General features: G+C 42.8%; 3 protein-coding genes across 12 annotated transcripts in view; all 3 read left to right on the plus strand.

Annotated features, from left to right (window-relative positions):
- Positions 1-5,004, plus strand: part of LOC133395517 (aggrecan core protein-like) — a 50,658-nt gene extending 45,654 nt beyond the window's left edge. For 7 of the 10 annotated variants that reach the window (XM_061664508.1, XM_061664534.1, XM_061664499.1 and 4 more), the window contains 3 exons: positions 4,209-4,353; positions 4,426-4,608; positions 4,689-5,004. In XM_061664508.1, coding sequence (XP_061520492.1) covers positions 4,209-4,353; positions 4,426-4,608; positions 4,689-4,768 — 408 coding nt within the window. In that variant the 3' untranslated portion in view covers positions 4,769-5,004. Of the gene's footprint in view, positions 1-846; positions 1,124-4,208; positions 4,354-4,425; positions 4,609-4,688 lie in introns of those variants that run through there. The other 3 variants (XM_061664551.1, XM_061664560.1, XM_061664568.1) reach the window with 2 other exon arrangements.
- An 18,064-nt stretch (positions 5,005-23,068) lies between these two features.
- Positions 23,069-84,984, plus strand: znf408 (zinc finger protein 408). The gene is made up of 9 exons (XM_061664617.1): positions 23,069-23,145; positions 24,292-24,562; positions 51,100-51,158; positions 56,977-57,191; positions 66,729-67,441; positions 71,708-71,917; positions 79,790-79,913; positions 82,020-82,253; positions 83,949-84,984. Exons 2-9 carry the CDS (start codon positions 24,293-24,295, stop codon positions 84,569-84,571), a joined length of 2,448 nt encoding a protein of 815 aa, XP_061520601.1. The 5' UTR covers positions 23,069-23,145; position 24,292; the 3' UTR covers positions 84,572-84,984.
- Positions 84,985-117,147: 32,163 nt separating this feature from the next.
- On the plus strand, positions 117,148-133,010 carry LOC133414932 (alpha-2Db adrenergic receptor-like). The gene is made up of 2 exons (XM_061700671.1): positions 117,148-117,459; positions 131,862-133,010. Exons 1-2 carry the CDS (start codon positions 117,148-117,150, stop codon positions 133,008-133,010), a joined length of 1,461 nt encoding a protein of 486 aa, XP_061556655.1.
- Positions 133,011-144,179: the final 11,169 nt, after the last annotated feature.

A 144,179-nucleotide genomic window follows, 5' to 3' on the forward strand; every position in this document is an offset into this window, starting at 1 on the left:
TATGTGCATTGTGCAAAACAACATCGGTTTGGCGAAGGACCCACGAAAATGGCACCTACGAAGAGACACACTTATGGATTGTGGATGCCTGGGCTAAGGTATCTGCTTTTACTGTTGTCCGAGCATTTGCGAAAGCCGGCATCATTGCTGAACAGCCCCCCGGCAACGAGACTGACTCCGACAATGACAAGAGGGAACCCGGGATGTTTGATGGAGAACTTGCCCAGCTGTTCATTTCAGATACAGAAGATGATGACTTTGATGGATTTGTGGATGAGGATTGATAAAAAAAAAAAATGTGAGTACATTGTTAAATACTTCAATAAAGTACAACCGAACTCATTGTTTACATTGTTAAGTACTTCAATAAAGTACAACCGAACACAGTTTTGGTCCCGCTGCCTTTTTAAAAACATACGATAGCATGCATACTAGCGTATGTTTTACCATGCCTGCGCCCAATAATATGGTGCGCCTTATGTATGTGTCAAATACAGAAATAGATCCCGTAACTGAGACTGCGCCTTTTAATATGGTGCACCTTATGGTCGTGAAACTACGGTACACTATAACACCAGACAGCCACACAGGAAATTAATTAGTACATCATCGCTAGTCCGCTACGTCACTTGAGAAAATGTACATTAATATGATATTTACAATATAACCTTAGTTAGTCCCACAATGGCGACATTTGCATAGTTTCAGCAACAATTGTGGATAGAGGAAAAACAAAAGTAGCATACAAATGTGTCCACCATTGCAAGGTTGATGCAATTAATCTATTAAAATAACAAATTGTCATGTGTGTGTGTGTGTGTGTGTGTGTGTGTGCGTGTGTTCCAGGTTTTGTCTTCCTCTCTCTCGTTTCTCACACACCTGCTCCTGTGAGCATCTTCACCACCTGTGCCTCGTTCATACCTAATTACCGATTGTATTTAACCTCGTGTCTCATTCCCACTCGTTGCCAGTTCGTTGTACCTTGTCGTCACGTTCCAGCATTCCTTGTCACAGACTCACAGTAAGACTTTGACCCTGTTCCGATTATCGACCTTGCCTCTTTGCCTCATGTTCTTGGATACTGTTTCCCTTCTTGGATTGCCTGCCCGTGTACCGACCTATGTCCGTCTATTAAACCTCTCTTTTTGGAAACTGTCCATTTGTTTTGGAGTCTTGCATTTTTGGGTCCTAGCCTCTGTTCCGTTCATGACACAAATATTCAAGCCATATTTTTTTAAACATTACAATTATAGACTAATGATGATGTTGTGCAATTGAACAGTATGCAGAATTATTTATATCCTATTACATAATATATTGCAATAACTGTCCCTAAGTAATGTTCTTTCAATAATTATAGAAATATGGAAATTTATGCAAATTGTTCTGGAAGTGAATTTCTTTAGGTTGGCAGCTCTTCAGTCATAGTCATAAATGCAATTTTACTAATAATTGCCATTGTAATTTCATTCTGTGTTTTTGCTTTCGGCCTAGGTTTCCTCCGTCCATCCATCCATTTTCCGTACCACTTATCCTCACTAGGGTCACGGGCATGCTGGAGCCTATCCCAGCGGACTCTGGCGAGACCCTGAACTGGTCACCAGCCAATCGCAGGGCACATATAAACAAACAACCATTCGCACTCACATTCAAACCTACCGGCAATTTAGTCTTCAATTAACCTACTATTCATGTTTTTGGAATGTGGGAGGAAACCAGAGAACACAGAGAAAACCCACGCAGGCACGGGGAGAACATACAAACGCCACACAGGCAAACCGGGTTCTCAGAACTGTGAGGCAGAAGCGCTAACCAGTCGACCACCTTGCCGCCCCTCGGGTTCCTCATTTTCATTTTTGTGCATCACTAATAACTACAGTGTACCAGAGGTATCTTTGACATTTCTTAGTGTCAAACCACTCCACAAAGACTTTACCAATTTAAAACCCAGTTCATGACAGCATTAATCAGCCATTCATGTGCCTAAAGTATTCCTACAGTCAATAATTGTACAATTATCCAATTTTAATGGAAGGTAAGATTTATATGAATTACGATAGTGAATTTGGGATTTCCGTAAACGGGATTCGGCATGAAACAACCAAAATGTTTACTTGGGGTTAACAGTGGTATCAATGATTGCTGTGTTCTTTTTTATGTTTATCGTGTGTCACTGTTCTGATTAAAGCTGCTATACAATTTTATGTCACAATTTCATTTGAATGTTAAGTACAAACTTGAAAAAGGGAAGGCCCACAATCAATTACCATTTGCTAAAATGTATAGCCCCATGGGAGCAGCAGCTTTTGACAGGCTCATGGAACCAAACATCAAATACCAGTCGTCAATGGCTTATTTTATCATGCACAACAATCCCTCCAAGTTTGAAAACAACAACAACAAAAAAAAAAGGTAGCAACAGACTAAACTAGCACTTTACATGCAGTGCTATCGATCATGTGGATTATAATAAAGATCAATATACTGTAGTTACATAGTTGGCAAACGTAAAATGTTCGCAGAATAATTTGGACTATAAAATACAAACCCCAATGTCAATGAAGTTGGGAATGATTTGCAAATCCTTTTCACCTTATATTTAATTGAATACACTACAAAGACAAGATATTTCATGTTCAACTTAATTGTTTTTGTCCCCCCCAAGTAGTCACTCATTTTGAATTTGATCCCTGCAACACATTCCAAAAAAGGGCATGTTTACCACAGTGTTACATCACCTTTCCTTTTAACAATACTTAGTAAGCGTTTGGGAACTGAGGACACTAATTGTTGAAGCTTTGTACGTGGAATTCTTTCCCATTCTTGCTTGCTGTAAAACGTCAGTTGCTCAACAGTCTGGGGTCTCTGTTGTCTTATTTTACACTTCATAATGTGCCACACATTTTCAACGGGAGACAGGTCTGGACTGCTCGCAGGCTTGCACTCTTACTACGAAGCCATGCTGTTGTAATACATGCAGAATGTGGCTTGGGATTGTCTTGCTGAAATAAGTAGGGATGTCCCTGGAAGACGTTGCTTGGGTGGCAGCATATGTTGCTCCAAAACCTGTATGTTTCACAGATGCTGGCTTTTGAACTTTGCGCTGATAGCAGTCTGGATGGTCCTTTTCCTCTTTGCCCCATAGGATACGTTGTATCCTATGGGGCCACCTCAGATGAGCTCCGGCCCAGAGAAGCCAGCGGCCTTTCTGGGTGTTGTTGATATATAGCTTTTGCTATGCATGGTAGAGTTTAAATTAGCATTTGTAGATGTAGCAACCAAATGTGTTTACTGTCAATGGTTTTCTGAAGTGTTCCTGAGCCCACGTAGCAATATCCTTTACACAATGTTGCCAGTTTTTATATACAGTGCTGCCTGAGTTATCAAAGGTCACTAGCACTCAATGTTGGTTTTCGGCCTTGCTGCACACATGCAGATATCGCTCTAGATTCTTTGAATCCTTTATGTATATATGGGGCTTTCGCTTTCCATGGTAGAGTTTTACTTTGCATTTGTAGCTGTAGCGACATACTATGTTAACTGACAATGGTTTTCTGAAGTGCTCCTGAGCCCACATATATATATATCCTTAATATAATATATCCTTAATATAATATCCTTTGCACAATTATGCCGGTTTTTAATGCAGTGCTGCCTGAGGGATCGAACGTCACGCAGTTGTTCCCACAGTGGTGAACCTCGCCCCATCCTTGCTTGTGAACAATTGACCCTTTTCTGGGATGCTCCTTTTATATCCAAACATGAGACTTACCTGTTTCCAATTAAGCTGTTCACCTGTGAAATATTCCAAATAGGTGTTTTTCGAGCATCCCTCAACTTAACCCGTCTTTTGTTTCCCCTGTCCTAGCTTTTTTTGGAATGTGCTGCTGGGATAAAATTAAAAATGAGAGAACATTTGCACACAAAAAAAACTAAAAAAAACGTGTTCATCAGTTTGAACATTAAATATCTTGTCTTTGTAGCGTATTCAATTGATATAGGGTAAAAAGGATTTGCAAATCATTGTATTCTGTTTTAGTTTACATTTTACACAACATTCCAACTTCATTGGAATTGGGGTTTGGACCTTGAATATCTGTCTTATCTGTTCCCTGTACTGCCTTGTACTGTACTTTGTCATACCAAATATGACCTATTTTACTTTATTTATACTATTATTGTATAACTACATATGTTTTGGCCTACAGCAATATGAAAACTGGAAGTCAAATCAGCCAGATAATTACGTTAACTCAGGAGAAGACTGCGTGGTGATGATCTGGCATGACAAGGGCCAGTGGAATGATGTGCCTTGCAACTACCATCTACCATTTACCTGCAAAAAAGGCCCAAGTATGTCAGCCTAGGCCTTACATCTTTGTCCATGTCCATTACCTCCTGGTATATCGTTATTATTTTTTTCAGTGGCTTGTGGTGCCCCTCCAGAGGTGGAGAATGCTCATATGTTTGGTAACAGGAGGGAGGAATACCCCATCAACTCAATCATCCGGTACCAGTGTAACCCAGGGTTTAAACAGCGCCACGCACCAGTGGTTCGCTGTAAAGCAGATGGGCAGTGGGAGAAACCCCAGATGGAGTGTACTGATGGTGAGTGAAATTTGATCAATCAATCGATGTGAAATCATTTTACCTGTTAGTGTTAATAAAAAGCTTATTCTTGTCTCCAGTGAAAGCAAGACAAAGAATACACAAGAGGGGCAACAACATTCCAGTTGAATCAACCACCACAGGGAACTTTCATTTGTAAAGAAAAGCAGACAAACATTTAAAAGAGTATTTACAGCACTCAAAAAACTTTTTTAATATATTTTGATTATGTATGTTATATTTTATTGACTTCTGTTTTCATTAATTGCAATATATTTCTGGTGAAATCCTCACTGAGATTTTTGTTAATGAGTAAGATTTAAAGATGTTTTTGTACCACAGATCCATCCTTTCGCAAATAGTCATCCCTTACCAAAGGCAGTTATGTAAGTCTTGATTGAGAGATTTGAATAAACTGTGATTAAAAGTGGTTACAGTTGTTAGGCACTGTAATTCAAAGTACAATCTCTGCAATTTCTGTTCTACAAAATTGGAAGAAAGTGCTTTCTGTTAATGCATTAGATAATTTGCTTTAAGCCTGTAATGCTTTCTTACTTTGCAGCATTAGGAACAACTTACTTAAATGTAAAATCTATACATTCCAAAAATTTTACAATTATTTTACAGCGCTTGTAAAGATATCACACACACACATACATGCATGCATACACGCACACACATACACACACACACATACACACACACACACACACTGTCTGCAACTGTATTGTCATTTTCATACTCTGACCAAACAATATTAATAACCGTATCAACAATGTTGTATTTTCTTTAAAGTGCAATAAGTGGAGGAAAATGACAAATCAACTTATAATGCAATCTTTTTACAAATTGTATATGCATTATATCGTGTATTTATGTTGTCCATAATCACAGTGACTTTATTTTGTTTGACATAAATAGCGCAATACTGGGAAATATTTAAAATAACTTAAACTAAAGAAAGAAACCCACCATCATTTATACACCATTCAAGGCCGTAATCACACATTTTATTTATGTCTTTCACAGTGACTGTCTGCTCAGACACGAGAGTTTTAAAAAGTTGTATGTGTCACGGAGCGTAGTAGGAGGGAGTACATTTAGAATGGTTTATTGTTGGTTGGCTCAGGGTAATACCAAAGCGAGGTGGAAGACCGTTGGGACGAGGAGCGAGCAGGAAGCGGGAACGTAAGCAGATGGGGTAGCTTTGTGGCATGGCTGGAGTGGTCAGCAAAACGGGGAAGGCACGGAAGGAACACTGGAGACGGGGAAGAACACAATCGGGTGAGTACAGATGCAGGTCGTAGGATAATTACTATCGTATCACAAAACCTGGGAGTACGAGAGACGACCGGTTGTCAGGTTGGTGGCAGGTTGTCGAGACAAGGAACGTGCGGTCGGCGGTGGCGTGAGCAGGTGGATGGCTTGGCGGCGTGGCGGAGGAGGTCAGCACAGCGGGGAACACGGAAGGAACATGTAGGAGAACGCTAATACCCTGGCGAGGATTTCCGGGATCTGGCAGGCTTTAATGCAGGTAGTAATGAAGGCTGATTGGTGACAAGTGCATGGTCGAGGAGGTGCTGAGTCCTGCAAAGAGAGATGGGAAGGGAGAGAGAGAGGGCGAGAGGGGTGCAGAGCGCCACCTGAGCTCCAACAAAGGTATTGCAGGCCACAGCTCATGACAGTACCCCCTCTCAAAGGACGCCTCCTGGCGTCCTGCCCGGCTTCCCCGGGTGAGCCGTGTAAAAGTCCGAAAGAAGGGAGTCGTCAAGGATAAGCTTTCGGGAAGTTCAGGAGCGCTCTTCCGGACCATACCCCTCCCAGTCAACCAGGTACTGGTAAACCCTCCCCCTGGGCCTCACATCTCAGATGCGCGAAACCGTGAAGGCTGGATGGTTGTCGATAATGCGGGATGCGGTGGGGGCACGGCTGGAGGGCTAAGAGCACAGGTGGAGACAGGCTTGAGTAGTGACACATGGAAAGTTGATTGAATCTTCAGAGATTGCGGAAGTTTAAGCTGTACTGACGTGGGATTGATGATTTTAGTGATGGAGAACGGACCAATAAAGCGCAAAGTGAGTTTGCAGGATTCAGTCTGGAGTGGGAGGTCACGGGAGGAAAGCCAAACGGTCTGACCCACCTTGTACTCAGGCGTAGGGGACCGATGAAGGTCCGCGAGCCGTTTATTCTTCTCCGCGGACCGGACCAAGGCTGCTTTGATGTCCTTCCACACGGACTGGACCCTTTTCAGGCAATCCCATCCCGCGGGAACTGCCACTGCATGCTCCTCTTCCTTAAATAACAGAGGTTGGAAACCGTAGCAGGCCATGAATGGAGATATACCGGTGGCGGAGCTGGTGAGGGAGTTGTGGGCGTACTCAATCCATGGGAGGAATGAGCTCCGGGAGGTGGAGTTGCGTGTGGCAACGCAGCGAAGAGCTGATTCCAGAGACTGATTCGCCCGCTCTGTCTGGCCGTTGGTCTGTGGGTGGTACCCGGAAGACAAGCTGGGTGCTGCGTCCACCGCTTTACAGAACTCCATACAAACAAGGGAAGAGAACTGAGGACCGCGGTCCGAGACTGTGTGGATGGGGATACATGGCGTTTGAAAACATGATAAACAAGGAGGTTAGCAGTTTCAAAGGCAGAGGGAAGCTTGGGAAGGTCAATGTAATGGACATACTTAGAAAATCGATCGATAATAGTGAAAATTATAGTGTTACCTTCAGAAGGGGGTAGGCCGGCAACGAAGTCCAAAGCGATGTGGCACCAAGGGTGGCTTGGGACGGGTAAGGGGCGCAGCAGACCAGCTGGGGGCAGGTGTGAAGCCTTCCCTCGGGCACAGACAGAGCAGGCTTGGACAAATTCCCGGGTGTCTTTGACCAGGCTGGGACACCAGAAATGTTGCTGGATGAAATGGATGGTGCAGGTGATGACAGGTGAGCTTGGAGTTGTGGCCCCACTGTGAAGGACCTCAGAGCGTGTGGAATCAGGTACGAATAGTCAGTTCGGATGTCCGGTCTTGTGATCAGGGTGAGTCTCTTGAACGTGTTTGACAATCTGTTCAATTTTCCAGGTAGCTGCCCCAACGGAGCAGGAAGAAGGGAGGAAAGGTTAATGTTATGCAGGGCTGGAGAGGGGTGAGTATATGCGAGACTGGGTGTCAGGTTTGCCATTGCGGGATCAAGGTCGGAAGAGAGGCTGAAATTAAATCGGCTCAAGAAAAGGGCCCAGCGAGCTTGTTGGGGGTGAAGGGGTTTGGCGGAACGGAGGTAAGCAACGTTCTTGTGAGTCCAGATGACAAACAGTACTTTAGTCCCCTCCAGCCAGTGCCTCCATTCCTCCAATGCCCAGATGATGGCTAGCAGCTCTCGGTTGCCAACGTCGTAGTTCCATTCCGCAGGGGATAAACGACGGGAAAAGAAGGCACAAGGATGAAGTTTTTGGGAAGAGGGGTCCCACTTCGAGAGAACAGCCCGTCCCAGTGTCTGTGGCATCCACCTCTACCACGAACTGGAGGGAGGCGTCTGGGTGATGTAGGATGGGAGCATTGGTGAAAAGGGTTTTCAGCTGGTCGAAGGCTTGGGATGCGGCTGGGGTGCATTGGAACGGAGAGCTGGTGGAGGTAAGACTGGTGAGAGGAATTCCGACTCTACTATAATTGCGGATGAAGCGGCGGTAGAAATTGGCGATTCCGAGGAAACATTGTAGTTCTTTGTGGGTGGTGGGAGTGTGCCAGTTAACGACTGCTTGGATTTTGGCAGGGTCTGGTTGCAATTGTCCTTTGGCAATGATCTAGCCTAGGAAGTGTATGGAGGAGAGGTGGAATTCACATTTTTCGGGTTTAACATACAGGCGGTTTTCAAGGATGCGCTGGAGGACTTGGCGTACATGACTGTGGTGTTCTTCCGGGGAGCGGGAGAAAATGAGCATGTAGTCCAAGTAAACAAAAACAAACTGGTTTAACATATCGCAGAGGACGTCATTGATGAAGGAATTGAAGACTGCGGGGTCGATGGTTAATCCAAATAGCATTACCAAGTATTCAAAGTGTCTGAGAGGGGTATTGAAAGCAATTTTCCATTCATCCCCCTCTCGGATACGGATGAGGTGCTAGGCATTTCGTAGGTCCAATTCGGTGAATATCTGTGCATCACAGAGGGGTTCAAAAGAGGGGTCGATGAGGGGTGGTGGTGATTTATTCTTCACAGTGATGTCATTGAGTCCACGGTAGTCTATGCAGGGGTGGAGAGTGGTCTCTTTATTCTCGACAAAGAAGAAGCCGGCCCCTACTGGAGACAAGGAAGGCCGAATTAGTCCAGAAGCCAGAGAGTCACGGATGTAGTCCTCCATTGCTTTTTTTCTCAGAGCGGGAAAGGTTGAAGAGGTGGCTGGAGGGATGAGCGGACCCCGGTAGAAGATTAATTGTGCAGTCGTAAGGGCGGTGGGGAGGGATGACAGAAATGGCCACGTCTTTGGTGAAAACAGGAGAGAAATCATAATATTCCTCAGGTACCCGGGAAAGGTCAACAGGTGTGGCAGATGGTGGTGGTTTACAGGAGGGTGGTACGGCAGAGAGCATGCAGTGTGAATGGCAGTGAGGGCTCCATCCAGTGCGTCCAGTCTATGGCGGGGTTATGTTTTTTGAACCAGGGAATTCCGAGGACTAGCGGGGTCTCAGGAGAAGGGATGACAAAAAGAGGGATGTCCTCACGATGATTTCCGGAAATAAGCAGGGTGAATGGTACTGTTTGGTGGGTAACAGGAGATATGACTCGCACATCCAAGGCTGTAACTTTCTTCGGAGACGGAAGTGGTTGGAGAGAGATTTGGAACTGAGGTGCCAGTCCTTGATGAATGAAAATGTCATCAGCACCAGAATCAATGAAGGCAACTATTGGTGTATTGTGAGCGAGACCAAGAATGCAAGCAGAAATGGTCATGTGGGAAGAAGAGCTTGAGGAAATAGTGGTTTGGCTCACCACGGCGCTCTTGGGTCGTGGTGAGCCTGGTCTTTTGGGTGTAAGGGGCATGTGGCAATGAAGTGACCGGATTTACCGCAATAAATACACAGTCGCTGGGTGACACGACGCTGATGTTCCTGGGGATCTAGTCATGTGTTACCTAGTTGTATGGGCTCATCTGGAGCAGTGGGGGGTGACGAAAGGGCAGTTGGAGGTGCAAAAGGCGGGGAGGTACTGATGGTGCAGTGGCCACGGTGGAAGTAATTTTGTGCGTGCTAAACCCCTCTCTCGCACTCTCTCCCGTAGCCAGTTATCAAGGTGGATGGAAAGTGAAATGAGATCTTCGAGAGAGGAGGGATCATCTCGAGCAGCGAGCTCGCCCTTCAGCTGCTCAGACAGACTATTCAAAAAGATTCCCCTAAGCGCGACGTCATCCCACCCGCATTCACCCACAAGTATTCTGAATTCAACCGAATAAGAAGCTACAGAACTGGCGCCCTGAATGAGCATAAGGAGGCGGCGAGTGGCTTCCCGGCCCTGAACGGGGTGATCAAAAACCTTCTTGAGTTCAGCGAAAAAAGAATCAAATGACTGGAGTACCGGGGAGCGGTTGTGCCATAACGCGGTTGCCCATTCAGCTGCTTTGCCGCAGAAAAGGTTTGTGACAAACGCGACCTTGGATTGTTCAGTGGGATAGCTTAACGGTTGTAGGTTTAAGACTAGGGAGAAATTTAGGAGGAATTGGCTGCAAGCACCTAAGTCCCCCGAGTAAGGCTTGGGCGGAGGGACGTGAGGTTCATTGTACGGGGCGCAGGGTGGCCGCAGTCTGTGGGATTGAAAGGATTACTTACGGGAGGATTTATTGTGTGAGCAAATGTAAGGACGCCATGATCTCTTGCAAAGGTTTATTGAAGTGGATATCCAAAATAGCTCCTCGACCGTGCGGGAACCTACGCGAGGATTCTGTTCGTGGACTTCAGCTCTGCATTCAACACCATCATCCACGAACTCCTCACCTCCAAGCTTCTCCAGGTCAGCATCTCGCCTGCCATCTGCCAGTGGATTTACAGCTTCCTGATGGGCAAGACACAGCAGGTGAGGCTGGGGAAGGCCACCTCATCTACACGCACCATCAGCACTGTGGCACCCAAGGTTGTGTCCTCTCTCCGCTGCTCTTCTCCCTCTACACGAACGACTGCACCTCAACGCACCAGGCTGTCAAACTTTGCAGATGACACCACTGTCATCAGCTTCATCAAAGATGGTGACGAGTCTGTGTATTGACAGGAAGTGGAGCGGCTGGAGCTGTGGTGCGGCTGACACAACCTGGAGCTGAACACGCTCAACACTGTAGAGATGATCATGGACTTCAGGAGGCATCCTTCGCCACAGCTGCCCCTCACACTGTCCAGCTGCCTTGTGTCAACTATTGAGACCTTCAAGTTCCTGGGAATTACAGTCTCTCAGGACCTGAAGTGGGCAATCAACATCAACTCCGTCCTCAAAAAGGCCCAGCAGAGGATGTACTTCCTGCGGCTTCTGAGAAAGCACGGCCTGCCACAGGAGCTGCTGAGGCAGTTCTACACAGCGGTCATCGAATCAGTCCTGTGTTCTTCCATCACAGTCTGGTTTGGTGCTGCTACAAAAAAAGGACAATCAAAACTGCTGAAAGGATTGTCGGTACCCCCCTACCCACCCTCGAGGAATTGCACGCTGCCAGACCTAAGACAAGAGAGTGCAAAATCCTCTCGGACCCTCCACATCCCAGTCACCAACTCTTCCAGCTTCTTCCCTCAGCTAGGCGCTACCAATCAATGCAAACTAGAATTAGCAGACATTCCAAAAGCTTCTTCCCTCTTGCAATCAATTTCTTAAACACCTAACCTACAATTCCATTGAAACATGCTGGCAATTTTTTTGTCTTGAGTTTGCTGTCACATTTCTGTCGGGCCAATTATATATTACTTGTGCACTCACTGTAGTAGTGCACGCTGCACTATTTGCATATCTGTTGTTGACCAATACTGGCCATTCATGCCAGAGTAGCATCTGCTCCATTTGCACACTGATTGAGAAGTATCTGCAACATTTGCACAATCAACATTGTCCCAGACTATCGTACTACTTGCTTGAAGTCTCGGCGCCCTTTGCACAATGGTCATTGCACCGGACTATTGCAATATTAGTCATTCGAACTGCTCTAAGTGCTAGAGGACATCCTTTTGCACAATTGTCAAAAAAAAAATGTACCGGCATTACCAGATAACTATCCATCCATCCATTTTCTGAGCCGCTTCTCCTCACTAGGGTCGCGGGGGTCCTGGAGCCTATCCCAGCTGTCATCGGGCAGGAGGCGGGGTACACCCTGAACTGGTTGCCAGCCAGTCGCAGGGCACATAGGAACAAACAACCATTCACACTCACAGTCATGCCTACGGGCAATTTAGAGTCTCTAATTCATGCATGTTTTTGGGATGTGGGAGGAAACCGGAGAGCCCAGAGAAATCCCACGCAGGCACAGCAGCAAATAAAAGAAAATCCTAAAATGAACAGGCAGCCAGTGGAGTGAAGCTAAAATAGGTAATATATGCTCATACTTTCTTGTGTCAGTTAAAAGACGAGCCGCAGCATTTTGAACCAGTGGCAGACGAGCAATGGAGGACCCACTCACCCCCATATATAGTACACTGCAGTAATCTATCTGAGTGGTCAAAAAGGCGTGGATTACTATTTCAAAGTGCCTTTTCGGAAGGATCGGTTTAATTTTTGCGAGCTGCTTTAACTGGAAAAAGCTAGATTTAACCATGGATTTAATTTGGATGTCGAACTTACCGTATTTCCATGACAATAAGGCGCATTTAAAAGTATTAAATTTTCTCCAAAATGGACGGGGCGCCTTATAATGCGGCGCGCCTTATTTATGCATGGAGTTCCAAAATCTATAAATGTTGTGTGATGAGCGCTCCGCTTGACTGACTGGGAGCATTTCCTGCCGACACGCTGCTTATATAGAGGAAAAGCGGACGTGGCTGAGGACAGCATGCGTACGTAAAGGGGGACGGGTGCGCGTGACAGAGGACGCTAAAGGCATTCCCCCAGTAGGTATATAGCGCCGGTATGTGCATCAGTTTGGCTAAGGACCCCCGAAAATGTAACCTACAAAGAGACACGCTTACAAAGCACAGTTTAAACTGCAAGCTATTAGTTACGCGGAGGAACATGGGAATCGAGCAGCCACGAGAGAATTCAAGATCAACGAATCCATGGTTTGCAAATCGCGCAATGGATTAATGAGCAAAGAACAGCCGGGAGAAGCGTCTCGACAGTCACCATTCGACTGAGTGCAATAACTTGGAGCTTTCCATCATTCCGGGAGGCTTGACGAAGGAACTCCAACCGCTGGACATCGGTGTAAACAAGGTGTTCAAAGTGAAGTTGCGAGCGGCGTGGGAGCGATGGATGACAGATGGCGAACACAGGTTTACTAAGACTAGGAGGCATCGCCGGGCGAGTTACGCCACAATTTGTGAATGGATTGTGGATGCTTGGGCTAACGTGTCTGCTTGCACTGTTGTTTGAGCTTTTGTAAACGCAAGCATCATTTCTGAGGAGCCGCACGGCAACGAGAATGACGAGAGGGAACCTGGCGTGTTTGTTGTGGAACTTGCCCAGCTGTTCATTTCGGATACAGAACATGAGGACTTTGATGGATTTGTGGATGAGGTTTGATCAAAAAATAACGTGAGTACATTGTTAAATACTTCAATAAAGTAAAACCGAACTCAGTTTTGCTCCCACTGCCTTTTTAAAACCATTCTTTTCGCGTGCATTCATGCTACCGTATGTTTTAAGCTAGCGTATGTTTTACCATGCCTGCGCCCAATAATATTGTGCGCCTTATGTATGTGTTAAATACAGAAATAGACCCCGTAACTGAGACTGCGCCTTTTAATACGGTGTGCCTTATGGTCGTGAAAATACGGTACAACCCCAATTCCAATGAAGTTGGGATGTTGTGTTAAACATAACTAAAAATGAGAATGTGGTTTGGCATTGTCTTGCTGAAATAAGCAGGGGCGTCCATGAAAATTGCTTGGATGGCAGCATATGTTTCTCCAAAACCTGTATGTACCTTTCCGCATTAATGGTGCCTTCACAGTTGTGTAAGTTACCCATGCCATTGGCACTAAGACAGCCCCATACCATCACAGATGCTGGCTTTGCATCCATAACAGTCTGGTTCTTTTCCTCTTTGGCCCGGAGAACACGACGTCCACAATTTTCAAAAACAATTTGAAATGTGGACTTGTCGGACCACAGAACACGTTTCCACTTTGCATCAGTCCATCTTAGATGAGCTCAGGACCAGAGAAGCCGGCGGCGTTTCTGGGTGTTGTTGATAAATGGCTTTTGATTTGCATAGTTTCAAGTTGCACTTACGGATGTCGCGCCGAACTGTATTTACTGACATTGGTTTTCTGAAGTGTTCCTGAGCCCATGTTGTGATATCGTTTACACATTGATGTCAGTTTTTGATGCAGTGCCGCCTGAGGGATCGAATGTCACTTTCGGCCTTGCCGCTTCCATGCAGTGATTTCTCCAGATTCTCTGAACCTTTTGATGATATTATGGATCGTAGATGATGAAATCCCTAAATTCCTTGCAATTGTACGTTGAGTGACATTGTCCTTAAACTGTTCGACTATTTTTGACTGAGCAATTCAGGGAAACTCCTTTTATACCCAATCATGGCACCCACCTGTTCCCAATTAGCCTGTTCCAAACAGGTGCTTGATGAGCATTCCTCAACTTTCTCAGTCTTTTTTGCCACCTGTCTCAGCTTTTTTGGAATGTGTTGCAGCCATAAAATTCAAATGATTATTTGCTAAAAACTATAACATTTATCAGTTTGAACATTAAATACCTTGTCTTTGTAGTGAATTCAATTAAATATAGGTTGAACATGATTTGCAAATTTTTTAAAACATTTTTTCAAAGACAATAGTCCATAGCAGTGTGACAGGTGTTGAGGAACCCAGAGTTTAGAGCTTCAGTATCATTATACACACTTACAGGTATGACACATTTTTGAATGAAGGCAGTCGAGAAGTCAGCAGCAGTGGAAGAGTTAATAACTCGACATCTGCGAGCAGTAGCGCGAGGTTTGACTGTTTGACAGCAAACAGCAGCTTCAAACAGTACAGGCATAAGATTAGAGAAAAAAAGCATCATAGCTGTCCAGATTAGAAACAGACTAACCACAGGATAAAAGTGTGTGACCACGTTCATGTGTAGGCCCAATTACAAACTGGATAACATTAAAAGAGTCGATGATGCTTAGAAAGTCACTCACTTATGGGTTCTTAGGACAACACACATTAAAATTACAATCACCAAGAACCCAGTCATATTTAGGCATAATATCCGCCAAGAACATAGAGAAGTCCGTTAAAAAAAATAATAATAATAAAAAAGTCTTCGTTATAGTTAGGAGGCCGATAAACCACCGCACACAACACCGTATATGAAGTGTTAAAGCTGCCGGGAGATGACAGTGATATCTTTTTGCATTTAAAATCACAAATCACTAAGGCGAGGACCAGCTCCAAAACCACCTCGATCAGGATGTGCCAACACGGCCCTCAGCCTCACAAGGCAGCCACCACGCTTTTTACGCCGAGGCAGCCACCACGCCTTTTAGGCCGAGGCGGTGGAGCAAGAGTGCGTTGGAGGTACGAAGCAATATCCAATAGGAAAGGAGGCTCCGTTCCTCGCCCCCAATAATAGTCCAATTTACGCACATTTATTAGGTGAGGTGAGGTGATCCTCAGATCTAGTAGTGTTTGGCAATCATATACCAGCAGAGAGTTGAAGGTTTGTACAAACATCCATCCATCCATTTTCTGAGCCGCTTCTCCTCACTAGGGTCGCGGGAGTGCTGGAGCCCATCCCAGCTGTCATCGGGCAGAAGGCGGGGTACACCCTGAACTGGTTGCCAGCCAATCGCAGGGCACATACAAACAAACAACCATTCGCACTCACAGTCATGCCTACGGGCAATTTAGAGTCTCCAATTAATGCATGTTTTTGGGATGTGGGAGGAAACTGGAGTGCCCAGAGAAAACCCACGCAGGCACGGGGAGAACATGCAAACTTCACAGAGGCGGGGCCGGGGATTGCACCCGGGTCCTCAGAACTGTGAGGCAGATGCTCTAACCAGTCGACCACCGTGCCGCCCTTGCTTATAGAATAGATTTTTGAGCAACAAAAAAAAACCCACTGTTCTCATTTTGTCTGGGTAAGAGAGAGTTGCACCTGTTTGGGTAAACACAATGTAATACTGACTCAGGGAAATAATAAAATTATGATTAATTTGTATTTACAAATTTGTATTTACAAATTAATCAGTGTTGCGTTGTGACTCAATACAGTCCTTTCAAGCATCCTTTCACCCCGCTCTCCATAAACACCAGTTCACTGTCTGCACTCACTGAGCCTCCAGAGTGCTCAGCATGTTTTCCACTTGTAGTTAAAAATTGTTAGTTAAAACAAACAAAAAAACAAAAACGTTTGTAACGGGTGTGAGTAAAATATTATTTCTTTCTTAAAGTATCCATCCATTCATTTTCTTCCGGTTATAAAGGTTCGGGTCATGAACGCAAAAGCTTAGGCAGGGAAGCCCAGACTTCCCAAGCCACTTTGTCCAGCTTTTCTGGGGGGATCCTTAGGTGTTCCCAGGTCAGCCGAGAGACGTAGTCTGGGTCATCCCTGGGGGCCACCTCCCAGTGGGACATGTCCGGAACACCTCACCAGGAAGGCGTCCGGGGGGGGCATTCTAACCAGATGTCCGAGCCACCTCATGTGGCTTCTCTCGATGTGGAGCAGCATCGGCTTGACTCTGAGCCCCTCACGGAATCTTCTCACCCTATGTCTAAGGGACAGTCCGGACACCCTGCGGAGGAAACTCATTTCGGCCACTTGTAGCCACGGTCTTGTTTTTTCAGTCACAACCCACTGCTCGTGACCATAGGTGAAGGGTAGGGACATAGATCGATCGGTAAATTGAGAGCTCAGCTCTTTCTTCACCATGACAGACCGTTAGAGTTGGCATCACTGCAGAAGCTGCACCGATCCACCTGCCGATCTCCCACTCCATTTTCCCGTCACTCGTGAACAAGACCCCAAGATACTTGAACTCCTCTACTTGGGGCAGGATCTATTACTCGACCCGGAGACGTCAAAAAAAGGTGGAGTTTTTCCGACTGAGGACCTTGGCCTCAGATTTGGAGATGCTGAGTTTCATCCCAAATGCTTCACATGAGTCTCGTGAGAGTTGTAGATCGTTGCTTGATGAAGCCAACAGAACCACATCATCTGTAAAAAGCAGAGACGCAATGTTAAGGTCACCAAACCAGAGGACCCAACGCCTCGGTTCCGCCGAGAAATTCTGTCCATAAAGGTAACAAACAGAATCGGTGACAAAGGCCAGCCTTGGTGGAGTCCAACCCTCACTGGAAACAAATGCGACTTACTGCCGGCAAAGTGGACCAAGCTCTGACACCGGTCATACAGGGACCGAACAGCCCATATTAAGGGGTCCGGTAACCCATCCTCCGAGAGCACCCACTACAGAACTACCTAGGGGACATGTTCGAACACCTTCTCCAAGTCCACAAAGCACATGTAGACTGATTGGGCAAACTCTCAGGCACCCCCAGGACCCTGCTGAGGCTGAAGAGCTGGTCCACTGTTCCATAGCCAGGACAAAAACCTCACTGCTCCTCCTGAATTTGAGATTCGACTTGCCGATAGTCCCTCCTCTCCAGAATCCCAGAATAAACTTTACCAGGAAGGCTGAGGAGTGTGAGCACCCTCGAGTTGGAACACACCCTCCAGTCCCCTCTCTTAATAAGGGGGACCACCCAATCCAGGGCCACTGTCCCGGATGTCGATGTGATGTTGCAGAGGTGTGTCAGTCACGACAGCCCCACAACATCCAGAGCCTTAAGGCATTCCATGCAGATCTCATCCACACCTGGGGCCCTGCCACCGAGGAGATTAAGATCGTTTTAATCTCCTCAGTGACCTCGACCACAGCGATAGGAGAGCCCACCTCAGAGCCCCCAGACTCTGCTTCCTCAAAGGAAGGCCACCGACTCACAATGTCCCAAGTTGAGGTCAACAGCACCCCGTGCCCCCTATACACATTATTGACGCTCCCCTTCCTGCAAACCCGGATGGTGGACCAGAATTTCCTCAAAGCCGTCCAGAAGTCCTTCTTCATGGTCTCCCACGCCCAAGGTTTTGCCTCAGTGACCACTGAAGCTACATTCCGCTTGGCCAGCCTGTACCCATCAGCTGCCTCCCGAGTCCCACATGCCAAAAAGGCCCGCTAGTGTCACGTTTTGTACCAAACGGTATTGGACGGGACCCAAAAGCAGACTGAGACAGAAGTATCAGTTGGAATGGGTTTATCAGGGTGAAGCGCGAGGTCAGGAATTCCAAGGCATGATGTAGGTCCGTAGGCGTAGAGAGCGTGCGGGAGACTGGAGCGTGAGCAGGTGAATGAACTTGGCAATGCGGCTGGACTGAGCGTCATGGCAGGAGACACAGGAGGGCACTGGAGGAAGAGGAACAACAGTTTCTCTCAATCACGCCCTTCCAGGTCTCACTGTCATTGCCCACGTAAACTTTGTAGTCCCCCAAAAGAACGAGGAGTGCAGCAGGGGTGCTGCCCAGCACCCCTTCCAAGGACACCAAAAACGGTGGGTACTTTGAGCTGATGTTTGGTGCATAGGCACAAACAACTGTCAGGAACCGTTCCCCCCACCCGAAGGCAGAGGGAGGCTGGTCTCTGATCGACTGGGGTAAACCCTAACCTACAGGCAAAGAGCTGTGAACAATAAATGTGCCCACACCTGCTCGGCGCGTCTCACAACTCCAGAGTGGAAAAAGAGGTCCCACCCCTCTCAAGAAGAGTGCCACTGCAGCCCAAACTTTGTTTGAGGTGAGCCCGACAATATCGAGTCAGAAAAATCGCACACCAGCTCAAGCTCTTTCCCTGCGCCAGACGCCAAGGTTCCCGCATCAAGCCCCACCTCCAGGCTAGGAAAAGCTCTCATTATGTTGCAATGCAGTTCTACAACAGTGTGAACTACAACCACAACAAAAACATTTTTTTCAATGAATACTTCTCTGACAGTGAGCCTTGTTATTGCTATTTTTAAAAGCAGACTATGGGATACAGTCAAGTATTGGACATTATTAGAATGTGCAAGTGACCCTTATTGGGCCTCATTCACTAATAAATGCCAGGAAATATTTTCACTCTGCTCCAGGATGAGGCCAGCCCTATTTTTTATTTTTATTTTTTGTAGAAAAAAAATTCTGAGGTGATACCACACCACACGCTTTGACAATGACAAAAAAATTAAACCTCATGAAAATTGGTGGAGAAATTTGCAAGTTATGACATAATTTCAATGTCCATGCTTTGCCTTTGAAGGGAACATCGACCTTCCCAACATGGCCGCCAAGTAGGCACGTCGGTTAGCCGGGCTGCTGCAGCGCGCTGGCGTATAGTCATCATATCTATGGTCAGAATCGCTCTACACATCCCAGCTGTGTTTACAATAATCTGCAGGTAATGCTTGATTTAATACTTGAGTTGGCCTGGGAGTAATGGACACAGATTTCATGTAAAACTAATAATAATAAATCAATTTGATGCGCTTTTGAACCATAATTCATTGAGTAGTTAAAAACCTCAAAAACCTGAAATGAAAAATATCAACAAAGACAGAAAGAACAGAGTAAGAGTAAAGTAATAATTAAGTCATAGACACGTCATTCACTCACTCTCTCATTTAGATTTCCTCCTTTTTACTGGTCCTATAAGATGTACAAGGAACATGGTACCAGCATGACACGACAGTGTATAAAGTACTCACATTGTGTTGCTTTTAAATGGCGGGGTCCAAGTTGAAGTGGTTAATGTAGATTAGTGCTTCTCAAATGTTTCACACAAAGTACCACCTCCAAAAATACTTGGATCTCCAAGGACCACCAGAATGAGGGTCATAGTCAGTGTTCATCAACAACGAGGCAGAGCTTTCTTTCGTAAAAAGTATTTATTTTATTTTTATTTTATTTAAGTATTTAATATTATTATACGCCACTGTAACATTATACACAGTTTGGACATTAATAGTCTTCTTAAATATAGTCTTCTTAAATATAATCATATGAATATAAGTAAGTAATATAGTCATATAAGTAATGAAATCAATTCAAATATTTTGAACACAAAAGTTAAATAACAATTGTACAAAGAATTCTAAAATTCTTAAATGCAACTGTACAAAACTTAAGTTACATATAACTGAATTATACTCAACAAATATACTGTGCTGGATAAAAATAAAATAAAAAAAAGTATAAGCCACTGTAACATTGTTTACATTTTTAATTCAGGGATTGTTACATACCCATAGAGGGAGCCGGCGTAACATTAGTGGTACCAGCACACTTTAACAATCATTGAACTGTAGACAATTTGCATGCATGCTGGCCTAAGATTGGGAGAAAACTAAATATGGATGTACACGTTATTGAAGTTTAACTGACATTACATCCTGTGCAGAACGATTGACTAACCCCGACACATACAGAATAAGGCTGCACAATTTATGAAATGTTCATCATCAAGAGATATTGACCTCATGCACACTAAACCTATCGCCAAGACAACCTGAACTAAGATAAATGAGAAAGTTAATTTAGACGTGGTCACCAATTTTATATAGCTATAGCTATACACGTTTATTTATCACAAGTCATATTGCAGTTTTTCTCATTTTGTGCAGGCCTAATGTACACTCTGGAATGAAATTACTGATTGTTGTGGTTGCTGATGATCCCACGGATATAGAATGGGGCCTGTACAGACAAATTAATAAGCTATTTATTCATTCATATTAATTTAGTAGCAGAGTCAGCTCAAAGACAGTAACAGGTTAATCTCAAGCAGAACATTGTCAGTAAGCAGGTTAACAAATATAGGATACATTTGGTCATTGAACGATGCTAATTTAGAACTCCGTGAAATGTAGGCCTAGGCAGCTAACACGACAAGTATATAGGAGGCACTTTGCGCCATTACCAATCAAACTAATGTTAGCCAAATAAGCATTTTCACTAGAGCATCACAAAGTTTCAAACATAACTTACCATTATATCACTAGGTCTTTTGTGTTTGTCAATATCCAGCTGTTGAGGGCCAGGCTCTGGCAACGGACTCCTGTGTGGCGGTAGCCAAAGTTGAACGACCGCCAAGAAACTCAGTTATTTGTGTGGGTGGGCGGCCACACACCTTTTTGTTTTGGAGATTGTTTTTTCTTGTCCATCTTAATTCTGGTCCGGCTGACTATCTATCGACAGCAGGGGTGTCAAACTCAAATTCATGGTGGGCCAAAATAAAAAATTGGGACAACGTCGCGGGCCAAACTCAATATTTAATGAAAAATCACTGCGATGTGCATGTTTCCCTTCTCTGCAGAAATGTAGCATTTCAGCATATCATATGACATCAAACTTACATTTTGCTTAAACACTGAATCTGGAACAAACAAACAGAAATATTATAAACAAGAAATCAAATTTGCAATAAAAGACATCAGTGGTATTTGTTTGTTGTTTTGTATGTAAATAGATAACATGAATTCTTCTGTTTCTCCGTCTTCTATTTATCTATCTCCAACTACCTTTCGTTTTTATGTATATCTTTTTTCAAAGGTCAACAACAAAACAACCCAAAAAAATAAGAATGTCCTTCAATAAAAATCCAAACTTCAAACTATTAACAGTCCCTGCCTAGGAGTTGATAAAGGGCATTAAAAAAAAAAAAATTCAATTATGTTATATTCTTTGTTACAGCAACGTTGCGCCGCACACAACAAACAGGTCTGTCTTTTACAACCCCAATTCCAATGAAGCTGGGACGTTGTGTTAAAGATAAATAAAAACAGAATACAATGATTTTCAAATCATGTTCAACCTATATTTAATTGAATCAGAATCAGAATCAGAATCATCTTTATTTGCCAAGTATGTCCAAAACACACAAGGAATTTGTCTCCAGTAGTTGGAGCCGCTCTAGTACAACAGACAGTCAATTTACAGAACACTTTGGGGACATAAAGACATTGACAAAAAACAATTGTGCAAAAAGATGCAGAGTCCTCTAGCACTTAGAGCAGTTCGAATGACTAATATTGCAATAGTCCGGTGCAATGACCATTGTGCAAAGGGCGCTGAGACTTCAAGGAGTGTATGCGGTTTAAAGTGACGAGTAGTGCGATCATCTGGGACAATGTTGGTTGTGCAAATGTTGCAGATACTCCTCAATCAGTGTGCAAATGGAGCAGATGCTACTCTGGCATGAGTGGCCAGTGTATGCAAATAGTGCAGCATGGCGAGACAACTACAGTGAGTGCACGAGTAATACATAATTGGCCCCACAGAAATGTGACAACGAACTCAAGTCAATAAATTGCCAGCTTGTTGTAATGGAATTATAGGTTAGGTGTTTAAGAAGTTAATCGCAAGAGGGAAGAAGCTGTTGGAATGTCTACTAGTTCTAGTTTGCGTTGATCGGTAGCGCCTCCCTGAGGGAAGGAGGTGGAAGAGCTGGTGACCGGGGTGCGGAGGGTCCGAGAGGATTTTGCACGCCCTTGTCTTAGTTCTGGCAGCGTGCAAGTCCTCTATGGTGGGTAGGGGGGTACCGACAATCCTTTCAGCAGTTTTGATTGTCCGTTGCAGTCGGAGTTTGTCCTTTTTTGTAGCAGCACCAAACCAGACTGTGATGGAAGAACACAGGACTGATTCGATGACCGCTGTGTAGAACTGTCTCAGCAGCTCCGGTGGCAGGCCGTGCTTTCTCAGAAGCCGAATACACAGAATACAATACAGAATACAGAATACACTACAAAGACAAGATATTTAATGTTCAAACTGATAAACTATTGTTTTTAGCAAATAATCATTAACTTAGAATTTTATGACTGCAACAGGTTTAAAAAAAAGCTGGGATATATATTATCCTCACTTTCCACTATATATATATATATATATATATATATATATATATATATATATATATATATATATATATATATATACATACACACACGCACACGCGCGCGCGCACACACACACACACACGTACATATACACACACTGATTCGCAAATCTGCTTTACAGTTCATCAGAAGTTACTCATAGTCATGCTGAGTCATGCTTTTGATCTTATTTTAAATCAGAAGTTACTCATGTGTTACTCCTTACTTGAATATTTGTTTTCCACTGAGGACTCTATATATATGTATATATATATACATACATACATACACATATATATAGTGTGCATGCTATATATAGTTCAGCGTGGACGGAACCTTATAAGACGTTTAGCTAGCGCATGTTTCCAGCCGGACCAATAACAATGAGGACTTCCTTTGGATAGTTTCTCGCTGCATTTCTCGTTATTCCAGTTTATATCGGGACATTTTAAATGGTAGATATAATCAATATTCTATGAAAAACGAGATTCACATTGCAAGTCGACAGTTAATTTCATTGTAAAACATCGACGCTAGTATTCTCACTGCCTCTGTAGCCAATGAATTAATGCTAGGGCACCCCTTGTATACACCCTTTTCCAAATTTGAAAATATCTTTTATTTTTTTTACTGACATCGTTGTGAAAGCACTTTGTTAAAGTTAGCTTACCATGCTAGTTGAGTCCTGCTGGTGGTTGTTGCCCAGAAATGCATAGCCCTTGTGTTTGAAGTGACTCGATACAGTAAATGAATAACAATCGACGCATTTAGTTAACAATGAAGTATGTATTTATTCATATTGTAATTAGTACAAGAGCCAAGAGGATACACGTACGTGTTTTTGTCATGTTGTGGTGTTATTAAAATAAACCGTATTTTCATGTTTTAAAAAGTTGGTATTTCAATAGCATTTCTGTGACACAAGCATAAATGTGACAAAAATGCTCTTAAAATGCAGGGCAAAAACAACGCTGCTATGTTTAAACACACGGAAACATCCGTTTCTTGCATTTTATTTGTGTAAAATAACTTGATCTGCTTAAATAAAAATTAAAAATATAAAAATAATAGCATGTAAATTGAACGAAGAAAATCTGAAAATACATTTGCAGTAATAATGGTTGTAAGGTTGAACATTTGGTTAAACCCTTGTTAAAGTTACACAATTATGACAATTACACAATTATGACAATATGTAACAACATCCAATAAAAGAGCTGAAACAACAATGCTCTATTTTTATTGTCACTGTCAAAGAGGATTAATTATATAATAATTTGACAATATGTTTACTATTTTGGTTGTAATTTGCAGTTGTGTAGAATCTGTAGAACATTTATTTTTGGCTATCACGTGACTACTTGAGGAAACCAAAATATTAGACATGCTCCCATTGTGATGCACTACAGTTCTATACCACTGCAGACGACAACCACAGAATATTTGCTACTGCAGTAAGCCATGATTATACATTACATTACAATACATATATTGATTATATTGAGTACCGGAAGAGTTAAGTTGGTTATTACTGCGTGAAATTCAATTAACATGAATTTAATTAAAAGTGTTTCTTTTGTTTCTCTTCCTGGTTCAATTAGGATGATGGCCTCGTGTCTTGCTCCCGCCGTTCCTACTGCTGTTGCGACATTCCTCTCCACATTGCTGCCCTGTGGCTTCGCTGTTGGGCCTTCAATGTCCTGTAAGGGACGACTTGGACTGTGGTGGGTTGGCCGAGCTCTGCAGGTTGGATACCTGCTGGGGAAAGAAGGGGACACAGAATGGGTGCAAAAGTTTGAGACTGGCCCACTGCCTCCCCAGGATCTGATCATGACTCCGGAATCCATAACAGACAGCACAAGAGAAGAAAAGGTACATCGTATACAGACTTGAAAACAAAACAAGAAATTTAAAGGAAGAATCCATGCATTTTTTTGTGATTTCTTTCATTACAGAGCCAAATAGGTCTTTTAAAATATATCTTTGTACTGTACTCATGGTATTGGACAATTTCGAGTTAAGCAACAATATCAACTATATTTATGTGTCAATTTTTATCACCACTACATTGTTTACTTAATTATAAATATGTGTATATATCAGGGCTGCCAAAATTAACGTATTAACGCATATGATGAATCACAAGAAATTATAACATTAATCATGTATTGACGCATCACACAATTTATTTTGACCCCATAGACACCTTTACCTTAGCTGCGGATGGATATCTGAAAGGCGGTGTAGGTTGCTATTAGGCCAATGATCAGGTCAATGCTGACGCCATTCCAAAGATGAGTGAGAAGACTCCAACTGGTGTGCTCGGCAGCAAATTTCGCTTCACCCCGATGGCACTTTTGATAAAACAAAGGTAATTTGTATATATTGCAGCACTGAATTTTCTTTTCATTGAAGCACATCAAGTTTGAAATACCATCTAAAGGCAAAACATATTTTTGAGGCAGCCGCTAGCAAGAACTCTACTACATCGGAAATGTGCAGGACGACAAACAACACTGGAGGACTGCACCCGTGGTAATGTTGTCAGCAAAAATAAATTAAATTACAGTTTTGCAAAATGGATAGCAACATCATGTAGGCCTATTAACATCATTGAAGACCAGCTGCTGCAAAATATCAGAATCAGAATCATCTTTATTTGCCAAGTATGTCCAAAAAACACACAAGGACTTTGTCTCCGGTAATTGGAGCCGCTTTAGTACGACAACAGACAGTCAATTGACAGAGAACACTTTTGAGACATAAAGACATTGAGAAAAACAGTCACTGAGCAATAAAGGGTTGCTAGTTATCTCGTAATGCCGGTACATTATTTTTTTTTTTTTGACAATTGTGCAAAAAGATAGAACTAACCTACAATTCTATTGCAACATGCTGGCAATTTTTTTGACTTGAGTTTGTTGTCACATTTCTGTGGGGCCAATTATATATTACTCATGCACTCACTGTAGTAGTCTCGCCACGCTGCACTATTTGCATATCTGTTGTTGACCAATACTGGCCACTCACACTGATTGAGGAGTATCTGCAACATTTGCACAACCAACATTGTCCCACCAAATTACATTACACCAAATATAAACAAACTCTACTGCACGAATAAGACCGCCAAGGTACAACTGCTGGCTGATGCTGAATTTATTTGGCTTACCAGGGACTACTGGACTTCAGTGAGTTGTCTTGGGGTAACTGCTCATCTAATCGATGACAAATGTTTATGGATGGGTTTAGTACATTACCCAATGGTGTTCATCAGCATTTTGCAATATCATTGCAGAATTGTTCAAAATGTCCACTTCCGATGCAAATTAATACATTGCACACATTCAAGTGAAAGATTTAAAATATGTTTTTATATGACATAAAATATTTATTTGTGTCAGAATTTTGGGGTCTTATTTAAAGTTACACTATATTCTGCAAGGTAGTAATTAATCGTGATTAATCTTGATGAATCAAAATTTAAGTGTGATTAATCTGATTTAATTTTTTTTTGTTGCTGGACAGCCCTAATACAAGGTCCAAAATTAACACTCACCAGGCGCCAAATGCGACTAAAGTATCAGTTTAGGCGATTGAATCTCAGCATGGCACTCGCCATGTGGTGAGTTAATGTTAATGCCCGTATTTGCCCTAGCGACGGAGGTCCGCGAGTACATAACGCCGGTTGTGTGGCGGCATCTCCATAGCAACCTGGAGCAATGCTTTTATAATTAGCTGATGTGTACAGTATGTCGGCACCCTCAAAAACAGACAACACTGTGTTCATTCATTTGAAGTGCCACCCGAGTGATCATGTGGAAAGCAAAAATAAAAAACAAATGTGAGTGCAGTCAGTACAGCCGGTCACTCTCTGTTGCTAGCAGAAGTAGCATTAGCAGCTTCGATTGTGCAAATGGTGCAGATGCTACTCAGTCTATAGTGCAAATGTTGCAGATGCTACTCAGGCACATGAGTGGCCAGTATTGGCCAACAACAGATATGCAAATAGTGCAGTGGCGAGACTACTAGAGTGAGTGCACGAGTAATGTATAAATGGGACGACAGAAATGTGACAACAAAACTCAAGACAAAAAATTGGCAGCATGTTGCAATGGAATTGTAAGTTAACTGTTTAAGAAGTTAATGACAAGAGGGAAAAAGCTGTTGGAATGTCTGCTTGTTTTAGTTTGCATTGTTTGGTAGCGCCTACCTGAGGGAAGGAGCTGGAAGAGGTGGTGACCAGGATGTGGAAGGTCCAAGAGGATTTTGCATGCTCTTGTCTTAGTTCCGGCAAAGTACAAGTCCTCAAGGGTGTGTAGGGTGGTACCGACAATCTTTTCAGCAGTTGTGATCGTCCATTGCAGTTGGAGTTTGTCCTTTGTTTTTAGCAGCACTAAACCAGACTGTGATGGAAGAACACAGGACTGATTCGATGACTGCTGTGTAGAACTGCATCAACAGCTCCTGTGGCAGGCCGTGCTTCCTCAGAAGCCGCAGGATGTACATCCTCTGCTGGGCCTTTTTGAGGACGGAGTTGATGTTGATCGCCCACTTCAGGTCCTGAGAGACTGTAATTCCCAGGAACTTGAAGGTCTCGACAGTTGACACAAGGCAGCTGGACAGCATGAGGGGCAGCTGTGGCGAAGGATGCCTCCTGAAGTCCACGATCATCGACAGTCTTAAGCATGTTCAGCTCCAGGTTGTGTCGGCCGCGCCACAGCTCCAGCCGCTCCACTTCCTGTCGATATGCAGATTCGTCGTCGTCTTTGAGGAGGCCGATGACTGTGGTGTCGTCTGCAAACTTCAGGAGTTTGACAGCTGGGTGCGTTGAGGTGCAGTCGTTCGTGTAGAGCAGGGCTGCCCAAACCTTTTGGCTCAGGGGCCACATTGCCGTAAAAAAATTGTCATGCGGGCCAGCATTAATTTTACATGCTACCGACGAGGGAAATGCTTTTTCATATTTTTATATTACTGTTTTACTATGCTGTCTGCTGCTAGGTAGATCTTATAACTGCCTGACCTGGATAAATGAAGGTTAAAATAAAAATTAATGAAATGCAAAATAAAGTATTTTTATGAAATTTGACTCAAACTCAAACTTTATTCATCAGAATCAACAAACAACATGTTTGCATTAATGTGAAAGGTGATACTGAGATCTCGACTGCAGGAAATGGGGCAGGTTTGGCTCAAAAGCGGTGGTTTTAATGCGCAAGATGTCACGCAGGTGGGAGTCACTTAGTCTTGTCCTCACTCGGTTCTTATTCATGTTCATGACTGAGAATGTCTTCACACAAGTATGTTGAGCCAAACAAGCTCAACATTTTCTTAGCAAATGTACGAATCTCTTGGAACCTGTCTTTATCCAGCTGATGGTAAAAGTTGACAGGAGTCAGAAGAGTCAGAATCATCTTTATTTGCCAAGTATGTCCAAAACACACAAGGAATTTGTCTCCGGTAGTTGGAGCCGCTCTAGTACAACAGACAGTCAATTTACAGAACACTTTGGAGACATAAAGACATTGACATAAACAATTGTGCAAAAAGATGCAGAGTCCTCTAGCACTTACAGCAGTTCGAATGACTAATGGGAGTTGTTGGTGCCGGCTGCGACAATCTGTGTCACACTGCAGCTCAATGAGCTCCAACTGCAGGTGGGCTGGAACGTCACTGAGATCCACTGAAACAGTTTGGCACATAGAACTTTTTGGTGAATAATAGAATGGAGTTTTATAGCTTTACCTCCTTCTTCGCTTTCTTTGTTACACACTCGGGTTGATAATCCACTGTGCTCGCCAACCATGGCAGGTGCACCATCCGAAATAATCCCCGTGATTTTATTCCACTTTAATTTTATGTCATGTACGGCGGAACAAACAGAAGCAAATAAATCTTTCCCTCTTGTTTGGTCCTGAAGGCTCTGGAGGTCAAGTAGCTCTTCACGCATGTTCATTTCACTGTCCACTCCTCTAAACAAAATCAGTAACAGAGCGCTGTCGGATGCATCCGTGCTTTCGTCACAGGCTCACGAAAAAAATTCTAACTCCACTCCTTTTGCGTCCAACTGTCTCTTAATATCAGAAGAAACTTCTTCGCCTCTTCGTGACACAGTGCTACGAGCCAGGAAAACATTGGCGAACTGTTGCTTTTTCTCAGGACAAATGTTCTCCACCATTTTCATCACACAGTCTTGAATAAATTCACCCTCAGTAAAAGGTTTGCAGTGCTTGGCAATCAACGTTGCCACCTCATAGCTTGCCTTTGTTGTATTTTCATTCGACTCACTGGCTCTTGTGAAAAAGTGTTGCTGTGCCGTTAAACCAGCTTCCAGTTGCTTCAATTTTTCACTGCGTTCGTTCCCAGTTAACTTGTCGTAATTAGCATGTTCCGTCTGGTCGTGCCTCTTTATATTGAACTCCTTGAACACAGCCACAGTCTCTTGGCAAATTAGGCAGACGCAGTTGCTTCGAAACTCAGTGAAAAAATATTCAGACTTCCATTTGTCCTGGAAACGTCGGCCCTCGCTATCAACTTTCCTTTTCTTACTTCCAGTTGCCATTTTAGAAATGGGCAAAAAACAGATCATGCGGCAAAACGGCCCTGCGAGAGTTCAGCCACAAGTTTACTGCCATCCTGTGGTGAAATATAAAATTGCGTGTGTATTTTGCACTGCCGGGGCACATATTATTGGTTTTATGACAGAGGCTTCGGGCCAGTGGAAATATGAACACGGTCCGGATTTGGCCCGGGGGCCGGACTTTGGGCATGTCTGGTGTAGAGAGAGAAGAGCAGCGGAGAGAAGGACACAACCTTGGGGCGCCCCTGCGCTGGTGGTGCGTGTAGATGATGTGGTGTCCCCCAGCCTCACCTGCTGTGTCCTGGCCATCAGAAAACTGTAAATCCACTGGCAGATGGCAGGCGAGACGCTGAGCTGGAGAAACTTGGCGAAGAGGAGTTCGGGGATGATGGTGTTGATCGCAGAGCTGAAGTCCACGAACAGGATCCTCACGTAGGTCCCTGCGCCGTTGAGGTGTTCTTGGATGAAGTGCAGTCCCATGTTGACTGCATCAACCGCAGACCTGTTTGCTCGGTAGGCAAACTGCAGGGGGTCCACCAGGGGACCTGTGACACTCTTGAGGTGGTCCAGCACGAGGCGTTCAAAGGACTTCATGACCACAGATGTCTAGGCGACAGACCTGTAAGTCATTCTGACCCGAGATTGCACGTTTCTTGCGGACTGGGATGATGGTGGAGCGTTTGAAACAGATCTGTGTGAAGACTGTAGCGAGCTGGTGCGTGCAGACTGTGAGGCAGGATGGGGACACAAGGTCTGGGCCCGCCGATTTGTTAATCTTTTGTTGTTTGAAGATACGTCTCACATCCTGTTTGTGGATGGTCAACGCAGAAGTCTGAGGTGTGATGGTGGTTGTTGGTGGGGCTGGGTGGGTGTGGGGTGTGAAAGTGTCCTTTTCAAATCTGCAGTAGAAAGTGGTCAAGTCGTCAGCTAGTCTTTTATTGTTCTCGGCTTGGGGGGATGGTCGCTTGTAATTGGTTAGCGATTGTAATGCATGCCAGACTGATTTAGAGTCGGGAAACTGTTTTTCTAACTTTACTGCGTAGTTTCTCTTTGCAAAGTTAATTTATTTAGTCAGCTGGTTTCTAGCCCGATTATAGAGGGCCCTATCCCCACTTCGATATGCATCCTCTTTAGCCTGGCGAAGTTGCCTAAGTTTGGCAGTGAGCCACGGCTTGTTGTTATTGAACGTGCGAAATGACTTTATTGGTACACACACCTCTTCACAGAAACTGATATAGGATGTGACAGTGTCCGTATAGTCATCCAGGCTGCCAGCTGAATTTTCAAAGACACTCCAGTCTGTGCAGTCTAAACAGCTTTGTTCTATCCTTGCTTCGTTGGTCCATTTTTTTCACTGTTTTCACCATAGGTTTTGCGCATTTAAGTTCTTTCCTGTATGTTGGTATTTAGTGAATTAAGCAGTGATCAGACAAGCCCAGAGCGGCACGAGGTATCGCACGGTATGCATTATTTAGCACAGTATAGCATCCATCCATCCATCCATTTTCTGAGCCGGTTCTCCTCACGAGGGTCACGGGCGTGCTGGAGCCTATCCCAGCTGTCATGGGTGTTTTTTTTTTCAATTTCGTTTACTTGTTCAGCTAGCGTTAGCAGTGCGACATTCGTGATAACTTGGCGCGGAATGTAAACACCGGCGAGAATGAAAGATGCAAACTCACGAGGCGAATAGAATGGCTTACAGTTAAAAAACAGCGACTCTAAACGTCGGTACACAATTTTTATTTATATAGAAGCGTATCCCACTGACTTTTGTTTTCCCTGATAACTCCATGACGCGGTCTGCCCGGTGAAGATGGAAGCATACTAACATACTTCTCTGCCACTCCAGACTTCCGCATGTAGTACCACAGTTATATTGTTATATTATTATTATTACTTTTTTTTATATCGACGAAAAATGGTTTACCGATGTCTCGGCGCACAAGACACTGGAGCCCGGACTTGGAGTCGCTGTTTTTGTCACATAACACCTGACACCTTCCTCCACCCGTTCCTACCTGCTTGGACCCGTTTCTTCACTTCCTGGCCACACTCAAACATGAACTCCCTAAATACAAGCAGCACATTGACTATCCTACCAGGGAAAACAACTTTCTAGACCACTGCTATATCACGCTAAATGACGCATACCGTGCTATCCCCCATGCAGCTCTGGGCTCATCTGATCACTGCTTAATTCACTTAATATCAACACACAGGCACAAACTTAAATGTGCGAAACCTATGATGAAAACAGTGAAGAAGTCGACCAATGAAGCAAAGTAAGAATTTAAGGCTGTTTAGACTGCACAGACTGGCATGTCTTTGAAACTTCAACTGGCAGCCTGGATGAATAAATGGACAGTGTCACATCCCATCAGTTTTTGTGAAGATGTGTGTCCACCAGCAAAGACATTTCGCACGTTCACTGCCAAATTTAGGCAACTTTGCCAGGCTAAAGAGGACGCTTATCGAAGTGGGGACAGAGCCCTGTACAATCGTGCTAGAAATCAACTGACAAAATAAATTAACTTCACACAGAGAAATTTCACAGAAAAGCTGGAAAAATTGTTTACAGCCAACAACTTTTAAGTCAGCCTGGCGAGGATTAAAATTGCTGACCAACTACAACACCAATTCCAATGAAGTTGGGACATTGTGTTAAACATAAATAAAAACAGAATACAATGATTTGCAAATCGCGTTCAACCTATATTTAATTGAATACACTACAAAGACAAGATATTTAATGTTCGATTTTGTTTTTAGCAAATAATCATTAACTTTGCATTTTATGGCTGCAACACGTTCCAAAAAAGCTGGGACAGGTGGCAAAAAAGACATCAAACACTTGATGGAACATCCCACAGGTGAACAGGCTAATTGGGAACAGGTGGGGTCCATGATTGCGTATAAAAGGAGCTTCCCTGAATTGCTCAGTCATTCACCAGCAAAGATGGGGCGAGGTTCACCTCTTTGTGAACAAGTGCGTGAGAAAATAGTCGAACAGTTTAAGGACAATGTTCCTCATCGTACCATTGCAAGGAATTTAAGGATTTCATCATCTACGGTCCATAATATCATCAAAAGGTTCAGATAATCTGGAGAAATCATTGCATGTAAGCGGCAATGCCGAAAACCAACATTGAATGCCCGTGACCTTCGATCCCTCAGGCGGCAACGCATCAAAAACGGACATCAATGTCTAAAGGATTTCACCACATGGGCTCAGGAACACTTCAGAAAACCAATATCAGTAAATACAGTTCGGCGCTAAATCCGTAAGTGCAATTTGAAACTCTACTATGCAAAGCAAAAGCCATTTATCAACAACACCCAGAAACGCCCCGGCTTCTCTGGGCCCGAGCTCATCTAAGATTGACTGATGCAAAGTGGAAAAGTGTTCTGTGCTCCGACAAGTCCACATTTCAAATTGTTTTTGGAAATTGTGGACGTCCTGTCCTCCGGGCCAAAGAGGAAAAGAACCATCCGGACTGTTATGGACGCAAAGTTCAAAAGCCAGCATCTGTGATGGTATGGGGCTGTGTTAGTGCCAATGGCATGGGTAACTTACACATCTGCGAAGGCACCCTTAATGCTGAAAGGTACATACAGGTTTTGGAGAAACATATGCTGCCATCCAATCAACGTCTTTTTCATGGACGCCCCTGCTTATTTCAGCAAGACAATCCCAAGCCACATTCTGCACGTGTTACAACAGCATGGCTTGAAAATCTGTGTCACATTATGAAGGGTAAAATACGACAAGGAAACCCCGGACTGTTGAACAGCTGAAGCTGTACCTCAAGCAAGAATGAGAAAGAATTCCACCTACAAAGCTTCAACAATTAGTGTCCTCAGTTCCCAAGCGTTTATTGCATGTTATTAAAAGAAAAGGTGATGTAACACAGTGGTAAACTTGACCCTGTCCCACCTTTTTTGGAACGTGTTGCAGCCATAAAATTCTAAATTAATAATAATTTGCAAAAAAAAATAAAGTTTAGCAGTTTGAACATTAAATATCTTGTATTTGTCGTGTATTCAATTAAATGTAGGTTGAACAAGATTTGCAAATCTATGGGGGTGGTTTTCAGCTGCAGGGACAGGACGACTGGTTGGAATCGAAGGAAAGATGAATGCGGCCAAGTACATGGATATCCTGAACGAAAACCTTCCAACAAGACAATGACCCGAAGCACACAGCTAAAATTACGAACGAGTGGCTTCAGAACAACTCGTGACTGTTCTTGAATGGCCCAGCCAGAGCCCTGACTTAAACCCAATTGAGCATCTCTTGAGAAACCTGAAAATGGCTGTCCGCCAACGTTCATCAGCCAACTTCACAGAACTAGAGAGGATCTGCAAGGAGGAATGGCAGAGGATCCCCAAATCCAGGTGTGAAAAAAATAAAGTTTAGCAGTTTGGACATTAAATATATTGTATTTGTCGTGTATTCAATTAAATGTAGGTTGAACAAGATTTGCAAATCATTGTATTCTGTTTTTTATTTATGTTTAACACAACATCCCAACTTAATTGGAATTGGGGTTGGACAAGCCACCATCCCCCCAAGCGGAGAACAAAAGAGGACTAGCTGACGATTTGAACACCTTCTACTGCAGATTTGAAAAGGACACTTTCACACCCTACACCCACCATCACACATCTGACTTCTGTGTTGAGCATTCATGAACAGGATGTGAGACGCATCGTCAAACTACAAAAGATCAACAAAGCGGCAGGCCCAGACCTTGTGTCCCCATCCTGCTTCAAATTCTTCGTGGACCAGCTCGCTCCAGTCTTCACCCAGATCTTCAATAGATCTCTGGGACTGTGTGAAGTACCATCCTGTTTCACATGTTCCACCATCATCCCAGTCCCCAAGAAACCTGCAATCTCGGGTCTGAATGACGACAGGCCTGTTGCCCTGACACCTGTGGTCAAGAATTCCTTTGAATGCCTCGTGCTGGACCACCTCAAGAGCGTCACAGAACCCCTGCTAGAACTCTGCAGTTTGCCTGCCGAGCAAACAGGTCTGTGGATGACGCAGTCAACATGGGACTGCACTTCATCCTAGAACACCTTGACAGTGCAGGGACCTATGTGAGGAACCTGTTCGTGGACTTCAGCTCAGCGTTCAACACCATCATCCCCAAACTCATCTCCTCCAAGCTTCCTCCAGCTCAGTGTCTCGCTTTCCATCTGCCAATGGATTTACAGCTATCTGACGGGCAGGACACAACAGGTGGACACCACCTAATCCATACGCACCATCAGCACCGGGCTGCCCCAAGTATGTGTCCTCTCTCCGCTGGTCTTCTCTCTCCACACGAATGACTACACCTCAGTGCACCCAGCTGTCAAACTACTGAAGTTTGCAAATGACACCACAGTCATCTGCCTCATCAAAGATGGTGATGAGTCTGCGTATCGACAGGAAGTGGAGCAGCGGGAGCTTTGGTGGGGTCGACACAACCTGGAGCTGAACACGCTAAAGACTGTAGAGGTGATTGTGGACTTCAAGAAGCATCCTTCGCCACAGGTGCCCCTCACGCTGTCCAACTGCCCTGTGTCAACCGTTGAAACCTTCAAGTTCTTGGGAATTCGTCTCTCAGGACCTGAAGCGGGAGACCAACATCAACTCCATCCTCAAAAAGGCCTAGCATAGGATTTATTTCCTGCAGCTTCTGAGGAAGCACGGCCTGCCACAGGAGGTGTTGAGGCAGTGCTACACAGCAGTCATCAAATCAGTTGTGTGTTCATCCATCGCAGTCTGGTTTGCTGCTGCCACAAAAAAAGACAAACTCCGACTGCAACGGACAATCAGGACTGCCGGAAAAATCGTCGGTACCCCCTACCCTCCCTTGAGGACTGCACACTGCCAGAACTAAGACAAGAGCATGCAAAATCCTCTTGGAGCGTCTGGATCCTGGTCACCACCTCTTCCAGCTCCTTCCCTCAGGTAGGCGCTATCGATCAATGCAAATTAAAACCAGCAGACATTCCAACAGACTCTTCCCTCTTACATTGCTAGAGGCTAAGTGACTCTCCGTACTCTGTTTTTCCGTTTTTATGTCGCAACAGTATTTATTGTCTAAATGGCTGTCTATCGTCGTACTTGAGTGGCTCCAACTACCGGAGACAAATTCCTTGTGTGTTTTTTTACATACTTGGCAAATAAAGAGGGTTATGATTCTGTTTCTGATTCTGATGTTTCAACCTCCAAGCTACGTGAAAGTCCTTTAAAAGTGTTCAGTGATGAAAAATGAAACAGAAGCACACGTGCTAGGGAGTATGATCCCACAGAGGCTGCAATGCTGTGGCACGAGGACTGTCAATAAAAGGGAGGCCAGACTTTATGGATGTTAATTAAAACTATATTTCTTCTTAGTTGTTCAATGTTGCTGTGACTTTTCTGTTTGTATCCAACGTAATACCGTATTATAGAAATACCATAATTTCTCGTGTATAATGCGCAATCCCCCCACCCCCACCAAAAAGAAAGACTTCAAAAGTCAATAATACGCATTATACATAGGTGTAGTAAAAGTTAGAACATTGCCATGAAATGAGGTACAGTGGGTACGGAAAGTATTCAGACCCCATTACATTTTTCACTCTTTGTTATAGTGCAGCCATTTGCTAAAAAATATTTAAGTTCATTTTTTTTCCTCATTAATGTACACACAGCACCCCATATTGACAGAAAAAAACAGGTTCCTAAGAGCACAGTGGCCTCCATAATCCTTAAATGGAAGACGTTTGGGACGATCAGAACCCTTCCTAGAGCTGGCCGTCCGGCCAAACTGAGCGCCTTGGTGAGAGAGGTAAAGAAGAACCCAAAGATGCAGTCGGGACCTGGGAGAAACTTCTAGAAAGTCAACCATCACTGGAGCCCTCCACCAGTCGGGGCTTTATGGCAGAGTGGCCCGACGGAAGCCTCTCCTCAGTGCAAGACACATGAAAGCCCTCATGGCGTTTGTTAAAAAACACCTGAAGGACTCCAAGATGGTGAGAAATAAGATTCTCTGATCTGATGAGACCAAGATAGAACTTTTTGGCCTTAATTCTAAGCGGTATGTGTGGAGAAAACCAGGCACTGCTCATCACCTGTCCAATACAGTCCCAACAGTGAACCATGGTGGTGGCAGCATCATCCTATGGGGGTGGTTTTCAGCTGCAGGGACAGGACGACTGGTTGGAAGCGAAGGAAAGATGAATGCGGCCAAGTACAGGGATATCCTGGACGAAAACCTTCCAACAAGACAATGACCCGAAGCACACAGCTAAAATAACGAACTAGTGGCTTCAGAACAACTCGTGACTGTTCTTGAATGGCCCAGCCAGAGCCCTGACTTAAACCCAATTGAGCATCTCTTGAGAAACCTGAAAATGGCTGTCCGCCAACGTTCACCAGCCAACTTGACAGAACTAGAGAGGATCTGCAAGGAGAAATGGCAGAGGATCCCCAAATCCAGGTGTAAAAAATCCCAAAATCATTCCCAAAAAGACTCATTGCTGGATTAGCTCAAAAGGGTGCTTCTATTTATTATTTTATTATTTCAGTTTGTTTCTGTCAATATGGGGTCCTGTGTGTACATTAATGAGGGGGAAAAAAGAATGTAAACGATTTTAGCAAATGGCTGCAATATAACGAGTGAAAAATTTAAGGTGGTCTGAATATTTTCCATACCCACTGTATACCTACAGCGGTTGAAATAAGTCTTTAACACGTCACCATTTTTCACACTAAATATACTTCCAAAGGTGCTATTGACCTGAAAATTTTACCAGATGTTGGGAACCATCCAAGTAATCCATGCATTCAAAGAAAGGTAAACAAGTAATCTCACAAATTATGTTGTGTAAAAATGCAAAATGACACAGGGAACAAGTATTGAACACATGAAGATACGGGGGTGCTAAAAGGCATGGAAAGCCAAGACACTTAAAATCTATCAATAATTTAAAGAGCAATCCAGACCCTTGTCAGTGCAAATGAATATCAACTGGTTCAGTCCTAATTGATGCCCTACAAAAAAGTCTCATTGCCAAGGTGTGAGTCAAGACACATCTCATGATGGGTAAGAGCAAAGAGCTTTCTCAAGACCATCGCAAACTAATTGTTGTGATACATAATGATGGCATTGGTTACAGGCGCATATCCACGGTTCTGAATGTTCCAGTGAGCACGGTTGGGGCCATCATACGTAAGTGGAAAGCTAATCATACCACCATAAATTTGCCTCGGTCAGGTGCTCCTCGCAAGATTTGCAACAGAAGAGCGCAAAGAATACTCAGAAAAGTTGTCCAAGAGCCAAGGACCACCTGTGGAGAGCTTCAAAAAGACCTGGAATTTGCAGGTACTGTCGTCACACAGTGATCCAAAAACATACTGCCAAGGAAACTCAATTGATTTCAAAGAAAAAAAAGAAAGCTGCTCGAATGGCCCAGCCAATCACCTGACTTGAATCCAATCGAAAATCTATGGAAAGAACTGAAACTCAAGGTCCATAAAAGAAGCCCACAGAACCTTCAAGATTTTAAGTTTGGTTTGCGTGGTGGAATGGGCCAAAATCACACTACAGCAATACATGCGACAACTTTCGCCATACAGGAGGCGTCTTGAAGCTGTCATTGCAAACTAAGGCTTTTGTACAAAGTTTTAAATAAGTTCCAGTTGGTGTGTTCAATATTTTTTCCCTGTATCATTTCACATTATGACACACAACTTAGTTTCTGAGTTTATTTGTTCCACTTTCTTTGGATGTGTGGATTACTTGAGTTGTTCCCATCACCTGGTGAAATTTTCAGGTCAATAGCACCTTTGGAAATATATTTGAGAAGAATGGTGACGTGTTAAATACTTATTTCAGTCGCTGTGTGTGTCTCTGTGTGTATGTGTGTGTAAAAACACACACGCACACACATAGTATTCAGACCCTTTGCTCAGTATTTAGTAGAAGCACCCTTTTGAGCTAATACAGCCATGAGTCTTTTTGGGAAGTTTTTCACACCTGGATTTGGGGATCCTCTGCCATTCCTCCTTGCAGACCCTCTCCAGTTCACTCCGGTTGGATCGTGAATGTTGGTGGACAGCCATTTTCAGATCTCTCCAGAGATGCTCAATTGGGTTTAAGTCAGGGCTCTGGTTGGGCCTTTCAAGAACAGTCACAGAGTTGTTTTGAAGCCACTCCTTCATTAGTTTCGCTGTGTGCTTAGGGTCATTGTCTTGTTGGAAGGTGAACCTTTGGCTTAGTCTGAGGTCCTGAGCACTCTGGAGAAGGTTTTTGTCCAGAATATCCCTGTATTTGGCTGCATTCATCTTTCTGTCTATTGCAACCAGTCGTCCTGTCCCTGCAGCTGAAAAACACCCCCACAGTATAATGTTGCCACCACCATGCTTCACTGAAGGGACTGTATTGGAGAGGTGATGAGCAGTGCCAGGTTTTTCTCCACACATACCGCTTAGAATTAAGGACAAAAAGTTCAATCTTGGTCTCATCAGAGCACAGAATCTTATTCCTCACTATCTTGGAGTCCTTCAAGTGTTTTTTTAGCAAACTCCATGCGGGCTTTCATGTGTCTTACACTGAGGAGAGGCATCCGTCAGGCCACTCTGCCATAAAGCCCCGAGTCATGGTTGTCTTTCTCAAACTTTCTCCCATCACCCGACAGCATCTCTGGAGCTCAGCCACAGTGATCTCTGAGGTCTTCTTTACCTCTCACACCAAGGCTCTTCTCCCCCGATTCCTCAGTTTGGCCGGACGGCCAGCTCTCGGAAGGGTTCTGGTCGTCCCAAACGTCTTCCAATTCAGGATTATGGAGGCCACTGTGCTCTTAGGAACCTTAAGTGCAGCAGAAATCTTTCGTAACCTTGGCCAGATCTGTGCCTTGCCACAATTCTGCCTCTGAGCTCTCCAGGCAGTTCCTTTGACCTCATGATTCCCATTTGCTCTGACATGCACTGTGAGCTGTAAGGTCTTATATAGATAGGTGTGTGGCTTTCCTAATCAAGTCCTATCAGTATAATCAAACACAGCTGGACTCCAATTAAGGTGTAGAACCATCTCAAGGATGATCAGAAGAATCAAAATCACCGAGTCAAATATGAGTGTCACAGCAAAGGGTCTGAATACTTATGGTTGTGTGATATTTCAGTTTTTCTTTTTTAATTAATCTGCAAAAATTTCAATTCTGTTTTTTTCTGTCAATATGGGGTGTTGTGTGTACATTAATGAGGAAAAGAAATGAACAATGATTTCAGCAAATGGCTGCAATACAACAAAGGGTGAAAAATGTCAGCGGGTCTGAATACTTTCCGTACTCTATCAACCTCTGACGATGGGGAGCTGTGCTGAGCTGCTCTGCTTATTGCTTATTGTTGAACGCAGATCCACAATGCTGCTCCTCTGCCATTCATTCTGACTCAGGAAGGGTGCGTTTAGAAATTCACCCTGACGACCTAACTCTATTCTCAAAATACACGATCCTGAGTGTAGCAGAGCAGCACTGGGAGGATATATCTGAACACACCCAGAGGTGCTGAAACAGAAGCTAACGCGCCGTTGCAACGTCGTTAGTTCCATACACCGTCCTGAAATTGAAAACCCCCCATTTTTCAAATCTGCCGTTTAGAACTACTTTGGTTATAGTGTTAAAGGTCCCATATTTTGGCTATTAAGGCCTCCATCGAGTGACTCTCTAACATGGCCTTAGTCTAAAACTGTCAATTTTATTTTTAAAAATACCTTAGTTTTGTCAGACGAGTCTCCAGAAAAGGCCCCTCGGATAGCTACTTCCGTTTGAACCAGGTTTGTGTCCGTTTTGTCCATATTTGGCAAAGATCCCCCGCATTTCCTCTGATTGGTTGTCTCCGTGTAGAAGACCCACTTGTGAGAGGGTACGTGTTTGTGATGTTGACAGAGCTGTCTCAGGAGTGGAGAGGTAGGCGGAGCTCTTCGCTAGTGACGAAGATAAGCTTGAGCAATTCGAATGACCTGATTTCAGGCCTCTTGGCAGAAAAAATTCTTTAACTCAGGAAAGTGTAGACAATTTTAATTCAGATTTCTCATTTACTGAGGCGCCATAGAGCCAATATTACATCCCAAATACTAGAAAAAGTTGGTTTGGCAAAATACAGGACCTTAAAGTACATCCCAGATGGCAAGCGTGTCATAGGCAAAAGTACAACGGTATGTTGCCAGTGTCACACAATGCTTAACGACATCGGTGAAAATAATACATGCAAATCAGTTCTCTTTTGGCGAAATTCACCGTTTTGAACACAAAATGGGCCATTGACGTGAATCGTATAGATCTGATGAGTTTTGCCTGGGGGTGTGTTGGATTTATCTTACCCAACATTATAAAAAAGAGACACAAAAGGAATGAAGACGCTGGTTTCTTTTTCTCATGAGGAGGGCGTATGGGAGATTTTCAGATTACAGCCTCTCAACACTAAAACAATCTCTCCCTTCGCTCTTGCATTTATTTGAAAATAGGGAGGTTTCTAAGTTTACAAGACATAACGTACTAAGCTACAAGACACAACACACTAAGGGTAGGGTTTCAAAGTGAAAATATGGGACCAACACCTGCCACGTCCTTCTCTCTGATGATTCCTGCCGAGTCATCTTCTTGAAGGCGAGACATCTTCCTTTATCAAAATCGTCCATAATACTAATGCAAGCTAAGCAAATAAATGATAACTTCTACAATATATTTAACATTTCCCTCCTGTTTATCATGTATTTGCACAAATTCTCATATCATTTTACAATCACTTCATTTCGATTTTTTAACTGTAGAATAATTTTTATGAAACAAATAAATTTACATAACTTGTCATACATGAATGTTGTAGTTTAAACATCGTAATCACATCTGCTCCATACGGTTCCATGTGGGTAATTGCTGTGGTGATTAATCTACTGATTAAAGCCCGAATGCATGGGATACAACGACATCCGCGCAATGTCAGAATGGCTGCAAAAACAGAAATTGATATCAATATTGGTGAAATTAGGGTTTTGTATTTACCAAAAACGTCCATCCAGCTGTCCCACAGGGAGTGTTGATTGAGGGTCCGTAGACCATCGATGGCTCTGGTCAAGCTGCCATCTGAAGCAGTATTGTTTGTTCTCCAAACATACCGCAAACACCTCCCTCTCTTGAGAGGAGCATGTCGACAGCGATGCGGTTTTGGAATGTCCTTGAACTGCTCGTGCACAGCTTCCAACCCACTCTGAGTCCAATGTCCTAATCTCTGTACATTGAAGTGGATATTGTTTATCCCATTAACATTTTTATTAATCGTACACCACCAGCATATGAAGTATTCAAATACTCCTGCAACTTGGTCAGCTAATTTTTATTGATTAGGAACCCCACGAGGAACACCTATGGCGTCGATGTATGTTTTATGTTGGATAATCTTGCCTCTGCCAGGATAAATCTCTTTTTTGTCTATGTTCTAGATTGGACAAAAACACTGGTGCCCTTTCCATTAAATCTTGAACAGGCATCGGGTATACTGACACATGCAATATCAAAGTGATAATGGCGCACAATCCAGATATATCTTTAGGTAATCTATCAATCATCTATCTATCATCTACGCACCACCACCAGATGTCGCTCCGTGATACTGGCATAAAATTTGGTCCGACTTTTAAGGTTACTTTGTCGTTCTGTGGTCCTAATTTATTGATTTTTTTTTTCCTTTACAAATACTGCTTATACAAGTAAAATTATTCGGTGCTACTAAAATAGAAAACATTGGTTTGTGTTTATCTGCTTTTGTTACGGGATATATAGGATCCCAAGATTTACACCTCTCAGTTGGTACAGTAGTGTTCATTAATGGAATAATATTCCATTAATGAACAGTTCTGATCATCAGCTGTACTCCTTTTGATACGAGTTAATGATTAAAATTTTTTTATTGGGTTTGTCATATTGGTCCAGTTGGTAGGTGATTTTCTATCTAAAAAATTGGTTTTATCATTGAGGTGGGACGTCCCATGTACCACAAAAACAAAACCAACACCATAGTAGCCAAAGTTGCTACGTAACAACTTATCGAATCTCGTAACCAACGTGGGTGGTTGGTTACGAGATTAACTAAGGTTGATTTCGACGCTCGAACTCAGCCTTTCTGATGAGTTCTCACTAAAAGGGTTGGTGTAATTTTTCTTCACTGACCAGCAAGCGTTTTCAGAATCGACACATCTGTTCCCGCTCCGTTATCAGACTTTTGCTCACCTTCCCTATTTGAGTACTCAGCTGAAATGACTCTTTTACAGTGTGTTAAATGAACCCACATATTTCTTTCTGCTATTTTTATTGTTCCATTCATTCTTTCCACTAGACCTACACTCTGAGGGTGGTAAGCAAAATGGTTTTTCAAATTTATGTGGAACATGGTTCCTATTTTATTGATTATTTGATTTACAAACTGAGTCCCATTATCGCTGTAAATGGTTTCAAGTATGCCATATCTTGGAATGATGTCTTTACATAGTGCTTTTGCCACCGTCAGAGCATCAGGTGATTTTGTTGGGACTAATTCGATCCATTTAGAAAATGCATCTATGATAACCAAACAGTACTTCTTTCCTTCACTTTGACTTAATTCTATGTAATCCATGTGAATGCGTTGGAAGGGGTATGTAGGCACAGGAAATTTACCTCTAGTAGGTCGCAATTGCCCTTGCGGATTATGTCGTGCACAGATCATGCATGCTCTACAATAATTCTTTGAATATAAATTGAAACCATAGGTTGTAAAGTGTCGGTGTATCTGTGCCACCATCCCTCCAGTTGAGACATGTGACACAGCATGGCTCAATATAGCAGCCCATTTGAATAGTTTTTTTTTTTTTTTTTCTCTGCTAATGTAAATTTCATTTTGTAGTTTTGCACTTTGTTTTTCCCAATAATTGCATTCTTGTTGTGGAATACTCATATTGGCTATCAGTATAGATTGTACCATCTTTATTTATCATTAGTTTGCATGCCTCGGTTAATGCTACTAATTCAGGAGTTTGTTCAGCCAATTCCTGACAATCATGCTGCGTGCCTTCATCAGGTAAGGGTGTTAGTGTGGCCGGATTTAAGGTTGTGCATCGCTCAACAATCAAATGTGGTTGTGACAGCAAGATGGCCATGCAAGATAAATGTCTTGCCGGTGATAAAAACGCTATATTCATTTGCAATAGGAGAGCAGACACTGGATGTGGGACTTTAAGAGTTAATGGATGAAATAACACAATCGTGGAACTGCTCTCTAGTGCCATCGAAGCTGCCACAACTGCTCCGACACAATGCAGTAATGCACACGTCACGCTGTCCAATTTAGTCGAAAAATAAGCCCATGGTCTTAGCTTAACACCGTATTGTTGTGGAAATACGGAGGTCATGTAATAGTTTTTACAATCTACCATTTTAATAGATGTGTTATCATTAAATTTGGAAGGCCTAGCGCAGCACTGGACACCAAATGTTGTTTAATGTCACAGAAGGTCTTTTCTGCCTCTGTACTCCATTAAACAGGTGATGTCATTTTAAGGTTGGCTTCATACATTAATTTTGACAATGGTGCAACAACTTCTGCATAGTTTGGAATCCATGCTCTACAATAATTTGTCAGACCTAAAAATGATTATTATATGTTTCTTCGTCTGTGGTTTAGGATTTTTTAAGACTATAGCTTTCCTGTCTTCTAATATATTCCTTCCTCCTACACTTAAATTATGGCCTAGATATTTGACTTGCCTTTTACATTTTTTTTTTGTTAACTTTATGTCCCTCTTCTGCTAGATGATGCAGTAAGGCCAATGAATCTTTGCATGTCTCTCCATCTGGAGATGCCAGAAGACGTGTATTGTCATAACTTGTGAATAAATGGTTGGACATTCACAGTAACCTTGCGGTAATCTAGTAAATCTATATTTTTTTTCCCTCAAATGCAAATGCAAAACCAAAATTGACTGTTCTTTTCTACTGGTACAGAAAAGAATGCATTACTTATGTCCACTACTGTAAACACAGTAGCGTCTGGTCTTGCTGCTCTCTGTATTACTGCAGTATTTACTGCCTGTAAGTCTCCAACCCACTATAGGTGGGGCTTTTTTTTACAGGGAAAATGGGTGTGTTACATGGTGATTCTGGACACTCCACTATTAACTCCTGCCTTAATTAGTGGTTCAATTACCGTTTGATTCCTTCACGTGCATCTGGTTTTAATGGATATTGGCGAATCCCTGGTCTATATTCTGTTTTGGGTCTAATTTGTACTGGTAAAGCCCCTTTAATAAGGCCTACGTCAAATTTTTTTGGAACTTTTTTAAAAAAATATTTCTTCATCAATTTCAGTGAGGATCATTTGGTCTAATCAAACAGGATGCATGTGTTTCCCTTCATCACCCTGTATTGTCCAAAACATCGCCTTCCTAATTAGGCCAGTTGATGCACTGTATTCTAGTTTGTTTTCTATTTGCAGCCAATCATCTGTCTCCTGTCCTTGTTTTACTAATGTTCCCATATGTTTCCACTGTCTCATAATCTTTGCACAGTGAAATATGTGGGACACTTGTATTTTTATACAGTTCCTTTAATTTGTCTGGTAAAATAATTCCTGCCGCGACCTTTGCTTCATTGTCTGAGTACAGATTATCTACAGTAATTTTATCAGGTGTCGCATGTCGTAACTTTTTTTCATATCCTGGTTACACAAGAGGATTTGTTGAGTTGGGGAGCAGGCTGGCTTAGTAGTTTGTAGTTTAGTAGTTTGGCTCGCCAGAGGACTCCGCCGTCCTATACGGAATTTAACTACGACGCCACTAAACTTTCCTCGTTTCTTTAACGGAATTTAAGTACGTACAGGACTCCGCCGTCCTCGCGGAATTTATCGGACTCCGGCGTCCCTCTACCACTTGCCAGTGACTAGTATTACACAAGGTTTATTCTGTCGCAGACTTCTTCGTCGCGCAATTCACTCACTCTTTAATCCTTTTTCCTAAAAACAATTTTTTATTTTTTTTTATTTTTTTATTTTTTTTTATTTAACTCACCAAAGTCGTCTTCAACCCTGTGGATTGTCGTCAACCTTCAGATCCCAGTTGAGGAGAACGAAGACCAGTCCCAGAAAGGGTCTCAATTGCCGTGGCCACGGTCTCTTAACTGGATGTCGTCTCCACAACTGGAATCCTCGGGTGTATTGACATCCGGCTCGAAGGACCAATTTAATGTTGGATTTATCTTACCCAACATTATAAAAAATAGACACAAAAGGAATGAAGACGCTGGTTTCTTTTTCTCATGAGGAGGGCGTATGGGAGATTGTTCAGATTACAGCCTCTCAACACGCTCTAAAACAATCTCTCCCGTCGCTCCTGCATTTATTTGAAAATAGGGAGGTTTCTAAGTTTACAAGACATAACATACTAAGCTACAAGACACAACACACTAAGGGTAGGGTTTCAAGGTGAAAATATGGGACCAACACCTGCCACGTCCTTCTCTCTGATGATTCCTGCTGAGTCATCTTCTTGAAGGCGAGACATCTTCCTTTATCAAAATCGTCCATAATACTAATGTAAGCTAAGAAAATAAAGGATAACTTCTACAATATATTTAACAGGGTGGGGGAGGTGTACTGTCGCTGTCGTCATAGGCTGTTTTGTACTCCTTGAATGCTGGCAGCTAGATCCATTCAACACATCCACCATCCACACACAGATATAATTTCTGAATATTACTCCGTTGCTGACTAATATGCGAGCACATCGACCTGAGATTGTGCCTGTGCGCTCGGGACCTGCTTTGGATAAGTCACAGGAGTTGACGAGACCAGAAAAAACGATTCCGTCGCTTCTGCTGTTAAGAAGTAACGTTACTTTTATCCCGTTACAATGATCTAAATGTCGGTCGCTACTTTTATTTACAGTATTTCCATCTGGTTGTGTTAAACAACTCAGGACAGAGCACATTTTGTTTGAAGCCACACATTTTTAAAATGAGCAGAATTTTTGGAACAGACATTAAATTAACTTAAAGTGAATAACACTATTTGGTGGCATAACCCTTAGTTGCAATAACTGCATCAAGCCTGCGACCCAATTGACTTCACCAGACTGTTGCATTCTTCATTGGAAATGCTTTTCCAGGCCTTTACTGCAGCCTCTTTCAGTTCTTGTTTCCGGTGGTTTCTCCCTTCAGTCTCCTCTTCAGGAGGTAAAATGCATGCTTGATTGGGTTAAGGTCCGGTGAGTGACTTGGCCAGTCTAAGACGTTCCACTTTTCCACCCTGATGAAGTGCTTTGTTGTTTTGACAGTGTGTTTTGGGTCATTGTCTTGTTGCATGATGAAGCTTCTCCCGATTAGTTTGGATGCATTTGTCTGTAAATTGCCAGACAAAATGGTTTTCTAGACTTCATAGTTCATTCTGCTGCTACCATCATGAGTTACATCATCAATAAAGACTGGTGAGCCGGTTCCAGAACCAGCCATGCAAGCCCAACCCATGACATTACTTCCACCATGCTTCACAGATGAGCTTGTGTGTTTTAGATCATAAGCAGATCCTTTCTTTCTCCATACTTTGACCTTTCCATCATTTTGGTAGAGGATTATGTTGGTCTCATCAGTACATAAAACTTTGTTCCAAAACCTTCGTGGCTCATCTCTGTATTTCTTTGCAAAATCCAATCTGGCCTTCCGATTCTTTTTCCTGATGAGTGGTTTGCATGTTGTGGTATGTATATTTGTATATTTCTTATTTAGTGTATATTTCTTCTTTTAAGTCTTCTGTGAACAGTGGCTTGTGATACCTTCACCTCCACCCAGTGGAGATTGCCAGTGATGTCACTGACTATTGTCTTTGGGTGTTTCTTCGCAGCTCTCACAATGTTTCTGCCATCAACTGCTGTTGATACCCTTGGCCAACCTGTTCGATGTCTGTTGCTTTGTGCATCAATAGTTTCTTTCTTTTTTCAGGACATTCCATATTGTTGTATTGGCTATGCCCAATGTTTGTACAATAATTCTGATCGATTTTCCCTCTTCTTTCAGCTTCAAAATGGTTTGCTTTTCTCCCGTAGACATCTCTCTAGTCTTCATGTTTGCTTAACAGCAAATGCAGTTTTCACAGGTAAATCCCAAAGCAAAAAACAACCACTATCTAATGTTTAAGCAATCAATCTAAAGGCAACACCTGAGCAACTAGAAACACCCATTAGTCACGTCCCAATACTTTTGATCACTTGAAAAGTAGGGGTGGGGGTTCAAACAAAAGGTGCTCTGTCCTGAGTTGTTTAATACATTTAGATGCAAATACCATGTCATAAAAGCTGGAATTTTGAACTTTTGTCTCATATTCATCTTTTTAGTTGAAACTCAAATGTCTTCATTATACAACAAAAACAAAGCAATTAACCTTGCTGTTTCAATACTTTTGGAGGGGACTGTGTCTGTGTGTGTATGTGCGTGTGTGTATATACACATATACAGTTGGGCAAAAAAGTATTTAGTGAACCACCAATTGTGCAAGTTCTCCCACTTAAAAAGATGTGAGAGGCCTGTATTTTTCTTCATAGGTATACCTCACCTATGCGAGACAAAGTGAGGGGAAAAAAATCCAGAAAATCACATAGTCTGATTTTTAAAAATAATTTATGAGCAACTTATGGTGGAAAATAAGTATTTGGTCACCTACAAACAAGCAAGATTTTTGGCTCTCACAGACCTGTAACTTCATCTTTAAGAGGCTCTTCTGTCCTCCACTCGTTACCTGTATTAATGGCACCTGTTTGAACTCATTATCAGTATAAAAGATACCTGTCCACAACCTCAAACAGCCACACTCCAAACTCCACTATGGCCAAGACCAAAGAGCTGTCAAAGGGCACCAGAAATAAAATGGTAGACCTGCACCAAGCTGGGAAGACTGAATCTGCAATAGGTAAGTACTTTGGTGTGAAGCAATCAACTGTGGGAGCAATTATTTGAAAATGGAAGACATACAAAACCACTGATAATCTCCCTCAATCTGGGGCTCTACGCAAGATCTCACCCCGTGGGGTCAAAATGATTACAAGAACGGTGAGCAAAAATCCCAGAAGCACATAGGGGCACCTAGTGAATGACCTGCAGAGAGCTGGGACCAAAGTAACAAAGGCTACCATCAGTAACACACTACGCTGCCAGAGACTCAAATCCTGCCGTGCCAGACGTGTGCCCCTGCTTTAGCCAGTACATGTTTAGGCCTGTCTGAAGTTTGCTCGAGAGCATTTGGATGATCCAGAAGAGGATTGGGAGAATGTCATATGGTCAGATGAAACAAAAATATAACTTTTTGGTAAAAACTCAACTTGTTGTGTTTGGAGGAGAAAGAATGCTGAGTTGCATCCAAAAAACACCATACCTACTGTGAAGCATGGGGGGTGGAAACATCATGCTTTGGGCTGTTTTTCTGTAAAGGGACCGAGACGACTGATCCGTGTAAAGGAAAGAATGAATGGGGCCATGTATTGTGAGATTTTGAGTGAAAACCTCCTTCCATCAGCAAGGGCATTGAAGATGAAACGTGGCTGACACACCGCCCGGGCAAACACACCGCCCGGACAACGAAGGTGTGGCTTTGTAAGAAGCATTTCAAGGTCCTGGAGTGGCCTAGCCAGTCTCCAGATCTCAAATAAATAATAAATTCTTTAAAAATCAGATGCGATTTTCTGGATTAGTTTTTCTCATTTTGTCTCTCATAGGTGAGGTATACCTATGATGAAAATCCCAGGCCTCTCTCATTTTAAGTGGGAGAACTTGCACAATTGGTGGCTGACTAAATACTTTTTTTGCCCCACTGTATGCATGTATGTATATATATGTATGTATCTATGTAATTTTTGCATAACATTTTGAAATCAAGATCCCAGTGTCTCTAGAAAGAGTGGCGGGACACCGAATACGTTGCTTGGAATCAATTGTGAAGTTTCCGCTGTCATTCACGATTTGGGCTGCCATACCATCTGCTGGTGTTGGTTCACTGTGTTTTCTGAACTCTCTTCTCAACACAGCCAATCTTTCAGGAAATTGTAGAGCACTTCATGCTTCCTTCTGCTGTCAGTCTTTCAGTAGATGCGGATTTCGTTTCATCGACTTGGCACCTGCCCACACTGACAAATGTACCAAAAGCTGGTTCAGTGACCATGGTGTTACTGTGTTTGATTGGCCAGCAAACTTCCCTGACCTGAACCCCATAAAAAATCTTTGGGCTGTTGTCAAGAAGATGAGAGACACCAGACTCAACAATGCAGATGACCTGAAGGCAGCTATCACAGCAACTTGGGCTTCCATTAAACCTGAGCAGTGCCACAGGCTGATTGCCTCCACGCCATTGCGCATTATTGCAGTCATTCATGCAAAAGGAAGCCCAACTAAGTATTGAGTACATAGAAATGAACATATTTTTCAGAAGCCCAATATTTCTGTTTGAAATTATTATTTTTTAAAATCTTTTTCTGAGACAATGAATTTGGGTTTTTTGTTATTTGTATGCCATAATAATCAACTTACAAGAATTAAAGGCTTGAAATATTTTACTTTGTGCATTGGAGCTGTTTAATATATGGGTTTCACTTTCAGAAATGAGTGACTTATTGAATTTTTTCATGATATTCTATTGATTTTTTTAGATGTACCTGTATAATTTGTTTTTTCAGGTTCTTTTTCCTGTATAATTTCTATATCGTCTTAGTTTCTCTAGACAATATCGAAGATGTACTATAGGGGTCACCAACCACTTTTCGAAACAGAGCTGCTGCTTTAGTATTGATTAACGCGAAGGGCTACCAATTTGATACATATTAATATACTAACTTTTTACTATGAAATGAAACAAAACAAACAAAATGTTTTTAGTTTCATCCTGTTTTCTGATTTAGATTTGAGATACTGAAGCATTAGCTGTTATATTAACATTACAAGACACATCACCTACAATTCAGGCTTCTAATTTGATTCACTGTAATTTATGGATCTTCGTGATTTTACATCCACCTGCAGCAACATTCTATTTAAAACCTTGTCTAAATCAAAATTTTTATTACGTGCCACGTTGTAGTTACGGTTTCTCTCAGAGGACCATTAAACCATATTAATGGTTCATCGTCTCCTCATATTATTATTGTTGAAGTTACTATAAAGAGGGGTTTGGCAAGCAAAAAGTGCTTGAAATTTTGGTTATGATTTTAGCAAGAATCATGGAAGTTGCACCTGATTTGCTTTCGCGGGCCACATAAAATGATGTGGCGGGCCGGATTTGGCCCGCAGGCCTTGAGATTGACACGTCGTCCAAACTAATAAGTATTTAGTCCATGCTAAATCATTTCCTAACTAAGACAAAGCCCTTTGGATTTTGGCCATATTGAGTCAAATTTGAACTGAAGCATCACATCTCTGAACATGCAGTGAGAGGATGTGTGCATTGTAAATCTTAACTCGCTTACTTGTCTGTTATTTTATAGATTTTGAATATTTGATGTGCAATTTTACAAATAATCATACCTCACTGAAAATGTGACATTCGCTCTAAATCCATTGTAATATCTGTGTCTTTTTCCAACAACTTACTTTAGGTAAATACAAAACAGCACATTCGGCACCGAAAACCGTACAATTCAATCAGTCAATCAGATCACCTATATACCACTGCTATGATGGTCAGATTGGCTGAAGTGATTTTAATTGATGAGAGTTGTAAAACTATCATTAACATTTAGGGAAAAATATTCACATTTTCTAATTACTTTTTTTTTTTTTTTTTTTTAAGGCACGTATGCAAATAGCAGAGAACAATGATGTTCCACGGCACAAAGCTGTCTGGATCAAGTGAGTTGGCTTCACACCAACTGTGGTTACAGTTACAGTACATTTCACATTTTATGGCAAATTTAAATTGTAACCCCTACAAAAACAGTCCCATTTAATAATGTCAAATTATTAACATTATTCCAGTCCACCAATGTTTGAATCATATACACTGTGTGCAGAATTATTAAGAAGGCATAATTTGTGAGGATTACTTTTATTAATAACCCAAGTGCCTTATGTTAATCCAACATGTTAGTAAACCCCAAACACGCATGTGTAAGAACGTCAAAGTGAGGTTGAGGCTTTCTTCGGAGAATATCAATATATGGACAATTATTAGGCTACTATCTGTGTGCAGAATTATTATATAATCAAATGAAAAACATTTTCCCATCTCTTGTTTTTATTTTCATTATGTGAGAATTATAAACAAACAACTGAAAACTTTCCAATATAAATTGATAGAAACTATATGTATATGTATATATATGTATATACATACATATATTGAAAATTTACGAAAAGGGAAATAGAACATCGTGTTTTGCTGGACTAAAGTTGATAACAGGAGCATTTAATGCGTTCAGTCCGAACGAGAGAGAGAGAGACAGTGAGAGAGAGAGAGAGAGAGAGAGAGAGGGAGAGAGGGAGAGAGAGGGAGAGAGAAATAAATCCCCCAAATTATTAGGTACGAATATCTAGCAACGCTTGTTGTGCTGTACTCATGACCGTAGGTCAGTTGGTCGGTGGGGATGGCCTTTCTCCGGAGATCACAGGAGGAAAACGAGGCAGGTTTAGTCGAAGAAGTAAAATGATGCACAAAATTAAAACAAAAAAAGAGGCAGAAGAAGAAAAATTGTTGCCACCTCGGGGTGCGCCAGTAACTTTCCTGCCGATTGAACCGGTGGCGGGCACGGCTCCTGCTAGTAGCTCCGCCAACCAATCGTGGCTCGGGAAAGTGATCGAAGCCGCGTGGCCGGCTTCGTCGATTGAAAGCCCCGCCGGCTTGCTTGCAGTGGCCGTTCGTGCACGTGGTAGCTGGAGGACAAAAAAAAAGAAAGGGCGTGGGGGATGGCCATAAAGCCCCAACTGGAGGAGGGCTGCAGTGATGAGAACCTTCTAGAACTTTCTCCCATCTCCCGACAGCATCTCTGGAGCTCAGCCACAGTGATCTTTGGGTTCTTCTTTACCTCTCACACCAAGGTCCTTCTACCCCGATTGCTCAGTTTGGCCGGAGGTCGTCCCAAACGTCTTCCAATTAAGGATTATGGAGGCCACTGTGGTCTTAGGAACCTTAAGTTCAGCAGAGTTTATTATGTAACCTTGGCCAGATCTGTGCCTTGCCACAATTCTGTCTCTGAGCTCTTCAGGCTGTTCCTTTGTCAACATGGGGTGCTGCATGTACTTAAGGGAAAAAGTTAACTTTTAGCAAATGGCTGCAATATAACAAAGTAAAAAATGTAAGGGGGTCTGAATACTTTCCGTACCCACTGTATATATGTACAGTGGGGCAAAAAAGTATTTAGTCAGCCACCAATTGTGCAAGTTCTCTCACTTAAAAAGATGAGAGAGGCCTGTAATTTTCATCATAGGTATACCTCACCTATGAGAGACAAAATGACAAAGGAAAATCCAGAAAATTACATTGTCTGATTTTTAAAGAATTTATGAGCTAATGTGTGTGTGTGTGTGTGTATATATATATATATATATATATATATATATATATATAGAGAGAGAGAGAGAGAGAGAGAGAGAGAGAGAGAGAGAGAGAGATCGATAGATAATATGTTGTGTGTGTGTGTGAATGACCAATATTGCCATCCTTCTTTTCAATAATGGTGATAAGCCTTCCATCCATGGATTCTGTCAGTTTCTTGATTCACAGTATCGTCGATCATGTTTTTGTACAGCAGAAACCACAGCCTCCCAGACATTGTTACGACGAGAGGTGTACTGTTTTCCTTCACTGTATATCTCCTGTTTAAGAACTGCCCACAAGTTCTCAATTGGCTTCAGGTCAGGTTAAGAAGGGGTCGATGTCATCAGTTTTTTTGTCTTTCAGGCCTTTACTGGACAGCTATGCAGAAGAGTATTTGGATGCATGTGATGGAGCATTGTCCTGCATAAAAATCTTTTTTTTTTTTGAAAGATGCAGATTTCTGTACCACTGCCTGAAGAAAGAGTCTTCTCAAAACTGACATTATGTTTGGGAGTTCATTTTGAGCCCATCTTCACCCCGAAAAGGTCCAAGCAGCTTATCGTTAATAATACCAGCTCATACCAGTATCACAATTACACTTTGCTGGTGTCTTAACTCGAAGTAGAGCTCTGTGCCCGTTCATGATCGAGCCAAGGGCCCTGCGATCTGGTCCATCAAGAGTGACTCTCATTTCATCAGTCCATAAAACCTTTGAGAAATGTGTCTTCAGATATTTCTTGGCTCAGTCTAGACGCTTCAGCGTGTCTTGTTCAGTGGTGGTCTTTTTTCAGGTTTTCTTACCTTAGCAATATCTCTGAACACTGAACATCCTGTACTTCGAGGTATTCCAGTTAGGTTGCGGTTCTGAAAAATGACAGAACTTGAAGATAATGGGCTCTTGCTTAATTCTTCTGAAATCATTGGTAGTTAATTTGTCTTTTTCTCTCAACACATTTCTTGCGAGCCTGTTGACTATTCGCAGCAAAACCTTTGATGGTTCTGTGATCGCACCCTAAAATCTTAGATATTTCAAGAATGACTGAGAGACTTTATATAATTTTTTTTACTTTTCAGAGTCAGTTAAATCTCTTTTTTGGCCCATTTTGCTTCAAGAAAAGAAGCTGTCTAATAATTACGATTTGATCATTTTACACTTGAGACTGTATCCTTGGATGCACATGTTTGGAAACAATGAGTCCCAGCCCTGGAAAGATTAGTCACTGCAATTTATGGAGTACAGATACAGTAATCCTCCACTGTGTCCCTCTAAACTGCAGGTTTTTATTTGTACAACTTGTACCATATTTTTTTGCTAGCCATTTCGCTTGCTCTCTCAATATATTATGTTTCAACCTGCCACGATAGCAAATTTTTTAGGACAATATATTTTCGCCAAAACTATCACGATAAACAATAGTGTTTTTTTATGCCACTGATATATTATAGAGCATAAAAATTCAGTTAAGATAATTAAGAACAATTAACTTTCAGTTCTAAAGAACATTAAACATGGGCTTTGTAATATAAAACAATAAATATCTTAGCTAAATAAAAAATATAAATCAATCCAAAACCACACTTAAACCAATATTAAACATTTGGCACATAATTATCGAGTCATTAATGTCACAATTAGTAATCGTATGGTATTGGACTGGACCCAAAAGCAGACGGAGGAAGTAGATGAGAATGGTTTATTTGGGAGTATCTCAGGGTTTGTATATCCAAGGTGTGATAGTGGTGATAAGGAAGCGGGAGCGTGGGCAGGTGGAAGAGTTGCGCGTTGCTGGAGCGGGCAGTGAAGCGGGAGACACGGGAGGAACACTGGAGGCAGATGAGAACACAAGAGGATCAGTACAAATGTGGGTGGCCAAGTAACTAATCAAAGACGAGGAGGAATCACGAGAGTCCGCCTGTGTACCATGGACGAGTGTGGATACTCTGGCGTTGGATCTGGCAGGCAGTGATGAGTGCTGCTTGAGAACAGGTGCACGGGTGAGGAGGTGACGATTGGTGAAAAGAGAGGCACAAAGTGCCACTCAAGCTCCAAAGAGGAACTGTAGGGCACAGATCATGACAGTACCCCTCCCTCAACGGACGCATCATTCCAGGCTGAACCGAGGTAGGAATGATGACTTTAGAGATCGGAAAAGGACTGATGAAGCATGGCGTGAGCTTATGTGATTCGGTCTGGAGAGGAAGGTCACGGGAGGAGAGCCAAACCATCTGACCCCCCTTGTATTCAGGTGTAGGGGAGAAATGAAGATCTGCCAGCCGCGTGTTTCTTTCAGCTGAACGTGCCAGGGTAGCCCTGATGCCCTTCCAAATAGATTGGACCCGTCGTACGTGCTCCCTCACTGAAGGTACCGCAACAGTGTGCTCCTGTTCCTTAAACAGAGGTGGTTGGAAACCATAACATGCCATAAAGGGAGGCGTACCTGTGTCGGAGCTGGTCAGGGAGTTGTGGGCATATTCAACCCACGGGAGAAAGGCGCTCCAGGAGGCGGGATTGCGTGCAGCCGCGCAGAGCAGACTGCCTCTGATTGGCGAGCACCAGGACAGGATTCGTACTTTTCACTGTGTGTGGAAGCTCTTCACTAGCACACACACACACATACATAGGGTAGGTCTAAAACCACGCGTCAACAGATGCAGATTAAATATGTGTCATGTGTCCCTGCTAATTTTTGTACATCTCAGATGCAGGACGCACATCAAACGAGATTCCTCATTATGCACGCCTTAATATAGGTTGTTGATCTCCTTAGGCCACACCCACACTCATTACACAAATAGCACCTGCTATGCTTAAATCCATTAAGCATTCAGTTTTATCCAGCTGGGAGCTCGGAAATGTGTTGATATGGTCAAAATACTTGTGTAATGCCTAATAATTCTGCACACGGTGTTGAAGATGTAGTGTACATCAAAGAGTGTTCAATAGGGATGGGCATTTGGCAAAATATCATTGATCAACTGTGGTAAAAATATGATTAATTAATTGATGATGATGATGATGATAATAATTATAATACTTTATTATTATTTTTTTTTTTTATCCATCCATGCCTCTGGTAATTGCAGCCAAATGGTGCGCTCCATTTTGCATTAATGGCTTCAGATTTGATTAATCACTCATTACACAAATAGCATCTGCTATGCTTAAATCCATTAAGCATTCAGTTTTATCCAGCTGGGAGCTGGTCAAAATACTTGCCTAATGCCTAATAATTCTGCACATGTTGGAGAAGGAGTCCTGTATTGTAAAAGCAAAAATGTAGTGTACATCAAAGAGTGTTCCATAGGGATGGGCATTTGGCAAAATATCATTGATCAGCTGTGGTAAAAATTATTGATCAATTAATTGATGATGATGCGACCCTAGTGAGGAGAAGCGGCTCAGAAAATGGATGGATTGATAATAATACATTATTATTACTATTTTTTTATCCATCCAAGCCTCTGGTAATTGCAGCCAAATGGTGTGCTCCATTTTGCATTAATGGCTTCAGATTCGATTAATCAATTGTGACAACAATTCCATACAACATAATTTATTATTAATTGATTAATTGATTTGTTATGCACAACTCTCGAGCACAGCCATGGCAGACACTCACTGAAACAGCATACGTGTTATTCACAGTAAGGGGTCTCTGTGTACAGAATGCCATAACCCAGCTTTCCTCTTCTAAACGCATATACCTGTATATACAGGGTTATTCCTTCTTGAGCATGTCATGGTTTTTCCTCATCAGTAATTTTATATCGCTGCAACTGTCTTCATCTGTTAGATACAGAGTGCCAGCACTTTTACCTGATTCATGCAGCGTACTGAATGATTAAAAAAAATCAGCTTGTTTTTCCATCTTAAAGTAAAAGTGGATTGGACTAAGTGGAGTCATGCTGTGTTAAGCCACAGGGCACAAATAAAGTGTTTATGGTTCTAATTGCGGTAGTGTTTGACAATGAGCAAGTACATATTATATCACAGAGCTATTTGAATGACTTTATAACTGTGCATCCCTTGATTTGAGCACAGGAAACTAGAAACAGTTTTTTCTTCGCACTCCATATGCACTATGAGCACCCATTTGTAGTCTTAAAATAAACTGTTGCTTTTGTCTTCCACAGCTTTGCCTGCCAGGTGCAAAGCAAAGCTCTGCACAATGTGGCAGTGCAATGTACGTGTGCAGAGATGTGTGTGGGCAAGTGTGTGAGTATATGTTTGCGTGTGTGTCATGAGATCCAGCCAGGAACGGAACTGTTGTTGGGTGGTGAAATTGAGAGAAGAAGTGATGCAAGAGACAGACTTGATGTACAGGACATCTCTGAAGGACAACAAAGAGGTAACAAGATACTATACAGTGCTGATTGTAGTTACAGGGAGACATTTGTCTGGAAATAACGCCCTAGAAACAAACGCCATCAAGTCACACACCATTACAGTGAACCCCCGCTATTCGTGGTGGATGGGGACAAAGCTCTGCTGCGAACAGTGAAAATTTGGAAGTTTTATAATTGCCCATAGATGCCACAAGGTTGCATTGTCTAAATCAGGGGTGCCCACACCTTTTCAGCATGCAAGCTACTTATAAAATGACCAAGTCAAAAATCATCTACCTCTTATATAAATCCAAAACGTATAATAATTACAGGACTGTCAAAGTCAAAGAGTTAACTCATGATTAATCACAAACAAATGATCGCAATAATCATGTATGAACTCAGATGAATCACTCAATTTGTTTTTGACATGCACACGCGGATGGATATGTGCGGTGCAGGTTGCTAAAAGGTCAGTGATCAGGTCAGTGCTTATATCAGTGCCAAGATGAGTGAGCAGACTCAGACCGGTGTGGTCGGCAACAAATTTTGTTTCAAAAGTTACCTCGATGAGACTTTCGGGGGAAAAAAGAAGGTAATTTGCATATAGTGTAGTGCGCAACTCTCTTTTCATTGAAGCATGAGTTTAAAATACCATCTCAAGGTAAAATGCGGTACTGTGTGTGGTATATTTGTTGCCTGTGATTAATCGCGATTAATCAAAATTCAAGTGTGATTAATCTGATTAAATAATTGATTGACAGCCCTAATTTATTGATATGTTGAGAATTCTTTATTTTTACAATATTCTTTTGTGTACCTTGCATATGTGCATGAACCTATATTGCATAATACAATTAGTGTATGTAACCCACTTAGCAGTATAAGTAAGATGACAGTATTAAGTCTATATATATATATATATATATATATATATATACATATAGTATACTTGATCCAATTCCAAAAGAGGTGCCTCTCGTGCCTACGTGGCGACCATGTTGAATGTGGGGCATTGACGCGACGGCCATGCGATGATGAGCTATTGTCTATTGTGAGTAGAGCTCTGGCAGAGACGGAGCGGCATGGCAGCGGCGTTGAATACAAAACAAGTCTTTGGAGTTTGGAACATGCTATTTTTGGTAGAGTAACAGTTTTGTTTCAACCCGTTCGCCTTTGGCAATGGATTTGGATCTAGGAAGCACACTAATTCCAAAAATCAAAATCTAAAAACCAATCATTTTGTACTGTACAGTACAAAAAGTAATAAAAAGTGCTTCAATGTAATGGACAATCGGCTATATCGGATGATATAGCCGATTGTAGTCTGTTCAGTAGCCTTAGTAGTCTGTTCAGTTCTCACTGTATAATATTTGTATATTATCATTATCTTTGATACTGATAACTTTTTATTTCCCCCCAAAGGCTTGTGTAAACACAGTCATGTAATCATCACTTAAGGCTGTCCACCGTTTGAATAAAGGGTTTTGAGCAGTCTGGCAATTTAAGGATTAATCCAGCACTAACCAAAACTTCCTCCCATTTGTCCAAGAGATTATGTTCGAAGCTGACAATGGAGTATCATATATCAAAGATGCTAATGACACGGTCAGTTGTACATAATTACTGATCCAGGATATGCAATAATTTGCCACACCCAAAAATTACTTTTGTTTTTTCGTATGGAGTTTCGTATCGCTATTAGCTGTATGTCTAGTCTCAGCTAAGGATTTCCGAAAGGCCACTGTGTCCATTCTTAACCATAAAATATCATGTATTGTCTACAAATCGTGTAATTTATAATCCTTTTGGGATTGTTTTTTACATTATATGCAAATTAGCCTATATCGCTTGATATAATGATGATGATATAAGCATGATAATGCTAATTTTAGTCCTGTGTTTGCAGCACATCGAATTGGCTCTAAGCGAATCTATGAATTATTTTTTTTGGTAATCAAATCTGCACCTTTAGGCACTGAGGGAATCCTGACTGGCTCTCCGTTTAAAGGGTTAAAGCTCCCCGTTGTCCCTGCTTATTACACAGTGGACCGTAACCGGTGACGGGAGCTTGCTTAAGACTGTGTCGAGAGAGATTCGCCAAGGTTCTCACAGCCACTTGTGAAGTGTCGGCACGGCTTACGTTCGGCCTCAGCTGAACAACGTAACCTTGGCAGATGTTGGGTGAAACTAACCACGCTTCTTTAAAGCTGCTCTCTCCCTGTTGATCTTGGGGTCTTGGAATTGACCTAGGAAATTTAGACCGTCTTGGTGTGACAGTCAGGACCTGTTATTATTAAAATTATAGCCGAAACAACCTGTCAAAAATAGAACTAAAATAATTAATTGCTGTTTGTGTTATTAAATCTGCTAACCTAGATAACACTACTCTTATTACTCTTAAAAGAAAAGAAAAGAGGGACATTTTTCAATGCTCAGAAAAAGGTACTATAATGAATAGAATTTTGCAATGGCAAAAGCATCAAATATTGAAAATAAAAATAAAATTCACAAAAAGGAACTGTGTGTCAAACATCTACTCATTCAGAAATGAGATGAAATGTTTCAAGCCTTTGAAAAGAAAACCAAAACAATCCAAAAACATCAATTCGAGGAAAGCATTTGTTTATAGTCAAAGTTTCAATTGATGGAAAATAAAAAAAGTCCAAAATGTGAAAGTCCAAGAGGTGTGGGTTAAGAAGAGAGAGGTCAATGGCTCCAGTCCCTCTGGTCGTTGCTAAACACCTCTATTTTGTTCTCGCCCATTCGCTATAAAGACTTTTCAAATGATCATTTCTTAAACTGCCTCTCTAATCATCCTGCGTCTTACACAAAGTTAGAAATGAGACTAAGCAGTTAACCTCAGTTGCTGTTCACCGGGAGAACAAGAGCACTAAAATTGCAAGTTTTTGGCTTTTATAAGACGTGGGCCTGACCAGGAGTGCATGCAAGTGCACTTGCATGGTTTTACTCGACCTATGAGAGCACTTCGGAGCCCTCCGGGGATGGCCCGCTCTCATCTCTCTTTAAGGTAATGTTATGAACTATTGGTTACTTTTGTTCTGTGCCCTTAAAGGATCATAAAAACAACGCTTAGAGACAGATTACATCATGATAATTTCCCAAGTCGTCTGAAACTTCTTGCCATTGACGTTTCTTCCAGTAAATGCTCTTCCTGTGTTGCCATGGAGACAAACCATAGTTAAGCCTGGCTCCCTCCGGTGGGCATTGTTTTATCCACTGGGTTTACTTTGTCAATGGATTGCTCACACCTGATCAATCATGCAACAGTGTATGTATCCACAAATCATTCCTTATCACATCACCAAACATCATTAAAATCACATGATGTAATATTCCATTGCAACTCCCACTTTACAGTGAAATATCTCACATATCCCATTGTGTGCACAGATGATTGTGGGTTTCTAACACTGAGTTACCAAAATATTTGTAATAAGCTGTTCCATGTTATATATGTCTACTAATATGCATTGAGCAAGCAAATGAGTGTAAGACTATTGTAGCATTTGTGTGACCTTTTTAACCTCTACTTTTGCTTCATCTTATGGCCAATTTGTAATTGTGCATGACTTGTTTACCTTCACTTCTGTGGATGTCGAGAGGAACACATAAGCCACCATCTGGTGGACATTTTCAGTAACACATTCGTAGCCAATTGCATTAATAATTTCGTGAACATGTGTAGTGTAAATTGGTTGAAATGTAAATGTAATTAATTTGGAAAAAGATGCCACCTGATGTGGCGGGAGCGCGTCCGCTACACATGCATCTGGTTAACAATTCAATTATATTTCATGCTACCAATTCCACATTTTATTCATTGCATTATGCACTTTTTAGGCCTATTTGGGTCACCAATCAAAAGCAATGATTGCTATATTGTGTCACCAATCGACACTTTGTACACCAGAGCACAAATATAAACACTTTGTGCTAAATGCCACAAAAAAAATCCACCTCGGAGATCAAGATCGAGATTAATTATAAACATTTCTATGGAGACAACATTTTCTTCCTTGCAGCTTTGTGAGAAAAGAATTGCTCATGTCAGCTGAAATCCTTTCAAAAATGATAGTCTGAGGTGACAATGACTAATTGGAAGCTGAATCATATCTGGCAAACACAAAGTTACCTTAATTAAACAAAAACACTGACCCAGAAAGCAAACCCGAGGCCGATTTACCATATCATTTATTTTACATAAATTATACTCTCCCATTTTGCCAATCCTTTATTATTTTTGGTTCAAGGATGGTTTCCTATGTGGATTTTGATGAGAATACAAATGACCTAATAAAATATCTGCAGCATGAGATTGTTCCTTTTACCAAAATAAAAAAACAAGCTTGTATTATTAACTCCTTGTTTTTATTCAACGCAGAGTTAAACAGATCAGCAATATTATATCATAAAACAATCAAATAATTGTGGGATTCAATTAAGCAGCTGCTAGAGGGATATTTGCTTTGGTTGCTTTGTTGAAATTGAAATGCCTGAGAAACTAAAACCGCATTGAAAGTAACATAAGCAGAAGGTCAAAATCAAGACGGTCTACATTAATTTGTCACTTTATTAGGCACCCTTAAATTATACATGCAGTTTGACAAGAATTGACACATTTTTTTGTACTTTTGTATTTTTTTACCCCAATGAATGATCAAGAATTACAGTCCTTAATGAATTCATCCTGTTTTGAGGGGGGAGTCCTGTCTCCGGCAAATGAGCCACTGTACATGGTTGTGACAAGACGAGCAGCAGCCCAGAGTGTGAGGGAAAAGCAAGCCCCATAAAGATAAATTCAAAGCACTGACTTGTTTTCGCTTGTAGAGGCAGCGCTTCACGAAACCACTGAATTCATCCATCCATTTTCTTCCGCTTATCCATGGTCGGGTCGCTGGGGCAGTAGCTTTAGCAGGAAAGCCCCAATTTCTCACTCCCCAGCCACTTCATCCACCTCATCAATCCCCTTCCGGGGGGATCCCGGAAGGCATTCCCAGGCCAGCCGGGAGACAGTCTCTCCAGCGTGTCCTGGGTCGTCCCTGGTGTCTCCTCCCGGTGGGACATGCCCAGAACACCTCACCAGGGAGGCGTCCAGGAGGCATCCTAATCAGATGCCCAAGCCACCTCATCTGGCTCCTCTCAATGCGGAGGAGCAACGGGTCTACTCTGAGCCTTTCCCGGTTGACCGAGCTTCTCACCCTATCTCCAAGGGAGAGCTCGGACACCCTGCAGAGGAAACTAATTTTGGCCATTTGTATTCAGGTCACCCACGGCTCGTGACCATCGATGAGGATGAGAACATAGATCAGCCGGTAAATTGATAGCTTCGCCTTTCGCCTTAGCTCCTTCTTCTCCACAATGGAGCGATACAAAGTCTGCATCACTGCAGACGCTGCACCGATCCTCTGTCAGGCCACTCTGCCATAAAGCTCTGACTGGTGGAGGGCTGCAGTGATGGTTGACTTTCTAGAACTTTCTCCCATCTCCCGACTGCATCTCTGGAGCTCAGCCACAGTGATCTTTGGGTTCTTCTTTACCTCTCTCATCAAGGCTCTGCTCCCCGGATTGCTCAGTTTGGCCGGACGGCCAGCTCTAGGAAAGGTTCTGGTCGTCCCAAACGTCTTCCCCTTAAGGATTATGGAGGCCACTGTGCTCTTAGGAACCTTAACTGCAGCAGAATTTTTTTTGTAACCTTTTCCAGATCTGTGCCTTAACACAATTCTGTCTCTGAGCTCTTGAGGCATTAACTTTGACCTCATGATCCTCATTTGCTCTGACATGCACTGCGAGCTGTAAGGTCTTATATACACAGGTGTGTGGCTTTCCTAATCAAATCCAATCAGTATAATCAAAGACAGCTGGACTCCAATGAAGGTGTAGAATCATCTCAAGGATGATCAGAAGAAATGGACAACACCTGTGTTAAATATATGCTGTGCTCTGACATGCACTATGACACTAGGGCTGTGTGATATTTCATTTTTTTAGTTTTTTTTATAAATCTGCAAAAAATTTCAACAATTCCGTTTTTTTCTGTACTGTGTGTACTGTGTGTACATTAATGATGTAAAAAATTAACTTATGTGATTTTAGCAAATGGCTACAATATAGTCCGTAGCCTAAGCGCTCTCCAGTACCCCCCTCCAAGGACTCCAAAGTGGGTGGGTACTCTGAAATGCACTTGCATGTGTCCGCAGGCACACACCCCTGAGACCTTTTCGCTGAGTTTGGGGCAACTCACTCATTGCGACAAATAACTCACGAGTAAGCAAATTGCTTGGGTATCCCCTCACTCACATTCTGGTCCTATAGATATTTATAATTTACATAGCCACTCCCACCACACTTCAGTTGTACAGCCGGCTTCACGACCCTTGTCCTAAATGCTTCCTCTCCTGTCCCTATCCTGTCTTATCTTGTTCTGTCCTTCCCTCACAGGCTGTAGCACTACTGCCTCATACAACACATATCTAATGTGTAATTGTTCCAGATATACAGAGATATACAGTGGGTACGGAAAGTTTTCAGACCCCCTTAAATTTTCACTCTTTTTTATATTGCAGCCATTTGTTAAAATCATTCAAGTTAATTTTTTTCCTCATTAATGTACAACCCCAATTCCAATGAAGTTGGGACGTTGTGTTAAACATAAATATAAACAGAATACGATGACACAATACAAATCACGTTCAACCTATATTTAATCGAATACACTACAAAGACAAGATATTAAATGTTCAAACTGATAAACTTTATTGTTTTTAGTAAATTATCATTAACTTTGAATTTTTGGGCTGTAACACGTTCCAAAAAAGCTGGGACAGGTGGCAAAAAAGACTGAGAAAGTTGAGGAATGCTCAGCAAACACCTCTTTGGAACATCACACAGGTGAACTCGCTAATTGGGAACAGGTGGGAGCCATGATTGGGTATAAAAGGAGCTTCCCTAAATTGCTCAGTCATTCACAAGCAAAGATGGGGCAAGGTTCACGTGTGTGAGAAAATAATTGGAACAGTTTAAGGACAATGTTCCTCAATGTACAATTGCAAGGTATTTAGTGATTTCAACCCTAAAAAAGCCAGCATCAAAAGCTGGCTTCTGTGATGGTATGGGGCTGTGTTAGTGCCAATGGCATGGGTAACTTACACATCTGTGAAGGCACATACAGGTTTTGGAGAAACATATGCTGCCATACAAGCAACGTCTTTTTCATGGACGCCCCTGCTTATTTCAGCAAGACAATACCAAACCACATTCTGCATGTGTTACAACGGCGTGGCTTCGTAGTAAAAGAGTGGGTGTACTAGACTGGCCTGCCTGCAGTCCAGACCTGTCTCCCATTGAAAATGTGTGGTGCATTATGAAGCGTAAAATACTACAATGGAGACCCCGGCCTGTTGAACAGCTGAAGCTGTACATCAAGCAAGAATTGGAAAGAATTCCACCTACAAAGCTTCAACAATTAGTGTCCTCAGTTCCCAAACGTTTATTGAATGTTGTTAAAAGAAAAGGTGATGTAACACAGTGGTAAACATGACCCTGTCCCAGCTTTTTTGGAACATGTTGCAGCCATAAAATTCTAAATTTATGATTATTTGCTAAAAACAATAAAGTTTATCAGTTTGAACATTAAATATCTTGTCTTTGTAGTGTATTCAATTAAATATAGGTTGAACGTGTTTTGCTAATCATTGTATTCTGTTTTTATTTGTTTAACACAACGTCCCAACTTAATTGGAATTGGGGTTGAATTGGGGCCAAACTGAGCAATTGGGGGAGAAGAGCCTTGGTGAGAGAGGTAAAGAAGAACCCAAAGATCACTGTGGCTGAGCTCCAGAGATGCAGTTGGTAGATGGGAGAAAGTCAACAATCACTGCAGCTCTCCACCAGTCGGGGCTTTATAGCAGAGTGGCCTCTCCTCGGTGCAAGACACATGAAAGCCCGCATGGAGTTTGCAAAAAAACACCTGAAGCACTCCAAGAAGCTGAGAAAAAAGATTCTCTGGTCTGATGAGACAAAGATAGACATTGTTAGCCTTAATTCTAAGTGGCATGCGTGGCGAAAACCAGGCACTGCTCATCACCTGTGCAATACAGTCCCAACAGTGAAGCATGGTGGTGGCAACATCATGCTGTGGAGGTGTTTTTCAGCTGCAGGTACAGGGATCCTTGTTGCAATCATTGAAAAGATGAATGCGGCCAAGTACAGGGATATCCTGGACGAAAACCTTCTCCACAGTGCTCAGAACCTCAGACTGAGCCAAAGGTTCACCTTCAAAAAGACAATGACCCTAAGCACAGAGCTAAAATACCGAAGGAGTGGCTTCAGAACAAATCCGTGACTGTTTTTGAATGCCCTGCCTTAAACCCAATTGAGCATCTCTGGAAAGACCGGAAAATGGCTGTCCACCAACGTTGACCATCCAACATGACAGAAGTGGAGAGGATCCCCAAATCCAGGTGTGCATCATTCCAAAAAAGACTCACGGCTGTATTAGCTCAAAAGGGTGCTTTTACTAAATACTGAGCAAAGGGTCTGAATACTATGTGATATTTCAGTTTTTCGTTTTGAATAAATCTGCAAAAATTTCAACAATTCTGTTTTTTCCTGTCAATATGGGGTACTGTGTGTACATTAATGTGGAAAAAATGAACTTAAATTATTTCAGCAAATGGCTGCAATATAAAAAAAGAGTGAAAATTTGAAGGGGATCTGAAAACTTTCCGTACCCACCGTATAGCTTGTCCTGTCCTTCCCTCACAGGGTGTAGCACTACAGCCCCATGCAACACTCATATTTAATGTTTCATTGTTATATACAATGTAATGACTTCTCATCCTGTTCATAATTAGTGCTTTGTCTTTTGTCTTCGTTTCTCTCTCCCCTCTTGAAGCTTTGTTCTGTTGGACTCTGATTCTCAGTAAACTTTATAATATATATATATATATATATATATATATATATATATATATATAATACTAAGAAACCACAGCATCAGCTTAAAAACTCCACTGTGAAATAGTAAAACTGTTCTGGCATAAAAGGGATACAGATCCTCCATTCTGCTTGACCTAACAGCCGAACAGGGCAGAAAAAAAGGGGTGGGGGGGGACCCATGTTACCATTTCTGGTTGTGCCCGCCCAGGCTTGGCTCCAAATGGGGGCTCCGCTGATCCGCGTCCGGGCAAGGGAAAACGTTTTTCAGTATTTTTAATCATCATATGGGTTTTTTGAGCTGTGCTTTGTCTGGTCCCTCACCTTAGTCCTCTTTGCCATGCATAAAGCACCAGACAACTTAGCTCCTAGCATAATTGGGACACACAAACCCCTCCACTACGAAAAGGTGACGGCTTAAGGAGGGACCACTGAATTACATTGAGCAATTAGTGTTGTGGATCTTTAGCGGACACATTGCCAAATTCAAATGCCCCATTGTTTTCAATTAATAATTAATTATGCTATAAACATCACATTTATGGCTGCATGTTTAGAATTTCCAGTCAACTAAGAATTTTAAACTTTTTTACATTTTTCAGAATACCCAGTGAAATTATTAAGGGGTCCAGAAAAGGATGTGACCAACCCACAGATTATTCAGGAAAGACAAGATGACCAGACAGATGAAGAGGAAGGACGGGACAAAGAACCTTATGAACTCTCAAAGATTCACTCAGCCACACTCAGTCTTAACAGAGGTAGCGCTGTAGTTAACACTGCAGCTAAAGTAGTCAGTACTGTTATGATATCAAATGACCACACTGACAGTACCGACAGTGTCATGGCTGCAGTGCACACTCGGTTAAAGTTGAACTCTACGGAGAGGCAGAGAACCTTAGGTGGCCCAGCTCCTTCTGTCCGCTGTAGCTCTCGCCTGGCTGCCAAACCACGACAGGTTCACTGTCTGAGCAGCCGAATAAAGGAACCCCCTGTCCACCCACTCCCAAACAGACATATAGATAGGCAGGAGAGTCTCACAGAGGTTGCCAAGTCGTCTGCAGAAACAGTGCTTTCTATGGGAACATCAGATTCTGACACTGTGGCTGTTAGAGCAGCAAATTTGACAGTTGACGCTCCCACTTGCTGCCCAAAAGTGAGAGAGAGGCGTTACCGGTGTTCCAGTTGTGGGAAGAAGTTCTACGAGATTTCCCACTTAAAGAAACACCAGTTGAGTCACACAGAAGCTAAATCCTTCACCTCTCAGGACTGTGGCAAAAACCATACCTCTGCAGATAACCTCAAGGCCCACCAGGTAGGAGTCAGCTCATTGCTTCTTTTTGTTTGACAAATTATTTCTAAAAAGCTATTTCTTTTTTTAAAATTGTACTTCTCCCGATAGAATTTAATTAAACTGGTGTATAATATTCACTGTATATGAGAATCCCTTGACATTTTTATTAGATAATCAGACTAATACTAACTTCAATCACCAGAGAAAACACTGAACAGGACTATGCGATATGGCTGAAAAGTGTATAACGAGGATTTCATATCAATCAGTATCGATAATTATTGATATCCATCCATCCATTTTCTGAGCCGCTTCTCCTCACTAGGGTCGCGGGCGTGCTGGAGCCTATCCCAGCTATCATCAGGCAAGAGGTGGGGTACACCCTAAACTGGTTGTAATTATTGATATATATGTATTTTTTTTAAAATTCAAAATAGGGCCCAGAGAAAAAAGGCAGAATTTTGAAAAACATATTTTAAAATGTAATATTTAACCCTTAAAAAGGGGTCAACACAACTACACAATCTCTGTTGTTGTTTTTTTTTTTAAATAATCCATTTTGTATCATGATACCATTCCATTTCTGGGGGACACTTGGTCACTACAGGACTCCACCACGTCTTGTGTCCCCCATGACTGTGCTGGTCTAGTAATACCAAATTATATTTATTTATTTATATATATATATTTTTTTAAATCAGGTAAACTGACCCAAAACCAGCCACCCAACAAACCCTGAGTATGTGTGTGTACCCAGATGTGGCTAGGGTTGCATGATATTGGGAAAAATGCAATTTTCTATTTTTAAACCTGCGATATACAGTGGGTACAGAAAGTATGCAGACCCCCTTAAATTAATGAGGAAAAAATTAACTTAAATGATTTTAGCAAATGGCTGCAATATAACAAATAGTAAAACATTTAAGGGAATCGGAATACTTTCCGTACCCACTGTATATTGCGATGTGAAATAATACAGGATCAGTGTTGGGAACGCGAACTTCAACCCCAATTCCAATTATGTTGGGACGTTGAGTTCAACAAATAAAAACAGAATACAATGATTTGCAAATCATGTTCAAACTATATTTAATTGAATACACAACAAAGACAAGCTATTTAATGTTCAAACTGATAAACGTTATTCTTTTTAGCAAATAATCATTAACTTAGAATTTTATGGCTGCAACACGTTCCAAAAAAGCTGGTACAGGATCATGTTTACCACTGTGTTACATCACCTTTTCTTTTAACAACATTCAATAAACGTTTGGAAACTGAGGACACTAATTGTTGAAGCTTTGTAGGTGGAATTCTTTCCCATTCTTGCTTGATGTACATCTTCAGCTGTTCAACAGTCCGGGGACTCCGTTGCCATATTTTACGCTTCATAATGCGCCACACATTTTCAATGGGAGACAGGTCTCGACTGCCGGCAGGCCAATCGAGTACTCTCACTCTTTTACTGCGAAGCCACACTGTTGTAACACGTGCAGAATGTGGTTTGGCATTGTCTTGCTGAAATAAGCAGGTGCGTCCATAAAAAAGACGTTGCTTGGATGGCAGCATATGTTTCTCCAAAACCTGTATGTACCTTTCAGCATTAGTGGTGCCTTCACAGATGTGTAAGTTACCCATGCCATTGGCAGTAACACAGCCCCATACCATCACAGATGCTGGCTTTTGAACTTTGCGTCCATTACAGTCCGGATGGTTCTTTTCCTCTTTGGCCCGGAGGACACGACATCCACAATTTCCCCACTGTATTTGTAGACTGTATTGACTGACATTGGTTTTCTGAAGTGTTCCTGACCCCATTTGGCGATATCCTTTACACATTGATGTCGGTTTTTGATGCAGTGCTGCCTGAGGGATCGAAGGTCACGGGCATTCAATATTGGTTTTCGGCCTTACCGCTCACATGCAGTGATTTCTCCAGATTCTCTGAACCTATTGATGATATTATGGACCTTAGATGATGAAATCACTAAATTCCTTGCAATTGTACGTTGAGGAACATTGTCCTTAAACTGTTCGACTATTTTCTCACACACTTGTTCAGAAAGAGGTGAACCTCGCCCCATCTTTTCAATTCAGGAAGCTCCTTTTATACCCAATTATGGCACCCACCTTTTCCCAATTAGCCTGTTCACCTATGGGATGTTCCAAACAGGTGTTTGATGTGCATTCCTCAACTTCCTCATTCTTTTTAGCCACCTGTCCCAGCTTTTTTGGAACGTGTTGCAGCCATAAAATTCTAAGTTAATAATTATTTGCTAAAAACAATTAGGTTTCTCAGTTTGAGCATTAAATGATCATGATCTTGTCTTTGTAGTGTATTCAATTAAATGTAGGTTGAACATGATTTGCAAATCATTGTATTCTGTTTTTATTTATGTTTAACACAACGTCTCAACTTCATTGGAATTGGGGTTGTAATTCAAAGTTCGTTCAATTCAAATTCGTCATTCCAAAAATGAGCTAGTTCAATTCATAGTTCATACTTCAAAATTTTGAACTAAGTTCACCAGTCCAAAAATGAACTAATTCATCATTCTTTTTTTTTTCTGTCCAATGTTGCTGACGAGCTGTTCCCCTTAAAATACTGACATTTCATTTCGCCATTGTTGCCACCCATTCAGTCCACACTAGTAGCCAGCTGCAGCTTTCACCCTACAATCTCAAAAACATGGGGGGAAACTTGTTGCTTGAATGGAGTTTTTTAAATGAGGAATTAAAGCAAAAACAAGACTTGTGTGCTTCATGTGCAAACAAAAACACGCAGCACAGTATGATAGGAACGATGGTGAAAGGACCTTAACCTTGGATTCCTTGCATCTCTGGGTGACTATATTGACAAAAAACTCATATTACAAAACAAAATAAATTCCATATTATCACAGTGTGATAGTACAGTGTTTTAACTAAAGCATTTAGATACAAATTATAATTTTCCTAGTAATCAATTTTTACAATTATGTACTCTATTACAAAAGAACACATTCACTCCCATTTACACAGTGTCCCTAAATACACTTTGTGCACTCACGCAGCTGCCGCATGCCTTTTACTAGGGGGTTTTATTGGTTCTATGGTGCCTCAGTAAACGTGAAATATAAATTAAAATTGTCCACGCATTCCTGAGCTCCAGACGTTTTTTTGCCGACAGGCCTGAAATCAGGTCATTCGAATTTCTTGAGCATCACTAGCCAAGATCTCCACCTACCTCTCCGTTTGGGTCTTCAACACGGAGGCAATCAATCAGAGGAAAGGGGGCCGTCTTAGCCAAATATGGACAAAGCGGATACAAAACTGGGTCAATAGAAGTAGCTTTCAGAGGGGCCTTTTCTGGACACGAGTATGACAAAACCAAGGTGTTTTTTGAAAGGAAATTGACACTTTTATATAACTCCATGTTAGAAAGTCACTCTATAGATGTCAAAATAGCCAAAATATGGGACCTTCAATGCAGTGCCACCTGAGGGATTGAAGGTCACGGGCATTCAATGTTAGTTTTCAGCCTTTCCGCTTACGTGCAGAGATTTATCCAGATTCTCTGATCTTTTTATGATATTATGGATAATAGATGATTAAATGTGAAATCTCTAGATTATTTGCATTTGTGCGTTAAGAGGCCCCATCCTTGCTTATGAACAACTGAGCCTTTCGGGGATGCTCCTTTTATATTCAATCATGACACTCAACTGTTTCCAATTCAATTGTTCTCCTGCAGAATATTCCAAGCGTGTTTTTGTGTATTTTCCAATTTAACCAGTTGAAAACCAATTGTCGACTGCAGCTCCATTGTCACGGCCATCTTGATATTGTCCAGATGTTCAAAATGGGTCATCTGAATGACTTCGTTGAGCATGGGAAAGCGGGGTGGGGGGGAATAAATCACCCAGAGCCAAGTGGGATCAGTTGGGAGGGGGTCAGCTCAGGGAATTATGAGCAGCTTTAAAAATGGGACACTGAATTATTTAAATGTAACTCCAACATGTCGGTCACACTTCTGTTATCACAGAAGTGTGATTCAGTTGATGATGAATCAAACCCATAATAATGGTTTTGCAGGTACTGGCCACAGATTTTCCTTTCCTCTGCCTTTATTGGTGATTCTTGCCAAGTTTTATATTTGGATAAACATAAAAATAGTTCTCTAACATGATCAATAAAAACAAGATTTTGCATTTGTTCTCATTGTGCACGTTTAGCTAATGAAGTGGGCGGTTTGTGTATGTAACTGCATATACTACTGAACTTAATAATGGTGTAATATCTCTACAGTTGAGACACCGTGGAGAGCGTCCATTTTCCTGTCCCCACTGTGAGAAGACCTATGGCTTGCCGCGGAACCTCAAAGAGCACTTGTTCTTACACACAGGAGAGAAGCCATATGTCTGTGAGCACTGTGGCAAGACCTTTGCACGTCGCTCCTCGCTGCGCGACCACCGTCTCCTTTACTGCAGTGGATTGATTTACACACAGCCTCCAAAGGTAGGACATTTATTTGGCACTGGCAGGTTCTTGGCGTCTCATATGAGATGTCATTTCAAAAGAGCAATTCATCCATATTATTCACTCATTACTAGTTATTCCTTGCACTCACTATCTTGGCGTGCAGTGCCATGAAAAGGTATTTGGCGTTTGCCGTTTTCCACTTTGTTTAAGATCATCCAACAAATGTAAACTTTATTGGCAAGTCTGTTGAAAATATACAAGGAATTTCTCTACAGTAGTTGGAACCACTCTACAGCGACAGCAAACAAGCCACTATGACAACATATACATTTTGGACATTAAAACACAAGAACAGTGAATAATTGAGCAATGTAGGAGTACCAGTAATTGTGCAAATGCTACAGGGCGTCATCAAGCAATTTGAAGTGATTAGTAGTACTATATACAACGACTATTGTGCACATGGTGCAGAGTCCTCAAGCATGGTCACTAGTAATCAACAATGGACAGAAAAGGGTTTTAGGGGACAGACAGAGGGACAGAATGGACAAGGGGAATAGGTGTGAGAACCACAGCAGAACAATAGTGAGACAGTGTAGATCACAGCAGAACAATAGTGAGACAGTGTGGATATTTGAACACAAGTAACATTACAACAGTCAAATGGTGTTGTTTGTGGATGGGGGGGACACCCGGTGAGGACATGCAATAACTGAACAAGAGTGTCATGAACGGAACAAAGGATAGGACCCAAAAATGCTCGACTCCAAAACAAATGGAGAGTTTAAAAAAAGAGAGGTTTAATATAAGGGCAGTGGTCGGTACACAGGCGAGAGCGATGAGAGTGTCCAAGTCGGTCAGCAGGTCTAGCGGTACTAAATGATCCTTGACGGCGGGGGATAGTCCTTGAAAAAAGGCATTGACTAGCCCCCTATTATTCCACTGACTCTCAGCTGCTAGAATGCGAAACTCAATCGCGTAATCTGACACCCTGCGCTTGCCTTGTTGTAAGGTGACAAGGGAGCGAGCTGCCTCACAATCTGGTGTGGAAAACTGAAAAATTTGCTCACGAATGACATGCGGCGGAATTGCGACTCCATTCATCAGTAGCCCACGCCTCCGCATGACCAGTCAGGTGGGAAATAACCCCCCCTTTCGGTGGGGAAGGCAGCTGCCTGCAGCTCAAAGTGGAGTTCGCACTGAGTGATGAATGGCTTAATGTTCCCAGAATCTCCAGAGAACCTTTCTGGTCGAGAGAGCTGTGGGAAGACAGCAGCGGAGGTGGCAGGTGGCTGCATGGTGACTGCTTCACATGGAAATGTTGGTACCATGGCGGTACCGGGTGTTGTGCCAACTGGTTCCTTCTTTAGAATCATTTCATAAGAACTTCAAACTGTGAGGCCACCTCATCATATTGTCTTGATGTTCTGATAGTCCCTCTAGATGAAGGTGGAGGGCAGCAAGCTGCTCATCCTGCTTCGAGAGTCGTTGACCCTCCGTTTGAAGGGCTTTGCGCACCGGGTCTGAGTCTGCTGGGTCCATGTTATGGCCAGTTCGTTCTGTCATGAACGGAACAGAGGATAGGACCCAAAAATGCACGACTCCAAAACAAATGGACAGTTTCTAAAAAGACAGGTTTAATAGACGCGACCCGAGTGAGGATAAGCGGCTCAGAAAATGGATGGATGGAATCTAATGTCTTTGTTTATATTCCTCTAAAAGGAACAAAAAATGGCATTTTGTGACGATTGTCATTTTGGCACTAGGCTTGTATTTTTGGAGTTTTGTGTGCTGCTGTAGAAGACTTGTCTTCTGGCGTCCCTGTGGAGGAAAGGCTGTCTGGTTATTTATAACGTTGACCAGACCTTGTGTGCTGTCGAACGAGGATATTTAAACTCTAAGATAACGGCTTCACGACGAAGAACAGCTGCATTACATTAGTGATTATAGGCTGCAGCTTATCAATATGGAAAGTGAACGTCACAGTACAGATCCTTTCCAAAAATATTTAATATCATGGAAAAGTTGATTTATTTCAATAATAGGTGATTCATAGGTGATAGATACAGGGCCCACAATTTAAACAATTTCAAGTATTTATTTGTTTATTTTTACATAATTTGGGCTTCCAGCTCATAAAACTCACGAAATCAGGAATTCAAAAAATGTGAATACTGTGAAGAAATCGGCATTTACTTCTCAGTTTATGTGTATAAAAAATGAAATTAGGGTCACATTAAATCAATCAAAATATGGTACTTTCAAACGATATGTTAATCTACTAAAATACTTGCTTGGGAATTCCTTTGCTTTAATCACTGCCTCGATGCGCCATGGCATTTAGGCAATCAGCCTGTGGCATTGCCTCGGAGTTATGGAAGTCGAGATTTCCTTGATGCTTGCTGTCAGTTCTTCTTTGTTTTTGAGTCTGGTGACCCTCTTTTTCTTCTTGATAATACCCCAAAGATTCTCAATGGGGTTTAGATCTGGCAAGTTGGCTGGCCAGTCAAGTACTGTGATAGCATGGTCATCAAACCAGGTGTTGGTGTTTGTGGCGGTATGGGCAGGGGCCAGGTGCTGCTAGAAGATGAAATCTGTATCTCCATACAGATCCTCAGCAGAAGGAATCTTGAACTCCTCTAAAACATTCTGCTAGACTGTTGCGGTAACTCTGGATTTAAAATAGCAGTTTACCAACACCTGCACTGGACATTGCACCCCAAAATCATGACTGGTTGTGGATATTTCACACTGGACCTCAAGCAGCTTGGGTTCTGTTTGTCACCCGTCTTCTTCCGAACCCTTGGACCTTGATTCCTGAATGACAGGCACAGTTGAATACTTTCATCGGAAAAGAGGACCTTGGACCACTGGCCAACAGTGCAGTCCTTCTCCTTGGCCGAGTTGAGACGCTTCCTACGTTGGCTCAGGCTCAGAAGCGGCATGACCTGAGGAATCCAACAGTTGTAGCCCATCTCCTGGATGCGTCTGAATGTGGTGGTTTTTGAAGCTGTGACTCCCGCCTCATTCCACTCACTCTGGATATCTGCTAGATTTTTTAATCTTCTCTGTTTGATAATCCGCTGAAGCCCACAGTCATCTCTTTTGCTGGTGCATCCTCTCTGGCCACATTTTGTCCTTCGACAAGACTTTCCATTGATATCCTTGGCAGGAAATGCTCCCAGTCAGTCAAGCGGAGCGCTCATCAAAGTCACACAGCAACATTTACAGATTTTGGAACTCGGTGCACACATAAGGTGCGCCGCATTATAAGGCACCCTGTCCATTTTGGAGACAATTTAAGACTTTTAAGTGCGCTTTATGGTCGTGAAAATACGGTACTAGACTGCTAAATCACATTCAGAAGCTACGTAGCTAATGTAGTATCGCTAGTAATGTTGCTTCTGAGTACTGCAACATTGGCTTTCCATATAGACAAATGGACAAAATTGTTGGTACCCATCTGTTAATGAAAGAAAAACCCACAGTGGTCACAGAAATACAGTGGTGTGAAAAAGTGTTTCTCCCCTTCCTCATCCATCCATCCATTTTCTGAGCCGCTTCTCCTCACTAGGGTCACGGGCGTGCTGGAGCCTATCCCAGCTGTCATCGGGCGGGAGGCGGGGTACACCCTGAACTGGTTGCCAGCCAATCGCAGGGCACATACAAACAAACAACCATTCGCACTCACAGTCATGCCTACGCGCAATTTAGAGTCTCCAATTAATGCATGTTTTTGGGATGTGGGAGGAAACCGGAGTGCCCGGAGAAAACCCACGCAGGCACGGGGAGAACATGCAAACTCCACACAGGCGGGGCCAGGGATTGAACCCGGGTCCTCAGAACTGTGAGACTGATGCTCTAACCAGTCGGCCACCGTGCCGCCCCTTCCTCATTTATTTATTTTTTATTTTTTTTGCATGTTTGTCAAACTTAAATGTTTCCCACCATCAAACACATTAAAATTTTAGTCAAAGACAACACAAGTAAACACAAAATGCAGTTTTTAAATGTTTTTTATTAGTAAGGGAGAAAAAAAAAAATCCAAACCTACATGGCCATATGTGGAAAACGTGATTGCCCCCTAAACCTTATAACTGGTTGGGCCACCCCTTAGCAGCAACAACTGAATCAGGCGTTTGCGATAACTTGCAATGAGTCTCTTAAAGTGCTGTTTTGGGATCATCAAGATGTCTTCTGGCAAAATTGAAACAAGCCTTAATGTTTTTATTTATTTTTTGCTCAGCAATGGTTTTTTTCTTGGAACTCTGCCATGCAGGCCATTTTTGCCTTGTCGCTTTCTTATGGTGGAGTCATGAACATGGACCTTAAGTGAGGCAAGTGAGGCCTGCAGTTCTTTGGATCTTTTTGTGGGGTCTTTTGTGACCTCTTGGATGAGTTGTCGCTGCGCACTTAGAGTGATTTTGTTTGGCCGCCCACTCCTGGGAAGGTTCACCACTGTTCAATGTTTTCGCCATTTTGGGATAATGGTTCTCACTGTGGTTCGCTGGAGTACCAAAGCTTTTGAAATGGCTTTAGAACCTTTTCCACACTGATAGATCTCAATTACTTTCTTTTTCATTTGTTCTTGAATTTATTTAGATCTCGGCATAATGTCTAGGGTTTGAAGTTCTTTTGGGCTACTTCACTTCACAGGTCCTATTTAAGTGATTTCTTGGTTGAGAACAGGGGTGGCAGTATCAGGCTTGGGTGCGGCTAGAAAAAAATTACCTAAGGTATGATAAACCACAGTTGATATGCTTTAATACGGGGGCAATCGCTTTTTCACACAGGGCCATGATATTTTTTTTTTTTTTCTCCCTTAATAATAAAAAGTCTTTGACTAATATTTAAATTTGTTTGATGATGGAAAACATTTCAGTGTGACCAAATCAGGAAGGGGGCAAACACTTTTTTAAACCACTGTAACTTAATTTTGACAAAGTAATAATAAAAAAAAAATAATGATGAGAATTAATCAATGAAACGCAGACATTGGTTTTGAATTGTAGTTCAACAGAATTGTTTTAAAAAAACAAACCCATGAAACAGGCCTGGACAAAAATGATGATGGTACCCCTAGAAAAGAAAAATAATTTGAATAATTTGAATTGGGGACCAGCACGGTGGCCGACTGGTTAGAGCGTCAGCCTCACAGTTCTGAGGACCCGGGGTCATTCCCCGGCCCCAACTGTGTGGAGTTTGCATGTTCTCCCCGTGCCTGCGTGGGTTTTCTCCGGGCACTCCGGTTTCCTCCCACATCCCAAAAAACATGCATTAATTGGAGACTCTAAATTGCCCGTAGGCATGACTGTGAGTGCGAATGGTTGTCTGTTTGTATGTGCCCTGCGATTGGCTGGCAACCAGTTCAGGGTGTACCCCGCCTCCTGCCCGATGACAGCTGGGATAGGCTCCAGCACGCCCGCGACCCTAGTGAGGATAAGCGGCTCAGAAAATGGATGGATGGATGGATGAATTGGGGACATGTCCAAACAAGGTCTGTCCACTAATTAGCATCAAATGTGTCTTTATTCTTGTAATCAGTCAGTCAGCCAGCCTATTTATTGGGTGACAAGTAATCACTGTGCTGTTTGGTGACCTGGTGTGTACCACACTAAACATGGACCAGAGGAAGCAAAGGAGAGAGTTGTCTCAGGAGATAAAGAGAATTATAGACAAGCACGTTAAAGGTAAAGGGTATAAGACCATCTCCAAGCAGCTTTATGTGACTACAGTTGCACATATTATTCAGAAATTTAAGATCCGCAGCACTGTAGCCAGCCACCCTGGACATGGCCACAGGAGGAGAATTGATAACAAATTTAATAGACAGATAATATGAATGGTAACAAAAGAGTCCAGAACAATCTCCAAAGAAATTAACGCTGATCTCCAAGGTCAAAGTACATCAGTGTCAGATCGCACCAAAAAGTGGACTTCATGTGAGATGACCGAGGAGGACACCACTGTTGAAAATAAATCAGAAAAAAGTGAGACTGGAATTTGCCAAACGGCATGTTTGCAAGCCACAAAGCTTCTGGGAGAATGTCCTCTGGACAGATGAGACAAAACTGAAACTTTTTGACATCAGCTCTATGTTCACAGACGCAAAAATTAAGCATACCAAGAAAGGAACACTGTCACTACTGTGAAACATGGAGCGCTCGGATATGTTCTGGGGCTCCTTTGGCACATTTGGCATGGGCAGTTTAGAGTTTTCAATGAACATAACATGTTTGTTTTTGGGATGCGAGAGGAAACCGGAGTACCCGGAGAAAACCCATGGAAGCACGGGGAGAACATGCAAACTTCATACAGGCGTGGCCAGATTTGAACCCGTATCCTCCTAACTGTGAGGCAGTGGTTCACCGTGCTGCCCGAGTTGCGAATGTTTGTCACAAAATCAAAATGTTTGTTATAAAATTTACAGAATGTTCCTGAGCGTTAAATATAGGGGTTGACATCTGAGGTTGTGACCTCAAGCTGAAGCGAACTTGGGGTTCTACAGCAGGACAATGATCCAAAACACAACTTTTTCGCACAGGGCCAGATAGCTCTAAATAGTTTTATTTCCCCTTAAGAAATAAATTAATGCCCCCCTAAACCTAATAACTGGTTGGGCTGTCGTCAGCAGCAACGACTGAAATCAAGCGTTTTATACAACTGGCAATGAGTCTTTCACATCTCTGTGAAGATATTTTGGCCCACTCTTCTTGCAGAATTGTTTGAATTCACAAAAATGTCGTGTTTTTTAGCATGAAGGGGCTTTTTAATGTCATGCCATTGCATTTCAATCGGATTCAAGTCTGGACTTTGACGAAGCCACTCCAAAACTTTCATTTATCTGCAATTCTGTGCTACATTTACATCAGATGAGACACCCACGTTCCAAAAAGCTCAACTTTGATCTCGTCAGTCCATATAATATTGTCCCAAAAGTCTTGGGAATCATTAAGATGTATTTTTGCAAAAGTAAGACAAGCCTTTATGTTCTTTTTGGTCAGCAGTGGTTTTCACCTTGGAACTCTGCCATGGATGTCATTTTTGCCCAGTCTCTTCCTTATTGCTGTCTCATAAACACTGACCTTAACTGAGGCGAGAGGGGTCCGCAGTTAGTTAGAATTTGCCCTGAGTTGCTTTGTGGCCTCCTGGATGAGTCATTGCTGTTCTCTTGGGTAATCTTTGTAGGCCGGCCACTCCTGGGAAGGTTCACCACTGTTCCATGTTTTCTCTCCGTGAGGAAAATGTCTCTCCCCATGGTTCGTTGGAATCCTAAAGCTTTAGAAATTGCTTTTATAACCCTTTCCAAACTGATACGTCAATTACTTTATTTCTCGACTGTTCTGGAATTTCTTCGGCTCATGTCATTTGTTGCAGCTTTTTTATATATTTTTGTCCGCCTTGATTTTGTCAGGACAGATTCTGTTTAAGTGATTTCTTGATTGAACAGGTCTGGAGGTAATCAGGCTTGGGTGTGATCAGTGAAACTAACCCCAAATTATGATTAGCCAAAATTAATTCATGGATTAACAAGGGGGGTAATTACTGTTTCACACAGGGCCAGGTAACTTTGATTAGTTTTTGTTCCCTTAATAAATTAAATCATTTAAAAACAGCATTTAATGTTCACTTGGGTTATATTTGTCCGATATTTACATTTGTTTGATGATATAAACATTAGTGGGGACACTATGACAAAAAATATAAGAATTTGAGAAGAGGACCAATACGTTTTCACGTCACTGTATCGTTAAAAAAATGTTTAATGCTCTGTTCTTCTCAGTCAAATGTTTAAATCTTTCATGTACCGTCTCATAAATGACTGTCTTTGAGTCTCCGTGAAGTGCATTTTCAACACCAAGAATATATAGAGGTAAAAAGAAATTAGCATTGAGATTTCTTTTTCAGTTGCAGTGTACCCTCTGCCCCAAGCTCTTGGCAAACTCTGGTTCTCTGAGTAATCATATGAAGCTCCACACAGGAGAGAAACCTCACATCTGTCAGCACTGTGGAAAAAGTTTCAGTCAAAAAGGTAACATTAGAAGCCAGTGTTTGATCATGGAGCTTCAACACGTGGATCAACAGAATGTTGCGGATGTAATTAAAGTAATGAAAAAGTGATATAATAAGAAACGTTGTTGCATTGTTGATTCCAAGGAGAAGTGCTGTTTTAATGCCTAGATCAGATTTGAAGATTTTAGCCCTGATTTTGGCCTGATTACCTATTGCGGGCGATTTTCCAGATCGTGCCTGACATATTTTGTTTGGAATGACAAAACTTCTTGTACTGTGACATAATCCACGGCCAACGATTTGGTCCAAAGATAGCTATGCGTCGCCAAAATGAAAAGTCTAGCTTTTTTGATTTTTTTTTTTCATTAAAAAAAAAAAAAAAAAAACATTTTGCAGGGGGATATCTTCCGTGTAGTGTGACATATCAACGACAATTCTCCGACAGTGCACCTTTACGTCGACCAATAGGATTGTATATTGTGACTAGCACATCGCCTCCTGTGCTTGCCGTTGTCAACATACTTGGTCGCCGTTGTCAACATTTATTCAAACGCACAAACCAATGTTTACCGAAGCTTTACAGCATGGGTCGACAGAATTTCGGCACGTTTACGTACAACGATAGTGCTAGCACTAGCTTGCTAGGCTACATAACGTTTTGTCGCCTGCTGGCGAGCCGTATTTTATTAAAAGTATGTGAACATACATCTAGCAATTCTTGCATGGATAGCCCAAAACGTCTTCTCCCGAGCACACGGTGACACCGCGCATTTTCTACTTTTTTTTTTCTTTTTTCTCCAACTATGCGCACCAAGCCAGTGTTTGACAGGTTGTTGTCACCATGGTAATGGTTGTATCCAGTTGAGGTGAAAGGTGACACATTTTCTGGTCATACCTCCCTAACAGTCTTTGATCTGACAAGATAAAGCCCAGTGATTGTAAAGATAGGATACGGTAGTATTGGAATTCTGGTCGTGTAGTGTTGTCACTATCAGACCGAGATACGGCAAGATTTTATGGCAGTATTCTGCAATCGTGAAAGACCAAATTTATCTTGTAGACTGATCCAGGCATTATATATATATATATATATATATTAGAATGCACAGCTTTATGTCGAGCTCAAATTACACGACTTGTCGTTCAGGACGTTCGCTATGTCAGATTACAAGACATGGTGTCAAAAATACGTTCTGTGTCTTGGACCGGGCCAGTATCAACTGTACAAGTATGACAGGGTCTAGACCCTCCCCGATCATCGTGTGCATTCACCAAGAGCATGGTCCGACGCCACAGGTCTTCACAGAGACGGACCAGAAGAAGACTCCGGGCTGCAGGGAAATAGTTTGTGGGCATGCAGGACCGCGGAACACAAGTGCGTGAACCAAGGAGTTAACCGGAGCTTGGCTCCACGGAAACGAGCCCATAGCTTGCGCTGGCTGCATCTGCGCTACTGGCATCAACAGTCGGCAGAAAAAAAGAGAGAGAGCGAGAGCGCAGAAGAGAGAGAGAGCGAGAGCGCAGGTCTCAGGCGTTTGGGTGCTCCGTCACACTTTTGGTCAATGTTTGAGAATAATTGTAGGACCACGTTGGACATGTCACTATTCAGAAAAAAAACCAACATAAATTCTGACACACCAGACTTTCTGTGTCATGGTCGTGAGGTGTCCAAGATGCCAGATTGGCAGTCGTTGATTATGACACACAACATGGGGTAACGACGCCTGATCGGGGACTCATAACTCAAATCATCGGCTACGACAATGAATGTTTGTCTACGACGTATCTGTCGGGTCAAAATCGGGATACATTTGTGTAATCTGAGCACAACATTAGTATTTGTTAAACTTTGGTCTCAATTTTCTAAAGGTAGTGTTTCACTGTTATGTGTTCATATCAAATTATGATCTAATAATTTCAGACCAAAACTGGACAGCTAGCCACATGCATCAAATTGTCAATATATTGTTTCTCTGTTGTAAAAACAATATATGGTAGAGCTGGTTGTACTGTTGTGCAAATATTACTGTATGACTATTAGTGAAATGGGAAAAAAAATACATTTGTGTCTACACAACTTCATAAATGTAGTCTCTGACCTTTTGTTTGCCTATGTCTGTCTCAGGGAACCTTAATAGCCATTTGCGAATTCACAATGGAGAGAGACCATTTCCCTGCCCTGAATGTGACCAGAGGTTCGCTCAGAAAGCTGAGCTTTGCCGTCACAGGCTTTCCCACACCGGGGCCAGTTTCCTCTGTAGTTACTGTGGAAAATCCTTAAGGGATCCGCATACCCTCAAGTCCCACGAAAGATTGCACACTGGCGACCGGCCCCATCGTTGCACCATCTGTGGAAAAGGTGAGCACATAATGTAGAATTTCCAAAGTGGGGAAAGATAAATTAAACAAGTCAGAACGGAACAGCAAACTTGATCAATGTTAAGCCAATCAGGGGCAATCAAGGCCTGGCCTTCAACTAACCTTGTTTATCTCACTAAGTGGGCTGCAGATGTTCATTGCTGCACATCTGATTGGAAAGATAACTACTGATTAGCATGCTGGCTGCATGAACATTTATGCTGTCTAAGCAAACAACAAATGCTTTTCACTAGAGGTTTGTGCTGCTATTTTAGGCTTCACACATTTACATAAAAATGCAAGGCCTCCTGAAAATATTATCAGGTGATCACATACTGTAGTTATCTATCCAAGAAAAAGTTGTCAATATTATATATCACTTAGATTTAACAAATTCCAGTGGACAGACAAATGTCCAAACAAACACTGATTGTTTCTCACTGCAAAAACTTGCATTAATTGGAGACTCTAAATTGCCCGTAGGTGTGAATGTGAGTGTGAATGGTTGTTTGTTTGTATGTGCCCTGCGATTGGCTGGCAACCAGTTCAGGGTGTACCCCGCCTCCTGCCTGATGACAGCTGGGATAGGCTCCAGCACGCCCGCGACCCCAGTGAGGAGAAGCGGCTCAGAAAATGGATGGATGGATGGATGGATGGATTTGGAGAGCCTTGGAGTAATACACTTGGCAAGCTCAGATTGGAGGAACGATCTTTGTGAACATGGTAAATTACCCTATTTGAAGCTCATAGGTTATTTATGTTATGGCTGTATGTAATGTATTGTAGTCATGTTATGTTTACATTATAGTGGAAGGAAAAAGTATGTGAACTGGATTTGTTTTTAAATTTCTGCATAAATTGGTCACAAAATGACTGATCTTCATCTAAATCACAAGAATAAAGAAACTAATACCCCACAAACAATTATTTTTTCATATTTTTATTGCGCATACCATGTAAAAATTCACAGGACAGTGAGGAAAACGTGAACCCTTGGATGTAATAACTGGTTGACCCTCCTTTTGGCAGCAATATCCTCAACCAAATGTTTTCTGTAGTTGCAGATAAAACGTACAGGATGGATGTCGGACTAGTGATGATTTATTTAGTGTTTTATTTATTAAAATAGTGTTTTCAGATTTTTTTCTATATTGCACTATATTTTTAACCACACACTGATTAAAAAAACAAACAGATATAACTTAATTTTGGAGCTGGAACAGATTAATTCCATTTCCATTCATTCCAATGGGAAACATTACCTCGGGTTAAGAATGTTTCAGGTTACAAACGGGGTCACGGAATCATTTAAATCCGTTACCCGAAGTTCCACTGTATTCCGAGGGTATGCTTTACAAATTGAGATTTGGATGTATGTTTAACAAGGTTACTTAAATGTTTTAGCTGCAATGTGCAAAAAAAAAAAAAAACACTGGTTTAGAGGTTTACATACATCTTACATTATTTTCAATAAAAATATGAAAACATACTTGCTTGTGTGGTATTTGTTTGAGCAGACTGTTTATTCTTATGATTTAGATTATTAGACCACATTTTATAACCAATTTATGCATACATTTAATAAATTTGTAAGTGTTCACGTACTTTTTACTCCTACTGTACCTCCTAAAAATAATTTAACTTAACTTTTATTGTGTGTGTGTGTGTGGGGGGGGGGGGGGGGGGTGGTTACTAGGTTACACGATGGCCACAAAGCTGAGGAGACACATCAAATCTTCACACGTGACAGAGAAGCCCTACAGGTGCCACTGCGGTGCTTCCTACACTCTGAGACAAAGTCTATTGAGGCATCAAGTGCAGCACCAATCACAGGAGGAAACAGAGGAGGAGCTCAAGGAAGCATTGAGGCAGAAGGCTAAACCAGCTATGCAAGAATATGCAGCAGTAAACTCTCATCACCCAAAGCCAGTCAAAGGTAGACCCAAGAAAGGAGCTGAGGATGGCAGAGTACAAAGAAGAAGACGAGGAAAGGGAGAAGAAAAGGGGTCAGGAAAACTTGTAAGGAGATCTGAGACTGCAATTGCGGCTGGAGGAGATAGAAAAGCTTCAAGTGACACCCAGCACGCTGTTGTATTTGTTCACACTGACAATACAGCTACACCAAGGTACGGCCCTCTGCTGCTCACCTCATTGAACTTGCATTCAGGAACAGGACAGGAGCTGTTCGAGGTGGTGATCTCAGAAGGTGCGGAGCAGTGCTTTGTTGTCCAGGGGCAGCAGACAGTAGGAGATCTGATGATCGTACAAGAGGAGGAGCTCTGTTCCGTGGCCCAGACAGTTGAGATAAACACTTTGTAGCTTTAAATAACTTACATTATGTGTTGAACAAACAACATTAGACAGAAATTGCCTTTTGATTTAATATATTAGTGCTACATTTGATGCCCACCGAAAGTGTAATATTCCCCCCCCCCCCTCAAACAATACAGTATTTCAACAACTGCAAAGTTTGGAATACATGACGAGCACTTTTCTTAAAAATATTAATATCTGTCGTATGCCTGTAATTTGTTGTATTTGCGCCACTGAAAAGCAGAGGAGGCAAAAGTACTCACACTGTACTGAAGTAGAAGTAGATATGTTTGTGTAAATTAAGACTGGTTAGAGTAGAAGTACAGCATTCTGATACCTAAGTACAATTGATAAAGTACAGAAACTAAAATGTACAAAAAATACAAACGTAAAAAATATGTTTTACTGTCAATTATATGCAATACTCCTTTTAATAACTTGGCACAATAAAAATAAAACTTATCTGTGCAGAAAATAGTTTCCTTTTTTATTAACTTCAATTGTGCTCATATTTTAAAATAAAAATGTCACGTTTTTTTGTTTTTTTTTTAAACCAGGATTTAACTAGCGATGGTTTGACTTATGCTATCAAAGCAGCGTGTTCCCATTGCTTTGCTACCACTATGAACTGACTAAAAAAAAAAAAAGCTAAATTAGCGAATGATGTTTTTATTCCGATGAGTGAGAATTTTATTAACACTGTTTTTTTCGGCCAGCACAACGCATTTGCCACAAATCGTCCTTGTAGCCAACTACATCAAACAGTTCTCTGAAGGGAGAACATGCAAACTCCACACACACTCATCACAGTACAGAATTTGCTCTTATCAAAGTGCGAACTGATATAAGGTTGAATACTGACTCAGGAATGTTGTCAATTCTGGTCTCAGTGCGGCTTTTGATACTACACTTTTTGATACTGCTAAACAGGTTGGAAACGTGGGTATGACTAAATGGAACAGTCCTTAAATGCTTTAGGGCCTTCCCCTGAGGAAAGGAGTTATTTTATAACCATTGGAAGTGTTTGATCTCATCGAATGGCGCTTCGGGCGGCCTCAGGACCTCTCTGGGTTCTGGGGGCCGATGGGGTCCCCTAGTTGGGTCCCCTGCAGGACAGGTTCGGTGACTCGGCCCCCAACCCCCCGTTGTCGGTGGGAGGGGCTCACCGTTCCTCGGTGTGCCGGTTTAGCAACTCCGTACACCTGTTGACGAACATGCATGTGATATGGTGTTGATTCTCTAATAGGTTCGATAGACACAATATAGGACTTTAATTACTTGTGCTGGGATCACTAACAACAACACGGGTTATACTAACATATCAACTCGCAGGTTCTTACAGGTGTTTAGACACTAAAAAAATAATCCCACCGCACCACTCGTCAGTAGCACTGCCTTGCTCATTTTCCCTCATTCTGTCCTGCCCTTTTCTGTCCTCTCATCTTGTTCTCTTGGTCAGTTATTGCATGTCCTCACCAGGTGCGATCTTCTACAAGGGGAGGAGATGGAAATTGTCAGATGCCCCCTAAAGCCGGTCGTCAATAGGTGGGGTTGGGGGAGGGGTTGGATGATCCTCTCTGGGTGGATGCCTGAGGCCACCGTCCGGACGCCCTTTTGAACGCCACGTGCAGTTGGGGTAGTAGTCTCGCCACGCTGCACTATTTGCATATCTGTTGTTGACAAATACTGGCCATTCATGCCAGAGTAGCATCTGCCGCACTGACTGAGGACTATCTGCAACATTTGCACAATCAACATTGTCCCAGATTATCGCGCGACTAGTCACTTTAAACTGCATACACCCCTTGAAGTCTCAGCGCCCTTTGCACAATGGTCATTGCACCGGACTATTGCAATATTAGTCATTCGAACTGCTCTAAGTGCGAGAGGACTCTGCATCTTTTTGTACAATTCTCAAAAAAATAAATAAAATAAAATAAAAAATTGTACCGACATTACCAGATAACTAGCAACCCTTTATTGCTCAGTGACTGTTTTTCTCAATGTCTTTATGTCTCAAAAGTGTTCTCTGTCAATTGGCTGTCTGTTGTCGTACTAGAGCGGCTCCAACTACCGGAGACAAATTCATTGTGTGTTTTTTTTTTTTTGGACATACTTGGCAAATAAAGATGATTCTGATTATTCTGATTCTATGTTGCCATATGAATGAAGATTACATTCATATGGCAACACATATAGATGCTGAAATCAGGGCCAGTACGGTGGCCGACTGGTTAGAGCATCAGCCTCACAGTTCTGAGGACCCGGGTTCAATCCCCGGCCCCGCCTGTGTGGAGTTTGTATGTTCTCCCCGTGCCTGCGTGGGTTTTCTCCGGGCACTGCGGTTTCCTCCCACATCCCAATAACATGTATTAAATGGAGACTAAATTGCCCGTAGGCATGACTGTGAGTGCGAATGGTTGTTTGTTTCTATGTGCCCTGCGATTGGCTGGCAACCAGTTCAGGGTGTACCTCCTGCCCGATGACAGCTGGCATAGGCTCCAGCACGCCCGCGACCCTAGTGAGGAGAAGACCATCCCAGGACTCCAACTAAAGCATCCATCCATCTATCCATCCATCTTATCCAAAGTCGGGTCGCAGGGGCAGTAGCTTTAGCAGGGACGCCCAGATTTCCCTTTCCCCAGCCACTTCATCCAGGTCTTATGGGGGGGATCTCGAAGCATCCCCAGGCCAGCCAGGAGTCGTAGTATCTCCAGCGTGTCCGGTGGGAGGAACACATCACCAGGGAGGCAGGCGTCCAGGAGGCATCCTAATCGGATGCCCGAGCCACCTCATCTGGCGCCTCTCTATGTGGAGGAGCAGCGTCTCAACTCTGAGCCCCTCCCAGATGACCGAGCTTCTCACCCTATCTCTCCCTGCAGAGGAAACGGTAAATTGAGAGCTTCGCCTTTCGGCTTAGCTCCTTCTTCACCACAACGGACCGATACAAAGTCTGCATCACTGCAGACGCACTGATCCGCCTGGCCAACGCCAGTTACATTCCTGCCTCAGTCCTCCACTTGGGGCAGGATCACATCCCCGACCTGGAGAGGGCACTCCACCATTTTCTGACTGAGGACCATGGTCTCGGATTTGGAGGTGCTGATTTTCATCACAGCCACTTCACTCTGCTGCGAACCACTTCAGTAAGAGCTGGAGATCACGGCGTGATGAAGCCAACAGAACCGCATCATCTGCAAAAAGCAGAGATGCAACACTGAGGCCACCAAACCCGACCCACTCTATGCCTCGGCTCCGCCTAGAAATTCTGTCCGTAAACGTTATGAACAGAATCGGTAAAAAAGGGCAGCCTTAGCGGAGTCCAACCCTCACCGGAAACGAGTCTGACTTACTGCCGGCAATGCGGACCAAACTCTGACACTGGTCATACAGGGATCGAACAGCGGGTTCGGTACCCCATATTCCCGAGGCACCCCCCACGCAGGACTCCCCAAGGGATATGGTCGAACGCCTTCTCCAAGTCCACAAAACACGTAGACTGTTGGGGCGAACTCCCATGAACCCTCAAGGACCCTGCCGTGGGTCCACTGTTCCACGGCCAGGACGAAAACCACACTGCTCCTCCTGAATCTGAGATTCGGCTTCCCGACGGACCCTCCTCTCCAGCACCCCTGAATTGACCATACCAGGGAGGCTGAGGAGTGTGACAAGATATAAACTTATAAACTTTATTGTGTTTAACAAATAATCATTAACTTTGCAACACGTTCCAAAAAAGGTCTGTATGTCCGTTTAAAGATCGGATCTGACGTTTCAGCATTAGCCTAGCAACAAGGATGTTTTGTATTACGGCCTCTAGTTGGTACATGCGTGTAATAACGTACATTTGGATTAAATCCGCTGCTGCAGAGAAACGCAAAGTGTTGATACCAGACAGACGTACTTGTTTTGCACGTCAGCAGCTAATCAGTGCCATTGATTTGTTGTCCTTGTCTGACTTTTCTCATGGAGATTTCACTGCTCTCGCTCAATAAAAGCATCTCGGCATTAAATAAAAAAAATTGCATCAATTCCAACTGGGGACTGATCTTTACTTATTTTTCTGGTATTTGAATCCCATCTGAAAATCGATCTTTTTCACCTACTCAATGCTTTATGGCTCGAGCTCAAAACAAACTTCCAATCGGTTTTGTGCTGGAGGGTCACATATTGGTATTCATCGCAAATAAGACAAAATGCCACTCACTCTTTCTCTGTTATTGCATGCATTGTTGCATTGTACACAGCGCATTTGCGACCTGGGCCTTCAGTGGGGTCTTTAGTTGTTGCGGCTTAAGTGAAACGAATAAACCCTTTTCCGGGTTGAAACAAGCTAGCCACACTGTCCTCACAATGTCAAATTTTTCTAGAAAAATCTGCTTTGAAAATTAATTTTGAATCATGTCCGTTAGTATGTCTTTAAAGCACCTGTGCACATCTCCATCCGTCGAGTGAGTGAGTTTGCGGCAGAGCGACACGCTGCGTTGTTCTCATCAGCCAATCAGAGGATGGGAAAATGCAGCCGTGACTCAACGCCATAACGAAGGCGGATAGTGAGGTGAAAATAGCGAATCTGAAAGGTGATTATAGGTCATAATAATTCAAGTAAATCCTTTTCAAGAACAATTCTAAAGAACATTGGCATTGTAATGTAGAACAATACATATCTTAGAGAAATAAATAAAATAAAAATGTCACAAAAAGTGGATACATTAATTACTGTATGTACTTCCTGCCATCTCATAGAAGAGCATTTATCTGTTCTGTCTGTCACTATGCTTCACTGGCTTAAATGGATGAACAAAGATACATTATTTCTTGTAAATAACTAATTTTTTGAGCAATTAAATAAAATGTTATAATTTCCCATGGCACACCCTGTCATGGTCTGTGTTTTGGTTTGGGTTGTTTAGTTTTGTTCCATGTTTTCCTGTGGTCCATGTTTGTCGTGTGCTCATTAGGTTGTTGTGTCCACCTGTTCTTGTCTACTTTGTGTCGACCAATCAGCTCTCTCCAGCCACTCGTGTCTTGTCCAGGTGTTCCTCGTTGTCTCGTCAATTTGTTTGTATTTAGTTCCCTGGTTTCTTTCAGTTCTTGTCGGTTTATTGTCGTTGTCACATGTCTTTGCCATGTCATAGTCGTCAGTTGTCTTTATCATTGTGGTATGTCATTGTCAGGTGTCATTTCCCATATCTGTTCCACGTCTTACTCACAGGTCATAGTTTGTTTCCAGTTTTAGATATTCAAGTGTTTCTTTGTTACTTTGGTTTGATTATCTGTTGTGGGACTTCGTTCAGTTTTGCTTTAGCCAATATCCTTGTTTTCCCCTTTTTGAAGATTAAATATTATTATTTTGAGACCCCCGCACTCCTGCCTTGCCTCCCTGCTTCCCTGCAATTGGGTCCACCATGTTCTTGCCTTGCGTTACTCGCCTTCGCCCTAACCACGTACGTGACACACTTGAAGTGCGCTCACGGCACACTAATGTGCACAATGGTTGAGAATCACTGGTATAGCGTTATTAACCCGCTTAAGAGGCCCAAAAATATTTTTCTTAAAAGCCTGCCAAATTTGAATGAATAAAAAATGTATGTACGTGGAAGCATTTGGGCTTTGTCACTGTTATTAAATCAGATGCCATGCATTTTAATTTCAATTTTATTTATGATTTACTTGGAGCCCTGGGATGGTCTAGTGTCCACCAGAGCTAGACTGGTTCTGGGATAACTAAGTCCAGTGTCCCCCAGAACTGGAGGGAAATATAAAATTGTTTTTAAAAAATCCTTTAGTTATCCCACTCGACCATCCCAGGACTCCACTTAAATACAAATCTGATGTTGCATTTAAAATAAAAGTTCTCTGATATCTGCATTTTTGACTGCCATTTACCCGGATTTCAAAAAAATATGTAAAGAAAAAAAAATTCTTTGGTTATCCCAGAACAACTCCAGTCTGAAATCTGCAGGATTAGTTAAACTAAGTGCAGGAGGCTCCAGTCACTTGACAACAAGTCTTTTGGCTGATATAATAAATAATAAATTTTCAAAAAAGAGGCTTGAAAGTGTATATTGCCACTACTAGTTAGAGTTTACTACTACATGTAGGGTGAAATTGGTTAGAGCATCTGCTCATACCCCCCACCACTGCTTTTACATGGCAACACATAGAAGCTGAACTCTGACTGGACAAAAAAATAAATAAATCTACATATACCGAACTGTACATGCCTGGAAGTTGGGCAGGCAAGACACTGTGAAATGAAGACAAAATACTGTTGGAAATAATATATATATTATTCTAAATAATATTATTATTAGGGTTGGGACTTAAATGCATTAATCACAATTAATTCATTACATATTAGTTAAAACATTTACGCATTTTGTATTCCAAACATCGTGGAACCTTTTGTCAGTGCATGATTTCCTGGTACACCGATTACACCAAAGTTCCAGGGTCCAGCTCCGACTCGTCACATTTTATGTGGCTTACGAAAGCAAATCATGTGCGTCAACTTCATGTTGCTACAATATACAAATTGCAAATCGTCTTCACTTTTAAACTGCCTTCTGACTTCACAAATAGATATCCATTCATTTGTTGTGTATATGTAATAATATGAGGGGACCCGGGGACTTTAACAAAGCTAAACTCAACCACGAACTCCCTAAATACAAGCAGCACATCGACTGTCCTACCAGGGAAAATAATACTTTAGACCACTGCTACACTACTGTAAAAAACGCATACCGTGCTATACCTCGTGCAGCCCTGGGCTCGTCTGATCACTGCTTAATTCGCTTAATTCACTTAATACCGACGTACAAGCAAGAACTTAAATGTGCGAAGCCTACAGTGAAAACAGTCAAAAAGTGGACCAATGAAGCAAAGATGGAACTTCAAAGCTGTTTAGACTGCACAGACTGGAGTGTCTTTGAAAATTCAGCTGGCAGCCTGGATGAATATACGGACACTGTCACATCCTATATCAGTTTCTGTGAAGAGGTTTGTGTACCAACAAAATCATTTCGGACATTCAACAACCACAAGCCGTGGTTCACTGCTAAACTTAAGCAGCTTCGCCAAGCTAAGGAAGATGCATATCAGAGCGGGGACAAGTCTGTTTATAATCGACCTAGAAACCAGTTGACGAAAGAAATTAACATTGCAAAGAGGATCTATGCAGCAAAGTTGGAAAAACAGTTTAGCGCGAACGACTCGAAATCAGTCTGGCGTGCATTCCAATCGCTGACTAATTACAAGCGACGATCCCCCCAAGCTGAGAACAATAGCACACTAGCCAACGACTTGAATACCTTCTATTGCAGATTTGAAAAGGACAGTTTCACTCCACACACCCACCCGGCCGCACCCGCGACCACAACCACACCTCTGACTTCTGCGTTAACCATCCATGAACAGGATGTGAGACGCATCTTCAAACAACAGAAGATTAACAAAGCAACAGGACCGGACCATGTGTCCCCATCCTGCCTCAAAGTCTGCGCGGACCAGCTCGCTCCAGTCTTCACTCAGATCTTTAACAGATCTTTGTAAATGTGCGAAGTTCCATCCTGCTTCAAACGCTCCACCATCATTCCAGTCCCCAAGAAACCTGCAATCTCTAGTCTGAATGACTACAGGCCTGTCGCTTTGACATCTGTGGTCATGAAGTCCTTTGAACGTCTCGTGCTGGACCACCTCAAGAGTGTCACAGGTCCCCTGCTGGACCCCCTGCAGTTTGCCTACCAAGCGAACAGGTCTGCGGATGATGCAGTCAACATGGGACTGCACTTCATCCTAGAACACCTCGACAGTGCAGGGACCTACGCGAGGATCCTGTTTGTGGACTTCAGCTCAGCGTTCAACACCATCATCCCTGAACTCCTTTCAACCAAGCTTCTCCAGCTCAGCGTCTCACCTGCCATCTGCCAGTGGTTTTACAGCTTTCTGACGGGCAGGACACAGCAGGTCAGGCTGGGGGAGGCCACCTCATCCACACGCAGCATCAGCACTGGGGCGCCCCAAGGTTGTGTCCTCTCTCCGCTGCTCTTCTCTCTCTACACAAACGACTGCACCTCAGCGAACCCGACTGTCAAGCTCCTGAAGTTTGCAGATGACACCACTGTCATCGGCCTCATCAAGGACGGTGACGAGTCTGCATATCGACAGGAAGCGGAGCGGCTGGAGCTGTGGTGCGGGCGACACAACCTGGAGCTGAACACGCTCAAGACGGTAGAGATGATCGTGGACTTCAGGAGGCATCCTTCGCCACAGCTGCCCCTCACATTGTCCAGCTGCCTTGTGTCAACCGTCGAGACCTTCAAGTTCCTGGGAATTACAATCTCTCAGGACCTGAAGTGGGCGAACAACATCAACTCCGTCCTCAAAAAGGCCCAGCAGAGGATGTACTCCCTGCGGCTTCTGAGAAAGCACGGCCTGCCACCGGAGCTGCTGAGACAGTTCTACACAGCGGTCATCGAATCGGTCCTGTGTTCTTCCATCACAGTCTGGTTTGGTGCTGCTACAAAAAAGGACAAACTCCGAATGCAACGGACAATCAAAACTGCTGAAAGGATTGTCGGTACCCCCCTACCCACCATTGAGGACTTGCACGCTGCCAGAACTAAGACAAGGGCGTGCAAAATCCTCTCGGACCGTCTGCACCCCGGTCACCAGCTCTTCCAGCTCCTTCCCTCAGGTAGGGGCTACCGATCAACGCAAACTAGAACTAGTAGACATTCCAACAGCTTCTTCCCTCTTGCGATCAACTTCTTAAACACCTAACCTATAATTCCATTACAACAAGCTGGCAATTTTTTGACTTGAGTTCGTTGTCACATTTCTGTGGGGCCAATTATGTATTACTCGTGCACTCACTGTAGTTGTCTCGCCATGCTGCACTATTTGCATATACTGGCCACTCATGCCAGAGTAGCATCTGCTCCATTTGCACACTGATTGAGGAGTATCTGTAACATTTGCACAACCGACATTGTCCCAGATGATCGCACTACTCGTCACTTTAAACCGCATACACTCCTTGAAGTCTCAGCGCCCTTTGCACAATGGTCATTGCACCGGACTATTGCAATATTAGTCATTCGAACTGCTCTAAGTGCTAGAGGACTCTGCATCTTTTTGCACAATTGTTTTTTGTCAATGTCTTTATGTCCCCAAAGTGTTCTGTAAATTGACTGTCTGTTGTACTAGAGCGGCTCCAACTACCGGAGACAAATTCCTTGTGTGTTTTGGACATACTTGGCAAATAAAGATGATTCTGATTCTGATTCTGATATGAGGTGATAACTCCGATGTGGCCCACGACAAAAATGAGTTTGACACCCCTGGACTACACTGATATAAATGTCAGAGCTCGGCTACCAAATTAGAGGAATTGGATGAAAAATAGTTGCTCAGACTGATGGGAGGCAAATTTCATTAAAAAAAAACAAAAAAAACCTGATGGAAGCCTTGATAAGCGTAAGGAGTTTTCATACAACCGAGCCACTTCAATCCTCCGACATGTGATTCAACTTTTCAACTGCCGTACAAAAAAACAACTGTCAACTTTTAACTTTAACTTAGCTTTTAACTTTAGGTGTGTTTAATTTTGGCCAGCGATGTTTTCTATTAGTTTTTCAGTTTTGTATTGAAATACAATTAAATGCATTTTTCCAGTGGTAGCAATATTCATGTACAAATATTGTTATACGATTAAAATGTGATTGGGATTAATTAATTGCAAAACCTTGAAGATTCATTTTTGCAATTGAGTCACACCTCGGGCGCACGGTGACAATTGAGTCACACCTCGGGCGGCACTGTGGAAGACTGGTTAGCAAGTCTGCCTCACAGTTCTTAGGACCGGGGTTCAAATCCCTGTGTGGAGTTTGCATGTGGTTTTCTCCGGGCAGTCCGGTTTCCTCCCACATCGCAAAAACATGCATGGTAGGTTAACTGAAGACTCTAAATTGCCCATAGGTGTGAATGTGAGTGTGAATGGTTGTTTTGTTGATATGTTCCCTGCGATTGGCTGGCGACCAGTTCAGGGTGCACCCCGTTTCTCGCCCAGAGTCAGCTGGGATAGACTCCAGCACGCCCGCGACTCTAGTGAGGATAAGCAGTATGGAAGATGAATGAATGAATGAGTCCCACCCCTAACAAACATATAATAATAAACATATTAATAATAATTCATAATGTAGTTAAGTTGTAATTAAAGGTGAGTGCTTTTGATAGTGTTTCGGCCAGCCGAGAAGGCTCTGAAGGCCCTCACTTCACACAACTCGTTCTAACCCACCCCTTGCTCCATGAGTTGAACACGACTACAGTAGTCAAGTGTTCCTCTTACCGAGTTACAAATTCTAGCTCAAAGCTCTAACACACAGTGAATAAAAAACACCATTGACAAGCTAAGGAAAATTAGCATCGTACTCGTGGCACTTATAGCTATCGAAATAATGAATATTGGTACACAAAAATTGTATAAACATATACAAACGGGCAATATAACAGTACCCTCAGGCATATATTTTTCAAACTCTCAAAAATGAGTTATAGTAACAATATTTGATTGTGACATACTTTTTTTGTAACTGCGCATCTCATTGCACGCACGACACTGCCTCTTAAGAAGTCAAGACGTGCACAGCGCAGTTACTTAATGTAACCCATTCTCTGAGTAATCTCACTTGATCAAACCTTTTCTAACATTTCATACTACAAAATAAGTAAATTATGTATGATTATTGCTGATATCGGATCGGACGGCCAAAACTCCAGGGTGCGATATCCGTATTGGATCGGAAGTCAAAAAGTTCAATCATGACATTCCCATTTACATGTATTGTTCTTTGCTGTGTTTGTGTTTTTGTTTGTTTACTGTGTTCAGCATTTTGGTCAACAGTGTTCTTAAAGCGCTCTATAAATAAAGATGGATTATATTGGAGTGGAGAAAAGAGAAATGCAAATCAAAATGCTGTCGGTGGTCAAACAGCGGATGTGGTAGTTGTCACATTTTAGTGTTGTCACACAAGAGAGGAGAGCCATTTCCATAATTCCACTCAAAAAGTTAAACTTTCATAGATTATAGATTCAGGGCCCACAATTTAAACAATTTCAAGTATTTATTTATTTATTTTTACATAATTTAATCTTCCAGCTCATAAAACCCACAAAATCAAGAATTCAAAAAAATTTGAATACGGTGAAGAAATCACCATTTACTTCTCGGTTTTTGTAGGAAAAAAAAGAAAGAAATTAGCGTCACGTTAAATCAATCAAAATACGGTACTTTCAAAACGATATGTTAATCTTCAGTACTTGGTTGGGAATCCCGTGGCATTGAGGCAATCACCCTGTGGCATTGCCTGGGAGTTATGGAATCCCAGATTTCCTTGATTCTTGCTTTAAATTCTTCTTTGTTTTTGGGTCTGGTGCACCTCATTTTCCACTCCATAGATTCTCAATGGGGTTTAGATCCGGCTGGCCAGTCAAACACTGTGATGGCATGGGCATCAAACCAGGTTTTGGTTCTTCTGGCAGTATGGGCAGGGGCCAGGTCCTGCTGGAAGATGAAATCTGCATCTCCATACAGATCCTCAGGTGAAGGAATCATGAAGTCCTCTAAAACATTCTGGTAGACTGTTGCGGTGCCCATGGATTTAAGAAAGCAGTTTACCAACACCTGCACTGGACATTGCACCCCAAATCATGACTGACTGTGGCTATTTCACACCGGACCTCAAGCAGCTTGGGTTCAGTTCTTCACCCGTCTTCCTCCAAACCCTTGGACCTTAATTCCCGAATGAATCGGAAAAGAGGACCTTGGACCACTCACTGGCCAACAGTCCAGTCCTTGTTCTTGGCCCAGTTGAGACGTTTCCTACATTGGCTAAGGCTCAGAAGTGGCTTGAACCGAGAAATCAGACAGTTGTAGCCCATCTTCCGGATGCGTCTGAATGTGGTGGTTTTTTGAAGCTGTGCGTGTACTACACACCAGTTTAACATTAGACCCCTTGGCGGCATAGTGGTGGTTCCTGTTCATGCTGATTTTCAGAGTGCTCGCTGGACCAATGCTCCAAAGCACTCCCAGGAAGACAAAACTGACAAACCCAATGACATCAGTAACTTGTTCACATTATTACAAGTATAAAAGTGAACAATCGGCAATGTTTGCAATGCCACATTAAAACACACCATACTATTTAGCTCGTGGAAGGGTGATACGCACACATAAATGCAACACAATTCTATTTCACTAAATTAAGGATACCTTACCTGCTCAACTTTTCCAAAGAAAAGACGACACACTCCAACAGGAGCAACACACTGTCTTCTTCATTGGCGTTTGTACATGTTCAAAGTGAAACACACAGTACAGTACAGTAGTACCCTAATCAAAGAGATCAAATGATGATGCCGTGATAGCTGTATGACACAAAATCAAGTCTTTAAACGGGAAGAAGAGTGTGTCTTTGATCTTATTGATGATGTCATTCACATTTACTGTTGACAATTGACAAAAGCAGCAGAAGAGGAAAAATAGCGCCAAGTTACAAAAACATCAGGCAATCAGAAGTAGTGTTGTGCGATTTGCAAACGCAAATATGGTTTCACGGACAAAGACAACAAAGAAAAGTATATTCATAATTTCCAAAATGAAACTGTTTTAATTTTTACCATAGCAAAACCATGGCGATACAATCACAGTAGTTGGTGTTTTGCCCCTGACGAGTTCCATCAATATGTGGAAAAACAGAAGGTGACTTTTTTTTAACTTATCACTTTCATTCAACCCCAGCTCTAGGTACAGTTTCGGGTAAGCTCCTTGAGTCTCTTGTTGGATTTCTCATGGATTCCCCATCTAGTGTTGTGTCTGGCACCTTCGTTTCTTCCACAAACAAATGACAGGGTTGACAACAGGGGTTTGCAGACACCTTTGTAGGAGCAGGTGCTCAAAGTTAAAAGTGGGGCACATGGAACAAGCGTTTGAAACGCCCATGTACTTTGTATAAAGCAGCGTTCGCAAAACGTCATTGTGACGTCATTTTTACACATGCGCGTTACATTGAGTGGAAAGAAAAATCCCCAAAACATGGGTGATAGGTTAATTGACAACTCTAAATTGCCCGTAGGTGTGAATGTGAATGGTTGTTTGTTTGTATGTGCCCTGCGATTGGCTGGCAACCAGTTCAGGGTGTACCCCGCCTCCTGCCCGATGACAGCTGGGATAGGCTCCAGCACGCCCGTGACCCTGGTGATAGTTAGTCTGGACCAATTTTTCCTGTTAACACTTTGGTGTTGTTGCATGTTTATATTAGTATTGGAGACTAAAAATTTAAACTTATCAAAATCTTAAGTGTGCTGTAGAACAGTCAATGATTTGCATGAACTTAAATGATTTTCGCAAATGGCTGCAATACAACAAAGAATGAAAAATTTAAGGAGGTCTGAATACTTTCCGTACCCACTGTATGTGGCCTGTGATTGGCTGGTAATCAGTTCAGGGTGTACCCCGCCTCTCGCCCGAAGATAGCTGGGATAGGCTCCATCATGCCCGCGACCATAGTGAGGATAAGCAGTACAGAAAATGGATGGATGGATGGATAACTTTATTGTCACTGTCACAGACACAATAATTATCAGTCAGGCATCTCATAATTTGCGGCGTTGAGGGAAAACAGAAGAGCGCAACTATTCCAAAGACAGAACATGCAGGTAAAGGTCAGAGGACAAAGATTTTAACAAATTTCTTGATAACGCTATAACCCCTTTACAAACCACACCTGCCATTTCGAAGAGATTATATGGCAGATATACAGCAGTTAAATTGATAAATATGATGCAGAATGCGCCTTCTGCTTTTTGCATCCCGCACCTTTTGTTCGTCGTCTCTTTCTGGCGCTGTGACATCACACAAGCCAAACAGCCTGTTCATTCGGCATTGTGTGCTATTGTTCCATGCTGTTGTTCCTGTCCTTGTATATTTGTTGTCATATGATTTAACGATGTCACGATGGTTTATTGTGTGGCATTTGGTTGTACAAATGGCTCAGGCAGCGGCAAGAGTTTTTTTGGGGGGGGCTTTCCAAGTGAAGAAGGAATACGTGACCAGTGGATAGTGAAAGTCACTCGACAGGGGAAGAAACGTGGTCAGTTATGGGGGCCTAGCAAGCATTCCAAACTCTATGCCGATCACTTCGAACCGCCGTCTTTTGAGAAAGCATTGGATACACAGGTGTAGTTAGGCAGAGGCTGAAACCAGCTGCGGTGCCAACTATTTTTCCTAGGCCATCGGGACCTCCACCGCCAGCAAAAAAACTAATTCTCGCAACCACCACGATGCAGCAGCGCAGCGGCACAGACAAGATGTCCGCATTTCCTTGTATATACCTACGACTCTATTATGGTTACTATGCAGTGGGGAGTAGGAAAAAAAGTTTGGAGTTTGCTAAAAAAAAACACCTGAAGCACTTCAAGATGGTGAGAAATAAGATTCTCTGGTCTGATGAGACCAAGGTAGATTTTGGGCCTTAATTCTAAGCGGTACGTGTGGAGAAAACCAGGCACTCCTCATCACCTGTCCAATACAGTCCTAACAGTGAAGCACGGTGGTGGCAGCACCATGCTGTGGGGGGGTTTTTCAGCTGCAGGGACAGGGAGACTGGTTGCAATCGAAAGAAAGATGAATGTGGCCAAGTACAGGGATATCCTGGACGAAAACCTTCTCCAGAGTGCTCAGGACCTCAGACTGGGCCGTATGGTCACCTTCCAACAAGACCATGATCCTAAGCACACAGCTAAAATAACAAAGGAGTGGCTTCAAAACAACTCTGTTCTTGAATGGCCCAGCCACAGCCCTGACTTAAACCCAACTGAGCATCTCTGGAGAGATCTGAAAATGGCTGTCCACCAATGTTCACCATCCAACCGGACAGAACTGGAGAGGATCTGCAAGGAGGAATGGGAGAGGATCTCCCAAATCCAGGTGTGAAAAATCATTCCCCAAAAGAGTCATGGCTGTATGAGCTCAAACGGGTGCTTCTACTAAATACTGAGCAAAGGGTCTGAATACTTATGGCTGTGTGATATTTCAGTTTTTCTTTTTCAATAAATGTTAGATATATTTTAGTAGTTATCATTTATTTGCTTAGCTTGCATTAGTATTTTGCATTAGTAGCTTGCATTAGTATTATGGACAATATTTAGAAAGAAAGATGTCTCGCCTTCAAGAAGATGACTCAGCAACATTTGATGGAAGGGCGCCTTGACCAAGGACGTGATCGGATGTGGTCGGGGACGGGACAGGTGTCGTCTGGTCCTATGTTTTGTGTTGTGTCTTAATGCTTAGAACATTATGTCTTGTAGAACCCTCCTATTTTCAAATAAATGTAGGAGCGACGGGGGAGATTGTTGAGAGCGTGTTGAGAGGCTGTAACCTGAACAATCTCCCATGCGCCCTCCTCATGAGTAAAATGACCAACGTCTTCATTCCTTTTGTGTTTATTCATTATAATGTTTGGTGAGATAAATCCAACAATAAAGCTGCAAACATTTCAACAATTCTGTTTTTTCTGTCAATGTGGGGTGCGGTGTGTACATTAATGAGTAAAAAAATTAAATGATTTTAGCAAATGGCTGCAATGTAACAAAAAGTGAAAAAGTTAAGGGGGTCTGAATACTTTCTCTACCCACTGTAGAATGATTGTTTAAACTCTAGTCATGGCAGATCAACTGCTTATTGTCCAATCTAACATTTTGTACTGGTTGGCTTCAAATCAAGACAAACCATTCTCAAAGTCTTGCGGCTGGACCTGTAAAGCTGACACGACACAGACGCCAAGGCATATATTTGGAATATTTCTGCAGAGTTCGTGAAATATCAAAACCGACATTTATCTTCAGTTAAAGAAAGTTCGAATGAGAGTCCACACATTGCAGTAACTCTTAAACGCCAGCAGGTGTCGTCTGCGTTCCAAGTAATCTTCCCAGTGGTTGAGATTGTTCAACCTTTTGGTCAGTTCTGCACATCATACGGGTCTTTGATGTCTGGAATCCAGATTCGAAAGGAAGCTGCCAATTAGTTAAAGGTCAAGCTGACATACGCCAGGCGTCCTTTGGTGGCCGTCTCGCATAGCGGTGTGGCTTGGAAGAATGCAGTTTATCAAGTTGTTGCTGGGTGGGGCAGTGCCAACCGTGCCATAGTCACTACAGTAGTAAACACGTACAACACTATAGATATTTAATAAGCAGTAATTAACAATACCATAATCTTCAGCAAATGAAATATAATATTTAATAATAAAATTATAATACGCATACAAATGCACACAATAACACGCAACCAGTATAAATATCACAATACTGTACCACGATAGAGATCATAACAAAACACTTAGCAAAATTGATCTCTGTACTTTGGGTTTGGTTTACTGACAGGGCAGAAAATGGCCCTAAGCCGCTCGGCGTCTATGTTCTGTTCCACATGTCCAAGTGTCACACGTCTTGCTGGATCAGTCTCAGTGGACTGACAGCAGCCTTTTGGGTATATCTGAGTCGGTGTAGATTCAGCAACAGGTAGGATGTGTTTCCTGTTTCTCCGTTATGTTTGTCTTTCTGATTGAATCGGGAAAGATCTGGGCTCTTTGCATGTTTCTTTCACAACTCTAATGTGGTCATATCTCGTGGGTGTGAGTGAAGTCCCACAGGTTTGCCAAGTCTTGAAAGCGTTGACTTGTAAACTGTCGTCCATTGTCCGTAAATGAGAGTCTGAGGTGCTCCGTTCACGGAGAAATTACGTTTCAGTTTATCAATGATTGTAGCAGATGTTAAATCGCATAGTGGGTCAATCTCAAACCAGCCCGAGAATGAATCAACAAGTACCAGTGCCAATCGAATAGGGAGCTCTGGAACAGGGTGTAGGTGAAGCGGCTTTTTCTGTTGGTGTGGTTTTGTACTGTTGCACACTGAACCCGCCTGCACTTCTTCATCAATGTCTTTTGTCATTGTCGACCAAAGAACAATGCCTCTCGCTCTCTGTTTTATGGCCTTTGCACCTGGATGTCCCCTGTGAAGAATGCTTGTGTACATTTCTTGTAAGGACAGAGGTATACATTTTTTTTTACCTTTCACAACAATGCCCACTTCAACAGTCAGTTCAGCCCTGAAAAGAAAAAAAAGCACGCACTGTATGTGAGAGACTGTGCAATTTGTCTGGCCAGCCACGCCTGATTGAGTTGGTGAGCATGTGGAGAGTTGGATCAGTGACAGTGTGTTCTCTTAGTTCTTGCAAACGGGCAGATGACACGTAGCAGACTGACATCACATCAAAATCATCCACTTCATCCGCGAGTTGAATTTTGATGTGGCAGGGAGCCTTTGACAATGTGTCTGTCACGAACGTGGTTAAGGCGAGGGCGAGTAACGCAAGGCAAGAACATGGTGGACCCAATTGCAGGGAAGCAGGGAGGCAAGGCAGGAGTGCGGGAGTCTCAAAATAAGATTTAATCTTCAAAAAGGGAAAACTGAACAAAGTCCCACAACAGATACCAATCAAATCAAAGTAACAAAGAAACACTCGAATATCTAAAACTGGAAACAAACAATGACCTGTGAGTAAGACGTGGAATAGAAAGGGAGAATGACACCTGACAATGACATACCACAATGAAAAAGACAACTGACGACTATGACATGGCAGGGACATGTGACAACGATTAATGAGCGGCTGTACCGACAAGAACTGAAAGAAACCAGGGAACTAAATACAAACAGATAGACGAGACAACGAGGAACGCCTGGACAAGACATGAGTGGCTGGAGAGAGCTGATTGGTCGACACAAAGCAGACGAGAACAGGTGGACACAACAACTTAATGAGCACACGACAAACATGGAACACAGGAAAACATGGAACAAAACTAAACACAACCCAAACCAAAACACAGACCATGACAGTGTCAGCCAAGTGCATTTGTTTTCCGCTCTTGCACTCGAGATCAATGTTGTATTTTTTAAGCCTTAGCATCATGTGTAGTAGTCTGGCTGGGGCTGGGTGGATGGGCTTTTTGATAATCGTCACAAGAGGTTGGTGGTTAGTCTCGATAGTAATTGGTCTCCCATAGATTTAATCGTGAAATTTCCAACACGCAAACAGCACTACTAATAGTTCTTTTTTGATTTCGGCATATCAAGTTCCTGTATCCGTGAGGGTCCGTGAGGCCTAGGCTACAGGCTTGCCTTCATGCAGGCACGCTGCACCAAGTCCAAATCACAAGTAAGTGTGACAGGTTTGTGAACATCATAGTAGGAAAGTAGTGAGTGGTCGGACATGTGCTCTTTTAGAATTTCGAAAGCACGCGACTGCAGTTCGTGCCATGTACACTGTGTCTTCCAGTGAGTTGTCGGGGTGGAGCAGAGATTTCACTGAAATTGGGGATCAATTTCTCAAGGTTGTTTACCGTACCAAGAAATCTGTACCTGGGACATCGGTTGTCACTGGCATGTCGCTGATTGCTTTTGTCATAGATGGGTCAGCTTTTAAACCCTGAACAGTAAAAACATGATCAAGATAACTGACCTGGTTCAGCCTGAACTTGCATTTATTTGATGGGGTAGAGTCTCAACTTGACCTCTCTGACTCTGTTGAGTACTTTTCTCCGGTTTGCATCTTGCACCTGCATGTCCTTGCCTCCAACGAGTATATCATCCACAATAATTGCACAGGGTTATCCAGTGAAGACCTGCTCCATTGAGCGCTGGAATATCTCACTGGCACAGTTGATTCCAAACAACATTCGCAGGAACCCATTGCGACAAAAACAGCTTCTGAAAGTAGTTATTATTGAGGATTTGTGATCCAGGATATATGGCAGAACGGGTTCTTAGCATCAAGGACAGAGAACACTGTAGCGTGAGACATTTGTGATGTAACCTCATCTACTATGTGCATTGGGGGATGTTGTCTTTTCAAAGATTTGTTTAAGTCCTTAGGATTGATACAAATCCTGATTTCCTTTTTGTCCTTTTTGTTGGTGGCGTCCATAGAGGATACCCATTCAGTGGGCTCAGAGACCGGTGTGATGACACCTAACTCCTGCATTTTGTCCAGTTCGGCTTTGACTTGGTCTCTCAGTGCGATAGGAATGCGGTGTGCAGAGCATACTACCGGTCTCACCTCTGGGTCAAGTGTCATTGAATAAGTGACTGGTAGCTTCCCTATCTCATTTGTAAAAAGGTCACTATATTCACCTTCGATTTGCTGAGTGAAATCTTGAGTCATGGAGACATTCACTTGATGGATGTCTTTGCTGATAGAGACGAATCCAATTTGTAGCGAAGCATTCAGTCCAAGCGGTGGCAGAACATTTTCATCCATACATCCATTTTCTGTACTGGTTATCCTCACTAGGGTGGCAGGCGTGCTGGAGCCTATCTGAGCTAACTGCGGGCAGGAGGCGGGGTACACCCTGAACTGGTTGCCTGCCAATCGCAGGGCACATATAAACAAACAACCATTCACACTCACATTTACACCTACGAGCAATTTAGAATAGTATAGCATAAGTCAACAAATCCTACAGTTTGACCATTGCAACAATGTTAGTCGGTTTACTGCATGGCTGTGATCTTTCATCTCTTAATTTTTTCGAAAGTCTTTGTAGAGAAGACATTGCATCTCGCACTTTAATTTCAAATGAAATTGCCGTTAATCTGTAAGGTCGTGAAAGCATCTTATTTTTCTGTGTTTGCGCAAAAGCTGAATCTCCTGTTGTCTCCATTGTTATTCCATTTACATTGGTTTCACTGTCGCCGTTCTTTGTTTGACCCAAATCCACCTGGTGGACTGACTTTCTCTGTCTTTGCCGATCACACTGAGGTTTGGATTTGCAGCACTTTCTAAAGTGTTTGATTTTCTTGCATGCATTGGATTCTTGGCCAAAAGCTGGACATTTGTTTCTTTTTGCCATTTGACTACCACTGCAATTGTTAGTGACAAACTTTGAAGTGTTTGGTTCGCTGTTTAACTTGGCCTATAGTCATAGTCTGTCCTTCTCACAATTTTGTTTCGTATAGCATCCACATTTGTAAGTTAACTAAGAGGAGACTTTAGCGTCTTTTGTGCTATTCTGTCACCTCATGGATTTGACAAATTGTAATAGCCTAAACTAGAGTCCACCCATTGTCACGTAACAAACCTTTTCTGAGTTAGTCGTTATTTATGCCAAATACCAGCCTGTCTCTGATATTCTTTACAAAGCTCTCCAAAGTTGCAGCTCTTAGCTTTGATTTCTTAAATCGCTTACATAGGATTCAATGGTCTCACCAGCCTTTTGGTTACGTGTGTTGAATTTGTGTCGTTCCATCGTTAAGTTTGTTTGAGGGTTGCACATTTCCCTAAACTTTCTCTTGAGACGTTCTGGGTCCTCCTTGGGCTCCGCAGGGATGAGGACACGTCGCCCGTGGATATCTTCACTCACCTTTCACGCTCGATGGCTTCGGGTCCGGCCAGGTTCAAAAGAATGAAAGAATGTTCAGAAAGAATTAGGCTCGTGTAAGCGCTGGCTTGTCCGAGTGTGCCGCAGCGATTAAAATCTCGTTCTCCTGCTCAAATATGTTGTTGCAATCGAACATAAGCGTGTCGGGTCATCTGAAGCCGTCCGCCAAAAAAAAAAAGTAACGTGGTAGCACAATGGTGCCGTTCGAAAATACTCACAACATACAGCCGCTCATTAAAAAAATGCAAGCCAGAGTCTTCTGACGCCATGTTATGTGTTGTGGTAATACAAGATGACAAGCTTGAATCGGAACTTGGCATTAGGTGGCAACCGACATTCAGCAGGTGCTTCCCTATCGGTAATTTACCTGCAACCAAGAACCTGCGGCCCAGACCTATGGACTCTGAGTAGGGCTACAGTTAGGCTATATTCAATATTACCGCAGTCACAGTCATTTTTCTACAAAAGGCATTGATAGACAAGCGGCAATCATGTATTTTCCACGGAAATCGGCCAATCGTGATCGGTGGTCGATCGGCAGGAGCACCACAATACTGTACAATGACATGAAGTGTTCATTATATGCCCAAAGCATATTGTAAACAACCAAACATAAAATATAAATAAACAAAAGCACAGTTACAGAGTGCGCCCTGTGAACACAATGCAAATGTGTCTGTACATATAGCATGCGTTCCTGCTTCCAGGTTTGTCTTGAGTGTCTTACCCACAGTTCCATAGTAAAATCTCAAACTGAAACAGGGTCATATGACCATCAAAATGTCTTCACATCAAGGTTTTTAAATATCACAACAAAACCATTTTCTATGGCACGTTTTCACACATAAAAGTTATTTATGACATAAACCCTTTTATGTCATAAAAAAAAAAGAAAGAACATGCAAACTCCGCACAGCCGAGGCCGGATTTGAACTCAGAACTGTGAGCCAGGTGTGCTAACCAGTCATCCACCGTGCCAACCAAAACATCCATCCATCCATGTTCTTCACTTCTTATCCAAAGTAGGGTCACGGGCGTGCTGGAGCCTATCCCAGCTAACTGCGGGCAGGAGGCGGGGTACACCCTGAACTGGTTGCTAGCCAATCGCAGGGCCCATTTAAACAAACAACCAGTCGCACTCACATTCATACCTATGGACAATTTAGAGTCTTCAATTAAGCCCCAACCGAAACGTGAAGCATAAATTGACATATATATTGAAATCTGTCTTGCTGACAGTTACACATTAAAAAATAGGTGTTTATATAAGTTATAAGTTAAATATACGTGACAGCAGATGTTTGTGACCTTTTTTGATAAAACAAAAATATAATCAGTCTGCATTCATGGAGGACTCCAGAAATCTGAAAATATTTACGGTCGGGAGGCTGAAAACTTAAACAAGGCCTCTTAATGAGTAATCAAAATATAGTATATCAAAATAGTTGTCGATTAATTTGATAATCAATTAGTTGTTGCTTAATCGATTAATCATTGCACCTTTAAATTTAACCATTGTTAAATTATAATTTAAAATCCAAATCCTCAGATTTTCAGTCAAATCTGACTACTTTCTGATTTCCTTAGTCCTCCATGAACGCAAACAAATTACGTTTGTGTTTTCAGCAAAACTGCATTCATTGATTTTAGCTTTGGGAAAAGTGATCAACATTTTGGCCTATTTTCTGACATGTTTTGAATCAAACACTAACCCAGTCATTCCCAAAGAGTGGCGGTCCAGAGCCCAATTTGAAATCCTAAAGCCTACGACAACCCTAAATTGAAACTCTGATCAACATACCGTATTTTCACGACCATAAGGCGCACTTAAAAGTCTTAAATGTTCTCCCAAATGGACGGGGCGCCTTATGTGTGCACAGAGTTCCAAAATCTGTAAATGTTGTTGTGTGACTTTAATGAGCGCTCCACTTGACTGAGAGCATTTCCTGCCAACACGTTGCTTGTATAGAGGAAGGCGGACGTGACTGAGGACAGCATGCGGACATAAAGGGGGAAGGGTGCGCATGACAGAGGACGCTAAAGACAAGCCCCCAGGAGGTATATAGTTCCTGTCTGTGCATCGGTTTGGCAAATGACCCCCGAAAACGGCACCTATGAAGAGACACGCTTGCGAAGCACAGTTTCAATTGCAAGCTATTAGTTACGCGGACGAACATGGGAATCAAGCAGCCGCGAGAGAATTCAAGATCAACGAATCCATGGTTGGCAAGTGGAGGAAGCAGGAAAACGAGCTTCGCCAAGTCAAGAAGACGAAGCTGAGTTTCCGCGGAAACAAGGGGAGGTGGCCCAAGTTGGAAGACCAACGAGCAATGGATTAATGAGCAAAGAACAGCCGGGAGAAGCGTCTCTACAGTCACCATTCGACTGAGGGCAATAACGCTTGCAGAAGAAATGAAAATCGAACATTTTCAAGGAGGTCCGTCTCGGTGCTTTCGTTTTATGAAACGGCGCCATCTATCCATCTGGGCAAGGACTACCGCGGCGCAGCAATTTATGGCGGATTACAAGGAAAAGATGGCCATCTTCCACTTCTACTGCAGTAAAAAGATAGCTGACAAACACATCCAGCCCAACCACATCACCGACATGGACGAGGTGCCGCTCTCTTTCGACATCCCGGTGAACTACACTGTAGAGAAGAAGGGGACCAGCACGGTAGCGATACGCACAACGGGGCATGAGAAGTTGGCTTTTACTGTTGTGCTTGGTTGCCATGGTAATAGCAGAACCTGCCACCTACGGTGATTTTTAAGAGGAAGATGATGCCTAAAGAAAAGTTTCCAGCCGAAGTCATCATTAAGGCCAATCAAAAGGGCTGGATGGACGAGGAGAAAATGAGAGAGTGGCTGAGTGAGGTGTACGTAAAGAGACTGGATGTTCTGTGACTCCATGCACGCCCATCGCACAGAAAAACATCTGAAAAACAAAGTGCAACCAAGCCTGGGAGGCAACACCGTGTGAGTTACGCCACCATATGTGAATGGATTGTGGATGCTTGGGCTAAGGTATCTGCTTGCATTGTTGTCCGAGCTTTCGCAAAAGCCGGCATCATTGCTGAACAGCCCCCCGCAACGAGACTGACTCCAACAATGACGAGAGGGAACCTGGCCTGTTTGTTGGAGAGCTTGCCCAGCTGTACATTTTGGATACGGAAGATGAGGACTTTGATGGATTTGTGGATGAGTATTGATCAAAAAAATAACGTGAGTCCATTGTTAAATACTCCAATAAAGTACAACCGAACTCAGTTTTGCTCCGGATGCCTTTTTAAAAAAACATTGTTTTAGCATGCATGCATGATACCGTATATTTTAAGCTAGCGTATGGTTTACCATGCCTGCGCCCAATAATACGGTGCGCCTTATTTATTTGTTAAATACAGAAATAGACCCCGTAACTGAGACTGCACCTTTTAATACGGTGCGCCCTATGGTCGTGAAAATACAGTACACTGTGAGAGTGTAGGATCAATAATATTCATAACAATGTTCCATAAATATGTACAAAGCAGTGAATAGCTTTATTTATTGCATTAAAATAGCAAGCTAATATACTGTATTTAGCAATATCAGTCTTATCATCAGGGCTCTTTATGACATATGCATCAAAACGCTAAATTTCGATTTGGAAGGGCTGGACCACCGAGTCATAAGCAGACACCTCCTTGCCGGTCGACTTTTCAAAATCACCGGCTCACTCCACGTTATCCCTTAACGTTAACACGGCATATTAATTTGTCATACATTAACATTTTACATTAACATGTAAAAGTGTTACTCAATTTACATAGCTTGTTTGTTCAACATTTGATCCACTGTTTGTCAGATTATTCATGTACGCACCATGACTTGTGATTCAAGAGTAGTTCAGAAATGTGTGCAACATAATTTTAAAAAGGAATTTATTTATTTTAATGGCCGTAAGATTGTGTTTGTGTGTATGACTAAAGGGTAGCGGGCGACATATTCAGTGGTGCCTTCTTTCCCTGCTCTATTACGGCGCCTCTGATTCTGGTGAAACTTGTGTAACATTTATGTTTGATAAACATGAAGCTCACTCATTGAACACATCACAGGGGCACCCGGAGAAACTCGCCACAGCCAATCCCCTCGCATGCAAACTTGCTATTCAAACGCTTATAACTCCTTAATAAATTATTAGTTATTATCTTATCATTAAATGCATTCAATTTTATTGATGAAAGGCCCCAGACAGGCGCAGACGTTTTAAAAAAAAAAAAAAAAAGGGGGGAACCTTGGGCATCAAGGGAAAAAGGGCAGGTGAGATGCACATTTTACAGTTACCTATTGCCATACAATAGGGCTAATGTTGCCATATGCACTGCCAAAACAGAAATAGAAACATCTGCAACTCACGTGGTGCTTAAATATCCACTTTTGGGCAGACACAAGAATACATCATCATAATCGTCATGTTTTTCAAAATAGTAAACACTTGCGCGGCTGTTTTTTGTTTTTCCAAAAAGAGTCATTTTGATTGACCTGTGACTGCCTAGTGCCGTCTGATTGGTGAATTGAAGTCAAATGACACGAGTGATCATGTTGGATTGGCGCAACGGCGCCCTACGCAAAAGTCGAATATAAAGTCTATAAATAGATCGGGCACGCAACAACGGATAAAGAAAAATAGCGAGCGACATCAGAAACAGAATCATCTTTACTTGCCAAGTGTGTCAAAAACACACAAGGAATTTGTCTCCGGTAGTTGGAGAGACATAAAAACACACTACGGATAGTCACGGTAGCCTGCAGCAATTTAATCCCAAGAGTTGGGTTTTCTCCGGGCACTCCGGTTTCCTCCCACATCCCAAAAACATGCATTAATTGGAGACTCTCAATTGCCCGTAGGTGTGTGCCTGTAGGGATAGGCTCCAGCACGCCCGCGACCCTCGTGAGGAGAAGCGGCTCAGAAAATGGATGGATGGACGGATATATATATATATATATATATATATATATATATATTTTTTTTTTTTAATAATGTTATTAGAACAGGACTCATGCCAGAGTAGCATCTGCTCCATTTGCACACTGACTGAGGAGTATCTGCGCCCTTCGCACAATGATCATTGCACCGGACTATTGCAATATTAGTCATTCGAACTGCTCCTAGAGGACTCTGCTTCTTTTTGCACAATTGCCAAACAAAAAACAAACAAAACAATGTACCGGCATTACCAGTTAACTAGCAACCCTTTATTGCTCAGTGACTGTTTTTCTGAATGTCTATATGTCTCAAAAGTGTTCTTTGTCAATTGACTGTCTGTTGTCGTATAAGAGCGGCTCCAACTACCGGAGACAAATTGCTTGTGTGTTTTTTTTTTTTTTTGGACATACTTGGCAAATAAAGATGATTCTGATTCTGATAGACATTTGGTATTTGTGTAGGCGCTAGATCATCTCAGAAAGCCTTTCATTATCCCCTCAACAAACCTTGATGCAATATGTGATGACAGGTGAATCAAACAAGGCTGCTGTCAATGCCTAGACAACCCATTTGGTGAAGATCATCTCTTCCTGATATGAGGCATTGTGTAATTACCTTCCCTCTTCAATAAAAAAATTGCAATTAGCTTTATTGGCCACACACATGCAGTTGAAACCAGAAGTTTACATACACTTTACGCTTTTTTTTTTTGTGTCACTCTGACATGAAATCAGACTAAACTTTTCCTAGTTTAGGTCAGTTAGGATTATCAAAATTGTTTGTATTTGCGAAATGCCAGAATAATGAGAGAACGATTACTTTCTTCAACGTCAGAAGTTGACATTCATTCATTCATTCCGTTCCGCTTCTCCTCACTAGGGTCGCGGGCGTGCTGGAGCCTATCCCAGCTACCTCCGGGCGAGAGGCGGGGTACACCCTGAACTGGCTGCCAGCCAATCGCAGAAGTTTACATACATTTCATTAGTATTTGATTCCTTGTATATGCTACCCTTGGGTCAAATTATTTCTTCAGAACTTTAATTTTGACTATCATAGCTATGCAGATGACACACAGTTAATTTCTCAAACACCCGTGACCGGGAAGGCTGGCAGTCGCTCGCTCGGCCAGAGCCAAGCAGCGCTGAGTGGGGAAAGAGAGAGGGCCCCCTTCCTTGGGACGGAATTTCACACTATGCCGACTCTTGTTGTTACGATGGTGAAATTGTCTCAGCGAATGTTAACTTCCAATCTCCTTTGTAGCAACAGATCACCGTTAAACGTGTCAGAATAAAAAGACGAGTTGCATCGCTAAACATAACGGGCACATTGAGGTGTAGGTTGGAAGAGCTATTCCTTTGTCTTTCCCCATAGCCAAAGTCAGCAGCAGTCCAAATGATTGACAGCTCAGTTTATTTTGTAAAACTTATCCAAAATGAATAAGTCCTCCAGTGAATACGATGTGTCACCGTCCATTCCTTCACTTTTAAACAGGCCACTTTTGGGAGGGCAACATTTCAGAATCAGAATCAGAATCATCTTTATTTGCCAAGTATGTCCAAAACACACAAGGAATTTGTCTCCGGTAGTTGGAGCCGCTCTAGTACAACAAACAGTCAATTTACAGAACACTTTGGGGACATAAAGACATTGACAAAAAACAATTGTGCAAAAAGATGCAGAGTCCTCTAGCACTTAGAGCAGTTCGAACGACTAATATTGCAATAGTCCGGTGCAATGACCATTGTGCAAAGGGCGCTGAGACTTCAAGGAGTGTATGCGGTTTAAAGTGACAAGTAGTGCGATCATCTGGGACAATGTCGGTTGTGCAAATGTTACAGATACTCCTCAATCAGTGTGCAAATGGAGCAGATGCTACTCTGGCATGAGTGGCCAGTATATGCAAATAGTGCAGCATGGCGAGACAACTACAGTGAGTGCACAAGTAATAAATAATTGGCCCCACAGAAATGTGACAACGAACTCAAGTCAAAAAATTGCCAGCTTGTTGTAATGGAATTATAGGTTAGGTGTTTAAGAAGTTGATTGCAAGAGGGAAGAAGCTGTTGGAATGTCTACTAGTTCTAGTTAGCGTTGATCGGTAGCGCCTACCTGAGGGAAGGAGCTGGAAGAGCTGGTGACCGGGGTGCAGACGGTCCGAGAGGATTTTGCACGCCCTTGTCTTAGTTCTGGCAGCGTGCAAGTCCTCAATGGTGGGTAGGGGGTTACCGACAATCCTTTCAGCAGTTTTGATTGTCCGTTGCAGTCGGAGTTTGTCCTTTTTTGTAGCAGCACCGAACCAGACTGTGATGGAAGAACACAGGACCGATTCGATGACCGCTGTGTAGAACTGTCTCAGCAGCTCCGGTGGCAGGCCGTGCTTTCTCAGAAGCCGCAGGAAGTACATCCTCTGCTGGGCCTTTTTGAGGACGGAGTTGATGTTGTTCGCCCACTTCAGGTCCTGAGAGATTGTAATTCCCAGGAACTTGAAGGTCTCGACGGTTGACACAAGGCAGCTGGACAACGTGAGGGGCAGCTGTGGCGAAGGATGCCTCCTGAAGTCCACGATCATCTCTACCGTCTTGAGCGTGTTCAGCTCCAGGTTGTGTCGCCCGCACCACAGCTCCAGCCGCTCCGCTTCCTGTCGATATGCAGACTCGTCACCGTCCTTGATGAGGCCGATGACAGTGGTGTCATCTGCAAACTTCAGGAGCTTGACAGTCGGGTTCGCTGAGGTGCAGTCGTTCGTGTAGAGAGAGAAGAGCAGCGGAGAGAGGACACAACCTTGGGGCGCCCCAGTGCTGATGCTGCGTGTGGATGAGGTGGCCTCCCCCAGCCTGACCTGCTGTGTCCTGCCCGTCAGAAAGCTGTAGATCCACTGGCAGATGGCAGGTGAGACGCTGAGCTGGAGAAGCTTGGTTGAAAGGAGTTCAGGGATGATGGTATTGAACGCTGAGCTGAAGTCCACGAACAGGATCCTCACGTAGGTCCCTGCACTGTCGAGGTGTTCTAGGATGAAGTGCAGTCCCATGTTGACTGCATCATCCGCAGACCTGTTCGCTTGGTAGGCAAACTGCAGGGGGTCCAGCAGGGGACCTGTGACACTCTTGAGGTGGTCCAGCACGAGACGTTCAAAGGACTTCATGACCACAGATGTCAAAGCGACAGGCCTGTAGTCATTCAGACTAGAGATTGCAGGTTTCTTGGGGACTGGAATGATGGTGGAGCGTTTGAAGCAGGATGGAACTTCGCACATTTCCAAAGATCTGTTAAAGATCTGAGTGAAGACTGGAGCGAGCTGGTCCGCGCAGACTTTGAGGCAGGATGGGGACACATGGTCCGGTCCTGTTGCTTTGTTAATCTTCTGTTGTTTGAAGATGCGTCTCACATCCTGTTCATGGATGGTTAACGCAGAAGTCAGAGGTGTGGTTGTGGTCGCGGGTGCGGCCGGGTTGGTGTGTGGAGTGAAACTGTCCTTTTCAAATCTGCAATAGAAGGTATTCAAGTCGTTGGCTAGTGTGCTATTGTTCTCAGCTTGGGGGGATCGTCGCTTGTAATTAGTCAGCGATTGGAATGCACGCCAGACTGATTTCGAGTCGTTCGCGCTAAACTGTTTTTCCAACTTTGCTGCATAGATCCTCTTTGCAATGTTAATTTCTTTAGTAAGCTGGTTTCTAGCTCGATTATACAGGGCCCTGTCCCCGCTCTGATATGCATCTTCCTTAGCTTGGCGAAGCTGCTTAAGTTTAGCAGTGAACCACGGCTTGTTGTTGTTGAATGTCCGAAATGATTTTGTTGGTACACAAACCTCTTCACAGAAACTGATATAGGATGTGACAGTGTCCGTATATTCATCCAGGCTGCCAGCTGAATTTTCAAAGACACTCCAGTCTGTGCAGTCTAAACAGCTTTGAAGTTCCATCTTTGCTTCATTGGTCCACTTTCCATGGCTATGTTGTCATCAAATCCCCAAAAGTGCCCAAATCCACAACTGGCCATTTTATCAGTAACTGTACAGGATTATAGTTTAAAAAAATTGTTTTTAAATCCTGAATACGTAACAACTGTACATGTATTTCATGACTCTTGTCCAAGCTTGTTTGTGCTCACATACCCCTACCCTGATAGTGTATGTGATTTGGTTTTCCTAACTTGGTGTCTTTCTGTTAACAGCAGTATATACAATCAATCCTACGATGATGCTATGATGGCTTCAAAACGTACAAGCACATATTCTGAAAAAAACAAAACAAAAAAAACTTAATGGCGCAGTTAATTTCCTCTACAGAGTCCGCAAGCCAGGTTATTGTTAAACCTCCATTGCTGTGTCACTTAATCCACCTTTTGTAATCAAATATAGTTTTTGTCATTGCACAGTACTATCTTTTTTTCTTTATTCTGTACATGCATATAATTCCCTTCAAATACTCGCAATCCTAAAACTGAATTGAGATGCAATATTCCGTATCCGCTTTCACATTTTACCCAATTATTAGTTTTAATAATTCATTTGATTTGCAAAGCAATATTCTGTCTTCTGTTCTTCATATGAATAACTTGGCAATAACAAATCAAGCATTGTTAAGAAAAATATTCTCACAAAAAACTTTTTTTCTGGAATATCTTCACAACGCCCATTGCATCATACTTTCTTACACTGAGGAAGTAACTCATGAATTTGGTAAGTTTGCATACTTCAACGTATCGTCCGCTTACTCAAATGATCAAAATCGTGACATGTTTGCATCTATGCTGCTAATTGCCTGTATGTGCCATGAACAAGAGCAAATCTTTGATATATCAAAGATCTGGATGGAAAATGGAAAGAATGCAGTGATGCAGTAATAACCTCAAGCGCAACATAAATGAGGCCACAGGGGTCTTACTGGTTAGTTATTTGCGGTAGGGGGATGATATGAGAGGTAACAGGCTGTTCCGGTGTATGGTGAGTCTGATGTTCTACTTGCTCTGTCAAACAGGTGCTGAAAGACGCAGTAGTGCTCAAACGCTTGCGCGGTTCTGATGAGAAATGATTTTCTCTGAACAATAAACGTTTTTTTCCCCCCTAAAGTCTAAGATTTCTGAACAGAGCATCTAACATTTGAAACCAGGCAAGACTGAAAAGTCTTGCACTCCTCTTAGAGATCAAATTGAAAAGTGCTTCTTGGAAATCGATTTAATCGTATCTCAGATGGTTTTTGAGTGGCACTGTGGATTAGTGTTTATTCGTTCCCCCACAGCAAGGTCTCACGTTCAATTTGTAATCTTTCTGTGGAGCTTGCCTGTTTTCCCTGCACTTGTGTGGGTTCTCTTCAGATTCTTCCCACAATCCCAAAATATAGTCTGAATGAAGAATTGAAGAAATTGTCTGTAGGCGTGAATGTTTGTCTGTCTCTGTCAGCCCTGTGATTGACCGAGGACCCGTACCTCTGACAGGCTCAAGCTTGGATGGGTTGGCATTGAAACCTGCTCCCTGACTGGATGCATATCACACTGTGATGTGTCACTTACCTCCTACTGTGGTGAGGGATGCATCCAGAAGCAAGAGAAGAGTAATTGTGTTGGATATATAGCCTTAGGTTGATCAGGCCACCCATCATTTTGAGTTTCACACAGCTAAATTAAGAGCACCGCCAAGTGATCAATGCAGGCTTTTCTGTCATATCAATCATCTCCTTTTGAATGACAATGAATTGATCCTGGATAATTCTAATCCTTGTATAAAAACCAGGACTACAAAAAAGACTACAATAATAAATAAGGCATTCTTTATTGAATTTCTTAAGCTCCATTTCCACCTGAGTATTCCTTAACATTCTCTCATGCCGTCTTAAACCGCAGTTGACTGCGTTTTTGGATCTGCTAATCAACATGTCACTCTCATCTCATCTTAATGGATGTCAGACAAAATACATTGCATATTATACCTACATAGTAGAAAAGATATGTGAGGTTTTTCATTTTTATATTTTAAGTGACAACAATTAGGTCATTTTAAATTCAATTTTATACTTTAAGTTGGGTGATATCTAATCTGTCGATTAAAGATAATTATCAGAACAATGCTGTTCTATTTCTTTTGTAAGCGTACATGTAAATCGCCAATTGAGTATAGGGCGCCATGGGAAATCTCGCCAAAGGCGCCACATTGTGTAGGGCCGCCTCTGCTTCCTGTTCCTCCACGTATTATCTCTCCGCAACCTTCCCCAGTGGTGTAGACTATTTCTCATCATACCTTTTTATCGCTTTATTTGTTCCCCCTCTGTTCCTTACTTGGCCCCCACATTTCCCAACAACTTGTCTTCCCCCTTCTCTGCGTGTCTCCTCTCCTATTTTATTTTCCTCTTTTGTCTACATTGCCGAATGCACTTCCTCTTTCCCCTTTTCATTTCTTCCCTCTCTCCTGTGCCATTCCATACTCTGCTGTCAGATTCCTTTCATCGCTCATTGCACCTCTTCTCCTCTCCTCTCCTCTCCTCTCCTCTCGGTCTTGCTCATTTTCTGGGTGTCGGAATACTCTCCTCAAACATCTCTCACTCTCCTCACTGCGCACCTCTTATTCTGTCGTTCATGTCACCCTCTCTCCTCCTGCTTTTTTCCAGCAGTGGCGCATCGGAGAACGGCGGCACTTTCACTCAGCGCTTCAACCACTTGCATCAAAGCGAGGACCTTTTTTCTTTACTTATTTACATATTACCTCCTCCTCTTCTTCCTCCAATTGTTTGCTTCTTTTTTCCATTTGAACTCTTTCGCTCTCTTCTGAAGAGATTTTGGAAGCCTTCTTCACTCCATATGATGCTGTTGGGACTGCAGCTGTTCTCCAACTTAAGAATGACATTGTTGGAAACAAGTAGAACAGCCTTCCTTGACATCTGGATTTTGTAATGTATTACTTTGAAATCTTAAATAATACAAATCCTTCAATAGTGACTAAAGGGCTGTGAGAATTTTAAACACGTGTGTAATCTTTGTCATTGACATATGAATTATTTGTTAAATTGATAACTGTTCCACCACCATGATAGAAGTCTTCTACTTTCTTCTACTACATTTTCTTACCGAGAGTCTCGTTTGAATGCAATACGGTAAAAAAATAGAGACTGTGATTTGAGAAGAATGGACTCAGATGTGCTCTTACCTGTAATGGCCACTGTCCCCGCAACCTCTTCTTTGGAGAATATTAGCAAGGCGTCCTGTTCCTCGTCAAGGTCTGCTCCTCTCCATCCGCACTCCCAGGCGGCATCCATGCTCATCATGCTGATTGTCACGGTCATCATCCTCATGACGGTTGTGGGGAATGTGCTGGTTGTGGTGGCTGTGTTTACCAGCCGTGCCTTGCGGGCACCTCAAAATCTTTTTCTGGTGTCTCTGGCTTCAGCGGACATACTGGTGGCGACGCTGGTCATCCCCTTCTCCTTGGCCAATGAGGTGAGGATAAAACATAAGATTCATCATTCCATCATTAAATCGCTGAGTGGGGTTTTCTGACTGTTGTAAATCATCATTTTCTCTGAAATTAGATGTGTTGGTGAGATGCATACTGGATGCAAAATAATCAACAAATATTTGGGGGAAAATGATCATTGCACTGAAAATACAACAAAAGTCAGTCTTTGTAACTAATGTGATTTACAGTATTAAACATGAAAACATAAACATACAACACAGCAAAAATCATATGGATTCAGCTGCTTGCAAACCTTGACCTGTGAAAGACTCAATTGTTTTTTGTTTTTTTTTCCCAATTCAGTGTTTTATTATTATCACTGCAATGTTACTTTCAAAACCAACCTAGTTATTCAGTTATTATTTATTATGGTGTCAAATAAGAACACGGTCTGAATAATCACATATCTTGATATAAGAATTTTGATTACCTTTAGTTACATTTTATTTTCATTCATCTATTCCATGTGCCCTCACTAGTCTAAACATGGTATTCTGATTAAAATTGTGTTTGTGGAATAAGAAATATTTACTATTTTCAGCCATCTCAGTGGCCCGCCATTTTGGGTTTGTATTGCCCCCTGCGCTCCACTGAAAATGATGTCAACGGTGCCCACGTGGTCACGTGGCTTGCATTGTGAACGTCACATTGGCCACATCAACAAATGAGGCACCATTGACATCAGGTGGACACCAGCAGGGGTGGACTGCGTGGGAAACGTTGCCCGGGAGTCATGGACAAACTGGCCCAGTTCACGCGCGCCGTGGGGAGCCGGCAGCACAAATTTCACATAACCCAATGATTGAAAATAAATAAATAAATGAATTTGATGCTCTTTTGGACCGTAATTCCTCCATTCATCCATCCATCCATTTTCTGAGCCGCTTCTCCTCACTAGCGTCGCGGGCGTGCTGGAGCCTATCCCAGTTATCATCGGGCAGGGGGCGCATGGGCACATATAAACAAACAACCATTCATACTCGCATTCACACCTACGGGCAATTTAGAGTCTTCAATCAACCGACCACGCATGATTTTGGGATGTGGTAGGAAACCGGAGTACCCGGAGATAACCCACGCAGGCACGGGGAGAACATGCAAACTCCACACAGGCGTGGCCGGGATTTGAACCCCGGTCCTCAGAAATGTGAGGCAGATGTGCTAACAAGTCATCACTGTGTCGCTGCAGTATGTGTTAACGTTCATCTTAGGACACCATTTATGAAAGCCCTAGCAAACATCTGCACGCTCAGTTGATTCTTATTCTCTTTCTCTCTGGTTACTGGTTGTCTTGCACTGACTGACAGACAAGCGCCCCCCCCCCCCCCCCCCGCCCCCCTCCCCCATTTTACTGGTCCTAGAAGAGATGCAAGTTACATGGAACCAGCATGACACTACAGTATATAAAGTAGGCACCATTGTGTTGCTTTTAAATGGAGGAGGACAAGTTACAGTGGTTGTAGATTTGTGCTTCTCAAATGTTTCATACAAAGTACCACTCCCGAAAATACTTGGAACGAGAATATCTAAACCAAATACATATCATTCTGGAAGTACTAATATCTAGCACCACCAGAATGACCAACATTAAAATACAGTAGTGTCAGAGTCAGTGTTCATCAACGTCAAGGCAGGGGTTTCTTTGTTAAAACGTATTTGCCAGTAATATAGTCAAATGTACATAAGTAATGAATTCAACGCAAACATTTTGAACAGTGACTTATGGTGTAGTGGTACACTTGCCTAACTTCGGTGCGAGCAACCTGGGCTCAGTTCCCACTCAGTTCAGGGTGTAGTCTGCCTTTTGCCCGAAGTCAGCTGGGGTAGGCTCCCGCGCCCCACGACCCTAAACAGGATAAGCGGTGTTGAGAATGGATGGATATTTTGAACACAAAAGTGAAATAAAAATTGCACCTAAATAAATATTTGGAAACAAAGAATTATACGATTATGAAATACATCTGTATTCAACTTAAAAATTATATACAACTGAACTGTACTCAACAAATATACTGTAGTGGATAAAAAAAATAAAAAATTCAGCCACTGTTACATTGTTTACATTTTGAACATTTAATTCAGGGATCGTCAAATACCAATAGAGGGAGCCGGCGGATACTTGCCACAGCTTCCAAACCCAGTTGCCACTTACAATCCAGTCTTATACATTCATACTTTTACACATTCACACCATATTAGTAAAGTTTTTACAAACACACGGAAACACAGAAACACGGAATTTAAGTACGTACAGGACTCCGCCGTCCTAGCTTACTTGCCAGTGACTAGTATTACACAAGGTTTATTCTGCCGCAGACTTCTTCGTCGCGCAATTCACTCACTCTTTAATCCTTTTTCCAAAAAAAATTGTTAAAATTTAACTCACCAAAGTCGTCTTCAATCCTGTGGATTGTCGTCAACCTTCAGATCCCAGTTGAGAAGAATGAAGACCAGTCCCGGAAAGGGTCTCAATTGCCGTGGCCACGGTCTCTTAACTGGATGTCGGCTCCACAACTGGAATCCTCGGGTGTATTGACATCCGGCTCGAAGGACCAATTTTAATGTTGGATTTATCTCACCCAACACCAATAAAAATGCACAAAAGGAATGAATACACTGGTTTCTCTTTCTCATGAGGAGGACGTATGGGAGATTGTTCAGTTTACAGCCTCTCAACACGCTCTAAACAATCTCTCCCGTCGCTCCTGCAATTATTGGAAAATAGGAGGGTTTTACAAGACATAACGTTCCAAGCAGCAAGACACAACACAAAACATTGGACCAACATCTGTCACGTCCCCGACCACATCCGATCACGTCCTTGGTCAAGGCGCCCTTCCATCGGATGATGCTGAGTCATCTTCTTGAAGGCGAGGCATCTTCCTTGCTAAAAATCGTCCATAATACTAATGCAAGCTAAGCAAATAAATGATAACTTCTAAAATATATTTAACAACAGGCAATAAACAGCCCCAACAGCCTGGGAAAATGGGTGGGACATAAACACGTGGCCATAATTTGATTAGCTCAGCACTGACAGAAGTAGGCGAAAACATGTACGTACCCAAAATGGCTGCCCACAGAGATGGTTGCAAACGAGTTGATGGTCATGAGCAAACGCGGACAAGCAAACAAGACAGGCCGTGACTGCCGCGGACGCCCAGTGAGATCTTTAAATTATCAAAAAATTATGGGGTGTAACACAACGCCAACAATGAGGCGGGTCGTCCAGTGAACGAAGGGTCAAACGGTTCAAATCCTGGCTCCAACTGTCCACTGTCGAAGTGTCCTTGGGCAACACACTGAACCCTAAATTGCTCCCAGTGGGCCTGGCAGCGCCTTGCAAAACTGCATTGGCTCCCCGTGTGTTTCAGGATCAATTTGAATGGTTTTATTAGTTTTTAATGTCTCAATGGTCTTGGGTCATCATATCAATCCAATATGCTTTGATCTAATCAGTCCTCGCAGGTCCTGAGGTCCTCTGGCAGTGGCCTTTTAATCATTCCAAAAACTAGAACACCTGTGAAACAGCCTACCAGAGGGCATCAGCGTCAGATACCCTCTAAATTGTTGCCCTGCTCAGACGAGACGGCAAAACAAGCATTCACCCCCTCAGTACATACACAATGAATGGAAAAGTCGCGGAGGTCAATCGCATTGCCAAGTGCAGTGTGAAAAGGTCTTAAGCCTGTGCAATCTGATTGGTTAAATTTTAAAAAGGCTTTTTCTAATACTATGTATGGATCATAAGCACTCTTGAGTCTGAAGGTCCTGGATACATTACATTGACATAGCAACATAGAAGCTGAAATCTGATTGGACAAAAAAAGGACAAATGTAAAATACACACTACTGGAAGCTGGGCAGCCAAGTGAATGGCTGTGAAATGAGGATACTAGACTGTTGAAAATAAATTTATAAAATTTCATTTAGGTTGTAAATGTAGGTCAGTGTTTCTCATTGTATTTTTACCAGCAGGGAATTCTTTGTAGGCCCTGACTGTACACCACTGCAACCATAATTTTACAGTAAACTCAAGTGTCAGCTCAACATGAATGAGTACACCTATTAAAGTAATCTTTTTATTCACTTTTAAATGTAAAATGTATTTGTTATACTTTTATAACACTTGAATGAATTTGTTAAAAAAAAATTAACTGCACATTGAAAAATCTCATTTTGAATCCATGACCCAGATTTGTTTTTTTTGTATAGCCCTTTTTTGTATAGCCCTTAATCACAAAAGTGTCTCAAAGGGCTTCACAAGCCTACAGTTAGCAGTAGCCTACAGCCTACAGTTACCAGCCGATGTTAAAAAACATCCTCTACTCTAAACCCACCAATTGGGCAAGAAAAACTCAAAACCCCATTTGGGGAAAAACGAAACCTTGAAAAGGGACCGCAGATTGGGGGATCCTCCTTCCAGGATGACCAGGCTGCAATGGATGTCGAATGGGCAACATCAAAAGGCGCCACAGGGTAGACGCCTTCGGTAGTTCTGCCTCAGGACCTGGCCCGGTCGGTCAGAGCAGAATCTTCCATGGCAATTACTCAGAGGGAAGTGGTCCACTTTAGATCTTGTCGCACTTAGTCGGTGCAAAACCCAAACAGCAGAAGACTCCTATTCGGTCAACGTCACCTCCCCCCTCTCTCCCAGCAGGAGACAAGGTGGGAGGAGATATGTCAAGTGGCAGTAAAACAGACCTACATGTACATTAACTAAATGCCAAAGAGTAGAAATCAGTCTTAAGTTGGGATTTAAACATTTCTACTGAGGTAGCAGCTCTAATATCTCCGGGTAGGGTATTCCAGAGTACTGGAGCCCGAATAGAAAATGCTCGAGAGCCTGCGCACCTCTTTCTGTCTCTCGGAATCACCAAAAGACCAGCATTTTGCGATCGTAGGTATGGGGACGGAACATACGGTACAACTAAGTCAGTGAGATAGGAGGGCCACATTACCATGCATTACACAGTGCGTCCTACCCGAGAGAAAAGCTCTAAACCAAGAAAGAGCTGGACCTGTAATACTGATACACATTTCGAGGCAATCTAGTAGTATACTGTGATCAACGGTAAAGGCAGCGCTGAGGTTGAGTAATAATAGTATTGATGAGGTGTCACAATCCATCCATCCATCCATTTTCTGAGCCGCTTATCCTCACACGGGTCGCGGGAGTCTATCCCAGCTATCAACGGGCAGGAGGCGGGGTACAGCTTGGTTGCCAGCCAATCGCAGGGCACATATAAACACACAACCATTCACACTCACAATCACACCTCGGGGCAATTTAGAGTCTTCAATTAACATACCATGCATGTTTTTGGGATGTGGGAGGAAATCGGAGTACCCGGAGAAACCCACGCAGGCACGCAGAGAACATGCAAACTCCACACAGGCGGGGCCGGGATTTGAACCCTTGTCCTCAGAACTATGAGGCGGCTATGCTAACCAGTCCCCCACCGTGCCACCTTAAGACAAATCATTTCGGAAAAATAAGAAGGATATATATATATAGTCAGAACCATTTGTTATTTCACTGAGGAACCCAATATTGTCCAACAACATCACTACCATGGTTCCCACACTCTCCCTTCCAAAATAAATGTCGTCTCGACATTTTGACTGTCTCAGAGAAAATTTGTCAACAACCGCTGAGGAATGGAAGTCGTTGGAGTCAGTCTGTGGCCCCACAGTCTTAAGCATGGCATCTATCTCCAATTTCACGCATGTCAGTCGAAGACGTCACTGGCCAGGTGATATCTGTGTTATACTCCGTTCTTTATACAGGCAATGTATCTCAGAGTGAAAGGCTCCCATAACCTCATTAACTAACACATAAAATACTGTATGCCTCACATACACATATTTCTTTATATGGGTCAAGTTCTTGATATCTGGTACAGTGTCTCTAATAATGTGCAACAAATAACTTCCACACTTCACTGTGACATTTAACTCATGCTATCTGCTTAATATTGAAATTGCTTAATATTACAACAAACTCAGTGTCACTTTGACTATCACTTTGAACTGCGAAAACTACTTGTATCTTTGTGTGACTGAGGGTTAACCTAGAGTAAGGTAAGTCGTAAGTGTTTTGGGTGGCCGTCTGTTTCGAAAAAGATGCTTTCTCAGATGTGACGGCTGTGGGTCAGTCTCTCTCGCCTGCTTCATCACCTCCCTCCCTGCGTCCATCTCCATAGATGACAACTGTCTCTCAGGCTCCACCACACCACCATCATCATGATCACCGACGCCTGATTGCTCATCTCTTTCATCGACCTGATCTTCCCTCATTCTTGGATGAAATTCTTCCGCTTCAACTTGCAGCTGATGTCTTGGCTGGCCCAATGTTTCAACTGGATGAGTGGTCATACCTCTCCAACCATCGACATTGTCTGAACTGCTTTCTGAATCGGTCTCTTCCTGTCTTAACTGTCTTTTCTGCCATCCTTTTGGCATTGAGATTTGTTTCTTTTCTTCCTTTGTATCCAACATTTCCTCTTCCACATGCAGAAAGTTGCAGGGCAGTAGAGGTTCGTGTCCTAGTGCCCTTCCAGAACCATTCTCTGGTGGAAACACATAGACTGGACGCTTCTGTTTGAGGCAACTTCACACCTGTGTCACAAAATGAGACAGCTCTCTGCATATGTGGCCAATAAAATTGTTCACGAATGAGGCTCAGTTTCCACTCACACCCCAAGATGTCCTATTTTTTCATACAGTTCCTGGTAGACCAGTTGATGAAATGATGCAGGAAGTACTAACTGAGATCGAGTTGTAGATTTCCTTTACAAGGTACCGCCCTGGTTGACGCATAGCTTATTCCTTTCCCTTAAGAAGACAGATACGTCGTTCTTCTCTCTCTCTCTTTTGAAGAGATTTATGTTAAAATGGGTGTCATTTGTTCTTTTTCAACTCTGGAACACTGCGGAAATGATAACGGGACACATCCATGGTTGTCAACTTCACGCCATGTTTCTGATAGCAGCGCAAGACCTCTCTTAGGTCATGGAGGTGATCTTGAAATGACGGGCTGTGGACAAGATTGTCATCTAGATATGGCTGGGACGTTTCATCTCTCAATCCTTCCAGGCACTCCTCCATACTACGCTGGAACTCTGCTGGAGCCAAGAACAGACCAAAGGGGATCCTTATCCACTCATATAAATTCCAAGGCATTATGAAAGCGATGAGTGGTCTACGACTTTCTTCCAGGAATGCCTGACGGTATATACCTTGCCCTGGTCCAACACGGAGAACCATGCAATTCCACTCAGACTGTTCAGCATATCTTGTACACGAGGGATGGGGTGGCAATCTGGAATAGACTTCTATTTAACTCAGGATACTCCATGCATAGATGTAGACTGTCATCCTTTTTTCGTATACATACAATGGGTGATGAGTATGGGGATCGAGATTTCTGGATCCATCCACGATTCAGTAGGTCCTCTAAATACTCCTTCATCTCCTTGTGAAGTGGAGATGAAGGGGGGGGGGGGGGGTCCCATAGATCCTCTTTGTTATTGTTCAACTGTTGGTCATTTTCTTCACCTCCACTTGCTCTGTTTTTTTCTGTTGGTGCGAACTGCTGCAGGTGTTGGTCCACCCTCTTTGTTTCCACTTGTTGACTTGTTTTTGCTTACTGGTCTGACATCCACAGGGTAAATGGACTTCCTATCACTGTGCGAGGAGTGAGAGTGATGTCATGGGTACTTTTGTTTGTGACTGGGATGGACACTTAGGACAAGTGCCCCTTTGGTAGGCGAATCACACTTTCTTGAACCTTGACCCCTCCTGGCAACTCTGAGATTCCAAAGAGCTCCAGTTTAAAGACAACTTCCTGGTCTGTAAGGTGGGCCCCTGTTCTCACACTCCACTTGATCTCTTTTGTCTGACCAGTTGGAATTAGTCTTTCGTCTCCCCACTTTGACCAACCCCTCCTTGTCATCTTGGTCACTGCTACGTACAATGTCAATCAGCCCAGTTGCTTTTTTACAGTTAACGGCAAATGCGTCTCTAACAACGGCAAGTGTCACATCTGGTTGCTGTTCGATTCCATAACAAACTCACTGTTTGATCCCATTATAGCCAATAATCGGTGGGTCTGCTACCTCTGGCTCATTCGATACCAGCACAGGCACAAGCATCCCTGGATTTGGGCTATTGTGCAATCCCATCTTGAATTTCAGCTCCACCCATCCAGCAAATGTTATTGGTGTCTGATTCGCTACTCTTCCCACAAGAGTCTCACCTTCACCCAAGATGTCTTCTCAGCTTCTTAGCCTGGTTTTCGGAAGGCACGTTTTTCTCCAGTTCTCATTCATAATGGTGACCTGTGAACCTGTATCCCACAGTGCTTTTGTTGGTACTCCCTCAAAACTACAGTCTCCAATGCATTTTTCCCCGATAACAGCTTTTAACTTAGCGTACCGACACAATGAAAGATGGCTTGTATACGTAGCTCCTATGGTCTGTTTAGCATTGGCATCTTTGGCTAACTCAGTTTCCAGCTGTCTAATTTTCTCACAAAGAAGCTCATGAGTCTTTGAATTTGGCACGCCCTTTGCTGGGGCTACTGGTTTTGGCGGAGAGACCATCTGAATGGTTACATTCATGCCATCAGATTTTTCCCCATACAGCTTCTGCCCCCTACAGCCTCTAGAGAAATTTCTTGACTGCCCACACTTAAAACAGTGTTCACATTGGTCATCAATGTCCTGCTCCTGACACACTCTGCACCCTCTCTTAGCCCTTCAAATTGTTTTCATCTGCCCTTGAGGATGAGCTAGATTTCTTCTGATTTCAGCCATTTTCACTTGCAGCAACCTGACAGTTTCATGAAGTCCTGACTCTTTGGAAGTATCCGAGGTTTGTGCATTACGACTCTTAGGCCTTGCAACTTCCGCTGACTGTTCTTGAACCCCGACTCTGGCTGCAGCTGGACTCTGGCTTGATCGACTGACTTGAACTTCTGCATGTACTTCATTGACTTTTGAGATGTTTTTCCTTTGCTTCGACTGCCTCTCTACTTCAACACTAGCAGCCTCGTTCATTTTCTCAATCAAAATCTCTTCTGTTACTCTCAGGCCATCGAGATAGGGTTTAAACTGAAACTTTACGTGATCACTTAACAGCCCAGTACTAACTGACCTCAAGAATTTCTTTTGAACCAGCTCTGTACTGTGCTGTTCATCTGATCCTCCATCTCTTGAAGCAATTAACAGCCTTTCCTTGAACTCAATGGCTCTAAAGAGAGAGTTTTGAGGGGACTCCCTGTTGTCTTGTGGAATCCTCAGCAGTCTGTGGTAAAGGTCAGTTGAACTGTCTTCCTTAAAATATCCCTTAAGTATGGTCCTCAGTTGCGGAAGGGTAAGGTCCCTCTTTATCTCCAGCAGGACTCAAAGCTGGACTTATTACCTTCACCACTGCTTCAATTATCTCAGTTTCACTGTGTCCCTTGCTGAAGCCTCGGTCAATCTGATGCATTAAGTTGGTGAATGAGAGTCTGTCTTTTTGTCCCTTTTCTCCAATCTGTCCACCAATGTTAAATTATCTCCTGATTGTGACTTTCGGAAACCTGTTCACAGCTGGAGGCATCAAGATTTGGTCGAACGGGGTTGAAATCACCTTTTCACTGAACCTCCTCACTTCCTCTTGAAGCACTTGGCTCTTTAATAGTAGCTGTGAGCATTTCTCTGACAAGCTAACTTCATCACCTGGTTCATGGCTGTGCTGTGCCGTCCTCATTGTATTTTCCTCTTCGTCACTATTTCCCACATTTTGTGTTTGCTCAGTGGGTTTTAATATTTTTCTTAGGTAACACGTTGCAACTTCATATTCTTCTTCATCAATAACACTGTCCATAGATTCCCTAATGTTTCTGATTAACGCTCGCTTTGTTGTGATATTTTCACTTTGGATTTTGGCCTCCATGCACACATGCTTTAGCTGGTCAAGTTGTAAAAGCCAGAATTTGTGAGACACTATCTCTGCCAGCTCCTCTAAATCCATTGTCTATGACATCACCACACCTCCGCTGCTACGTGCTCTTCTACTCCTCTCAACATGCACGGCGCGTGTGCGGGTGCCCCTGAGTTTGCGCTCCATCTTCACCAGGGTGGCATGTGTAAAAATCACCATGAGCTAAGCGTCAGTCATCCCAGCGGTGCCTCCAATATTTGTCGCACACATGGATATAAATAAATACAAGCATGCGGGGGGTTTTGAGAAGTGATCTCCTTTACTGCAACACGCACACATCAGCAACAATTACAGCCATTATAGCTGGATACTGTCTACTGCATTTTACAGGACCCTTTTTCCTGGTTTGAAGGACCCCATAGCTGTCTCAGGTGCCTTTATGAACTTCAACAACTCTTTTTATGATTAGCCACTAGTAAATTACTGTGGTCACTGTACATAAACATATTGTAACAAAATTAAACATACAAAAATTACATGGTAGGAAGCATTTATGTTATTTCACTTAGGAACCCAATATTGTCCAACAACATCACTACCATGGGTCCCACATATGTTTCTCTTTTTAAACTCTGATTGCCTCATCTTTGTATCATTGGAGCTGACATGTACATAGCTGAGTCCCTAGTGTTTTTAGCTCCATGCTGGTGTTTAGGCCTATTGCGAATCAGCTCCCCAAGGCTAGCGTCAATGTTGGTTAGTCTGGGCCCAGGAATAAACATTACATTGGCTGAGTTTTTAAACTTGATGTTACAAGTGATGGAGTCACCTATGACTAACGTGTGGGAGCCAGTAAACTGAGTAGGAATAGGACTACCTCAAGGAGTGAATCTTATGTGCGTCTGAACAGACTCTTCGCGGTTAGCTAGCTGCTTGGGGCTAATGCTCACAGGGCTAGTAGTAAGATTCAAAAGAGCCTTACAAAGTTAAAACAAAGGTAAGAGTAAAACTTAAAAATGTCAGGAGATGGGGAAAAGCGTTAAAACTTAGTCTCTCGGATGCACACAGCGTCGAGTGACCGGAGCAGCGTCTGATGTCACTTCCTCTTCTGATGTCACTTCAAGGCTCTCCCCTGAGCACAGAGCCAGAGAAGAGGGTGTCATGTGTGTGTGTTCCGGGTTTTGTCCTCCCCCCTGTTTCACACACACCTGCTCCTGTGAGCATCTTCACCACCTGTGCCTCGTTCACCCTAATTACCCCTTGTATTTAACCTCGTGTCTCATTCCCTCTCGTTGCCAGTTCGTTGTACCTTGTCGTCGCGTTCCAGCATTCCTTGTTTCCGCGTCACAGACTCACAGTAAGACTTGACCCTGTTCCGATTATCGACCGTGCCTCTTTGCCTCATGTTTTTGGATACTGTTGCCTTTCTTGGATTGCCTGCCTGTGTACCGACCTATGCCCGTCGATTACAGCTCTCTTTTTGGAAACTGTCCATTTGTTTTGGAGTCGTGCATTTTTGGGTCCTATCCTCTGTTCCGTTCATGACAGAACGAACTGGCCATAACATGGAGCCAGCAGACTCAGACCCGGTGCGCAAAGCCCTTCAAGCACAGGGTCAACACCTCTGTAAGCTGGATGAGCAGATTGCTGCCCTTCACCTTCATCTAGAGGGACTGTCAAGGCATCAGGACAATATGATGAAACAGGTGGCCTCGCAGTTTGAACGTCTTATGAAAATTATTCAAGAGAAGAAACCAGTTGGCACCGTCATTTCCCACCTGACTGGTCGTGCGGAGGCGTGGGCTACTGCTGAATGGAGCCGAAATTCCGCCGCGTGTCATTTATGGGCTTTTTTCGTAAAGACTATGGAGCAAATTTTTCAATTTTCCACTCCAGATCGTGAGGCAGCTCGCTCCCTTGTCACCTTACAACAAGGCAAGCGCAGGGTGTCAGATTACGCGATTGAGTTTCGCATTCTAGCAGCTGAGAGTCATTGGAATAATCGGGCGCTACTCGATGCCTTTTTTCAAGGACTATCCCCCGCCGTCAAGGATGATTTAGTCCCGCTAGACCTGCCGACCGACTTGGACACTCTCATCGCTCTCGCCGTAAAGATCGACAAGAGGCTTTTGGATCGCGAGCTAGATGGAGATCGGCGGAGGGCTGCGTCACCGCGCACTTGGAGGACGAGCCTCGGTGAGCAGCCAAACCAAGGCAGATCCCCTGGTTCCGGTCTCAACCCACTGGCTAGCGTCCCCACGGATGAACCCATGCAACCGTCTCTCCCCTGAGGAACGTCAACCTACTCAAGCCAGCCCGGGATCTTGTTTTTGTGTGTGAAATTCCTGGCCTGCCTAGAGCTATTATTCACAGCACCTTGCTTCAACACTCGTTGGATACATCGTCTTGTGGTTATTTGGCTGATCTTTGTCCCTTCTACAGCTACCACAGTTTTGGCTTCAATGATCCACAGTTGTCTTCGATCAGTATCTCAGAACTTTACAGCGTGTGAAAGAATCAGAATCATCTTTATTTGCCAAGTATGTCCAAAAAACACACAAGGAATTTGTCTCCGATGGTTGGAGCCGCTATAGTACGACAACAGACAGTCAATTTACAGAACACTTTGGAGACAGAAAGACATTGACAAAAAAAGAAAAAAACAGTCACTGAGCAGTAAAGGGTTGCTAGTTATCTGGTAATGCCGGTCCATTTTTTTTATTTTTTATTTTTTTGACAATTGTGCAAAAAGATGCAGAGTTCTTTAGCACTTAGAGCAGTTTGAATGACTAATATTGCAATAGTCCGGTGCAATGACCAATGTAGAACCGAGACCGCTGTGTAGAACTGCCTCAGCAGCTCCGGTGGCAGGCCGTGCTTTCTCAGAAGCCGCAGGAAGTACATCCTCTGCTGGGCCTTTTTGAGGACGGAGTTGATGTTGGTGATGTTGAAACTGTCCTTTTCAAGTCTGCAGTAGAAGGTATTCAAGTCATTGGCTAGTGTGCTTTTGTTCTCAGCTTGGGGGGGGATCGTCGCTTGTAATTAGTCAGCGATTGGAATGCATGCCAGACTGATTTAGAGTCATTTGCGCTAAACTGTTTTTCCAACGCATAGTTCCTCTTTGCAATGTTAATTTCTTTAGTCAGCTGGTTTCTAGCTCGATTATACAGGACCCTGTCCCCGCTCTGATATGCATCCTCCTTTGCTTGGCGAAGCTGCTTAAGTTTAGCAGTGAACCACGGCTTGTTGTTGTTGAATGTGCGAAATGATTTTGTTGGTACACACACATCTTCACAGAAACTGATATAGGATGTGACAGTGTTCGTATATTCATCCAGGCTGCCTGCTGGATTTTCAAAGACACTCCAGTCTGTGCAGTCTAAACAGCTTTGATGTTCCATCTTGGCTTCATTGGTCCACTTTTTCACTGTTTTCACTGTAGGCTTCGCGCATTTAAGTTCTTGCCTTTACGTCGGTATTAAGTGAATTAAGCCGTGATCAGACGAGCCCAGGGCTGCACGAGGTATAGCACGGTATGCGTTTTTTACCGTAGTGTAGCAGTGGTCTAAAGTATTATTTTCCCTGGTAGGACAGTCGATGTGCTGCTTGTATTTAGGGAGTTCGCGGTTGAGTTTAGCTTTGTTAAAGTACCTGAGAATAATGAGGGGTGAGTCCGGGAGTTTTTTTTTCAATTTCGTTGACTTGTTCGGCGAGCGTGTTAGCTTGAGGCGGAATGTAGACTCCAGCCAGTATGAACGATGCGAACTCATGTGGCGAGTAGAATGGTTTACAGTTCAAGAACAGCGACTCCAAATGCGCGCTGCAGTGTGTGCTTAGCTCCTTGACGTCCGTACACCATTTTTCATTGATATAGCGGCATATCCCGCCACCCTTTGTTTTAGGTGCCTCTTTTACACGCACACACACATATGCGCACATGCACGTACTATACGTTCTCTCTCTCTCTTAAGTAATTTGACTTTGTTTGATCTGCTGTGCTTTATCTAACAATAATATTTCCGAGGTCATATTTCTTTCTCCCCGATGCCAGATATTGGCCGCCGTTTGGTTTTGGTTACCACTTATCTCTTTGCTTAAACATGCTTAACAAATAGTGCCGATGAATTGCTATTCAAGCTGATCTCATGAATATGTTTCTATTGTCTCAATGTCACCTTAGTGACAATTTAAATTGCCTTGTCAAATGAAGACACTTAACTTCCAAAGTACTGTACATGCAGTACAGTTGTGCGTGATGTTTTTCAGTGGCTAAAACCCGGATCCGTAAAGAATTAAATGAGTTCGTTACACCGAAGATTATTGATGGGGGTCATTGTAAGTGTCGTGGTTCGCATATTTGACATTTTCTTTAATTTGGCATGGGATTGATTCTTACTCAGCTTCCTCGTGACTCTGGAGTGTCATCTTGTAATTGTTTTTTTCTTCTTTTCAGGTGATGGGCTACTGGTATTTTGGTTCCACCTGGTGCTCTTTCTATTTGGCTCTGGATGTTTTATTTTGCACTTCATCCATTGTCCATCTTTGCGCGATCAGCCTCGACCGCTACTGGTCTGTCACAAATGCCGTTAGATACAACCGCAAACGGACACCCAAACGGATTAAAGTGATGATCAGTGTTGTGTGGCTGATCTCTATTGTCATCTCTTCACCACCTCTTCTCATGATGCACACAGAGCAGAGTTGCGACTTAATGGATGAGAACAAAGACCCCCAGAAGCAGGAGTGTCTACTCAACAACCAGACGTGGTACATCCTCTCTTCCTGCCTTGTGTCCTTCTTTGCACCAGGGGTCATCATGATACTAGTCTACTGTAAGATATACCGTGTTGCCAAACAACGAGCCACCGTGTTTGTGGCTAAGAATGTGTTGGAGCCGCAGCCATCCCAATCTGAGACCTGTTTCGGTGGTGCCCATAGGACCACCCAAGGCGGTAAAGCTAAATGCAGAAAATCCCAGCACGAGCTGGATAACCCAACAACTGAGAAAAGACACAGCTCTTCCAACATAGAGAGCAACAGCAGCAGCCACAAGAGAGGAGAGTTGGACAGTATTAACTTAGAGGAGAGGACCCGGGAAGATGACATAAAAACATTGTCCTCGTTTTCTGCTTCACTCCGCTTCTCCAGGAGAGCTGGTGGGAAGGGGAAAACAGGGGCGAGAAAGGGCACTGAGGGACCAGCAAGCAGATTGAAGCCTTCTCCTCCATCTTGTGCTTCCATTTCGTGGGTATCAACCGATCACTGCTCCCATCATTTTCTCCTCCCTTCTCCTGTGACGCTCCGAAGCAGACAGATGTCTTTGTCCAAAAACAAAGTGGCACAAATGAGGGAGAAGCGATTCACGTTTGTTCTGGCAGTGGTGATGGGAGTGTTTGTCCTCTGCTGGTTTCCATTCTTCTTTACTTACAGTCTCCAAGCACTCTGTAGAGAGAAATGCATGATTCCTGATGCTCTCTTCAACCTCTTTTTCTGGATTGGCTACTGCAACAGTTGCCTGAACCCAATCATTTACACTATTTTTAACCGAGACTTCAGGAGGTCCTTTAAGAAGATTATATTCCAGACTCATACACGAACGTAAGATGTGAATGTATTTGCTCAAATACAAATGTGTATACAGTTGTAGCCTAGTTTACCACTGTTTTATAATGTTCTGCATTAAAGGGCTTGCCATGTACACTGAAGATTTCTTTATTATCTACCTACTCAATAGTTCATTCAATTATCATTTTTTGTAGGGACAACATGGCAGAGCAAGATGACTATAAGATATTTGAAGGTTGGGGTTGCAAATTCAGCTATCTTAATGTTTAACAGTTCACATATACAGGTCCAACTACCAGTCTGAATATTAACTGAGGAAAATAGCTGCAGGGCAGTCATTCCCCTTGGATCTGTGAGATGTCTGCATACTATAATCCTAATATTGACACTAAAAAGGGATTTAGGAGGAATATAACACATGGTGAAAGAAAATATTGGTGACTAGATATTGGTGTCTCAAAGTACAGCGAGAACCAAAGTCGAGCACAGTCTGTTCTGTTCGACCTCCAGTTTTTTCAGTTTTCAAAACATTATTTTTTCAGAGGAATCAAATATATGACTGAGAGTTTAGTCATATATTTGTACACATAAGTGGAGATGTACCTCAGTAATTGAGTACATGCTTTGCATGTGTGCTGAATCCCGCCTTGGCAACACCATTTTAGGATGGTAGCTCATCAGTAAGGATTTTAGCTCTGGTACTCCAGTGTCACAATTTGTGTCATTATAAATATCATAATTTGTTAGCACATCATGGAGGTTTCCCTGTAATTTAACAACACACCGACAGTACATTCTGAGCTTTAACACAAAGTAAATACATAACTTAAAGTAACAGATCCAAATGAAAAATAGCAGTTTTTTTCAAAACACAGCAAGATTCAATTGACACCTTATAGCTAAATGCATTAAACATTCATGTGCAGCCAGCAGATTCACTGAGCTCCAGACAGAGAGAACAGGAAGCGTATGAAACAGCTTCTCAACATATGTCATCATCCTCATACTCATGGGTATCATAATAATTCCCTGAAGCTCAGCGCAAATTCATGGGGCGTGCTCCTGTGTACCAAGAGAATCTTTTACCTAAAGTAAAAGCAAAATCTCATCGTGAAGCATCCTTTTATTATTGTCCTCCGCACTGAAGGAAAACCCTTCCTAAAGATCTGAGAGGAGCCACTTGCATCGACATTTTTAAAGGCAAACCTAAAACTTGTGTTTTTTAATTAATAAATATATGAATTATAATATTTCATCATTATAATACCCCTCCTTGAGCCGTCACCTTGTCGTGGTGGAGGGGTTTGTGTGTCCCAGTGATCCTAGGAGCTAAGTTGTCTGGGGCTTTATGCCCCTGGCAGGGTCACCCATGACAAACAGGTCCTAGGCGAGGGACCAGACAAAGCACGGCTCAAAGACCCCTAATGATGACGACAAACAATGGACATCGTTTTCCCTTGCCCGGACATGGGTCACCGGGGTCCCCCATTGGAGCCAGGCCTGGTGGTGGGGCTCGAAGGCGAGCGCCTGTTGGCCGGGCCTGAACCCATGGGGCCCGGCCGGGCACAGCCCGAAAGGGTAACGTGGGTCCCCCTTCCCATGGGCTCACCACCTGTGGGAGGGGCCATAGGGGTCGGGTGCAGTGCGAGCTGGGCGGTGGCCCAAGGCGGGGACCTTGGCAATCCGATCCCCGGCTACAGAAGCTGGCTCTAGGGACGTGGAATGTCACCTCTCTGGCAGGGAAGGAGCCCGAGCTGCTGTGTGAAGTCGAGAAGTTCCGACTAGATATAGTCAGACTCGCCTCCACACACAGCTGGGGCTCTGGTACCAGTCCTCTCGAGAGGGGTTGGACTCTCTTCCACTCTGCCCATGGTGAGAGGCGCAGAGCAGGTGTGGGTATACTTATTGATCTGTTATTGGACTTCTGTGCGCGTCACGGATTGTCCATAACGAACACCATGTTCAAGCATAAGGGTATCCACACATGCACTTGGCACCAGGACACCAGTTCGATGATCGACTTTGTGTGGTCGTGTCATCGGACTTGCGGCCGCATGTCTTGGACACTCGGGTGAAGAGAGGGGCGGAGTGTCAACTGATCACCACCTGGTGGTGAGTTGCTCCGATGGTGGGGGAAGATGCCGGTCAGACGTGGCAGGCCCAAACGTATTGTGAGGGTCTGCTGGGAACGTCTGGCAGAATCCCCGTCGAAGGAGTTTCAACTCCCACCTCCGACTCAGAACTTTGCTCATGTTCCGGGGGAGGCTGGGGACATCGAGTCGCGAGTGGACCGGTTCCGCGCCTCCATTGCTGAGACGCCGACCGGAGTTATGGAATGAATTTTAAAATTGTATTATAGTTTGTGTTATGACCTCGGCTCAAAGGCCACAACAAAAAGGGAGAAAACACCGTGTATCAAGATTTTTCAAAAAGATGCTTTATTAAAATACATAGATCAAATCAAACCCAATTAAACAAAATTAGACCAAACTTGAAATAAAGTATATTCATATGTATGTGAATAATCACCAGTGGATAATGGTTCAAAGGGAACACTGCAAACACTCATCACTACAAACAATCATTTATTTACAAAAAAAAGGCATGTTTGATAATCAAGTGGGGCACGCGAGAGCGCATAAGCCACAACATTGTCCTGACCTTTGACATGCCTCATATCAAAACTGTAGCTCAGGAAGGGATGGTTAAGGTCAGTTTGGATGACAACAGGATCACCACCACCACCCACGTAAACCTCAAACGGCTGAAGGGTCCAGATGGGGGCCAATGATTTCTTCTTGATAACTGAATAATTTAGCTGGTAAGAGTTAAATTATCTCGAGAAGTCGAAGACAGGGCTATCAACCCCTTCCCTCTCCTGTAACAAAACCACTCCAGAAACTACTAAGTTGGCATCCACCTCCAGTTTAAACGGCTGGTCTAAACGAGTCACGATTAAAACTGGTGCCACACACAATAGGGACTTCACATTTGCCAAAGCTGTCTGGCACTCCACAGACCACAGAAATGTGGTTTGACCTTTCAGCAAATCAGCAACTTCCGAGGAAAGGTTTTGATAGAAAGCTTAATTGGATCCGACCATACCAAGGACACGCATCAGTTCTTTTTAGGTTACAGGTGTAGCGTAAATCGGTTACCAAATAAATTGAATTAATTTGTCGAGGATTCACGAAGAACTGCCTGCAATTCCTATCATGACCACGAGTGAGATCAGATGATCTATACCGATTAAAAGGGGCACCACGTTGCTTTGTTTTCTATCAGGTCTAAACAATAACAAAACCTCATCAAATTAGTTTTCTGAAGGTTTGCTATAATGATATGAGTAACTACTTCTCTGACTTTAGAGGACCCTACAAATATCTTTAATTTCAGACTGTTATGACAAAATATGGTATATATTCTTTTGTTATATTAGCCCATAGTTTCACCGATCCATCCCTTCTGAACAACGCTTATCCTGGTTAAGGTCACAGGGCGCTGGAGCCTATCCCAGCGGACTTCGGGCGAAATGTGGACTACACCCTGAACTGGTCACCAGTCAGTCGCAGGGCACATATAGACAAAGACAACCATTCGCACTCACATTCACACTATCACTGATTGGGAACTGAACCCACGCTGCCCGCACCAAAGTCAGGCGAGTGTAACACTACAGCAGCCTCCCTTTTCTCTCAAGGACAAAATAAGATACCTGTGTGAAAAGGTTTTTCTTCTTTTCTCATCTCCCTCCCATTTTAGTCTAACCGTGCGTGTTCTTCAGAGATGGGGAAAAGTGCGAAGCAACTACTGATTCCTCTCTTGACTGTCTCTCTCTGCAAAGATTTCATTAAAATGTCAAAAGACAAGATTGTTTCCTGATTTAATTCCAAAACAAACCTGGTGTCAGAAGTGAGATCTCAGCATTGACTGTCGGACCAGGGACCGGACAGAGACCGATCATCCAAGACAAGTAACTGTCTTGCCCCTTACCTGAGGCATTTGGACAGGGGGGCTGCCCGGCCCCTGAAAAACTGACTGTCGCCTCGAAATCCACACAGACCTGTGTTGTCCTCCAGATAAAGGTACGGTAAAATATTTCAACCATTTCTGATTTCACACAGTGGAAAGCAATCTACTGTGTTTGAAACAATCTTGCCTTTGTTCAACTTGCTATTTGCTCTCTCCAGCTTCCATTGAGATCCTGTGCAAGGCCAAGTTTAAAGTCCAAGGGAATACTACCTCTCAGAGTTAAGTTTGGGTGATAGTCTTTCTAAAAGCAGTCTTGTGTCTATTGTCTCCAAAACCACTGCAGGTTTAAAGTACAGAGGGGCTTTCTTTGCCCCCGAAAGCACCACAACAGTTTTGAAGTCCTGAGAGACGACAAATTTGAAGATGCTCGAATATTGTAGAAAGAGAAGCGCTTCCGATAACAGGTGAAATGGGCAGCGGGGAAAGCAAAAAAAGAGTAAGGCCGAATCACCAGTGTACATGTCACCTTTAGAACAACAAATTCGAGGATTTGGAACTTTTACAGAAAAATGTCAAATGTCTGGAAATGTGGTTGACTGGTAGATTTAGAGGTGAACAGGGTCAGAAGTTTTCTAAGAAAAACTAGATGTACAGCAAGTTACTGAAAACTGTGTATCAACTGTGGTTTAATCTGTTCGAGTTGGCCTAGGAAAGCATGTCAGGTTGCAGTCGTGAGCTGGGTTAGACAGTGGGCTCTACAACTCGATCACCCTATAACGAAGATCAAGGAGAGTGCAATCTGGAAGAAGACCAACAACACAACCGCCTCCTGCAACCCACAGCATGGCCCTTGACACACAGCACTGTGGTCCCGTACTCTCCTCACACAGCCTGCTGCCAGCACCCCACAAGAGCACCCACCTCCCTCCCGCCTAGTAGAATGCACTCGACAACAGCCTCATAGATAGCAAAGCATCGCTGAACCAGATTTGAAGAGGTTGAGGCCGGATACTGGACAAGGGAGGGGACGTTGAAGGGTTAGAAGTTGCTTTCATTGTGGAAAGAAGGGACATTGGATAGACGTATCAGAGATTGTCCGAAAAAGAGAAAAAAATAATAAAGGGCCAGACTTTTGCAGTCATGGTGGCGATCGATGGTGGGGGGGCCCAGTTCGTCCGACCTCTGGCTGACTCCCGGTGACCCCAAAGACAGAACTATGCTTAACTGGTGATATACAGACACACACTACATTCAACATTGCTGTTTCTATTCCCCACCTAGATGTTTATTCTGGGACCTCAGGTGTAGCAGTTTGGAACTGGTTGAACAAATCTACAGTGGTCTGGGGATGGTGTATCTTGGCCTGAGGCCTAAGGGACAGTGATCGAGGAATCACCTGCAATGTAGGACGGTTATTTGTCATATTTAAAGGTTTTGAAAAACTATCTCGCTAGTGGACATTTGGTCTGGGAAAAATAATTAAAATGCATTAATTGATAATTGAAAATTTTAAATATACCAAGGGTTTTATTTCAGGTATTAGATAAATCTAAATCCTGGTTAAACTCATGGTTAATTCTATTGATATAAATACATGATGAACACAAATGTGAAAAGCAATATATTAACTAGTTACTGTGAGGGGTGAGAATATCGGTTTTGTGAAAATGTGCAATTCGAAACATTGAGTTCAAAACCACAATTTGTTTGCACTCAGTGTTAACAGTTTTGTTTGAAACAATGTTAGTTTCAAATGTTGTGAGCAGAGCAAATTTATTTCAATAGCACTTTCATACGTTACAAAATGTAACACCAAGTGCTTTACAGAAATTAAAATGACGTAAAATTAAAAAAAGATATTTGAGACTGAAGACACAAGACTATCTGACTGACAAGACGTGTGTTCAACCTATGGATAAAAACGACTCGGTGTGAGTGACTGTGCGGTCTGCTGATTACTGGTGTGTTGATGTACAGTATATGTGTTGTGTTTGAGAGACGAATAGTGGAATCTTGTGTTTGGTGAAAGTGCATAGTTTGATTGATTATAGGAAGATCTGTTGTTCACTGTGGATACTGTATGTATCTGCATGTGTGTTATTACTTATGTAATGCGTTGTGAGCTGTTGCTGTAGGAGAAAAATAAGTTGTGGGAAAATGTTTTTTTGGAGGATTGGTGATTAACTAGTGTGACACTGTGATATTGTAGAGCAAGAGTTTTGCCTTCCTGCATGCCTTCTCGCGGTGGCCGCCTGTGAACAGGCTGTTCTCGTCGCATGTGACTACAGGGTATTCTCCGCTAACTTTGTGCGTTCCTCACTTTGTAAATTATTATTGGAGGGAACGCTCCTCTCACCTGTCTGCTGCGCGTTGGCTCCACTACAACACTGCTGTTGTGACAGTTAATCTTAACCTTGCACATCTGCATATCTCGTGTCGATCTTTCTGATACATTTTTACAAAACTCAAACTTAATGTTTTATTTTGATGGCTCCTCATCACGAGACCCTGACACGGGTTCCTGCCGCAGCGGCTTCGCTGTTGTTGATGACTTACGCGTTGTGACTTCCTCACCGCTCCCTTCTCATTACTCAGCGCTGACTGAAGCCTGCTCCCCAGCAGAAGTGAAATCTGTCACAATCTACACGGACTCTCGGTATGCCGTGATTCAGTGATTCACAACTTTTTTAAATCGGACGGTAAACCTATTCTTCACCATGATAAGGTTGTTGTTTCTCCTTTCTGTTATCACTGTCTGCAAATGTACAGCACACACCAACATGTCTGACCCTGTCTCTCAAGGGAAGGCACGTGCAGATGCTGCAGCTAAAGCTGCATCGCTCCTACCTCCTCCATCTTTCCACCTCTCCTCACTCAACCCCACCCTTGCATGCGCCTTTTCTTCTCACTGAACTTCACTCACTGTCTACTCCCAATGAACACACTTTGTGGCGACAGTGCGGGGCGTCAGTGATTTACGAACGGCTTTTGCACTTTTGCAGCTAATGATGGATTTTGTAGAATTGACACCCTGTAAAGGCAAAAAAACCACTGTGTAGTTATGGTGGACATGTTTTCGAAATGGATTGAAGTATTTCCGGTAATCATCAACCGTGCATCAATGGTGAAAAAACATTCCTGACTGAAATTATTCCGAGATGGGGAATCCCTGAAAAACTTTCCTCTGATGATGGCACACACGTCGTAAACATAGTGATGACCCAGTTTTCAAATAGGGTACAATTTGATCTCAGAACACATTGTAGTTACCACCCTCAATCTGGTGATTCATATACATCCTAGGCACAATTTATCTCCCTTTGAGATCCTTTTTGCAGGGCCTCCAAATGTCGGATTGAATCCCCCAGGCTTGCCGATGGACACACAGGTATTGCATGTCTTTGTCTAATTTGCGCCACAAGTCTTCTCAGTACTGCCCAGAGCAGCTGACAGAACCCCGCACAACATCAAACTTGACGACTTTGTGTTGATCAAGAACTTCCGGCGAAAGTGCTGGCTTGGTCCCTTTCAAGTCCTCTTGGTAACTCACACTGCTGTGAAAGTTGCTGAAAGAGCTACGTGGGTTCACGCGTCACACTGCAAGATGGGTCCAGCGCCTCCTGTGGTCCCGACTCCTCCTCCTTGACCTTCTGCAAGCGATGGTCAAAAAGCCCGGCCTAACATAGTTGTATACTGACCGTGACCGGAAAGGAGCAGCTTGCTCTAAGGATGGTTCACTTTTAGTATACACTTTTAGCTACAATCAGTGCTGGTCACTGATTGCAAGGTGACACTCAGCAAAGGGTTGCATGTTGATAGGTCATAAGATGAGCAGAAGATAGGTCATGACCTTCAAGCCAGGCAACGATCCATCACCTCATCAGTTGCGCGTATACTGCACACACTTTTTTACTGTGTCACAGTGGAGTTTTTAAGCTTCCGCTGTGGTTTCTTAGTATTATAATTGAGGTCTATTGAGAATCAGACTTAATCAGTCAAACAGAACAAAGTTTCTAGAAGGGCCAGAGAAACAAAGACAAAAGATAAAGCACTAATTGTAAAGAGGATGAGAGAAGTAAATCATTACAATGAAACATTAAATATGAGTATTGCATGGGGCTGTAGTGCTACACCCTGTGAGGGAAGGACAGGACAAGATAGAACAGGAGAAGGAGCATGCAAGACAAGTGTCATGAACCCGGCTGAACAACTGAAGTGTGGGATTAATTATGTAAATTATAAAAGTCTACTGGACGAGATTATAAATTGAGGGATACACAAGCGATTTGCATATTCATGAGTTATTTGTCGCAGTAAGTGCGTGACCCCACACCCAGTGAAAGAGTCCTTGGGGTGTGTGCCTGCGGATACATGCAGGTCAATTGACACCGTTTTACATGCACGAAGACTGACAGAAGTGTCCTGTAATTGCTGTGGCCGCACCACAGAGGCTGAGGACCCCACCCAATCAATCGAGGAGTGGAATCAGACCCAGGGGTCCACCGAGAGCAGCCCGGTGGACGGGACAAGTCCCACACCGAGGGACCCAGGGCGGTCCACCGGCCCCACCGAGGCGCCCCGACAACTGGCCACCCAGTGGGGGCCGCAGGGACCCAATGCCACAGCCATACCCCCACCTACCCCGCCAACCACCCCCCTCCACCCTCAGGAGAGCCAGACGCCCCCACCCGCAGGGCCCGCGATGCAGCCAGTCTCCGCCCAGCCCGAGGGCGGGAGTGTGTCCCTTGTTTGTTGGAAAGGAAGGCGGATAGAGGCCTCTGTGGTTTATTAATTGTTGTGATCAATATGTGCATTGATCCTCCCACTTTGACAGTTGACACAATTTTGTATCTTAAAAGTCGTGGCAACTATGACGAGCTTCTTTGGTTACATGCCATCGCCAATACCTATCATTTTATCATCTTGCTGATTTGCGCTGAAATTTAACCTGATGGATTGTATTTTTTTAAACTAAAATAACAAGCAAATTCAATGCATTTATCTGCTGTTAGGAGTTCTGGACCTATCTGATTCGGGAGGTGGGGGGGAGGGGTGTGAGCTTGTCAACCACAGCAAACAGAGTGCGAGTATTGTTGAAGTTCTTACTGATGATTTCAGAAAGGATTTGCTGTCTAACGCTGACTAACTCTTGGTTAAAATGACAAAGACTTTGTCTGAAGAGGTCATAGTCAATTTGGAGTTTACTTTTTCACCGCTTATGTTCTGCTTTCCTAGACTTTGATTTAGAGGCCTTTACCATCATAGTGCGCCTTCACGGTGTTCTAGGTCGCCTCAAGATTGTCTTTTTAATAGGAGCGACAGCATTCATGACATTTGAGATTTTCCAGGAGAAATTATCCAAATGTTCATCAACTGTCTCTGCATTTACAGTTTGTGGCACAGCTATTGTCTCCATAAGCAATGGTGATACTCTCATTTATGTATCTTTTCTTAATAGACATAGAGGTTGTCTTAACTTTTGGAAGAATCTGTAATTCAAAAAATACACAAAAATGGTCAGAAATAGCCATATCCTTAATGTCAGTTGATAGAATTTCAACATCTTTAGAGATGACCAGGCCTAAGATGTGACCTTGAGTGTGGGTTGGACTCTTAATATGTTGAAGTCAAATGTGTCTTGTATAGCAGAGAGCTCTTTAGATTTTTTTTTCCCATGTTATTGTCAACATGAATGTTAAAGTCTCCCGTTATGACAAAATAGTAACTGACAGCAGTTCTGAAAAATCCTCCATAAATTTTCGATTGCATCTTGGAGGTCTATAAATTATTAAAACAATAACCTTTGGGTCACCTTTAACTAAAAAACTGAGATATTCAAAAGAGCTAAAATCACCCAGTATAATTTCTTTACACTGAAATAATGACTTTAAAATAACAGCAATACCACTTCCTTTTTTCCCTATTCAACACTTCATAAAATTAAAATTTGCTGGTGTTGCCTCATATAAAATGTTATTACAGCTGCTTTCCGTTAACCACCTTTCATTTAGTAACAAAAAGTCCAGATCATACGTTGTAATGATGTCAGTGACCTGATATTGAAAAAAGCTAGTCTTGCAGCGATAACTGGAGACAATGGTTTGATAGATTCACATTTTTTCCTCACTAAGTTTGTAGTTTTACTTTTTTTATGCCATATTTATTTGACCAGCTTTATGTCCCTTGTAATTACAGGGATTAAAAATGCCTGATCTCCATAGGGGTCTGACTTATTCTGGAAAAGACCCCGCAGATATCAGTCAGATTCGCAGATAAGATTCTTTATGGGTGTAGGAGGGACCCTTTGCATTTTAGTGGATGGTGGTTTCAGGCGAGGGGGGATGGGAGGAAGATCTTGGCGTGGTGTGGGCTGGACTCCAATATTAACAATAGCCTTCACCCTGTCTGTCAGACCTAACATGGCATTTAGGCTAGTAGAAAGTGAGTTTTGCGTTGGGATTTGCTCAAATGGAGCAGGGAGGGGTGTGGGAGATTGAAAGTGCTGCCTCATTTCATTTCGTTCATCCAATTCGTTGAATGATGCTGATAAATCCTTCTGCGCCTCGTGTCGGCTTATCTCTTGTTCCTCCGATTGTTTGGGAACAACTGCATATTTTTGTCCTTCAGCTGTGTCAACAAAGCCCGTGATTTCCTTTTGGGCCACTGAATGACGTACACAGTAAAAAATGTTGGCAGCCAACAACTTAACCCCTGGTCTATTTACACGGAAACCGTCTGCCTTGTAAAGATGTCTGTTCTCCCCCCCAAAAAGCGGAAATTGTCAATGAAATACAGGGATAGTGCAGTATACACTTCTTTGAGCCACTTACCTAATTGGCTGAGCCTACTGAAACGTTAATCTCCAACTCGTACCGTTGACCGTTGAAACCTCAGCCACCAAACATTGCACTTTTGTTAGAAGATCGATTAAATCTCACTTCAGTACCTCTGATTGCTGTTTGACAACATCCAGGGCCCCTGCATTTATAATGACAGATTTCACAGTTGGGTGCTGATTTGTGATGTCCAGGATTTTATTTATTTATTATTTATTTATTTTTAGACATCAGACACCATGTCATTGGTAAAACACAGTACTTTGGTGGTGTTCTCGCTGCAAAAAAATCTCACATCCTTGACAGCTCCATCACCAACTATTAACGTTTGGGGTGCCATTTTTTTCTTGTATGATTTAGTTTCTTACCTTTCAGCGGTGGTGGCGGATGAGCATTCT

Source organism: Phycodurus eques, chromosome 2 (genome assembly GCF_024500275.1).
Source record: "Phycodurus eques isolate BA_2022a chromosome 2, UOR_Pequ_1.1, whole genome shotgun sequence".
Taxonomy (NCBI): Eukaryota; Metazoa; Chordata; class Actinopteri; order Syngnathiformes; family Syngnathidae; genus Phycodurus; species Phycodurus eques.

Coding starts and splice junctions, on each gene's coding strand:
- znf408 (XM_061664617.1), top strand. CDS start 24,293: ATGATGGCCTCGTGTCTTGCTCCCGCCGTTCCTACTGCTGTTGCGACA. Junction 24,563..51,099: donor ACAGCACAAGAGAAGAAAAG/GTACATCGTATA, acceptor TTTTTTTTTAAG/GCACGTATGCAAATAGCAGA. Junction 57,192..66,728: donor CTCTGAAGGACAACAAAGAG/GTAACAAGATAC, acceptor TACATTTTTCAG/AATACCCAGTGAAATTATTA.
- LOC133414932 (XM_061700671.1), top strand. CDS start 117,148: ATGGACTCAGATGTGCTCTTACCTGTAATGGCCACTGTCCCCGCAACC. Junction 117,460..131,861: donor CCTTCTCCTTGGCCAATGAG/GTGAGGATAAAA, acceptor TCTTCTTTTCAG/GTGATGGGCTACTGGTATTT.